Genomic DNA, 119167 nt, shown 5'->3' on the forward strand with positions numbered 1-119167 from the left:
CTGCCCCTTCCTCCTCTCTCAAAAATAAATAATAAATAAAATTCTGCCCACCAAACAAAAGAGGATTTATAGTCAAATGTAGAATGCCAAAGTTTAATTTTTAACACAAGTTCTGCTTTACATCATCCAAATAAAATAATTTCTTTTTCAAACTTTTGAAGATACATATATTTTTAAAACCACTTGTTTGGGGGGCGCCTGGGTGGCTTAGTCGGTTAAGCGTCCGACTTTCGCTTAGGTCATGATCTCGCGGTTCGTGGGTTCGGGCCCCGCGTCGGGCTCTGTGCTGACTGCCAGCTCAGAGCCTGGAGCCTGTTTCAGTCTGTGACTCCCTCTCTCTCTGACCCTCCCCTGCTCACACTGTCTCTCTCTCTCTCTCCTAGAAATAAATAAAACATTAAAAATTTAAAAAAATAATAAAAAAAAATAAAACCACTTGTTTGGGGGAAGTTTGTAGATCTATTCATTGAGTTTCCACAGGTTCTCTCTCCTGTAGAGGATCGTGTGCAGTAGAGGAAGTGGAGATGTCAGTCAATGTGCAAGACCCTAGAAAATACGGCACCTGAAGGGGCCCCGGAGGAAACCAGGTTTTATTTCACATAGAGGAAGTGAGCAAATCTGACCTCAAGCCAAGGATAACAGCGCCATTTCATCAAGATTAAAGATAATTATGATTATCCCTGGAGTTCTTTTCCTAATAACTTTTTTTTCAGTCATGATTGCAGGTGGAGGATGTGAAAAGAATGTGTTTAATCTATGACTCAAATGTCTCTTTTTGAAAATAATATTTTAGCGATTTTGCTTTCTTCTCTTTTTGAAAGACAAATTATGGAGAAAAAGAGTCAACTGTGTTGTATGCTGTATAGAATTAAAGCATTGATATTTGGCCATTTTCATTTCTTTTTTTATACCAAAGACATAGAATAACATGAAAAATCATGTTTATTCCCTGTTGAGTCCTATTCCATACCTTCCTCCTCCTGGGTAACATTGTGTATTTTTTCATTATATATCATTTTGTACATACATTTCTGCAACTGCCTTTTTTCACTCTGGCTTTTTTCCCCCACTTTTAAAATTATTATCCATCCTTGTTGATACATATAGATCTACAGTGCTATTCCTATAGTAATGCTAATTTCTTTTACCCATTTCCTGACTGATTACATATATGTGTTTCTTTGGAGTCTAACTATTCACAATAAAGAGTGATACATTTGAAAACACTCGTGCTTTCTGCTTGCATCTATGGGCAAGTATTTTTCTAGAATGCCTATAGTGACCAGGATTTTGAACTTTCCTCGAGACTGCCAAATTGCTTTCCAAAGTGATTTACCAAATAACACTCAGCATTGTGAGAGTTCCTAATTCCCCACAAAACAATCGGTGTATGAGAATTCCTAGTTCTCCCGAACACTGGATTTATGTCTTTCTTCCTTCCTTTCTTTCAACATTTTTATTTTCAGGGGAGGATTGTGATATTGGTCTTACTTAAGGCAAACTTTCTTTTTTTTTTTTTTCAAAGAACAATCCCACTGATGTTCCTTGCCTATGCTCCCTCTTTGACAGGTTTGGTATTAGGGAATACACATTTCTTTTTTATCGCTCCATGAAATACTGAAGGTTACAGAGCTCCTGACTCATTCCCTTACAGAGTTCCATCTTCAAAGACTAATGTGATGTTGGTAGTTGGCGAAGACAAAAACAGCTAATGAAACAAGACTAGCCTCACCTCCAATGTAGGCAGAGTCAAAGCTGTCAGGATGGATTCTCCCTCCCAGAGGCACTTAGAGCTCCTGAAGAAAGAGCCACATAGGTGCAGTGAGTGATGTCTGAGCATCTAACAGATCACATTTGTTCTATGTATTATTTTCCATGACTGTTTATACCTCTCATGTTTCCTTTCAAATCAGGAATCACTCTTCTCAGGAAAACATCTGAACTGCCACATTGGGCCATTGGGGGTGTTATTTATTTCCCCTCCAAATAATGGCACTGATAACAAATCCATTTCAAAAGAAAAAAAAAAGAAACAAAACACTTTTATGTTTACTTGCATATCTGACACTAAGAACTTTAAGGAGCAGACTGAACTGATTGACCAGATCATTCCTTAAAGAGAAATTATTGTATGCCTCTGATATTATAAACATATATTGCAAGTTACATCAACTAAAAATACAACAAATATCAAAATTAAAGAGAAGCCAAATCACACTGATATATTAATATGTTCTGGTCTCTTCCTGGCAAAGTGCCATTGACCCATTCATTGAAGGCTTTGCTATAGCTGATTGACAGTAAGGTATTTCTGGACGGCTGTCTATGTGGCCAGAATTACTGAAAATACTGTTTTAAGAAACTATCAAATACCTGAAAGATGTGCCCTTTGCTGATCAAGATCTTCTCACCTACAAAGTACTAGTTTCAAATGAGCCCAAACCTTAGCACTTTTATTCTGCCTGGTGAACCTGGGTCCAGTTATGACTCTGTTCAGTCCCATCTGGGGCTTTACCTATACTCCTGACCTAACTGAGATGCTGTATCTTTGTAATTGTTCTTTTTCTAAAAATTCTTTTTTAAGTTTATTTTGGGAGAGAAAGAGAGAGAGAGTGCATGTGAGCAGGGAAGAGAGAGAGAGAGGAGAGAGAGAATCTCAAGCAGGGTCTGCACTGTCAGCACAGAGCCCAACATGGGGCTCAAATTCAAGAACCACAAGATCATGACTTTGGTGGAAACCAAGAGTTGGATGCTTAACTAACTGAGCCAAGTTGGTGCCCTGGTCCCTTCCTAACTGTTGGGCTGAGATAGTTCTCTTGTTTACTTTGACAGTCAACATGCTTCACTCATTCCCTGTTTGTATTTTACAGACTCATGGAACATATACAACTAAGCAAAATATTGAAGAAAACAGAATTCTGCCATTGCAAATACCCCAAATGTCCTTTTTTTTTTTTTTTTTTTGAGAGAAGAGAGAATGCAGGGGAGAGGCAGAAGGAGAGAGATAGAGAGTCCTAAGCAGGCTCTACTTTCAGTGAGGAGCCTGATGCGGGGTTTGATGACCCTGGAATCATGACCTGTGCTGAAATTAAGAGTCAGTAGTTCAACTGACTGAGCCACTTAGGTGCCCCTTGACACTTCTACTTAAAAACTATTTCCGGTGGGGGTACCCAGGTTGCACAGTCAGTTAAGCATCTGACTTCAGCTCAAGTCATGATCTTGCAGCTCTGGAGTTCCAGTCCTGTGCTGGGCTCTATGCTGACAGCCCAGAGCCTGGAGCCTGCTTTGGATTCTGTGTCTCCCTCTCTCTCTGTCTCTCCTGCATTTGGGAACTGTCAGCACAGAGTCCAAAGCAGCGCCTAGATCATGACTTGAGCCAAAGTCAGATGCTAAACGAACTGAGCCACCGAGGCACCCCTTGACACTTTATTTTAGATGGGAGTTATACCCATTAATTAGAAACAAAACTGAGACGCTATGAAGAAAATTCAAACTATTGGTTTAATAAATCTTTACTTTATTATAGATACATGTGTATATTAAATTACAATTAATTGTCCCAAACAATATACTGAGAATCACACCAAGTTAGATTATTTTTATAGCTGCTAAATTATGGCTCTGTTACTATAGTTTGTACTCGAATCAGACAACCTCAACCAGAGTTTCTCAGACAAATGCAGCCCTTATACATACATGAGGTAATCTGTCGTTTCAGAGGAACCACGAGAAGCAACCAGAATACATGCTCAGCAATTCTAATAGTAACATTGTCATGGATGGGGCACCTGGATGGCTCAGTCCATTAAGCGTCTGACGTTGGCTCAGCTCATGATCTCATGGTCTGTGAGTTTGAGCCCCGCGTCAGGCTCTGTGCTGACATCTCAGAGCCTGGAGCCTGTTTCAGATGCTGTTTCCCTCTCTCTCTGTTCCTCCCCTGCTCACACTCTGTCTCTATCTCTCTCAAAAATAAATAAATATTAAAAAAAAAAAACACGTTGTCGTGGAAGTGTTCAAAACCATGACAATGTTTCCAAATCCAAACAAACCTCAGAACCTAATTTGTGTTGCAACAGCACCACTGTGCATATCCCTTGACCCCCTTCTGCCTTTTGTTTTGATCTTTATTTATTTATTTTGCAAAAAGGCATTCTTGAAGTTCAGTACCTATTTATAAGGATAATAATAAAAGCGATGAAGTCCCATACTCATTTATAACAACAATCACCAATATAACAGACGTCTCAGGGAACTAGGAATGGACAGGAACTTCCTGAGGCTGGAAAGGCTGCTTACCCCAAACCCACAGCAGCATCCTGCTGAATGGAGAAACGTGACCTTCATCACGCCACCTTTTTTTTTTTTTAAAGAAGCTGACATGTGCACTCATGGCTGTTTGGCCCCAAATCTCATGCTGGTTCCCATGGGTGGGGCAAAGGCTGAGGTGTGGCCAGCTTTCAGGCCCTTTGGTTGCTTATAACAGAAAATCATTTTCCTCCGTTCTGTAAAAAGTGAGGACTTGATCATGGCTATGTATGACAGGGACACAAGTGTTAAGTTACAAGTCTCCTTAGATGGTGATGTGCCTTACCTGTGTCTAGGCCGTGAGCAGGTCCTATAAGCGACAGTCACCCACTGTGTGTGGGACCATGGAGGAGTCACTGTTTTGCACATGAGTGTTTGGCGGTGACAGGAGAGACAGCTGGTGGCTTTCACAAGGAAGAGAGCATGACGTTTCACAAGATGTCTTCTGGAAGCACTGGTAGAGGGAGAAGGAAGGAGGGGCAGAGAGGCCTGAGCAGCACCCTTGATGTGGGAGACTCAGAAGAGAAATTGTTAAAGATGTTTTTAGAGGGTTGCCTGGGTGGCTCAGTCGGTTAAATGTCTGAATTTGGCTCAAGTCATGATCTCACGGCTTGTGAGTTCAAGCCCCGCGTTGGGCTCTGTGCTGACAGCTCAGAGCCTGGAATCTGCTTCTGATTCTCTGTCCCTTTCCCACTCTGCCCCTCCCCTGCTCACACTCACTCTCTCTCTGTCTCTCTCTTAAGAATAAATTAAAAAAATTTTTTTAAATTATTTTTAGAAATGTTGCTGGTACTGTTAGACACAGCCTCTGTTTCCCCTACTCCTCAAGAAGATCTTCAGTCAGGAGCTATGGTTCATCTGTGGGCCTTTTGGTGTTTACAAATGTGAATTTTGTTTTTGTCAGTGTGTCCTCATAATAAAGTAGGAGCGAAAAAAGGCAAATTTTATTTGGGCCATAAGAGGATGCAGGATCTCATGGAACCCTGGCTCCCGGAATGGAGTTTGGGCCCCATGCCCGTCCCACACCCTCAGGAACTTCATGTCCTCTCATGGGCAAGCTCCCCTCACTCTCTGTCTCTCTCCACTCTCGTCTCTCTTGCTCTTGTTCTGTTCTCCCCCCAAGTTCCCCCAGATCCATGAAGATTTGGGGGTTGTAAAGCAGAGATCCTGTGCAAAGTGCATGGAAATTTCACTCCCTTATTTCAAGTGACCAATAAAGAGTGCCTGGTGCCTGTTTGATCTAAGTTCAGATTCTTTTTAAATTCTTTCCTAATGTTTCATTTATTCTTGAGAGAGAGACAGAGTTTGAGTGGGGAAGGGGTAGAGAGAGGGAGACACAGAAAGTGAAGCAGGCTCTAGGCTCCGAGCTGTCAGCACAGAGCCTGACATGGGGCTGAAACCTACAAACCATGAGATCACGACCTGGGCCGAAGTTGGACGCTTAGCCGACTAAGCCACCCAAGCTCCGCCATAAGTTCAGATTCTTATAGGAGGCAGCGTGATTGCCTCCGTGGGGTCAGTGCTCACCGTGCTTCAATCTGTGTGGCCAGCAGTGGGGCTGTGTGAAGGGGTGGGCAGGGTCGTGGTACATGCATGGCTGGAGAGGTCTGGCTCTGTAGATGGGAAGTTGGGTCTCAGAAAAGGGAAGCGAGGGTTCGCTGGATGTCTTTTGATGTTTAGAAAACATGGTTTGATTTATTAGGGAGCCAAGAAAGGCCTGGGCATCAGGAAGGGACCATGGAGGCTGTCTTGGGTTCTCTATTTCCGGATGAAATGCTGGTCTGGCCAGTCATTTTCCTGTCATCCCCTCCACCTCTCTGTTTTCTAGCCTTTGCTGGACCCTTGTTTTGTGCCACCTCACGTGTCTTTCCCTGCTTCCCTCTCTCTCCCTCCCACATTCCCCTCCTTTCCCCTTGCCTCTCCATTTTCCCACCCATGTGGCCTTCGCTCCCTCTTTCCTCAGCTCCATCCAGCATCTTCCCATTTTCCTTCACCCTTACCAACTTTGATCCTCTTGGCTGGCCTGTCCAAAGCTTCATTTTCTCAACAGAGGTCATTTCCTACCCATAATATAGCACCTGTGAGAACGGGGATGGACAGCACATGACAAACGGGCATCTTAATAAATGTTGACCAGCAGCACATCTGAAATCGTTCCATTCTGCAAGAGTTTAAACTGTAAATGAAACCTTAACAACAATCTTATGTTTTCTTCCGAGCCCTATGTTTTCCCCTTTGCCCAAAGAGGGACAACCGTAATGAATAATGCTCTTGCTCACACTAAAGATACACAAATTCCATCCTCCTGGGTCCCGGGCCCAGGATAAAACAGACACAGTCCACGACTTTGCGGTTTCTAGCTCAGCTGCAGATGATGTGTGTTGGGGGCAAGGGCGGGGGGGGCGGGCAGCGGGTGGGTCCTCAGCGCTCTGAGAGAAGCACGGTTTGCTGTGGGAGAAAATAAAGGGGGCCCAGGAATCAGAATAATGTTATCTGGAAGACATGAGATTTGAAGAGTTGGAATTGGGGAGGACATTCTTCGTAGGTTTCCCAGCAGTGGGGAAGGTGGGGCTGGAGGGAATGGAAAGGGGGTGAGTGTGGTGGTGGGCTCTGATGTGAGTTCAGAGAGATTAGCCAGTGCCTAGCGTGGAAGAGGCTGGAAGCCAGGAGGGAGTGTTTGGCCTTAATTACTAGGCTACAGAGAGATTTTAAGCATGTGAATCCTATTGCATTTGAGGAAAATTGCTCTGTCTGTGGGGAGAACAGATTGCACGGGAGTCAAAGAAGACAACTGGTGTGGTTTTAGCTCAGTGATGCATTTGTGGTCTGTGCCTGCTCACACCCCCAACCCAGAATTTTCTATCACCCCCCGCACCGGCCTTTAGATACACTGTGTTCAAGAGCTGCTGTCACCCCTCAGGACAAAATGTCTACAGTCCAGGCCTCTTGATAGCTCAGCTGGTTAAGATGAACACACCCATAGTTCCAACCTTCCTCTTACAGCTAAGACTGGCTTCATGGGTGTGCAAGCTGTACAATAGCATAGCGCCCATATTGAAAGGGTCCTTACAGTTGGCTTCAAGTTCTGCTGTCACCATCTTGAAATCCTTTTTTAAAAATTTATTTATGTTGGGGGGGGGCACAAGCAGGCGAGGGGCAGAGAGAGAGGGAAAGAGAGAATCCCAAGCAGCCTCTGCACTGTCAGTGCAGAGCTCGATGAGGGGCAGAAACTCATGAATCATAAGATCATGACCTGAGCCAAAGTCAAGAGTCAGAGGCTTAACCATCTGAGCCACCCAGGTGTCCCACCATCTTGAAATCCTTTCATTTTGGATAAATGGTCTGTCATTTTCATTTTTGCACTGAACCCCACAAATTATATAGGACATTCTGCTTCCAGCAATCTGTGGATGGTAACCTTCAGATAATTCTTTAAGTCCTAAGGCAAAATGGCTTGGGGCTTTGTCCCAAGACTCGTCACAGAATGTCACCAGCATTTCCAAAGAGAGAAAGGAGAGAGGCTTTCCCTGTGCTGGCGAACAGACTCTTCCAGGCCTGCTCTGAACTGCCTTCCGCCAGCGGCTCTGTCACACAACATCTGGACTGTGGCCAGAAAATGCTTCAGCCCAGAGGGAGAGGATGAGGGCATTCTTGACTTTTGCAGTTAAACACTTAGAGAAACTTCAGGAAGAAAGCACTTGGTAAAAGGTAAAGCTAGCTGGCCCCTCAGCTCCCTGCCTGCTGCTCTGCTCATTTGCACTTTTCATGGGTCTCAGCATGTTAATTCTCCTCTTCCCAGTGGCCAAAGGAGAAGTTTAAATTTCTTATTTCCTCTAGGGAGCCTGGAGAAAGGCAACAGGCACCAAATACAGGAAATCATGTGGAGAGGATCTCTTATTTATTATGGTTCCCATATTACTTCCCCTCCCCCAGCCTCCGCCCCCACCTCCAGCCACACTGAGTCTTCCAGCTTTTTCCTGCAGCAGGAGGACAGAAGGCAGTTCACCTCTGCTCCCCAAGGTCTGTCGAGCCCTGAGGATCTGAAGTCTGGTCTTGTGAAACCCCACCCTCCTGTGGGTGTGTAACTGAACGGGAGCCCCTTGAGTTACACCTCACCTAAGAGGTTCCCGGGAAGATCTCCAGTACAGGGTCAAATTTCAGGAGACTGCAAGCCACAGAAGAGAAAGGTAGGTCCCTGAATTATTTTGTTCTGTCTTGATGTGAATCAAGCTGCTCTGAAGGAGATGTGAATGTCCATAAAGCTTCTCTAGTTGGCTGTGTGTTTTCCACATGTGTGTCTTGTTGAGATTTCCTGATTACTGGGTCGTGAGAAAAAATTGTGAGGGGGGAGATGACATCTGGGTTTTTTTTTTTTTTTTTTAATTTGAGCATCTTTGGATAAAGAATGCCAACTAACATGGTACAGAAAACATGAAGCTGATTCTTATTCTCTTTGGAGAGCAAATCTCATTAGAAGTTGCATTGTTTTGGCTCCTGCATAAGGGAAAAGCTTACCACCTGCCTTTTCTTTTCAAATCATAGACCTCTACCATGCTTTTTTTTTTTTTACTTCTTTCTGAGTTTTTGTGTTATTGGGGGGGGGTGTAAATCAGAGGTCACAGAGGATTTTCTGACAGCAATAGAAATAGATGTTTCTAATTTAGAGGATCTGTAAGTTATAAGTAAGTGAATAAGCATTTTGTTCAGGACCTGGTGGACTTCCCTGTTATTTTCCAGGTTTTGCTATAAAACAATGACTGTCTCTGTGGTTTCCTGAAATTAGATGAAAGCAGTGACAGTGTCTATCAAGTGATGGCCCAGAGGCTGATTTTACCTACTCCGTTGTGATGATTGTCTGCAGGGATGGTGTTCACCCCTTAGCTGGTTACTTTTGTTGGTCACTTATTGAGAATCAAGATGATGTGTGAACTGAGATCTGGAGAGGGTTAAGTTTTACTCAAATAACACTACCTATTTCTCTGGATTTTTTTTTTTTTTTTGCCTTTTACGTTTTTAGTGTTTCATTTTTATCGTCGCCACCAGCCCTTCCTCTGGGAGAAATATTTTATGGTGACTTCACAGAATATCAGCCAATTTATACCCATTTATTGAACACTGACTCTTCTTCCCAAGCTTCTTTAGTTCAGATGCTCGTAAGTTCTTGCCACTTGTGAATTCTACCTCAGCACAGTCTCTCTCCATTCCGTCCTGCATCTCCTGCTACAGAGCTCTTTGGGAAATGCAGTTCTGAGAATGTCATTCTCCTCAGTGGACTTATTTCCTTTGCACCCCATTGTGTATCTCCTTGCTACCTAAATGGTAGTCCATTCTGGGACCAGCTGAATCACACATCACACTTGGGAGCTTGTGGAGCTCCCAATGGGAGCAAATTCCCCATCCCCTCCCCAAACCGAGTGAATCTATGTTTTAACCAGGTCCCTGGGTGATTCATATACACACTCAAGCTTGAGAAGCCCCGACTTAAGGAAGGCAGACAAGACCTTCAGAGTTTCCTCCTTTTCATCCCGTCCGGTTTATCTCCTACCATTTGTCTTTCTGGCTGTACTGAACACCTTCTGTTTCCCCATTATGTGAGAGCTCTAAAGCTCACCTACGTTTCTGTGTGCTGTGTGCCCAGGAGGCTGCCATTCATCTCCTCTGCCCATCTACCATTGCAGCCTGATTTGCTACCCCTTCCTTCCCCTCATCCAGTCCACCTTGGACCATGTGTCTCTCAAGTCTGCATCTTTATGGCACTTGGTAAAATAGTCGTTAGCACATGAAATCATGGTTGCTATGCTTATTTTCACCCATCAGGGGTTATTGGTCTTTTATTTCTGAAGCTATAGCCCTTGAAACAAATGCCACGTGTATAGCATGTGCTCAATCAATGTTTACTGAATTCACGAACCAATGAATGAACAAATAAAATGGATATATTGTCTGAAGAACCCAAATTAATGACCAGACTGCGGTCTACAGTTGGCAGTTTTCCAAGGAGACAGCCAATCCCCACAACATTTTCCCACGCTATCTTTTACGAGATATTGCTGAAATCATATTTTTGCCAAGCATTTTGAGTACCTACCATGTGCCATACCTTCCAGAATCTATTTCTTTATGTCTCTGTGGGTAGCCTCTCCCATTAGGTGTTTCTCTACCTGTGCCCCTCCTTCTCCACCACTCCAAGTCAGAGACTTACTCTTTCTCAGCAACTATGTACTGAGCACCTTTTACATACCAGACCCTGCACTATATGGTAATGATACGACGGCAAACGACACAGATGCGAATACTGCCACCATGCAGCTTCCCATACAGAGGATGCATTCTTTATTAGTCTCTATCCCACTTCTCCCTGAAATGCATTAAGGAAAACGGAAAGTCTGATCTGTAATGAAAATGGCGTATCCAGGTAAAGGCATTGGGCTCTAAAAGTCAGTGTGATTTAGCAGAAAGAAAGCTTTAGTTAGTCCTGATTGAGTCCTGCACCTGTAACCCACTTACCATATGAACGAGGGTGGGGCCACATCCATTCTCTGAAGCTTGATTTTCTCAAATGGTGAGCAAGACACAGAGCTGTAAGGAGGAGAAGCTCCTGTCTCCATGGAAGACTCCAGGGAGCCTCTGCGTTCACCTTCTCTCCTGCTGCACGGTTATTTGAAGAGCAACACTGGCAAAGAAGAGGTCTTAAGGGGGTCATTGCATTACTATGCCCTGTGCTCAGCCATCAAGCACAGTGTGACAATGCTTCCTAGGGAGCAGTGCCCTGCAGCTTAAAGAAACCCATTTGGCATATGTGCTGGGTATAGAGCTGGCTGAAGTAGGACAGCTGAGGAAGGAGACCGTGTCATCGTCAGGCAATCTCTCTTTTTGGAAAGCAGACAGAAGAAGGGAAGAATATAGCTCTACCAAGAAGTGCAGGAAAAATCTAAAAGCGTAAAGACGTAGAGCCAAACCCGGACCCCCACTCTGGCACAGCTACAAGGATTCCCCTTTCTTTCCACCTAAAGATTTATGTCTTAACCAGGTTTCATCTAGAATCAAATGCTGTGCAGGACACAGTATCCTTTGTCCCCATACTTTGTGTTTCCATGAGCTGCGTGGACAGCTAGGAGGAAGTAAATACCTTCTCTTTGTGTTCCAGACACAACCGCCAGCTCAGTCTGAAGCAAACTGCTGAGGTAATCTCGAGTAATGACTCTTTCCCTCTTCAGCCTTCTTGTCTTGTTCCATCATCATCTGGAACTCCCAAAGGAAATGCCTCCCAGCCTTTCCGAATTCCTTCTTGCTTCCTGTGCCTCATGCATCTCTTTGCCTCCACATTTCCTGTACACACACCTTGTCTATAGTTGCCTTTCAGGAGCCAGTGTTTTCTGCTGGTCATTTCCAAACCTCTCAAGCGATCAGTACTCTCTGTTAGTAAGCACGAGTTCTAGCACCAAAAGGGATATCAACCTACAATACGAGATTTCTAGGGACTTTTCAGCAACCTTACAACATGCCTGAGATCACCATTGGCTGTACCTGGTCAACATTTCTTGTTTAATCAGAGGCATGTGGTGGGCTAGAAAGAGGCAGACTTGGTTTAGAATCCCCCTTCTGCCTCTGTTTTTAAATAAGTAGCTGTATCTTGTCAAGTCTTCGTTTTATTTCTGGAAATGCAGATCATCTATAGCACACAAGGTTCTAGAGATTAGTCAGCTTAAGTACCTAATGTGTTGCCCGGAGAAATCCATCAGATCTTGGAAGAGGAGGCTGGCCAAGACGGTGAAATTGAGAAAATTGTCATTTGCAGATTGGTCGAAGGAACCAGGAGATATTCGAAGTACAAAGTTGCTCTTGCAGCACACGAAGGTTGCCTTCAAATATTTAAAGATTGCTCTATGTGGGAAAAGAAGTCATCAGAAGATTGGTGAGTGGAAGTTGTAGGGTCACAAGTTTTTACTTCAGCGTGTGGAAGGGCTTACCCACCATCAGGACTGTCTGAGACAGGGGTGAGCTGCCTTGTGGCGTGGTGAACGCCCTGTCCTGGGCAATGTGCCCGCACCCTGGAAGCCGATGGCCGGGGTGTTCCCAAAGGGATGCCCGCACTGGGTGGAGTCCGGGTGATGACCTCTCGGTCCTTCCTGCTCAAAGTTACTAGGAGTCTTGTGATGTCAGGGCCCCAGCCCAAACCACCAAAGGAGGGTTGCAAAAAAAAAAAAAAAAAAAAAAAAAAAAAAATCAGCAGGCTGGAGAGTGATCGTAGCTGCATTTTTACCAGCTAGCTCGATGTATCTGCAGCGATCATTTCTAAATAGGGTCTTTTCCACAACAATAGAGCTACAGTGGACGAACAGGAAAAAGCAAAAAAAAAGCAATGAGAACAATGAGGGGGGAAAAGTTCACCCCAAACCGCTCTTCTTGGGTTACTCTGTAACTAGATTGTGGGTGCCTTCTTGTGCTGCAAGCACATTCTTATTTGATGGAAAATTGCCACATTCCAGTACTTTTCCCGCCAAACTAGGGTCAGGCAAGTAACAGCAAGACTCAGAGCTTTGTCTCTGATCTCCGCTTTATCTATAAAATAGAAACACTACTATATGACTATGTATTTTCAGCTATTCAGAAATCTCATTTTTTAAAGTGCAAACTTGGGGCGCCTGGGTGGCTTAGTCGGTTAAGCGTCCGACTTTCGCTTAGGTCATGATCTCGCGGTTCGTGGGTTCGAGCCCCGCGTCGGGCTCTGTGCTGACTGCCAGCTCAGACCCTGGAGACTGTTTCAGAGTCTGTGTCTCCCTCTCTCTCTGACCCTCCCCTGCTCATGCTGTCTCTCTCTCTCCTAGAAATAAATAAAAAAATAAAAAATAAATTAAAAAAATAAAGTGCAAACTAAGTGCTTCTACTGTCCTCTAAATTGCCGGGACCACAAGCAGAATACTTGGCTCTCCGGGAGAGAGGAGAACTGGCTAAGGCTGTCTGCCTGCTCTGAGTTGAGGTCTTTTGCCAGTGTTTCCACCCCCCTTTCCTTTGTTAAATGGGCCACAGCACATAACAGCCTCTCTGCCAGTTAAGGACCTAGACACTTAGGGCAGGAAGAATTTAGCTTCGGTGGGTCCTAAGCATTTGCATCATCTACTGTGGTATCAGCAGATGCTAACATTGTGCCAAATCAAAATGAAACCATGATATATTTTATTCTCCAGGTTTACCTGAAGGCTTGCTTTCTCAAAACCCAGGATGAAACCAAGCTCTTTGAAATATCATCAACTGTGCATGGCAAAATCATAGAAACCCATGCAGACCAGTGTGTTTATTTTTAGATGCACATCAGCCTGGCCAGTGGAGCAAAGCAACTGTCTAATGTCCAAGCTCTGGCCCTGGGAATTTCCTCTAACAAGGCTGTGTTTCCGTGCATTGTTACAGTACAAAGGGCAGGAGGCCCGAGTGGAAGGCTCATGTTACCCCGCCCAGAGAGAGATCTGGGACCTGTCATTCCCTTAGTCTACATGGTCCTGAGTGCTGGGGTCAACATGGAGGTTGCCCGCCAGCTCTGGGCAGATGCAAATGAATAGACATGCATGATTATTTCATCTAAAAATATCCCAGAGACCAGTGATGGCATTTCAGAAATAAAGGCTCAGCTTGCTATTGGCAGCAGAGGATCTGATCCTCACCCATGCCATCAAGTGGACTCTGGTCTAGCCCAGAAATGGGGATGTCGTCCAAAGATCCTGCATTTGACTGCAATTAATAAAGGGGTTGTCAAGCGTATTATAGTAAAAAAAAAAAAAAAAGCATCCATATAGCTACACACACACGTACAGAGAGCAGGCATCAGAAATCTTTCTGAATCAATGGGATCTTTGCGGTTACCCTAGGCCAGTTTCTGTTCCTTGATTTGCTTATCTACAAAATGGAGGCAACAAACCTCACGTCCTATTAGTTTGAGAAGAAATAAGGTGCAATAGTACAAATAGACCGACTTAACATAGACTTTGGCTTAGGGTTTTGCATTTGGGCCAAATAGGCTTTGAGCTCCTTACAACAAATGACTAAAAATATTTACCATCAAGTCTTGAGGGCTTTTCATTGTTGTTGTTTGGGGGGTTGCTTTTGAGTTTTTGTTTGTGTGATCTTTTATTATCTTTTTTGCCGCTACAGAAAAAGAAGCCAGTAGGCTTCTTACTTAAGTGGCACACTTTGCTAGTCGAGTTTTTATGTCTTTGTCAAGCTGTCCCTGCCACTAGGGAAGGTCACTGCGTTAGGACTCAAGGTTGCAACACTCAAAAGTTGTGTCTGCGGGTCAGTAGGGAAGATGAAGGGGTAGGTCTCAGGCCTGCACAGGGCGGTCCGTATCCACTCTGTGTGGGGTCTGCGACCTGCACGCTAGCAGCCCTGTATGGGGACAAGTCTCCTTCACAATCAGGCCCAAGGGGCAAGGAGACCCGCACGTACAAATAGCAGTTCTGGGCTGGGATCCTTGGGCTCGGCTAGTAGGTGGATGTCCAGGCCCCCTCCCAGGCCCCCAGATGCAGGAAAAGGTGTTCTAACCCTTTGGTGAAAATGCAGGAATGTTGTTAAAACTGCCTTTATGGATTGTTTTGTTTGCGAGTGTTTATTATCAGACACCCCTCAGGGGTTCACAGGGCAGGTTGCGAATGTCCGAAGTGGGGCCTGGGAATTTCCTTCTACAGAGGCTGTGCTTCCTTTCTTTGTTAGTCCTCAGAGAACAAGTGGAAGCATTACTAGAGGTCCTTACTTAACCCTTTCAACCGTCTACCCCTCCCGTGTCCCCATATCACAGAAGAGTCACGTTTTCAGCCTTCTAAGAAGAAGAAAGATTTCAGACTTGGGTTATGCGTGTGCACCTGCAGGTTTGCGTGTATGTGTGCGTGTGTGTCAGTGTGCGTATGTGTGGATGAAGAGGAAATGGGTAATAAAGCACAAAACATCTCACTTGAAAAGCCTTCATTCAGTGTCAGAGCATGCACCCAATCGTTGTCCAGACCAGGTGAAATGTCTACTTTCTTTACCATACATGCTATACAAAAAAAATGCTGACTCGATTTCAGTTCCCTGTGCCCAGGGCAGGACCCGCCTAGCATGATAGCTGCTGTTCTCATTTGGAGTCTGCTTATTGGCTAATGTAGGGGCACCATGAGTTGAAGATCATTCAATCAACTAAGTTATTTATTGAGCATCTGTTATGCACCTAAACTCCACGAGGCACCCAGGGAAAGCAGAATTTCTGCCTGCAAGAAACTTCATGAGTATATGACAGTTATACACACACACACACACACACACACACACACACACACTCATATGTTATCAGTGAGAGTGCAAAGAATCCAGATAACTGATAGCCTAAGTCTAGGACAATCAAAAGGGATACATGAACCATCACCCAGCTGGAAACTTGAATTATCACTATTTTCACAGTGACTCCACTGTCCATAAATCTCCAAGCCAAGTGCACGAGTGCACGTAGACATATGGGTGCCTCACATCTCTCCCGGGAGACAGCTCTGCCTTCCCAAAGGAAGTAACTCCCTTGCTCTCTCACCACCAATTCCATGAAAGGATCTTTCTCAACACTCATCTCTTCCTCTTCCTTTCCTCTCTCAAGAGAAGAGATGACCTTTCTCTGCATCCAGAGGTCAGCTCTCCTCTCCCTCCCCCGCACCCTCAGTGGCCTCGCTACTCTCTGTGACTGGCTCTTTGCCACTATCATTGAATCCTACTCAGGTCCTTCTTTTCTTAAAATGTTTATTCATTTTTGAGAGAGACAGAGCGTGAGAGGCAGAGAGAGAGGGAGACCCAGAATCTGAAGCACGCTCCAGGCTCTGAGCCATCAGCACAGAGGCTCCAACCCACAACTGCAAGATTATGACCGGAGCAAAAGTCGGATGCTTAACCGACTGAGCCACCTGGCTGCCCCTACTCAGGTCCTTCTTAATTCAAAACTATAAGAACAGCAGATCTTCCCCACCCCACACTGCTCCTTCTTCTTCCATTTCTCTTCCCAAATAGATTTTTTAAGAAGTTTGGATGGCCTGCCTTCAAGTCATCACCAACCACTCACCTTGAAAACTGCTCTGTTCTGTCTTCCCACGTGCCCTGCTCTGTGCACCTTGGGGAATATGCTTGCCAGGATTCTCTCTGACCTCAGTGTCCCCGAACCAATATCACTTTGTTGCCCACAGCAGTTGTTGTCGACTACTGCCTCCCTCAGCCTGGTCCCTGCCTGCTGGGACACCACAGTCTTACTCCTACTTCTCTTGCTGGGCCTTCCCAGTTTTTTTTTTTTGTAGGCTCCTTTCCGTCTGCTGTCCCCCTCACCTTCCTGATGGCCGTGATCTGGACCACCTTCTCCCGCATCCATATCACCCCCCTGCTGCACATTTGAGAGACAGCATACATGCAAGCAGGGGAAAGGGGTAGAGGGACAGAGGGAGAGAATCTTAAGCAAGCGCCACGCTCAGTGCAGAGCCCGATGTAGGGCTCAATTCCATGATCCTGGAATCCTGACCTGAGCTGAAATCAAGAGTTGGGCACTCAACTGAGTGACGCGGTGCCCCCTTTAGAGCCCATTTTATATATATATGTATTTTTATTTTATTTCTAGGAGAGAGAGAGAGAGAGACAGCGTGAGCAGGGGAGGGTCAGAGAGAGAGGGAGTCACAGACTCTGAAACAGGCTCCAGGCTCTGAGCCGGCAGTCAGCACAGAGCCCGACGCGGGGCTCGAACCCACGAACCGCGAGATCATGACCTAAGCGAAAGTCGGACGCTCAACCGACTAAGCAACCCAGGCGCCCCTAGAGCCCATTTTAAATGTCGCCAGAGGACTTCCTTTTTAGGTCTCCCCATCGGTGTGCAGAATTCATCTCTCTTCCTGTTTTCACAGCACCTCACCAAGCCTCTGGTAGACTGCCTTCTGTATTTGTATCCAGAGTAATTGTTCACATGCGTGTGTTCCCAGGATGCAGGGACGGCATCTTATTCATCTTTTTACTCCTAGCCCCTGGACTGGTTTTCAGTCAATGTTTGATAAAGAACTGGGAAAAGTGTCCTTTCACAAACAGACATTTTGGTAAACTGATCCCTGAGCTTGAACAACATCTTTATGTTTTGCCATGGATGTATTAGCAAGCTCTGGTTTTACTATAATTTTTATAACGTTTATTTATTTTTGAGAGAGAGAGAGAGCGCGCGCGCGCACGAGCGGGCATGAGTGGGGGAGGGGCAGAGAGAGGGAGACACAGAATCCCAAGCAGGCTCCAGGTTCCAAACTGTCAGCACAGAGCCCAATGCGGGGCTCGAATACATAAACTGTGAGATCATGACCTGAGCCAGTCAGACACTCAAATGACTGAGCCACCCAGGCTCCCCAGTTTTAATATAATTGTTAAATTTTTTTAATGTTTATTTATTTTTGAGAGAGAGCATGAGCAGGGGAGGGTCAGAGAGAGAGGGAGACACAGAATCTGAAGTAGGCTCCAGGCTCTGAGCGGTCAGCACAGAGCCCGATGCTGACTCACGTGAACCGTGAGATCATGACCTGAGCTGAAGTCGGATGCTTAACTGACTGAGCCACCCAGATGCCCCTAATATAATTTTTAAAGTTATGCTATACACATGTAGGATACTGATAATATTTCGCCTTTTCTCAAAACATAAATCACAATTCTTAACACTTTAGGTTTAAGTTTGTAATCCCTGTTTAAAAGCAAGAGCTAAATGTCGAGTTGGATTCACACTGAATTTGAATTTCCTCTCAGGGAGAATTTTCGAATGTATCATGAACGACACTGTATTTTCCTGCCCCTGAAGTGAGGTGGCCATGTTGCCACGGAACTCCTATCTTGTCAAGGTCTCCCCTTCACCGTGAAGCTAGTGTTATAACAACTGCACCTACAGATCACTTGAAGCCAGAGATTGATTTGCAAAGTTGGCTGAAGGAGAACTGTGGAGGCCACTGGGGAATGAGTCTGAACCCTGAGTCAGTGCAGAATCCAGCTGGCCTGCTGTCTCCCAGGAGCCTGTGAGGCAGGATGGGACCTTGAGGAGTAAAGCCCGGGGCTCATCCAACTCTGCGTCCCCCTTTGGATTAGGAGGAGGGAGTATGTGAACTGCTATTTATTTTGAAGACTCTCATTCCTTTAAAATCTCTATTTGGGGGGCACCTGGGTGGCTTAGTCGGTTAAGCGTCCGACTTTCGCTTAGGTCATGATCTCGCGGTTCATGGGTTCGGGCCCCGCGTCGGGCTCTGTGCTGACTGCCGGCTCAGAGCCTGGAGCCTATTTCAGAGTCTGTGACTCCCTCTCTCTCTGACCCTCCCCTGCTCACGCTGTCTCTCTGTCTCTCTCCTAGAAATAAATAAAAATATTAAAATAAATAAATAAATAAAATCTCTATTTGGGGTCTTTGTGATAATACGTGTAAAGTGTTAGTACAAGAGAACTGTGAATGACGTGCACAATACTAGAGGTACAGAGGGTGCTTTGTCCAACTATGACCTAGACATCGCCAGCACACAAATGGACGGGAGGACTGGTCAGACGCAAATTGACCTGAAGATTGCCAGGCTCTCCCTGGACCTCTTAATTCGGAATCTCTGCGTACAAGCAGGTGGGAACAGGAGGCAGGGAAGGAAGCAGTGCTGCAAAGTCCATCGTTTTCAAACAGCATGTTCGATGGTGTTTCCGAGCACCCACGTTGCTTCCAGATTGAAATGCGCATAAGGAACAACATTTAGAAAGTATCTGCCAACTTGTGTTTAGAAAAGTGTTTGTGCTAGTGGCCAAAGGGGCCCCTCCCTGCGTTCCTCCGTGTAGGTTAATAGTTTTGCCATCTGGGCTCATCTTTGCGGGGACATTTTTCCTGCTGAAGTTGTACCCCTTCTCAGGGCTACAAATTTGGAGGATTCTCCTACACTATACTTTACGACAGGAGCTGGGATTGGTGCTCAGATTCTGCCTCGGATTCTTCAATTTGTTTGTCCTCCAATCTATATAGGTTTGTAAAAAGATGTTTGTTGATGTATTTTAAGAGAGAGAGCAGGGAAGGGGCAGAAGGAGAGGGATAGAGAGAATCCCAAACAGGCCTCCACGCTGTCAACAGAGTCCCATGTGGGGCTCCATCTCACAAACCCAAACCATGAGATCATGACCTGAGCTGAAATCAAGAGGTGGACACTTTACTGACTGAGCCACACAGGCGCCCCTCCGATCTATATAGTTTTTAAAGGAGGCTTTGCAAATTAATTACCTTTTCTAAGCCTCCGTCTCCCTAATGGGAATAGCTAAGTTCACAAATTGTGGTGAAAATTAAGAGACATTGTGCATGAACAATTTCTTAAAAGGCACTCAGCACATACCCCATGACGGAGTTGCTTCTCTGCCAGAGCGGTGATTAATAATAATAACAGAATGTCATCAATGCCAACAGCTGAGGAGCAGAGGGATTAAACTTACATAGCTAGTAAATGGTGGAGCTGGGACCTGAGTGTAGGTACTCAGGTGCTGGAGTCCATGCTCTGAACCTCTAATAGTACCTCTAGTCATGTGCCGCCTGGAGGGCTCATTCATAACTATTCATCAAGCACCAGCCCACTCTGTGGCCAACACCATGCTAGGTGCCAGGCACACAACAGGACACTGACAAGGTCATGCCCTGGGGGTGAGGGTGGGGAAAAGGAGGACCACAGGGCAGAAGAAGAACCCACGAATAGATCATTACGGTACAAGTTCAGGAAGTGCTTTGACAGAGTAGTGAGGGGCAGAGGTGTACACACAACCAGAGGGAACTTCTTGCAGGGAATGACCTTGACTTGGGCCTTCAAGGACAACGGGGGTTAGACAAGCGAAAATGGAGGAAGGAGGTAGTTCTGGGCGGAAGCTGGAGAACACAATGCTTGCAGGGCACTGACGGAATTCAAGAGGCAAGAGGAAGACAAAAACGAAAATAAAGCAGCAGAAGACAGGTGACGCTGGATATGTAGGCAGAAGCCTTAATGAATAAGGGGTTTTAGTTGAAGGTAATCGCCTCATCATGGAGGAGAGTCTCTCCATCCCCCAGTGTTTCCCCAAACATATGCAGACCTTTTGATTCAACAGGCCCAGACCTGGGAACCAACCATACGTATTTTTCTCAAAGTGAGAACCACTATGATAAAAAAGTCATACTGTAGCTCAGTGGTTATTAAACTTCTGTGTGCCTCAAAATCACCTCTGTAGAGCTTGTTTAAACACCAATCACTGGGCTCATCTTCCAGAATTTTAGAACCTGAGGGTCTGAGTAAGTCTCAAGACTTGGCATTTTTAACAAACTCCCAGGTGGTGTTCGTACTGCTACTGAGCAGAGCCTCTGATCATATAGCCAAGAACTTAGACAAAATTATTTGGGTGATTCTTCAGCTGCATTAAAATTTGAAAACTCCTGCAAGGAAGCATGACTGCGTCTCTTACTTTCTTTGCTATAATGTTCCTTCAACCTCTAAATATTTTTTAAAAAAATTTTTATAGTTTATTTTTGAGACAGAGAGAGACAGAGCATGAGTGGGGGAGGGGCAGAGAGAGAGGGAGACACGGAATGCTCCAGGCTTTGAGCTGCCCCACAGAGCCCTGACACGGGGCTTGAACCCAGGAACCGTGAGATCATGACCTGAGCCGAAGTCAGACCCTTAACCGTGAGTCACCCGGGAGCCCCTAACCTCTAAATATTTCTGTAGTTGAAGAAAATTTAATCCAAATAGTCCTAATATTCGGGTTCATTTTGATCTGTAAGTGGTTCAAACTATGGTGACTGATAGGTTTCTTTGGAATTTCAACAATCAACCCTTTGAAACTTCTGTTTGCAAAGCAGGAAGTCACTTGCTGCCCCGAGCAAACACTTAACTCAAGGGTTTGTCCCTTTGAAGGGCTTTAGAACCTCAGCTTTTGAGCCCATTTCTCTACCTTTGAAAACAGTTTGAATCTGAGTCTTTACAGGAGGGACTGTGAATGTGGAAATAGGCAGTTGGTGTCTTTGAGTATGGCCAGCTGGCTAAAGCCAACGTATATCCCAAAGGTTGTTATTTCTTCCTTGAAATATATGGCAGGAGGAGACTAGGAAACCCAGAGTCACCCCAACCAAGGGAGGGGTAAGAGGGTGGATGGAGAGGAAAGGATCCTGGAAGTTTAATGTTTCTCTTTACTTACAACAACAACAAAAAGGTGCCCTTTTTTATTTATTTATTTTTTAAATGTTTTATGTATTTCTGAGAGAGAGAGAGAGAGAGAGAGAGCAGGCGAGGGTCAGAGAGACATGGAGATACGGAATCTGAAGCAGGCTCCAGGCTCTGAGCCAGCTGTCAGCACAGAGCCTGACGCGAGGCTCGAACCCACGAACCGTGAGATCATGACCTGAGCCGAAGTTGGACGCTCAACCGACTGAGCCACCCCGGCGCCCCAAAAGGTGCCTTTTTTAATGTCATGGTCACAAACTAAATTTTTATACCAAAGATTTAGAAGAAAAGGATTGATGTGAAAAATAGGAAGGTCGAATTAACAATTCTTAACACAAATGAGTGATGAATCAAAGTGAGGCTCCCGGGAGCAGAAATAAATGTGAATCACAGAAAACCAAGTTTCTGTGACAGTTTTATTACCAACTGAGTAGCTTAAATTCTCTATCTATAATATTAAAAATGCAATTACTATTCTGAATATTTGGAAGCATCCTGACATCCTCATTCATCCAAAGGAGTTTCAATTCCATTGACAATCTTGGTTTCAAATGGAAGAAATGGGCTAAATACCCATTTAAAGATTTTTTTTGATACTACCCAATTTTGCCCCTTAGTTTACCAGTGAAATTAGTTATTGGAGCTCTGCATTCTACATCCTCAGAGCAAAATTCAGCATTCCCTGAAAACCACTTTTGAGTTTTGAAACAGTGGGTTCAAAGGGAAGTTAACTAAACACAATTGAAATTAAAAGTAACTGTATAAAAAGGAAATAAGCAGAAAATGGCTTGCATTGAGCCCAAGAAACAATAAACTTGCCCTAGCTTGCTCTTGCCCCTCATTTATTTATTTTCACACAAGGATTTTCGCTGAAGTCCCCCAAGTATATCAACTTCGTTGTCTGCTTAGATACTCAGCCTCCACCAGCTCACGGACAGCCGATGCCCTCCCGTTGCCCGATCTCTTCACCATGCCTTTGAGCTGCCTGAGTTCCAACTCCTGCCTAGACCCCATCCAGATACCTAGAGCTTGACCACTCAACTGCCCTGTTATAGCAAGACTCCCACCCCCACAGGCAGGAAAGATTCACTAATGAAAGGAGGGAACAATGAGACCCCGAGACTTCTGCTTTGAAGTGATCTCAAAAAAGGAGAAAAATAAGGTGAATTTTGGGGAGAGGAGAGGGTTTACTGTGGAGCACTTTGTGATTGGACATAAGTGGTAGTCTCTAGAATGGAAGTTTTCAGAGTTGATCTTATACAAGAGCCACCTAGAGAGCTTGTCAATAATGAAGATTCTGGATTCTACCCTGAGACACAGGAGAAGGTCACATGCAGGGCCTGGAAGTCCTGTTCAGTGGACCCCCAAGGGTTTATCAAGCACTCTACCCATGAGAACCACTGGGATCTAGTCTCAGGTGCTGATCTACATCCACCAAGATGCTCCCTCTTATGGTGAGAAGAGCAAGTAGGCTCCAAGGTTCCATCCATCACTTGGGAACGTAGGGGAGAAAAATGGGTCCCTGGCTGAGTCTGAAAATTACACTGACCAAGACAAGTTAACGGGACAAAGCACATACATTTATTTAACATAAGTTTTAGATGATATGAAAGCCTTTCTAAAGAAATGAGGGCCTGAAGAAACAGGGAGAACTGAGTGCCTTTGAGCCAGGTTTGGTGGTGGATGGAGAGCCATGGAAAGATGTGGTAGGACAGAGTATTTGAGCCAAGTATAGTTAATGGGTTGGACTCAGCAAGGCCTGCTTGCTCAGTCTTCTCAGTGTCCTTCCTTCCATCTTGGGTACTGGGGGGGGGGTACCTCTTCCATGAGGGTCTTCTCATCTACTCCAGAGAAGAAGGGCTGGGGAAGATCAAGGGGATCTTCCTGCTTCTCCTATTTTCTCACATTCCTTCAGCTTATAATATTCAATAGGCCAAGATGCCGTATTTGGAGGGTAGTGTGTTCTGAAGTCCATCAAAGAACAACTCCCGTCCTGTGGCCTCGTCTACTTTGGCAGCAACCCCAAGCATTGCTCACAATCATTAGCCTCCTAGATGTTTGACAGAACAAAACATTACGGAAATACACAAAAATTATTTGCCAGTCAACCGTGTTCATAAAGAGTTCACAGAATGTGGGAGGGAGGGAAGCCATCAGGCTCAGCTCTGCTTTTCTGCTGATGGGATGGCATGTGGGGGTTGGGCAGAGGCCACCAGAAAGGCAGGGAAAGAGAACATGATGCTCTAGAAGGCACCCAGGGCCTTGTCATTTTTCCAGCAAGAATGCTGAGAAACCATTAGCATTTGTCCTGCAGGCTTTCCATGGCCAAAGAGCATACCTGCTTCCCAAACACACAAAGTTATAAGTCGTGTTAAGTCATGTGAACTGTAAATCATGTTTAGTCAGAAGCGACATGTTCTAGAAAGCATTTACAGTTGTTGATAACTCCTACCATCACTTTGGAAGTAGGATGGTAACCGATGGAGGGCACTTTGCTGGGGAAGACTGGGATACACACTCAGAAGTAGAAGCTGTGACTGGCCTGGACTGCTCTATTTAAGACACATAAGAGAAACTGAGGACACGGCAGGAAACCCAAAAGCAAGCGATCTGAGCCTGTGAGGCTAGGCAAGGGTGGAGCAAGGGTCATACATAGAAGAAAGAGGGGCACAATGTCACCCCCACCAACACACAAGCTCATGTACACACGCGCGCGCACACACACACACACACACACATTTTATTGCCCGTGCTCTGCTCTCTGTTTCTACATAGCATTTTTGCTCATCTGATGTATAACTTATTGGTTTATTGTCTATATTAAAAAAGAAATGACACTGTCAAAGGCTAACTGAAGGAAGTATAGGCAGGTAAGCCATCAGGGCAGTAGCAGCATCAAGATGACCTTGGTTGCCTCCCCTGGGGTACAAAGAGCCAAGAAGGTTGACGTTGGGGGTGTAAGAGGAGCCTGGTGAGATCTGTGGCTGGGGCAGAGGGAGCTCCCCAGTATTGGGCTGAGGGGGGAGGAGCACAACCTATCGCCCAAACTGTAGCCCAACAAGGAAAGGAGGGAGCAAGTAGCTAGCTCCCCTTTCTTTCCATCCAGCAGTCTCCAGCTGGGATTTCCCACCCTCCCATTCCTGCCACCCCCTCTAAGATGACAAGGCACCGCAGGATGTGGGGTCAGCCTCCTGGGCACAGAGCAGGGCAGAGAAGGGCAGAGGGAGACCTAGAGGCTTGCCTGCACTCTTCCCCAACTAGGATGTGAGCTGCTCAGGGATGGCTGTTTTAGTTACCGCCTATCTCCAAGGTCTAGGTTGGTGTCTGGGGCATTGGTTTTCAAACACATTTGCTGCATGAATCAATGAATGAATGACTGAGTGGATGGATAGATGAATGGATGAGTGAATGATGCATGACTTAGAAGAAGAGACATAAAAAAGAGGGGATTTCAGCCATTACACAGGGCGTGTGATGCGAATCCACACACCATCCCTATTACCATATTTAAATCCATCCATCTGCATAATGCTTTTGTGGGAAGGGATATTTTGAGGGGCAGATACAATAGGCAGACCTAGAAGAAAAGAATGAGAAGGATACCTGGCATCTGATCCCACACGTATTACAGTAGTAAGTTATTCAGAACTTCACTTTTTATACATTTCTATATCTTGCTCTCTGAGCAACTAGGTTTGACTAACAATAGACAGATCCCAGTGCTGTCCATCCAGCAGCAAAACCATGATGGTCTGAGGGTAGTGCTCCAGGACCCACAGATGCTAGAGACCTGGGAGGGTTCAGCCCCCAGCCAACCCCACCCGAGGCAGGACACGGGGCCTCAGACATGAAGCTGTTCTGGTTCCATCCTCTCCAAGTCAATTCGGAGACTGAGTCTCTCGTCTGTAAGATGGGACGGTAATGGCTCCTCCCTCATGGAGTTGTGAGGCTCACTTGGGGCCGACCCACTGCCTGACATGGTGTAAACACCTAGTAGTAACCAGAAGGATCATTTCTTGTGCAAGACGTGGTCTCTAATCTTGAGAGAGGTGTGGAAAGTGCTGCAGACACTCTGCTTTCTGTGCGTGTTCTTGATTAGAGAGAGAGGGGGGTCAGGAGGGGAGAGGACAGCCAGTCCCAGAGGACGGCTTCACCCCTGTCCCCAAGCAGGGCTTCCTGCTTCCTTCCTTCAAGTCAAGTGAAGCCAAAGCTGGTTTCCCTCTGACCCCTGGTCAGAGTCACACACCACAGTTTTTTTTTTCCTGGTGGCCTGAGGGGTTTAGAACTGTACTCAGAAAGAGAAGTGTCCAGCTCTTCCTTCCTCTGGTCAGAGAGAGGTTTCCAGATGGAGCTGAAGTGAGGAGCAGGTGGAGGCCTCGGGAGGGAGAAGGGGGGGAAAGCAAGGTCAGCTTCCTTTGGAGAAGACGGGAAATGCCTTAGTGAGTCCTGGGATTCGCAGGGCTTTCCTTCTTCAGCTCTTCTCCACTTCTCTTTGCTCATGGCTTCCTCTGCCCCCTTTGGGTCTGTACCTCCGAAAGGACTGCTTCAGGTTCAAACGCATGAGGCTAATGAATGAAGAAAGAACGGGCGACCCTCTGACACCATGGTCTCCGGGGCTTGCATGACGCACTTACAAGAAACTCTCTGGAATTTGTGGCCCTGAGCGTTGGATGTGGTGAGGGACCCCTCTGGTTGCAGGCAGCAAGGTGGCACACTATCTGTAGAGAATTTAAAATCATTAATAAAACCAACAAAAAGTCTTTAAAAAGGTTGTCACCACATACCAGCAATTTCAAACAATGTCAGTGACAAAATACTCTTCCTAAAAAGTCTTTTGTGGTCTAAGTTCTAAACAATGGCCGCCGTCACTGGTGAATTTCAGTAATATAAGCTCCTAATTATATTTTTATTCCTTATTTTTTTTACCAAAGATTGTGTTCTACTTGGAAGTTACTCTAAAAAACTCTAAGTTATAGACTGACTCCTGACACAAAGGGACTCAGCTACCTGTGCTTCTTTCAAAATAAGTTCCTTGTAACTGTCTGAGCTTGTTTGAAGTTCTCTAGCCCCTGGGCATGACATGTCCCTGTATTTGAGCAGGGATTAAAAATGAACAAGGTTGGGGCGCCTGGGTGGCTCAGTTGGTTGAGTATTCAATTCAACTCAGGTCATGATCTCACAGCTCTTGGGTCCGAGCCCTGTGTCAAGCTTGTGCTGACAGTTCATACCCTGGAGCCTGTTTCAGACTCTGTGTCTCCTTCTCTGCCTCTCCCCTGTGCATGCTCTGTCTCTCTCTCTCTCTCTCTTTCAAAAATAAATAAACAATTAAAAAAAAAACATGAACAAGGTTATGGGGCACCTGGGTGGCTCAGTTGATTGAGCATCCAACTTTAGTTCAGGTCATGATCTCAACGTTCTTGAGTTTGAGTCCCGCGTCAGGCTCTCTGCGGTCAGCATAGAGCCTGCTTTGGATCCTCTGTCCCCTTCTCTTTCTGCCCCTTCCCTGCTTGCACTCTCTGTCTCAAAAATAAACAAACATTTAGGAAAATGAACGAGGTTAAGAAACTGAATTAGAGATACTTCAATTCTGTTAATTCTATGGGACCACACTGAGCTTTCATTGGTGTTTAAAATTTAAAACAGTGAAGGAGGGTGCAAGCTGCAAATCAAACTCTTCATCTGGCAGACACAAATTTTAGTTCCTCCTGAAATGTTGTACTGAATTTTAATATTTTCAAGTGAAATGTTTTTTGTTGTTGTTTTAAATCTGACTAGTTTAATCAAGAAACTAAGGATTATTACTGAAAATAATGTTCTCCTCTAAAAGAGGGAGGAGTTAGTAAAAGATCTGGTCCAGATATCAAATATGCTAGATGCCCCCATGGTCCAGAGTTCCCTGCACTGACTGCTATGTCAGTAGCAATGCAGAGAAGGAAGAGAGTAGTGTGTGTGTGTGTGTGTGTGTGTGTGTGTGTGTGTGTGCGTGTGCGCGCGCACGCATGTGCACATGTGTGTTTGTGTGTTAGTGGGTTTAGGGAACCAATTCTCTCTTTAAGTCATTTCTTGGCTCCTGGAAAAATTTGCTTTAAGCATAGTACACTCAAATATTGTTCCTGTTAGCATATATAAGTAATCCCTGGGCAGACACTTGATGTAGAAGATGATTCTAGCACTTAAGAAAGGATAATATGGGAGCATTTCTAACTTACTAGTAAGTGATCCAAAGGCCAGAGGTCACTCATAAGAGTGCCTATATTTGCTGAGAGCCCAACAGGTTCAAATAAAGAGTCCCAGACAGAAGTGCCCCCAAAGTGTGTACACATACTGTCACATGAAGCACAAAGGCCAGATCTTACTGGCCCTAAAAATGGAAAATTGAACATTAGAGGATTTCAGGAAAAGACTAAAAATAACATGTGGTTTTCCCTCTCTTAACATTCCAGGTCAAATGAGGCAAATGAAAGGGGTGTGGGCCTGGAATAATCATGTAATTGTTGATATGTAGTTGTGTTTTGTGTGCTATGTATCAGGTCTAAAAATAGTTTAGTGGTGCCTAGAGGCAGACTCTGATTTCCAGAAGGCAGTGTAGTTAGGAGATGTCTTGAACTTGGAAACTTAGATAACTTAGATCCCTCGTTGTCCTGGGATGGACCATCGGAGCTGTGGAGAGATGGGCAACCTCCATGAAATAGGGTGACAGTGTGCCCGATGGTAGGCCACTTCAAAAGGCAGTAGCAGCCACCATGAACCCTTTCCCCTAATGTCTTACCCATCTATTTCTAAAAAACTCAAAAAGTGTAGCCTAGAATCCAGAGCACCTGGCGCGTGGGTTTACCAACTCAACTACCAGGCTGACTAGAAGGTCCGATAGAGTCTCAGAGTTCATAGTGGTATGAAATGGGAACAGATCAGTGAGTAAACTGGGTGCCAAAGCAATGCCATACCCATGGCTTAGATTTGGGGACATGGAGAATTTAATAAGCTACTCTTAAGCCATTCAAAGGGAACAACTAATGCTTTCCCCAACATTAAAACAAACAAGTTGTTTTGAGCAGGAGGCATTTTACTGAGGAATAGGAGGAATATCTGGAAATTATGTGCCCTTATCGTTTTTCTTAAAAGTAATTCACTACAGGTAACATAAAACGTGATGTTCTTGGTCTAACAAGATCTTGCTAACTGTTGAATACTTGGGTTTCCCAGAGCTCAGTCATGAGCTCTGTCGCTTTTCAGTGTTCTGCATCTCTATGCTTTTAAAAAGGCACATTCTTCCTTTCCCCAGGGAGATTAACTTAAGAAGCTCTCATTAATTTTCATTTGTGCTTCATTTTCCATTCCCGCCACTGCTGCCCCCAGTTTTATGCTTCTCCTCCGCAGGGCTGAATTTCAGAGTACTTGTTGCTCTTCACAGACATAGGCGTCAGCCAGTCTTTTTCTGATTTCTTTCTCAAACAAAGACTGTCAGTGTGCCTGACATATTACATATTCTTGAAAGGGCATTTAAAAAGCATGCATTACTGTTTTTGAAGAATTGACAGAAATGTTAGTTCAGAGCCATAACTCTTAGATGTGAAGCAGGAACCACTGGAGGAAGTGAGATGTGTACTTGGGTGGGGAGGGAGGGGGAGGCAAGTATTGCCACAGAATGGCCTTCTCTGTTTGACCAGAGCTGCCATTGGCATTGCCTTCATACCGCAGGTCTTGGACATTTTATTGAGCATCTGTTATGTGCCAGGGATTTCTAGCTCTACTTCAGAAATTACTTCCACTCTTTGGCTAAGATGATGGAGTAAATTCCCATTCATGTAGATGGGCTCCTGTAACCCTGTTAACAAGCAGGGAGTCATGCAAGGGGGCATTAGTGTGCACAGTGTATTAGCAAAACCATTCTGTGACCTTGGTTTTAGAAGGCCTGGATTCCCCTGATGGTGTGTATCTTAGCCAGCTGAAAAAGACAGGGTAATAAAGCCAATCTCCTCTTGGTGGTCCATTTGTTCATTACTCAGGTATTAACTGAACGCCTATCAGGTTCCTTTTCGCAGTTACCTAGTATTTTGGTTCATGTTTTCTTTTATAATCCCATCTGTAAGTTGGTCATTTTTAACTAATAGTTTTTAAAACTAATAGTTTAAAGATAGTTCTTAAACTTTCAGTTCTTGAGTGTTCAATTTCCCTCTTTCTTAAATACATCCTTAATCTAGGAACATGGATACCATATGAATAAAATTGAGGGCATCTGTGAACTCGAATGAGAAAGTATCTTTATTTTCACTAGCCCCTGATGGAAATTTAGGACTTCCATTAATTAGAAACATAGACAACAAACCACTATAGTATTCACTGTACATATGACTTTGTCACCGATAAAAATTCCAGATATTTTTATGTCATATTACTAGGTTGCAGATCCTCAAACTCCAGTTTATTTTCATTTCCACTTAAAATTGTGTAGTTATTAAGCCTGCATCACTAAATCTTTTAATTGAACACATTAGCAAAGAAGTCAATATATTACTAAGTTACATTATGTTTTAATATCTTGATAACTATATTGCAAGGTAATTACTTCCTTTGCAACCCTATATGTTTTGTTTTATGCATTTATTTTTATTTTTGTAGCTGTTGTTTTAACGCATTTGAAACCATAATCCCAAGAAGGATCAATAGTCTTCACCAGATGACCAAAGGAGTCCATGGTACAAAAAATATTTTTACCCCCTATTTTTGTAGTACTTTCAGCCAGAGTCAGTGAGATGCAAACTTTTTCAGTCTTTATATGTTAAAAATATCTTTATTTTGCTCTTGTCCATGACTGTTCTTCCCAGTATGTTGCCAGCTGGGGTTGCCCTGGAAGAAAGCATAGGAGAGAAGGGACAGTGTGGGACCTTGGACGAAACCTGGGGCTCGCCAACTTTTAAAGATCACATAGAGGAAGAAAGGCCATGAAGGAGATTGAGAGGGGGGACCAGTGGGGTAGGAAGAACACCAGAAAAGTGGATGCATGGGTGCCACAGGAGCCAGAAGAAAATGGGGTTTCAAGGAGGGAGTGGCCAACTCTGTCAAATGGTGTTACATGGTCAAGGAAGATGAGAACAGACAATGGACCATTGACTATGGTGATGTGGAAGCCAGGGTGAGCACCGTGAAAGCCACATTGTGCATACAGTTGACCCTTGAACAGCAAGGATTTGAACTGCATGAGTCTATTTATACATGGATGTTTTTTGAGAAATACAGTACATTCCTATAAATATATATTCTTCTCCACATGACTTTTTCAATAACATTTACTTTTCTTTAGGTTACTTTATTGTAAGAATACAATAAAACACTACATATATCATACAGAGTATGTGTTTACCAACTATTTATGTTACAGGAAGGCTTCTAGCCAAGAGTAGGCTAGTAGTAGTTAAATTTTGGGGGAGTCAGAAGTTTTTGCAGATTTTCAACTGAGCAGGGGGTCAGTGCTCCTAACCTCTACATTGTAAAAGGTCGACAGAACCAGCGGAGGAAGATTGATTTGATTGACTTTGGGGCCAGAGAAGAGGAATGACAATGTGGAGACAAAAATCTGTGTATTCAGCTCTTTGCTCAAGATTTGCTATAATGGTGAGCAGGAAAACTCTGCAGTCCACGGGGCAGAGAGAGACACACACACATATGAAGAGAGATTCTGGAGTATGTTTGTGTGCTGTTGGGACTGATCCAGTGCTGAGAAAGTAAGAGGAAATGGGACCCAGAGCCAAGTGGAGGAAGAGGCAGGCCATCAGGAGGAGCAGGGACACATCCTCTCAAAGCGGAGGGAGGGTCAAAGAGGCCAGTGCAGGTGCAAGTGGGTTGAAAGTTTGTGTGTGGGAGGGTGAACAGTCCCATTTGATTGATTCTGTTTTCTCAATGAAGTATGAGGCAAGGCTCCTGCGAAGTAAGGAGAGAAGAGAAGGTATGACATGGCCATTTGGGGGAGTGAGAAAAGTCACATAAATAATGGGATTGTCAGGCTATGTGATTGTAACATTCCACCAATAATTAGCAGGAAGTTGTCCAGACGTTACAGGCCTGCCCTCAGGCACAGATAGGAACCTCTTTCTGAAATACAACCCCCGTGTTCCCCACTTCTCTCTAACTTCATTCCCGTCTGGTATCTTGAGTCTCTTCCATATGAAAGCTTCTTTGATGACTTAAACTACTTTAAGCTTCTATACAACTCATTGGAAATGGACAATATGTCAACCTTTCAAAGGTACTTGAATCAGAGTAAGGCTATTTCTTCACTGAAAATACTTTGTCTCTAAAAGTATAATTTTAGGAATTGGGGGCAAGTGGATGTAGATTTTTCTGTGCTTCTCAAACCTTGCCACAGAGATGACAGCCTATACTACTGATGTCGCCTAGCCCCATATATTCTATGCCCCATATATTCTTCCACCACAGTGCCATTTACTACATTTTCGGCACAGCTACATTCCAACTAGTTAGAAAGAACATTCAACATTTAACTTTTACCATCTAACAATCTTCCAAGAAAGAATATAGGCGCTGGAAAAATTGGGCTGATTTATTTAGAGCACCATCTCAGGCACTCCTTATGTTGTGAACCAAGCATCATAAAGAAAAGTCTGCAAATTTAACACAAGTTTAATATTGTCTCCTTCTCTACTCAGAAATCATTACTCCATCCTTCCCTGTGCAATTGCCCCAATTTAGAGGTAAGAGGACCCAGTACCCAGTACCTAGGTATTGGGTACAGTACCCAGTGGAGTCAAGGTAGAGGCAGGCACCAGGGCACAATGTGAAGAGTTCTGCATGGGAAGACAGAAGGCCTAAATTCCAGTTCTGGCTCTGACACTAATGGGTGTTATGACCTTGGTTGCCCATCAATGTCCCTCTGACATTAGATAGCTGGAATGAATGATCCCTGGGTTCCTTTTACTCGAACATCCTTCGATTCTTACTTTTAGCCTCACATGGATACCTCTTCCACGCTTATTTATCTAGTGGTTTTGGCATCATAGCCATCTGCCAATCGACTTGATAAAATCTGAGGAAATGATCTCTATAATCAGAGGCAAAAATGGGGGAAATTTTCTTTAGGGGGTCAGAAGGAGTGCTGAGGCCCTGAAAACTGTAGACAGCAATGGAATCTAGATGGGAGTTGCCCTGATAGGGGCAGGGTTCTGCAGGTCCAAATTCAGGTTTGCCACATGTTCACAGATGACCCTCTCTGTTACCTGGGGTCTACAATAGCTGCTGACACAGAGCATATGCACCCCGGATACACAGTTAAGAAGAAGAGGTTAGAACAGGAGTGAGCACCCAGTGTGCATGGACAGAAGAACATGTGCACTTCCCAGTAAATGCAGCTTCCTTCCAAATAGATTCCTTCTAAGACCAATGTAAGAAAGAATCCCCATGTCCTCAAATAGCCTGCTTTTTGCCGTGATGCTGACAGGAGCATTGAGGGAAGGACTGAAGAGGGAAGAGTCAATGGCAAATTTGGTCAATCAATAGCTGACGTCACAGGTATCACAGCTGCAGCATGTGGATGACATATGTCGTGCTGTGGGTATCAGCAAACACTTTCTGCTCTATGAGTGGCTTGTCACCTATGGGAACCAAAGATGGAATCTGAAGGCTGGGAATGGCTCACCCTTTCCAATGATGGTCAACCCTCCCCAAGGAAAAGTCAATAAAGGTCAAAGGACGGCTGTTGGTGACATCTCTATGGAGCCATGTCCTAAACCTGCCTCCATGTCCCCCATATGCTATCCTTCCCTCTTCTGGGAAAATATAGGGGAAGTAACGACGGGTGCAGAATCCAAAACAGGGTTCCATTCGGAGTGTGCTTTTGTGCTTTGCATTTCTGACAGAAGCCAGAGCCATCACGGACAGTATAAGCAGGTGGGTGCAATGAAGCTGTCAACTGTATCTTTTTTTTTTTTTTTTTTTTATGAGATCCACAGTTTCCAGCATTAGGACCTGGATATTTTAATTTTTTTAATGTTTTATTTATTTTTGAGAGAGAGAGAGAGAGAGACAGGGTGAGCAGGGGAGGGTCAGAGAAGGAGAGAGATACAGAACCCGAAGACAGGCTCCAGGTTCTGAACTAGTTGTCAGCACAGAGCTTGATGCGGGGCTCAAACCCACAAACCGTGAGATCATGACCTGAGCCGGAGTCGGACGCTTAACCAACTGAGCCACCCAGGCGCTCCAGCTGTCAACTGTATCTAATTGGTTCAAAAGATGGAAGCTTTGGGACCTTCCATAGCAAACTAATATAAGTATCTGAAAGATATATACACAAAGAAAGTGTAATAACTCTGTCTATTGGTGGAATGGGCCCAGTAACAGCAAGTGCAGATTAAACCTGAGAGTCCACAGCTGAGTGTAAATCTGACTAATTCCAATTAGCAGAGACTCTGCCAAGATACACACACAAAAGATAAGAATAAGACCATTTGTATACTATAAAACTGCCCAATTATTTGTTGGTTCCTTCCTTGCATAATGACAGGTCAGTGCCAGAGGGGAATTCTCCTGGCCTTGATATAGAAACACCAAAAGAGAGCTGACCCCGGGCCACACGGGGTCAAAAGGGTTACCAACATCTGGTTGTAGATGAAAACCAGGGCTTACCCTGCCAAGACACGGAGGTGGGAGTGTTTTGCAAGTTGAACCATTATGTACTTTTGTACGTACTTCTGCTGTGTATACACCAATGCTGTGGCATTCATGACTTCGTGTGTGACACGTTCAAATACTCTTCTTTAATGAACAAAATAGGCATCCCTGCCCTCAAGGAGCTTACATAGAAAGGGGGATGAAAGGTGGAAACAGACAGTAAACACAACAAATAGCTACATTAGAATGCACGAGAGGTGACGTGTGATATGGGAAAAAAATGGATCAGGGCGGGAGGATCGGAAAGGCTGAATTATGAACCATGGCATTGGCAAAGGCCTCGCTAAGAAAGCGCTGTTTGGACAAAGGTGGGAATAAGGTAGGGGAGGAAGACATGAGGCTATCAAGGCAAAGGCATTCCAGGCAAAGAGCACAGCAAGTGCCAAGACTCTGAGATGGACTTGTGCCTGGCTCGCCAGGAGGCCAGCACGGCTGGAGCGAGGGGAGAGAAGTAGGAGAGGAATTAAGGGAAGAAACAGTGGGAGGGACCCCAGATGCAGGGGGTGGGGGGGTGGGGGGGGCGTGTAGGCACTGCAGGCCACTGAAGCGCCTTTCACTTTGACCGTGTGAGATGGAAGCACAGGAGAGCTGAGTGTAGGTGGGCATCATATAACGTACTTCTTTGTGAGGACCATTCTAACTGCAGTCTTGCACAGATACCAGTTTAAGGCAGTGATAATAACGTAATCAAGAGACAATGATGGCTTGATGAGAACGACAGTAGTGGAAGAGGTAAGAAATATCCAATCATGCAGATGTTTGGAAGGTAGAGATGATAGGATTTGATGACAAATTATACATAGTGTGTGAGGGGGAGCTTAAGGATGCCTCTTAGAGTTATGATCTGGACAACCTGGAAGGATGGCCATGTCCTTTACTAAGCTGGGAGATGCTGTTGGAAAGGCTAGTTTGGGAGGGCAGATCAGGACTTGACCTTGGTCATGTTCAGTTTGAGATCCTATTGAATATCCAGATATCAAGTAGGCAGTTGGATGTACAGGAGAGAGGTCCGTGATAGAGATATGTATTTGGAAGTCATTAGCACAAAGATTTAACCTGTAAAACTGCTGGAGGTCACCTGGGGAATAAGTATCAACAAAGAAGAGTTGCAAAGGTGGCCATGGGACACTCCAATGTGAAGAGGGACAGCCAGCAATGGAAACCTTTCAGTTTCCTTTTGCTTTTATTGATCATCTACTATATGCCAGCACTATACTGGTTGCTAGGCATACAATAAATAAGACTGGCCCCTGTCCTTCAGCTGCTTACAGTCGATGCATTAAAACAATCAGTTGGATGCAGCGTGGGAACTGCAAAAAGATACATACCTGGTATGGTGGGTCCAGAGAGAAGGAAACTGTGTCCCAGGCTGGGAGGGTTAGGAGGATCCTTGGAAGAAATAACACCTATAACTTAAAAGGGGACTCACAGTTACCCAGGTGAGCAAGAGGGAAGGGCAGAGCAGTGAAACAGCCTGCAGCCTGCGGAAATATGCATTAATTTGGTGCTGACATGTCTGCCTGGGAATATAACTGCATGGAATGAGGTTATGCCCTCAAGTCCTAAGATATATGTCACACCAACAAACAGATAATCATATGACCGGTGCATTAGTTACTCTGGCCGCACTGCTGCAGAACGGTCGAAAAAGCTGGGGTTCATCTTGCCACCAACTCCAACATCTTCGAATTCAGAAGGGCCTCTCTCACAACCACTTGAATCCTTAACTGTGACAGGGCAAAGTCTCCCATCAGCAGCTGATTCTGGGTTGCAGCCGAGACCATATGGTGGTTCCATTTTTTATTTGTCTTTGTTTTCATTGTAAAGTGAGTGGGGACAAGCACAGAGTGTTCCTAGCAACAAACGGGACTGTGGGTGAGAGAGGAATTGCTCCTAAGGGAAGCGAAGGGACAGCCACCTTGACAACACCCAATTCCGTGTCAGAGAGCCAACTGTGCCCACAGCTTGCTCCCAACCCTTCCAAAGCAGGAAGGCTCGGAACATTTTCAAAGAATTTACTGGGAGCTCACTCTGACAGCAGGGTGTTTCTTAAACTTGTGCGTGTGTGTGTGTGTGTTTTTAGTTTATTTCTTTATTTTGTGAGAGAGAGAGAGAGGGTGCACAAGCAATGGGGGGAGGGGCATATAGAGAAGGAAAAAAATAATCCCAAACAGGGTCCACACTGCCAGCATGAGGCCCAATGCAGGGCTCGAACTCAAGAGCCATGAACTCATGACCTGAGCCGAAATCAAGAGTAGGATGTTTAACTGACTGAACCACCCAGGCGCCCCAACAGCAGAGTGTTTCTTAAGGTAAGATGGATCCAAGTCAAGCTCCCTGGTATCATTACTTCTTTTGTAAGTCTGAGGTCTGCAAATTTCCCTTTCCCCTGGAATGGGCTAACTGGCCACCCGACATTTAGTTCTATCCTGCAATCTCTTTCCAAAGCAGTCAGCCAGTAAAATTCTTTCAGCGTCCTTTCTAACTACCACATCCATGTCTAGTTTCCTCCTACTGTCTTTTCATTCTTCCCCAACACACCTGCATTTATTCTAATCCACACTCAAGTTACTCCCAAAGGAACCAAATATCATGATGAAAACAGGATATATATCAAAGTCCTCTTCAAAGTGCCAATCTCTGGGTGCCTTGGGTGGTTCAGTCAGTTGAGTGTCCGACTCTTAATTTGTGTTCAGGTCATGATTCCAGGGTTGTGGGATTGAACCTCATGCCTGCTTAAGATTCTCAATCTCTCTCTCTCTCTCTCTCTCTCTCTCTCTCCTCTGCTTGTGCTCTCCATCTCTCCAAGAAAGAAAGAAAGAAAGAAAGAAAGAAAGAAAGAAAGAAAGAAAGAAAGAAAGAAATCTCTGCTGACTAGAGACAACCCTAGCAGAAACCAGAGGAGAATACTAAGTCCATATGTACAGCTATTATTACAACAAAAATTTATTTTCAGTAGCAATAACAATAGCCAACACTTACACCATCTCTCTATGTGCCAGGCACTCTTACAAGCATTTTAATCTTTGCAGCAATCCTGAGATACAGTATCATTATTACTCTGATTTTATAAATGAGGAAACTGAGATGCAGAAGGACTAAATCACCTCTTGAGGTTGCACAGAGCTACCAGTGGGCAGATCTAGAGTCCGCATTCTCCCTCCCAGCCTACTCTGGTGCTGGGTGCCTTTTCCACTACATATATTTAATATTATAGCTTTTTTTTTAGTGTAAGAAAGAATCTGGAGTATCTTTGTCTATTTCCCATAGAAAAAGTTAATACTTCAAATATTTAGCATAAGAAATTACTTTGGAATATTTTAGAATATGATTGAAGCCATTGGCTCTATGTGTATACGTTTTAATACTCTTCCTAATATTGTTTTAGGCCAAGGGTAGTGTTTTATATAGACTCAAAAGATCTATTCTTCATCGTGAGTCACCACGATACTATTTTTAGCTTTTAGCTACAAATAATGGAAAACTCAACTGGAACTGGATTACATAATAAAGACTTTTATTGCACCACTAATGGTAAATCCAGAGGTAATGTGCGTCTTCAATTGGCCTCGTGTCCAAGCATGCCCCAATGACCAGCAAAGAGAATGATGTCAGCGTGCTTTAGACCAATCACTTTCCACCCCTGGCCTGAGACAGCAGGTTGCCAGACGGGGCTGGCAGCAAGGAGGAAGTGGAGGGTCGACTGGGACTGGCAAACACCAAGTCCGCCAAGGACGGCATGAAGCTGATTAGAATATACAACTGAGAGGGGCGCATGGGTGGCTTAGTCGGTTAAGCGTCCGACTTTCGCTTAGGTCATGATCTCACGGTTCGTGGGTTCAAGCCCCGCGTCTGGCAGTCAGCACAGAGCCTGGAGCCTGTTTCAGTCTGTGACTCCCTCTCTCCCTGACCCTCCCCTGCTCACGCTGTCTCTCTCTCTCCTAGAAATAAATAAAACGTTTAGAAAAAAAAAAAGAATATACAACTGAGAATCAGTATCGAGAAATAGGGTAATATTGTGAAGGTTCATCTTTTTTTTTTTTTTTTTTTGCAAATGAGAGTCACAACTTTATTGGGATGTCCTATATTCCCTTATCTTTCTAAAGTTTTTATTTAAATTTCAGTTAGTTAGCATACAGTGCGATATTAGTTCAGGCATATGACTTAGTGATTCGACACTTCCATGCAACACCCGCTGCTCATCACAGCAAGTCCCTTCCTTCAGGTTCATCCTCTTTTTTGTCAAAATTGTCAACTTTTGTCTCAAGCTTCAGTACTCCTGGTAGTTGTCAACATGCCTATGGGTGATATCTTCTTTTCAAGTTTATTTATTTATTTTTTGAGAGAGACAGAGAGAGCAAGCAGCGGAGGGGCAGAGAGAGAGAGAGAGAGAGGAAGAAAGAGAATCCCAAGCAGCCTCCACACTGTCAGCACAGACCCTGATGTGGGCTTCGAACTCACAAACCATGAGATCATGACCTGAGGCGAAATCAAGAGTCAGATGCTTAACCGACTGAGCCACGCAGGCGCCCTGGTGATAGCTTTGACCAGAAGAGAGGGTGGGCAAGGGGGAGAGAGAAAGAGTGTGGGAAAAGGACAAAAGTATGAGCTGCTAGGATTAGAGCCCAGGTCCCCAGAGAGTAACAGTTCTCCAGATCTTCCTTTATGCCAGGCTCTCATGGGAGCCCGCATGCTCAGTGGTAGTCCTCTAAGTCTCAGTGAAATGCTGTGATGTGTAAAAGGCCACATAAATAGAAACCCATGGGACTATAGTTTGAACCCCTACAGCCTGACACTGGTGTCCTTGTTATGACACATTACAAGGCTTTCCCTAAATACAGTCTGGGGAATGCCTACCTCAGACTCACCTGGAGCATTTACTTACAATGCAGATTCCTGGGCTCCAGCCCAGGCCTCATTCCTCAGCCTTTCCATGGGAAAGAGTCCAGAGTAGGACTCACGGAACAACATTCCCCACACTAAAGTATGAGAACAAGAGTGATAATCTATCACTTCTCATCTGTGTTCTGACCTTGGGCACATCCCAGTTTCTCCTTGGGTCATAGTTTTCTGACTTGTAAAATGAGGATGGGTAGGTCACTTCCAGCTCAAAGACTCTGATTATAATTCATCTTTAAATACAACAACCTGAGTACAGCCTGCTCTTTTTCCATGTATCTTCTTATCTTTAAATATTAGTGTTGTCAAGATGATATTTTAAGCATCGCAGCATTGGATGCATAAACATCCAGGGTTTTCCTGGAAATCTGAGAGAACTAGGAAATCTTTTTTTAATCTTTTTTTTAAGTTTACTTATTTATTTTGAGAGAGCGCCCGCGTGCACAAGCAGGGGAGGGTGCAGCGAGAAGGAGAGACAAAAATCCAATATGATTTAGTGAACATCTTTCAAAGGCTTAAACAATGCATCCTACACCACTCCTTAGCTCTAACCCATTTGGGGTTTGCTTTGGTTTCATTTTTCTGATTTTTTTTTTCCTTGGTGAAAGAAAAGCAAGAACTAGGGGCATTGGCCAAACAAGCCTGGCCACTCAGTGGAGAGGCTTCTAGATAAGAAGGATCTGAAGGACTTCCCATGGGCGTAAGGGAAATCGCACACGCCATCCACGGAAGAGGACCAGGAAATCACTTCTTGTTTTTCAAACAGAAGCGAGCCTCTCACGGATGGCTCTGTGAGGCTCTGAGGACCACTGCCGGGGAGGCACGGGAGGGGGTGAGCCCTCACAATGAATCCTGCTTGGCTTTCTCTTCATCGGGTGTAGATTTTCTGGGAGAGCATGGGGCAAACGGCCTCATAGTGGAAACCTGGATGATTTTAGGCATCTGATCAGAGCAGAAGTCAGCCTGGGGACTGCGGTGCTGGACAGGTAACAGGCATTCTCCTACTGTGGCTCATCTCTCTTTGTAGCAAGAGCTCGGGGGCGCCTCAGACCAGTTATGATCCTCTTTGCCTGACTTTGTCTTGTATAGCGGTGACACGTGTGTTGCCAGCATAAAGCATATCTGCTCCAGAGCGTTGTTCAGGCTGTGGGGCAAGTTGATGAGACTGTGTTTAGGAAGGCTGAGTGTCAGGCAACTAGATGGCATCTTGTAAGCGGTTTCTCTATAATAAAGAGAGCTTTCTTTCTTTCTTTTTTCTTTCTTTTTTCTTCTTTCTTTTTAAAATGAATTTTCCCAACCCAGAGTCAGAAAATATGATGAAGACCAGAGAGAGCATTCACGAAGGCCTCCATGAGTGTTTCCGAGGCCAGGCAGCCATGTTGCTGTTGTGCTAATGAGAGGCGGCACCGTGTGTAGGAGGGAGAGCAGTGGCTACTCTCAGCTCCTAGGCAGCTCTTGGGGCCACGGGTGATCTCCAAAGTGTTAAACTGTAACCTCCCACCCATGATGGAGGGGAAAGGGTTTACAGTCAGTGCTGGGAAGGAAGTCAAGAAAAGTGCTGAGTTTGAGAGCTGGGCAGACTTGGCCTTGAGTATTTTACAAGGAGGAAAAGCTCTTTGATGTGTGTGTTGCTTAAAGCATGTTTTCATATGCTTTGTAGAAAGCCAGGCCCTGTCATTTCACTGCCACTCAGTTTTTCCTCCCATAAAAGGCTAATGTTTTGGTCTTTCGTTTCTGAATTATATAAATAGCACCTGAATATATTCTTCTTGTAATAGAATATCTCCAACACCTTCTAGTACCCACTGTTTCTTTCTCCTTCCCCCAGTTATCTCATCAATAATTTGCTGTGTATCTTACCAGTTATTTCCTGTCTTCTCAGCTCTCAGGACAAGCCAGGGCACAGAGTACCATAAATTCTCATTGTCAGACTCATTTATCGATTTTTAACAATACCTTTTCTCACGGAAAGAGAAAATAATACATGGGAGGTGTCAACAGCTCTTTTAACACTTAGAGAAGTCCAAAAGAGTCTTATACATTTGTATCATTATTACTTTTGCGTTGAGTTTTGACTTTGGCAATTACTATTAAAAATAGCTTCCCGTAGGCACCTGGGTGACTTAGTTAATTAAGTGTCCAACCCTGGATTTCAGTTCAGATCATGATCTCACAGTCTTGGGATCAAACCCCACAGTGGGCTTCCCACTGATTGTGGAGCCTGCTTAAGATTCTCTCTCCCACTCTCTCTGTCCCTCTCCTCTGCTCATGCACACGTGCTGTCTCTCAAAATAAATAAATAAACATTAAAAAAAATAATAGCGACCCACAGATTAAACTCTAGGTTTACTAACTGGAGGTTTGGCCTTCTTTCTTGAAGGCCATCAAAGGCAGCCTTGTGAAATGAAGTGAAATGAAATGAAATGAAATGAAATAAGGAAGAAAAGGAAAGAAAAGAAGAGAGAAGGGAAGGGAAGGGAAGAGAAGGGAAGGAGAGGGGAGGGGAGGGGAGGGAAATGAAATTCGATAGGTAGATGAATGACTAGCTACCTAGCTAATTAGCTAGAAGCAAGTTAGATTCAGTGGTTGGTCCAGGGAAGGTAGGATAAGGGTAGGAGAGGTTCCCTTTTTATTTAATGGATAATAGATTTTTTTTTAATGTTTTATTTATTTCTAGGAGAGAGAGAGAGACAGCGCGAGCAGGGGAGGGTCAGAGAGAGAGGGAGTCACAGACCGAAACAGGCTCCAGGCTCTGAGCTGGCAGTCAGCACAGAGCCCGACGCGGGGCTTGAACCCACGAACCGCGAGATCATGACCCAAGCGAAAGTCGGACGCTTAACCGACTAAGCCACCCAGGCGCCCCAATAGATTTTTTTTTTAACAGATAAGTTCATTTTCTACCCTTTTCAGCCCTCTGTGAAAAGGTAACCATTTATTTTCCCTGCACAATGTCACAAGACAAGTGGATAAAAAAAAAATTCACTATGAACCAGTCGATACGGGTCATGGAGAGAGGGATTAGAAAGGAGTTACAAATAGGCAATGTCAAACCCGAGAATGATTACAAAATACTTTCAGTTGCTATTTGATATTTTCTTGGCCTTTCAAACGTTTCTCTATCCAAAACCAGAAGGCTCTTTGACCCTGCTGACTTTGGACACCCTGTAGTGCTTCTTGAGCATCCGGTTAAATTTGCTCAACTGGATCCCTTCTCCCGGTCATGGCTAATCTGAGTAATCCCTTCATCGTATTGTGTGGTGCTAGCTCCATGCAGAGACTGCCCCTTCTTTCACCCCCTCACGGGGGAAGCACGTGCCCTATCTCATTTTATGGAATACAAAAACGAAAGGTTCAGAGATTAAGTGGTTTGCCCAGCATCACACAATGGATCTTTCTGGGGCACTAAGATAAGTAAAAGCCCAGGTCTCTCTGGCTTTCCAGCCCCATTTGGGCTCAGTGAGGTGAGGATAAAAGTCATGTAGAGTAGAGAATTAACGTGCGTGGCTGGATTCTATCAGCTTCATAGCAACATGGGTTCCCAGTTTTGCTGGGAGTCAAAAGACAGATCATGCTATTGCCTGGGCCAGATTTGAGCAGATTCTAACACTTGCTGTCCATTAGTATCACCCTAGAAACCTTAGAAAAAAAAACAATGCCTAGACACTGGAGCAACTAGATCGGAATCTCTGGGAAAGAGCTATGGGCATGGTCTTTTTTGGTTTTTTTAAATCTCTGAGATTAGCTAGGGTTGGGAACCGTGGAGTCCTAACTGTAAGAGATAAAGTTGCCAAATGGAGAAGCAGGCACAACAACGCCCTTCCACGTGGCTGAGCACTGGGGGCTGGAGGTTCCAGGTGCTGTGAGCACGTGGGCAATGCGCATTAGGATTCTGGCTGCCGTTGTCTGTCCGTGAGAGGAACAGACCCACTCACACCCACATATGAGAATGCAGAGATTTCCAGTTCCCCAAACAAGGGCACTGCCACACCCCTGACTTCACTGCAGATAGGCTGGCTCCCTTGTTCCTTGCGAATTTTACGAAACCAGATTAAATGTTCGAGGTAAACAGGATGTGCTCTTCCAGTGCCAAATGATTATGGGGGTCATACGTCTTATTCAATGGCACGTTGACACGTGTGTCCCAATCTCAAGAAAAAAGGAAAGAGAGAAATACTAATTATCCTTTGCACGATCCACAGCTTTCTGGACTGAGCTATGTATGGATGGGCAATAAATCAGGGTTGTTTTTTAATCATACAGTGTGCCCCTAGAACTATCCCGCCAACATCTCTCAATGTAGTTCAAGCTAGAATCGCCCATGGCTGTCATGTATGCATGTGAATAGAGAGCATTAGGAGGGGCTCTCTCAGTTTGCCTCAGTGTCTAGGGTGTCCATGAGTTTCGGCACTTAGTAAGTACTGCTGGGCGGCTTGCTGACTGAAATATCTGCACTGGCTATGGGTACACTATGAAGTCACAAGTAACTTACCAACACAGCATTTCAGCCCACATGGTGTCATTCTAGTCATAAAGGTTAAATAACTGAAATCTTGCCTAGTTCCTAAAAATAATCCCGAAAGTGAAACCTTGGAAGTCACAGTTTGGTGACAGCATCTGTGCTGGATAGACTTGCTAAGTGCTATGCAGTTACCCAGGCAGAGAATCCTTTCCCTTAATTCCCTTAGATTCTTAATAGAGGGCAAAACACAGGCATTGGAGCTTTTAATAATACCTGGCAATATTATTATGTGCCACCGTGCTCAGGGCTTTCCAAAGATTGTTAACTCGTTTAGTTATTCCAATAATCTTATCTGTCCAGTGCTATTATAGTAGCTGTTTTATGGATGAAGAAACACACAGGTTTTAAGTAAGTTGCCTGAGGCACACAGCCAGCAACTAGAAAAGTCGGGACCCCAGCTCAGGCAGGCTGACTTAAAGTCATGCCTAATTACTAGGCGATGCTACACAACTCACAGGGCACTCCAGAAAGGTCCATAAGGCAGGGACATGCAGTGTATTCAGGAAGAAGATGCATCTCTGGAGGAGATACAAAAAGAGGCAGGACACTGTGAAGATTAAGAGTTCCAACCCTGGTAACGGACTTAACTACTTTACCGTGTGACCGGGATGTGTTATTTAATTTACTTATGCCTCAGCTCCTTCATCTATAAAATGGGGACAATGATAGTTCTAACAGTATTGGATCTAAGGGTTAAATGAACCTAGTTCATGCAGGGTGCTTAGGCTAATGTCTGGCATGTATCAAAGGCTTGATAAATAAATGATAGCAACTATTGCTGTTACTAAGCGAATAGCAAAACCCGAAAAGACAGCCCAGAAAGGAAGAATGGGAAATTTCAGGGGCCAAGAATGGTTTGAGAAGAGGCTGAGAGGCAGCAATCCATTTGACCAATATTTGTTGTTGATATTTATGACACATTTTGCAAAAGAAAGTACGGTGAAAGCCTGTGAGTGATCAGCCTGTTCTTTTTTTTTCTTTTAATGTTTTATTTATTTCTGAGAGAGAGACAGCGTGAGCAGGGTAGGGGCAGAGAGAGGCAGATACAGAATCTGAAACAGGCTCCAGGCTCTGAGCTGTCGGCACAGAGCCTGACGCAGGGCTTGAACCCACAAACCGTGAGATCATGACCTGAGCCAAAGTCAGAAGCTTAACCGACTGAGCCACCCAGATGCCCCATGATCAGCTTGTTCTGTGTGCATGTGTTACGGAAGAAAAACGTGCCAGAGGTGGGTTTCTATTTAGGTTGTGGTGCTCATGCGTGCCAGGTGAAGTTGCCCAAATATTGCCTGGTCACTTGAGAATGTCTGAAGAATTTGAATGTGGTAGACAGCAATCTATGGAAACCAGCGTTCTAGGCAAATGAACCTGCTGATGGTGTGTTAGGGTTATTGAGCGGGGCAGTGGAGGGGAGGGGAGAGGAAGTCCATCCAGGAGATTGCTGCAATCATCCAGGTGTGAGGTGATCATGTCCAAACCAGGGTGGCAGCTGAGGGAAAGCAAACAGCAGCGGAGGCAGTGACAGGACTTGGTGGCCGGTCGAACTGCCGCTCCCTCTCCTGCCCTGGATTCTTGTGTGAGGAATACCTGTGCAGTGGTGAGCCCGGGGAACTGGACAATGAAGCTGGGCAGTCTTGGAGGGGATGGGTTAGGAGGTAGTAGTGGGAGAGAAGACTGACATTCAGTCTTTGGAGAGGTGAGTTTTCCACCCAGATGGAAACCGTGTGGTTGGGGAGATGTTCCTGATATGTAGCAAGGAGATCAGGGTGGAAATAAAGTTTGGAATTCTCTTGTAACTTCATTAATGAAACGATGGAAGTGGACAAGCTGTCTAAGAGAAAGGGTGTCAGGGGGAATGAGCCAAGGACCCAGGGGAGTTTTGGGCAGGCCCACAGTAGGGCAGTTGAGGAGGAGGAGGAGGAATCATGGGAGAAGGAGGGAAAGGAGCAAAAGCTGGAGTGATTGATGAGAGACCCAGGAGGAGGAAAGGGGGCCCCATGAATGAGGAGGCACTAAGGGCATCAGAAACCAAGAAACCAGGGAGGCTGAGGACTAGTAAAGAATGGTGTTGGCTAATATCCGACTCTCCAGATTAAAGAAATCTTGGAATATTTGTGACTTTTCAGGGAACTATATTTGGAAGGGAAATAATACCTTTTTTTTCATTTTGAGTAGCACATACACCTTATTCTTAAAGTTTGACAAAATCCCTAGAAGGAAAAATGAAAATTTCAGAGAAACGAAGTCACGGGCCAAGGACAGCCATGCTTGGTCTCAGAGGACAGAGAAGATGAGGTCTCTGAAAGCAGGAGACACAGAGGGCTAAAGTGGTCCTGCCAATTAATAAAATGTTGGAATAGTTTTTAAATGTTTATTTATTTATTTTGAGAGAGATCGAGAGTGTGGGAAGAGCAGAGGGAGAGAGGGAGAGCAAGAATCCCAAGCAGGCTTCACATAGCGCCAAGCCAAACGCAGGACTGGAACTCACGAACCATGAGATCATGAGCTGAGCCAAAACTAAGAGCAGCTGCTCAACCGACTGAGCCATCCAGGCGCCCCTCAAATGTTGGAATAGTTTAAACCATGTTGTAAATAACTGCTGCCCCTCAAGCCCCTGGAGTGTCCAGAGTGACCTCCGACCCCCTTTGCCTCAGCCACCCAGCACTCGCACCATCCCGAAGACCTACCCACCTTCCAGAATGAGGGCCCCCTGCTCCTGCATAGTGACCAGAAACAGCTCTGATTGGTCCATTACTTTCTTTTTAATGTTTATTTTTCAGAGAGAGACAGAGACAGAGTGCGAGCAAAGTAGGGGCAGAGAGAGAGGGAGACACAGAATCTGAAGCAGGCTCTGCACAGAGCCCAATGCAGTGTTGCAACCCACGTACCACAAGATCATGACCTGAGCCGAAATCAGAAGCTCAACCGACTGAGCCACCCAGGCGCCTCTGGTCCATTACTTTTATGATTAACACTCTAGTATTCTTTTGAATCTCACCCAGTGGAAGGTAGAACCACAGATCTGCCAGGCTTGGCTCCAGAGCCAAGCCCTCTGCTGCTCAATACATCCCTGCAGCCAACCACAGGGCTACCCTCCATCATAGCCAGAGCACACCCCTGGCATTGTTTTGCCGGGACTTAGGGGAACCCCTTCCACACAGTAAATGAAAGTAGGAAAATCAATGCGATAAGAGCAGAGTTAGGAACTTAATGTTTTCATAAAGATGGCAATCTCTTGCTTAAAGGTTAAAATCCTCCAGGGATTTACAACAGGGAAAGAAGTGTAAAAGGTTATCAACACCGCGCACATGGGCAGTGTGTTTTGGAAAACTTGACCCCATTGTGTACAAACAAATGTTCTTCTGTAATCTGATAGTACCGAGCCACCCTGACACAATGCTGTTGCAGGACCTTATTTCAAGGAAAGGGAAAATTAAATAGAAAAAAAAATGTTCAAGGCAGTCCTTTAATTGGTATTGTGTTTCGTGTTTGTGTTAAATAAATATTTAGCTTATCCTTCTGCATGTGTGAGGGATGAATCATCTAATTAAATAATGTCAGCAAAGATAAGTCTTGTCACCTCTGCAGTGGAAAATACAGATCTGTGAAGCCAGGCTCTTAAAGTTATACTTGAGGATTTTTAATCCTCAAGCTCAGGAGGGAGATTATGGCTATACCCTGCGCCTCATGGAGATGAACAAAGAGTAATACTCACAGCAGAATTTGCCATCGAAGCCCTCCTGAAATTTGGTATTACAATGTAGCATCTGCCATCAAAAGGAATCTGCTTTGACTTATTCTCCAGTAAAATGATGAATGTGCCTATCAGTCTCTCACCTACTATTTTGATCAGAAGTACATGTTTAAAAAATAGCCACCTGAATGTATAGGCAACATGTTCCCCAGAACATGCAAAGCAGTACACAGGGAGATATGCAGGTGGCCTCTTTCAAAGGGGACAGTAACTTGTCTCATTGGCCAGCCATAGGCCAAGTTTTCGTAAGAGGCATGGCTTCCCTTGATATAGTCCTTACGTGCAATACATTGAGTTCCTTTCTTAAAAAGAAAGTCACACATATAATATCACTACTCTTTGCGGCATGAAGGCCAAGTGGGTTACGTATGGGAGGACCCTCCACTCTCTCTTTCACCTTGCAAATCTCCTAAGTTGTATACACTTACCATCACTCAACTCCCACATAGTCTACAACTGCCCCCAGTATGACTTCCTCCCTACTCACTCCAAGGAGAGCCCCCTTGCTGAGAACATCTCATGTCTCCAAATCCAATGGGCAAAATCAGGCCCCTTTCAGCACCACTGGACGTAATTGTGACACTCTGCTTCTTGAAGCCTGGTGTTCCCTGGTTCTGGACTTTCTTCTAACCTTGTTTCCTTCCTGTCTCTCTGGCCTCTCATTCCCAAATGTCTTGGTTCAATCGTCTTCCTTGACAGGACCTCTGGTTGCTGGAAATCTCTGGGCCTCAGTTCTTGGCTATCATCTCTACTCTCTCTACTGTCTTCCTAATCAATCTTACCTCTCCTGTGGTTGCAATTACCCTGCCTGTCCTGGCTCCTGCTCACCTCACCAGCCCTCCCATATCCACCCCCTGCTTCCTTTTGGTGTTCCAGCCACTCTGACCCATTTTCAGTTCCTTGAATGTGCCGTGCATTTCTCTACCTCAGGGCCTTTGCATATGATCTTTGTTCTGCATGGAACCCTCAACCTCCTCTCCCCCTGTCCTCCCTTTTGTTTTTAGCTAATTCAACTCACACTTCAGATTTCAGTTCAACTAAATACTTCCTTCAGGATACCTTCCACAGATCCCCAGGATCAGGTCATGTCCCTCTGTTAATAGATTTTATTAGACAGTTCAGCACAGTGGTTAAAAGGATGGGCTCTGGAGTTAGACTTTCTCAGTTCACATTCTGGCTCTGCCACTTACTCTGTATGTAATTTGGGGGAAATTATTTAACCATTCTGTGGCTCAGTTCATTTGATATCATAGTGTTAATTAGATATTATATTAAAATCCCTGCACTGGAATTGCTATGAAGATTAAAAGATTTAATACAGTCAATGCTCAGCTCAGTGCATGGCACATAGTAAGTGCTCAACAACATATTAGTGTTATGATTGCTTTCCTTGGTCACGCTTTCATGGTCGTGGTTAAACAGTGAATGGAGGGACAAATCCTTTAATGATGCTCATCTACTCCATTAGACTCTAAGCTCCATGGAGACAGGGATCATTTGCTTGTTTTCTGCTGCTTTCCCTAACAGAACGCTTGGCACTTAGCAGGACTTAATAAATGTTTTTCCAGTGAATGAATCCAGAAATGGATACATGAGTAAGGGAATGAATAGATTTGCTTCAAGCTATGCTTACGACAATAAGTCTAATACAAGGAGGAAGGTTAAGGACCTAGATTAAGCGTGGGTGTCAGAGGAAATAGAGACTATTTATAGCTAAGCAGATCAAGGAATGTCCAGTCAGGAGGCAGTTTTTTCCTTGACATCGAAGGATGGATCGAACTGGAATATGCAGTGATTATCCTGAGGCCAAGGGGCAGGGAAAGATGGAGATTAACAAACCAAGTAAATGGTAGGATTACTTTGGTTTTGCCAAACACTGAAAGATAGTTTGACAATAATAACTGTTCCTCCCCACCACCAGAATTGATTCTCAAAGATTAGTTTTTGCATTTTTACTTTGGCACAGACAGCAGAAAACCTCTTACACTATTTTCAATTATGAAAAAATCAACCACCTTCAGTAGTGAAAATCTGATAGATGCTTATTATATATACTTGCTCTGGAATATAAAATCTAGGTCATGGAAGGCCTTGAGTATCAATGAAAGCAACTGCCTTTACTTGGAAAACAATGAGGAGCTGAACAGGGAATAGCATGTGAGAAGAGCACTTCTGGAAGGTTGATCATGCGTCCATGTAGACAAGGGGGCAGAGAGGGAAAGAACACAAGCTATCGCAATGGTGTACGAGAAGGACAGTGAAGGCCTGAAGTGAATAGTAAGTCAGACGTGGGTTGGATAAATGCAAGAGATCATTATGGTTAGGCTCAGAAGCCTAAGTGAGGTTTACCTTGGATTTGAAATAAATGTGAGAAATTGTAGAATCGTTAAACAGTAATGGGACTTCAGAGGACAACTTGAGTGAGCACCTAATAAATTACAGAGATCTATATTTCTCATCATCATCTTTATGGCAATCACTATCCACAGGTCTATCATAAATGGCTCGCCTGACTGTAGGACAATATTATTATTTAGAATTTACGAATGCTTGCTTGGGTCTCCTGAGTCATGACTTTGAAGCACACAGCCCTTACTAGCCCTTAGTTTTCTCATCTGAAAAACTAAGGGGAGCCCACACTTCCATGGGGGCAGTGCTGGAACTAGAGATAAATTCTAATTTGTCTTCCAGTTTGGATTGTATGTCTTTTTGTGCTCTGTTCGGACACACCAATAATCCATTTTTCAACAGTCATCAAAAACATACTCAGAATAAGCACTCAATAAATATTAAGCCACAGACCAGAGGGCCACACTCACCCTTTTTAAATTAAAAAAAAAAAAAAAAAAGAATGGTATCATTGTTATTGAATTCTAATTCGTTTTCCAGGGCTGCCGTAACAAAGTCCCACAAACTGGGTGGTTTAAACAGCAGAAATCTACTTTCTCACAGTTCTGGAGCTTAGAATTGGAGATCAACATGTCAGCAGGGTTGATTTCTTCAGAGGTCTCTCTCCTGGGCTGGTAGATGGTCATCATCTTTTGGGGACTTCACCTGGTCCCTCCTCTGTGTCTGTTTGTGTGCTAATCTCCTCTTGTTATAAAGCCACTGGCTTTACTGAATGAGGACCCAGTCTAATGACCTCCCTCTAACTTAGTTACCTTTTTAAAGACCCCATCTTCAATTAAGGTCACATTCTGAGGGACTGGAGGTTAGACTTGAACATACTCATTTTGGAGAGATACAACTCAGCCCATAACAAATTGCAGTGATGGCTGGGTCCTTTTGTCCTTCATGGGCATGACCTCTAATCTCCATGGCAATTCCATAAGTCGGGTGCTGGGATCCTTGTCATTCATACCAGCAAACTGAGGCTCGGTGGGGGTCAGTATCTCACCATGGTTACGGCGTGGTGGAGCTCGAGTCAGAACACAACCCTGTCTTGCTTCCAAGCTGGTGCCCTTTCCACTCTAGTCTACTACAGGAAAAAGGGAATTGCCCAAACCGTAATGCCACCAGATTCTCTTTCCAAGTCAGAGCAAAAATAGATCTGCCATCTTTGGTGCCAGTAATTGTTCAGGAGAACAATGCCCTCTGAGGGTCATGGTCAAGCAACTGCACAGTGGCAAGCTGCTCAAGGGAAGCTCTAGGAGGAGCTCAAGGGACTACTAAATCTTAGCCTTGGGCTCTTGTTTCCTCGGCTTATGCTGTTCTCCTTCGTCTGAGGCTCTTTTCTTGCTGCACATGAAAGCATCACCCATCCTTCGAAGTCTGGCTACTGATCCTAATCACTCCCAAACTCGCCCAGCTTTCTGCCATCTTCAGCTCCAGGCATGTTTCTCACTTGCACGGTGCTGCTCACTTGGGAGATAGACCAACTTGGGGGTGGATCTGGCTCTGTTCATTACTAGGTGGGTGGCCTGGATGAATTCTGCAACCTCCCTGGGTCTTCATTTTCTCATCTGTGAATTAGGATAAAAATACCTACCTCACAGGGTCATTGTGAGAGGCAAACTAAGTGAGCTAACATATTTACTGCACTTAGCATGGTGCCTGGTACATTGTAGATATTTAGTACATAATGGTTTTTACATTGATGTTTTTTCAGTCTATGTTTCATGACTTTCCAATGGGACTGAGAGTTTCCTGGGGGCAAGGACCATGACTCATTTCAATTTGTGAAGGCAGAGCACAATTTGGGGGCTGCAGAAAACACTCTATTTGCCAGTGCATAAGTGTGCAACATATTTGATACTGTATGAGATGTTGAACACAATCTTAAGTAACAGCCTTAGTTATTGGATTATATCAAAAAGTGTTGGGTAGATCACTTCGGAACCCACACTTCCATTAATCCATTCATTCACTCATCACTGGCCCCTTCCTAAATGCAACCCCTCAATATTCTCTTTCTATGTAGGTTTTTTAGTAGAGAGTGCTATAGGCTGGTGATAGAAGGTACCAACGTGCAAGGAAATGTAGAAAGAGCAATAGATGGCTGAAAATATGGATCTGTAGACCTCAAACCTCCCTATGCATCAGAAACAGCTCTGGTAGATACAGAATTTCAGCTTCCACCCCCTAGAAATTCCAATTCAAGTGGTCTAGGGTGATTTTAAAACAACAAAACAACAAATGGAAAAAAAAACCTAAGAAACTCCCCAGGTGATGATTCTGATGCACAGCCTGGGGTAAGAATGACTGAAGCAGATGATGTACAAATACTCCAGGAAACTTTCATCGCTAGGCAATGCTAAGGGAGGCCATGTGTGCTGGACTAGAGTGGGGAGCAGAGCCCTGGTCACAGAGGCTGAGCAAGTATAGGCTCAGATTGTCATCCCGCCTTCCTCCTCCCCACGAGGAGCCAGGAGAGTATGTGGGCTAGGGCCCCAGAGGACAAGGGCTGAGGCTACCAGAGAGCATGAAAAGGCAGAGATGTGTAGAGCTTAGGAAATAAATCATTTCCAGAACAAATCCCACTCTTGCCCCATTTAGGTGGAGTGTGGACACACAACTTGGTGACTTTGGGGGGTAGGACCTCACAGATGTGGCTACTTCGTGAACATGCTTCTAACCTTGCAAAGGTGTGCAAGGCCATTTACTTCTCCTCCCCCTCCCCCAATAAAGTATGGGCCAGTCAGGGCTGATGAAGTGTTTCCAGGAAAGTGGGTGATTTTAAGCACTGGTGGTTCCTAAGATTTGGGAGAATAATTCACTAATGTGTTCCAGGCCAGTTTCACAGCAGCAGTTCTTGAGGCATAATCACTCTGCCAGAGAATGTCATGATAGACTGTTTCAAGGAAGCCAGACTCTCATCCTGCAAGTGCAGTGCTTCTGGGAATCCTGAGGGCTTATTCCTGGCATATGATGTCAGGGTGCTTGATTTCCCTCTCTCTGTTCTTTAACTCCACAGACAGGAAAATAGGGCCAGAGAAGGTCTGGAAGTTGCTCATCACCCCAGGGTTTGTACTGAGTATGAGATCATAATTCCCAGTTGGTTCTGAGATACAGCCAACTCATTCAGGTTGGTGAGTTTTAGTGGAGTATCCCAGACTTAGAATTGAAAAAGAGAAAGTAATTGAGAACATTGGATAATTTTCTTTCTTCTCTGCCCCTGCTTGTCTCTGTGTTTCTCGGTGGTTGTCTGCCGTTTGGTCCAAGAATATAGAATGAATATGGACCTCTCATAAATTTACAATTAAAGGGATGCTAGTGAAGATATATTGCCTTGAATGTGGGGTTCAACTTCGTGTTTTTGATTGGGTGAATTTGGACTTTTCCCCCATTAGCCAGGTTAAACAGCCTCCATAGCCTCCAATGGCTTCCTCACAGATGAACACCAGCTATGAGCTGGAGAGTTACTGAAAAATTATTGATATGGGTAAGGGAAGTTTGTCTTCAGTTATCTCCCAAAATGTAGGAATCCCAAAAGCTGAAATGATCTTCACCTGGTATCACGGTTCTGATTGGCCAGCCCCATACAATACTGGCTGTCAAACATTTTTAACATTACCTTCCCCTCAAAATGGTGGCATTCTTCTCTCAAGTGGAGAACCCACCCCTCACCCTTACTGTGTAAGCAATGGCTATGTACCTGTTCTCCTGCACTTGCACCCAGAGAACATTCCCTTCCCCACAGCGGGGTCCTTTCTACATCTCTATTGACTTGTGATTTTGTTGTCACCAAACAGGTCAACAGAGTGTTGATTTAATCAATAACTGTCTCTAGGGAGGCTGGGAGAAGATGGGGACGGTGGACGGTATTGGCCAGTGTCCTATACAAAAGGACCAGATATGACCACTTGAGGACATTATAATTCTTGCTGATTCTGACAGAAAAGCCACCACTGGGGGATGGTAAAAAGAATATGGAGTCAGCTTTCGTCCCTCTAATACCTGGGTCCCTCCCTGGCTGTCACGAGTCAAGGGAGGCTCATTAACCATTCAGTCACTGAGTCTCATCCCCTTGATTAACTGCTTCAATCCAGAACTATCTAGTGCAGAGTGCACTAAGGTGAGGCACAAGAAGGTTACCTTGCCTCCTAAATACCCAGTTCATCCCAGGAGCAGCTGTTATCACCGGGCTCAGTCCGCTCAATACCCACAAAAGCCTGTTCCCTCTGAACAAAGAATCCGTTGCTACAATTGCCCTACAGCAGATGCATCTGGTTTAGATATCTATTCTCGCAACCTAAATTGTGAAGCACTTTCCAAAAGCCATTGAGTTGCAGAATTTTAAAAATGTATTTGATTGCCAGATCTGCAAACTGGGTCACTTTTCCAGGGCCTTATGCTTCCCTCTTTTCCACTGGGGAAAAGGAAAAGGAGGCAGCCGGCAGCTGGTGATTGAAACACAATTCTCCCTGGCATGTAAGTCTTGGCCACCATCTGTGTGTTATCCTGGCCACGATCCCCTGGCACTCCCTACAATGCCTGGGCCAAGGCCTGCCCTTCCTGATGGCTGCCCTCTGGGCTCCACTAACAATCAGGGTGAAACCATGGCAGTCTGCACCCCTGCAGCGTTTCATGGCTTTTAACAAATTAAATTTTTTTTAAGTTTATTTATTTTTGAGAGACAGAGAAAGTGCAAGTGGGGGAGAAGCAGAGACAGAGGGAAGGAGAAAATTCCAGGCAGGCTCCGTGCTGTCAGCAGAGAGCCCGACATGGGTCTCAAACTCATGAACCATGAGACCATGACGTGAGCCAAAGTCAGATGCTTAACTGACTGAGCCACCCAGGTGCCACAAAACCTTTTTCATCTTATTTATTTTTAGAGAGAGAGGGAATAGAGGAGGGACAGAAAGAGGGAGAGAGAGAATCCCAAGCAGGCTGGACACTGTTATCATACAAGCCTGGCACTGGGCTTGATCCCATGAACTGTGAGTTCATGACCTGACCTGAAACCAAGAGTCAGACACTTAACTGAGCCACCAAGGTGCCCCACGGCTTTTAATCATCTGAGGCTCATGAAAGTCTGTGAGAAAATTAGAGGAGGTATAATTATCCCCATTTCATAGATGGGGAATATTGGGCTCAGTGAAAGTAAGCGACTTTACTCAAGGATATACCGTTTATGGTAATCCTGGATCTTAACACATATCTTTTGTCTCTTGGTCTAGTGCTCTTTTCATGAAAATACTTGGCTGTAAAAAAAAGTCGGTGTGGAAAGGAATCTGTACAAAGTAGTCTGTCTGGGTCCCAACACCAGAGAGGGTTGGGATTATGCAATCTGATATTCTACCTTTTAAATGCAGAGATGATGGATCTGGCCACCAAAAACTTCATCTCAATCACCAGCATTATAAAGAGGTTGCTGTCAAAAATCAATGCGTAAGATGGGACATATTATATTAACATTCTGTGCTATTCACTATAATACTATTAAAGACTATCAAATACAGATAATATTGTTATGGCTAACTCCAGGATTTTTCATACTAAGCGGTCCTCGCCTACTATTATGCATCATGAGGTCAATTTAATGGGTTGCTACCAGAATTAAAAGGAAAAATAGGGTAAGATAAGATACTATAGAATTGGAAATATCAGAGTGTGTTGTATGCAGCAAAGGTAAGTAGTGTTCTCTGAATCCTTTTGTTCATATGTTCTGGGTACTGGATCACGATGTTTAAAGAATTTCTTGCTGAGTAGTTTTTCCCTTTTTCTTGCTTTGGTCCCTCTCTTCCCCCTTTCGCCTTTCTCCTTCCTTCTCTCTCTTTCTCTCTCTGTATAGAAAAGGTACCCAATCATCTACTACCTTTGTCCTGTGTACATATCTGTGTGCAATCTTCCCCAACCCTCAACCTTCTGGACATGATCATATCCTCAGCCCCAGGTCTGGAGCATAGACTGTCCTCTGTAGTTGATACTTTCATGCTCCTTCCATCCTCCTCTCTGTTTGCAAAGATCCTTGTGTAGCGTGACGCTCGAAACAGGGTTTGCTAGTCCTTTCTATGTTTAATAAACAAATTCTTCTATCTCTAAACCGTCATATTTACATTTCAGGCAAAGCAACTCAAACGTAAAGAAATGAAATCCCCAAGGAGAATCACGCTGTGCTGCATGATTATTGTGATTTATTTTTCCCAAGCTACACCGAACTTGAATTTAGAGTCTTTTGTTCATCCCTTGGTAAGTACATCCATGTGTGCTATATTTTTCCCCATCAAATGTTTCTGATTTCCTGGGACCGTCGCAGACGGAATTTGCTTTAAAAAATGTTTTTTAGGGCCTTTGAGAAAATGTTGCAAATGCAAGGAAGGGGTGGCAAACGTAAACAGATTCAGGGTGTCTGCTGGGCTACAATTTACCATACGACATTTGTTCAAGTCAAGGGACCATCCCTCAGCCTTCCCCCTTAACTAAATGGCCACTTCTAGGCCAGAAACTCTACTTGGAAACTGACAACAATGACCAGAAGGCAGATTCTGAGGACTGGGTAGGACCCATGTTCTCAAAGCATTTATTTTACTTTATTTAATGTGAGCAATTTATTTTAATTTAATTTATCAGAGGAGAACACCTTTCAGAAGGGGTGTGTGTGTGTGTGTGTGTGTGTGTGTCACAATCACAGACTGATATAGCTGAAGGGGTCATCGATGTCATTTAAACTTTTTGCTGGCAAATCATCCAGGTTGTTTTGTTTTGTCTTTGGGATGTTAATGGGAGATTAGCTTAACTACAGAGGGTAATAAATACTCCCGTATTCCTTGTGGAGACTATTAGTTATTCTTCCTGAGGCCACTTGGTGCCCAGAGACAGGTCATGTTAGTGGTTTTGAAATCTAGGGAAACCTATGTAATGGCTTTCCCTAGCCATTTCTCTCTGTGGCTCAATTTCTTCACCTGTAGAATAATGTGAATAGTGCTGATTTCCGGATTGCTATGAGAATTAGATCAGTTAATATGCGTGAGATGCCTTAGGACAGTGCCTGACATGTCATAAAAGCTATAGTGTTGTCTACTATTACCCTTTCTCCTACTGTAATGCCATTTTTTGCTACCGATTTTTTTTATAAACATTCTAGCACTGTTTTATTCAGTCTGCCACTAGTGTTAAGAGCTTCACTGGTAACTTGCGACATTATAGAATGTCTCTTTTTGCTCTTCTTGAAATTTTTAAAATTATTTATTTATTTTTGAGAGAGACAGAGACAGTGTAAGCAGGTAAGGGGCAGAGAGAGAGAGGGAGAGAATCCCAAGCAGCCTCCGTGTTGGTCAGCACGGGGCTTGATCCCAAGAACCATGAGATCATGAGCTGAGCCAGAAATCAAGAGTCACGCACTCCACCAATTGAGCCACCCGGGCATCCCTCTCCTTGGTTCTTTTTAATTTTAATTCTTTGTCCCCTGTTTCAGCTATCAAATTTGTTTTTGTATTTGTGTTTTCCCGGTCTTTGTTCTTTGTTTCTTGTTTTGCCTTTAACGGATCACTTTGTGTTAATAGTTCTCCTATAAACAACATGTGTTTGAGGTTTTGATTGTTTATCTTTTCAGCAAAATCTGAGCAAATCTGACTTTGATGGGAGGAGTATAATTTATTCACATATAATGTCATATATAAGATGCTTGATCTCACTTTCGGGATTCTGTTTTAGGACTTGATACCCTTCCTTCCTCTTTTCTGTTTTTGTGTCTTTCATTTGACCTAGGTTTGCTGTGTCTTTTCCATTACTTCTCTCATGACTTGGGAAGTGTACCTTCTGTGCCTCTTCTCCCAAAATCCAGTGCGAGGTTCCCCTTGTGTGATCATATGCAGCAGCTTGCCCGGGTAAGCCAGAGAGAAACATTTACACTTCCTGTGAATTCACAGGGTCAGCGCCCAGCTCTAGTTACTCAGGCATGTGGACAGAAAGCCCGAGCCTGAGGTAATCTCCTCAATACAGTCACCTTGACCTCTATTCCAGAGTCTCCTGGCACTCATGGCTGCAGCTGTGCCCTCCCACTCTTCCTGGATGGTCCCCTTTGCGGTGGCCCTGACAACACCCCTCCATCTGTCTGGGGGCATTGACTGGTTAGAGGAGAAACCGGTGACTTCCCAAGGTTGCTGGTGGAGTTCAAATTCCATCTTTCTAGAGACACCCACCACCATCCCAGAGGGCCCCAGTTTTCCTCTCTAGATCTGCCTTTGAGATATAATATCTTCACACAAGCCAATGGCCGAAGACCCCCTCATTGGAGACATCCACCTGAACCTGCCTCATTAGTCTGTACTGCCCTAAGCTGCCTCCCTCTCCCATTCCCAAGGCTGGTCTTCGACCATTTTAAATGCAACATGTGCCAATGAGCTTTTTAAAAATATTGTGGCAACATACATCCCATTTACCATCTTAACCATTAAAAAAAATTTTTTTTAATGCTTATTTTTGAGAGAGAGACAGAGCACGTGTGAGGGGGGGGCGGCAGAGAGAGAAGGAGACACAGAATCTGAAACAGGCTCCAGGCTCTGAGCTGTCAGCACAGAGCCTGATGTGGGGCTCGAACTCACAAACTGCAAGACCATGACCTGAGCCAAGTCAGATACTCAACCCACTGAGCCACCCAGGGGCCCCACCTTAACCATTTTTAAGTTCGGGAGTGTTAAATAGATCCACATTGCTGTGCAACAAACCTGCAGAACTTTTACATCTTGCAAAACTGAAGATCTATCCCTGTTAAACAAGAACTTCCCATTCCCCCCTTTCCTCCTGCTCCTGAAACTGCTATTATGACTTTCTTTTTATGAGCCCCATTACTTTATGTACCTCACGTAAGTGGAGTCATCCACTGTTTGCCTTTTCGTGACTAAGTTATTTCACTTAGCATAATGTCCTAAAAATTTACCTATGTTGTAATATGCGTCAGAATTTCCTTCCTTTCTTAAGTCTGAATAATGCTCCGTTGTGCGTATACCCCACATTTTGTTTATCCGTTTGCCCATTCATGGATACTTGGGTTGCTTTTATGTCTAGGCTATTCTGAGTAATGCTGCAGTGAGCCTGTGCATGTGCAAAGGTGGGGTGACGGGCTTTCAAAGTGTGATAACGGAGCTTCTCAAACTTCAATGTGTGTAGGAACCTACCTGCACAACCGAATACAACGCAGATCTCAACTCAGGAAGTCTGGGGTGGAGCCCGGATGTTGCATTTCTGACAGGGTGACGTCATTCCTGCTCCGGGGGCGGCCTTTTGAGCCTCAAGGCAGTAGACACTCAACCTTGACATCATCGCTGAGGGTGAAGCCCAGCTCTGGCTAGCTTGGGAAATTTCATCGTTTCTTCGTCTCCTTGAACCTGTTTCCTCTACATAATAAGAGAATAAATAGTATCTCCTTCATCGGTTTGTTATGAGGGTCAGACGTTCTCAGACCAACACAGAGCTAACACTTAAGATTTGGTGATTTGTTTACTTTTACTTTGCCAGCACATATGAACCTGTGTTAGGATGCCTTTGTGAGGAGATCATTATCTAACTGGAGGCAAAGATGTTAAATTGGGGATTGCAGGTCAAGGAAAAGAGGAGTGAGTGGCAGAGCCTCGGTGAGCAGAAGAGAAATCCGGTGACCCTGGAGCCTTTGGTGACTACCTTGTTTGACATCCTGTTCCCTGGAGTTGTTTTGTTTGTTTTGTTTTGTTTTTCTGCACACAAAATGCCACCTCTTATCCTTGACTCTTATCTCCAGGCTCACTCCAGGCCACCCCTTCCCCCGCCCAAACCCACACACAATTATTTTAAAGTCATGATGTCCAAAGGTGGGTACTTCCTGGATTTGGTGACCTTGTGCCTTCTGGCTGAGACTTGGCCATCAGGAAATCTCCTTTGGATGACCATTGTCCTCTGATGCTCATCTGGGTACCTCTACCTGGACAAGCAGAAGGAGGCCCTCTGGAGGTTCTGTTTTCTTCACTGAAGTAAATACTCATCTGGGAAGATCTATGTTCCCCTAAGAGTTCTCCTCAGCACCCAGTGTTTAAGAGAAAAGGTAAGTGCTGGAGTCACAAAGGTCCCTGAACAGGAGGGACATGAGGACTCAGGAGGGCAAGGGTAGCCTCTGGTGAGACCCAAGCCAGCCTGACACATGGACACAGGCCACTGCCAGAAACTGTACAAGCAGCTGGTGTGCCTGAGAACATCACTTTCCACAATGTGAGAAACTGAGCCTCAGAATCAGTGAATGACTTTTCCAACCAGGAAGAGAAGGAGATGGTGGGAATCGCTGCTTGGCGTGACTCTAACATTTGCCTTGTCGAAATGCAGGCACCCTGACCTTGCAGCCCTTCTCTTTGTACCTTCTCAAATCTGGAAGAGCCAAGGTTATTCACCATCACCACCGCCGGGACTCCTCAAGGATTTTATTGCTTTCAGTATTTTTCCTCCATTTTCCCCAGTGACTACAGGCCTTAAAATAAAAAGTGGGTCATTCTCACAAGAGGCTGTGCATCCTCACTGGCTGGACAACAGAGGCAGTCAGTGACAGAGGTACAGAGGCAGCACTTTGCAGAGATGTCCCCATGCAGTTCCAGATAATCGCCATCAGGATGCAGGAAATGGTTAAAAAGTAGCGTTTCTCAAAAGATGGCCTCATGTCCAGAGATGTGCCCATTAAAAAGACAGTTTTTGTCACCATACCCCACACCTGCTAAACTGGGCTGAGGGAGACAAGGGAAGTGATCCTTATGGTCACAGACTGAAATGCTAGGTTCGAGGGAATCGACTGCACCTTGATTTTTTAACCTCAATTCTTTAGTCCCTCCGGGGAATGTAGAAAATGAAATCTAGACCTTGGAGAGCTTCCCAAAGGTGACTGCCAGTGATCACCTTCTCCTGGGCCAAGTCCCCCAACCACAGCCCATGAGAAGTGGACAGAGAAGGCTTCCTGGTGGCTTCCCTCTCCCTGCCCCCAGGCCCCAGAGAGGATGCAGGCAGGAATGCAGCGGAAGAAGCTTTCCTTCTGCTTGGGCACAGAGCCCAAGCAGTCCCCCTGCAAAGCTGGACAGGAACCAGCCCTATGCATTGACTTTGCTCCTTTGTGGTTCCTGCGCATTTAAGTACAGCTAAAATAAGCCCACTGCAAACAAAATAGCAATTGGGCTTCTGAAATTCCAATCGTCATGCATCATTCCTCTATTCATTTCTTCAAGAACATTTATGAACTGCCAGGCACACCGCCCCTCTGCAGATCCTCATGGATGTTAATACTGTCATCGAAAAGAAGGAAGGGATAGGAAGAGGTAACAGAGAAAGAAGGGGTGCTAGGTAAGAGAGACTAGGTCACTGAGACAGACCCACAGTTTCCCAGGGTATCTCCTGACAACATCATTCAATGCCTTCGTGGACAAGTGCAAACACTAGAGCCAGGCTAGCTGAGTTTGGGTCCTGGTTCTGCCATTTAAAGGCTGTGTGGCCTTAGGCAACTCATTTGACCTCTCTGCAACTGTGCTTTCTCATCAGGGAAATGTGAGTAATAATAGTACCTATACCTTAGATTGTCATAAGGATTAAACACCTAAGCACACATCAAGTACTTAACAGTGCCTGACGCAGGGGTGTTGGATATATTTTAGGAATTAATATTTTATAACTGCTATGAGGAGAGATAACTAGAAAAGAATGATAGATAACACAGATGGTAGAACGAGCTTTGCCTTGGGTGGTGATCCTGGATGTGTTGAGCTCATGGGAAAGGACGAACCGCAGAGGGTAGGGGTGATCTGGCTCTTCTATTGAGCCTTGAAGGGAGTTTGGATTGGCGCACATCCCAGCAAGGATGAACTAGGAAGCCCAGGTCAGGTCAAGGTGTGATTACTGGCTGCAGAATTGGCAGTGATCCCAAAAGCAAAGCCAATCAAAGGCAACTTTTAAACAACGAAGCTGCATGATGACAGGAGAGCTTTCTAGAGTGGAAGTGTCAATGTGCAGATGAAAGCGTACATGTGAATGGTGCTTCTAGGAGAGGGTGACGCTTTGGCCCAGAAGAGCACTTACCATGTCATCAAACTATTCTCAGTGCTTTACCTTTGTTAATCATTTGATCCTTATGACAACCTCACGAGATAGACTAGTTTTATTCCTATATTATAGATGAGTACCAAGGCACAGAGAGGTTAAATAACTTGCCCAAGTTCACACAGCCATTTAATAGCAGAGCTAGGATTTGAACTCAATGTCTGTAGGGCCCTTGCTCTTAACTATTATGCTATATGATATAATTCAAATTTATTAAAGGCTTACTTTGTGTCCCATGGCAGTTGATTTAATTCTTATAATGGTTCTATGAGGTCAATAGTATTATTAATCCATTTTACAGAAAAGAAGACTGAGGCTCAGAGAGGATAAGTAAGTTCCCCAGGTCACATACCTAGTAAGTGGCACAGCCATGTACCCAGGCAGTCTGTCTCCAGAACTAGCTCTCACAGCCCCTGCCGCAGAAAGCAACAATGGAAGCTTCCAGGAGAAAAGGGAACAAAGGAGGAGAAAATGACTTCTAAGCATGCACTATCTAAACAGTCCTAATGCAGCAGAACCATTAGGGTGGGGACAGGCTGAGGGCTAAGGAGAGATCGTGAGACTTGTCTAAGACTTATCACTGGTATGACTCAGGGTTCAAGTCTGAGGCAGACAGCACAAGTTAAAAACACCGTAATTTATATTTCTTGACCCGACTCAAACTACAGGAACTCGGAGAAACTTAGATATGGTGATTGGTTTCACTCCTGGGCCCAGAGACAGGTCTATCAAAAGTGCATGCCAGGCCACATTCATGCAGTTCCTGCCAACCACAGGGCACAAGGTGCTCACCGGGAATCCACAGCCCGAAGCTCAGCTCCTACACTTCAGGGCACGTGAGCAGAAAGCCAAGGAAAAGAGACGTCTCGAATCCTAACTGACAGTCTCCTACAATGTTCTTTCAGATTCTCCGTGAACATGAACTAGAGGGGAAGGAGCCACTAAGGCAAAAACGAGCAGGTATGTAAAATCTTTGCTTGGCAGTCTCTTCTAGTAAGTCCGATCAAATGGCATTTGCTATAACTTTTCAAACCCCGTGATCCATACAGTTCTGTCTCCGAGTGCATCAGGGGTCAGTTTCTAGAGACAATTACAAAAGACTGCCGCTCCCTACTCTACCTAATGACATTAAATGGATCTTAGCAACACATCACAAGCCCCTCACCTCCCCCCTCACTGCTCCTGAAATCCTGAAGAGGCTGTCCTCAGTGGCTCTCACCTCTCCTCCCACTTCCTAACCTTTCAAAAACACCCATCTGATCCTGCCATTTTCCTATGTAAAATCTTTCCTGGGCTCCCAAATGCCTTGGAGAGAAACTCCAATCACCTCCTGGAGTCTTACCGGACCCCACATGATTTTCCCACTTATTCTCCCTCTGTTTCCTTTCACATGGTCGCTGCCCACCCACCACCCTCCTTTGTTTGCCTGAGACACTCTGACCTAAGTCTCCATTCACGTGGGATCCTGCCACGTAAGGCTTTCCATGGATTCCCCAGACAGGGAGGGGCTGCTTTCCTGGGTTCCCACTGCGCTTGCCACACTCCCATAGTGCAAGATTTGTCCCGATGCTTTGTAATAATTTTACTTCCTGTCTGTCATCCCCAGTAGGCATATGAGTTCCCTTGAGCCCTCCTCATCTCTGTAGCCTGGCACTGAGCCCAGTCTCTCGGTAGATGAGTGAACAAATAAAGAGAGCGTATGTGCCTGTCGTGGCTGTGCCCTTTTGTGAGTTGAGGGTACGTTCCTATCGCCAAAAGTCTGCGGGCCTAGTATCTGTACTGACTCTGGAAAAGGTAGACCTTCTTAACCTTTAGGATTATGACTGAATCATGTCCAGGCAGGCTGTGGTTTGGTCTGTTCGGCCTTGTCATCTATAAGGGTCATAAAGCTGCCAAAGAGGGTGGGCTTTCACTGGCGCCAGGATAGGGGTGTCCGGTGGAGCCTCTCAGAGCATCAATCAGATCGAGTTCTGCCCTGTGCTTGAAATGACAATTCGGTCATATTTTACTAAGGTCTCCACATGTTCACTGGAAGGTCATACCTTCATTTTTTCTTCCTTTGCCTTTCTTTTCTTCCTTTTCTGTTTCAGCTTTGTTTTATATCCTTATAGACCCTCACTCTCCCACTCCCCTCCTTCCCTGAAGCAGTCCGAAGCACAAAGGTGACACTTTCTGTGCCTTTAAATAAGCATCAGTGCGTGTACTCCATCCCCTGAGCCCTCTTGCACCCCGGGACAAGAACAGAGCTAGAGATGGCCCCAGTCGCTATTTTGAAAGATTTTCTTTTTCAAAACCAAACTATTTGTGGGTGAGTTCCACCTCCAGGTTTCTCCCAGACTCTTGTAGGGCCCCGGCTGCCAGCTTCCTCAGGGACAGTTGGTGACCACACAGCTGTACAAGTAGCGTCTTCCTGCTCTTCCGGGCCTGGATGTTTACGACCTGTGGTGACATCGTGAGAGGTTAGCCTTTTGGAAGGTAGCCACTTCTACATCTAAGGATTTGACATTCCAAAATTTTCCAGAGGTGTTTTCATTAAAAACAATCATGATGATGATAAATTACCATAGAAAATGTTTTCCCTTTGTTATACATGATCCTCTGTGCTCTTAGACTTTTAGAGTCATTTTGGAAGGTGTTAATGACTCAACCCATCATCTGCAGAAGATGGATTGACATTGGTACTTTTACAAAATTACCAAAGTAAAAAGTGGCCATGGAAAGACTCAGGGGCTAGACCACAGAGAGCTGGAATATAAATTGCAATGGAGAACATAGTTCTCGAGGAAAAAGAAGAAAGAAACCAACAGGAGGGTGACATTCAGCAGATGCTACACCAAGGTGTCTGTGTTCTACCTGGTGTATTAGTCAAGCCATAGGATTGAGCTTTAATTTTCTGGGTGGTATCTCCTTTCATATATACATTCATCCCCCCTTCTGGGGACTTCATGCCAGAAAGGGACAAACAAAGTTTCCAGGAAAAGAGAATTCTCAAAGGGAACTTCCTTTTGGGACACTGGATCAAAGCTTTAGGGCTTGGGATAGATAGAATCATCTTTAAAAGTAGGATCTGCACTCATATTTATGCTCAGAACACTCCAAACTTCTTCCTAAGTTACTCTGATCAGTTATATATTGTCACTGGGCCTTTGATATACACACATGTACATATATATGTATGTGTATGTATATTACATATATATCACAAGCATATATCATGCAAACACAGACATATAATTGCATATAAATACATATATGAGGTTGTTGAGAAGATTAAATAATATTATGTACATATTATTTAAATGTAATTAGGGTTATCTCGGGGTCTATTTGATTTTTTAATTAAAAACAAAGATTTATTTTTAGAAATAATATTGCATTTGAAAGAGCCTGAAAATCCCTTGTACGAAGAAGTTCCCATATAACCGCTGAAGGCAGGAGAAGGGAGGCCATGACATACTAGCAGGGTTTAGGAAAATGAATTCAGAACTCTATTTGGGAAGGGGAGTCTGCACAAAAATCCAGAAGCCAGGGGCTGGAATAAGGGTGGATCTTCCATTAGAGCAGAGAGGCTGCTGGGGAGTAGAGGGAAAATAAGAATGGGACAGAACATCCAGAGTTACATCCCGATTATACCAAGAAGTGGGTTCTAGGTCAGCTGAGAGGCTGGCACAGACAAAGGGCTGATGGAAGCCATCTGAAGTGAAAATGAGCCAGATGCTATGGCTGAATGAATTAGATGAAGAAGTCAGGGCTCAGGAGACCAGCGAGGAGGCTCAGCCGTATGGACCATCACTGGCCCTGGCTCCTCGAGTGAAACAGGAAAGGAGAAAGGGGAGCACTTGTGAAAGACATTACAAGAAGCAGATCAAGAGGACTTGGAGACCAATTTGACATGAAGTGAAGGGTGATGGGGATCCATGTGACACTCCAGGAGTTCAAAGACCTAGGTGTCTAAGGGTTTCACAGGGAGAACCTGGAGTTGGAATAGATATCTTGTCTTGGAGGTTTGCCAAGAAGCTCCAAAGTTACTCTTAAGGGCAATCTTCTGAGGGGAGTGAGAGTGGAAGTTTCTTGTTGGTTAGAAGTAACACACGTGTGCTGTCTGTATCAGTGTGGAAGTTCTCTGTGCCAGGTTTCTGAGCTTCATTGGGGAATGTGCTTGGGTCCTGGTCTGAAAAGTCCTCATGGGTTCTTCTTTGGCTTCCAAAGGAATGACTGAGATATTTTTGAGAAAGGGAGACCCAGGGTGTCCCAACCCTGTGCAGGAGGTGCTTACATTTTCATACCTACCTGGTGAGGGAATTGGGTCGTCGGCTGCTGGTGTGGGAATCTCAGTCTTTCTGCAGCCCTAGCAGCCCCAGTGTGTGCTGGCCCTTTACCTGGGTCCAGGAAATGCTGGGCGTTGTCTAGACTGAGGAACAGATGTTTTGTGGTTTTATCCCTCTTAGGATAACACACGGCATTTAGTGCACTAAGCAAGGGGAGGTGGTGGCAGAGTGAGACAGCAAGGCTGAGGTGCTCTTGGCCTGGTGTCTGGGATTGGTTTTAGGGTTGACATTCCATGTGTTGAGAATGCTTTTTCTTTGAATTATTTTTTTAATTAAAATAATTTTTTTGAGAGAGAAAGAGCATGAGCATTGGAGATGAGCAAAGGGAGAGGGAGAGAGAATCTTAAACAGGCTCCCCACCACACTCAGCATAGAGCCCGACACAGGGCTCAATCTCATCATGACCTGAGCCAACATCAAGAGTCAGGTGCTTAACTGACTGAGCCACCCAGACCCTCCTCTTTTAATTTCTAATTAGTGTTGTTTGTTTGTTTAACAATCTCAAAGGTAAAACCTGATCGGAATAGCATTAGCTTTTCTTGATCTACCAGGGGGCATCCGCCTGTAATATAATCATCACATTTATTATCATTAATATTATTATTTTTACCTGCTGTTTCAGGATGGCTACTATAGGCCAGATGATTTGCTAGGGGTCTTCAGACCAACTCCTTAGCAGCAATTCTGCAGGGAAAATATTACTCCTATTTTCTAGATGGCAAAGTGTGGCTCACAGAGGTTAAATGGCCTGCCGAGGTAAGAAGGTATTCCGCCTCATCTCTCACTGGCTCCAAAGTCCATGCTCATAGTGCAGAGTTAATCTTTTTCAACCTGTGCTTCTGACTGTTGCCCATGAGATTCCATTCCATGATTATTGGAGCAGCTTCATAGGGTAAGGAGTAGACAGAACTGTCTTCATCTTAGTAGGAAAAGAGCTTTATATGACAGACTTGGGTATGTGATGAACTGGTAGAAATGATTCTTTTCTCCAGACTTTACAGCCCAGCATTCAATTACCTGCTCTGATGCCCACCCTCTCTTCCATCCACACCTGCCAGTGAGCCACAGCCCGGGGTTCTGGTGGTGTTCCCTGGTGTGAACAAACCTTTCTAAAATCTAAAGGGAAAACGGGATCCTTTGACTATCTGCTGACAATGGTACAATCAGATACAGATGATGTAGCCAAATTGCTACCCACTAGAACATAGTAAGAAACAAGCAGAAAGAGAGGCGTCTGTTAATATTTACCTGCTCCAGGGTGAGAAACAACGGAGCTAAGTCTTCAGTGATAACAAAGTGTTGTCCCTTTTGGTCAAGAGAAAGATCCCATCAACCTCATTTCTCTTGGGAGATTAATTTAGACAGACTCAGTCTCCAACTTCTGAGAAGCCATAATTCCCATTAGGGTTGCCAGGCAAAAATAATATTGTTTGCTTAAACAGCTGTGATTAAGACCCAGAACTACTTCTCGCACTTTGTGGCCAACTTTCCAGAAATGTCTCTTTAAGATAAGTGCTGTGTGGCGGGCAGCGGTTGATGGGAAAGGAGAAGGGAAATCCTGGCTGGGTTGTGCCTCAGGCCTCCATCTGTGACACAAATAACACCTAGAATGTTCTACCTTCCACTTGGGGCAACGGTGAGTCAGAAGAGTTCAGCCAAATAACAGGAGGCCACAGGAGCCCAAGAAAAAGCAAACACATTAAACTCTGGAATCAGATGGCCCAGAGACAGCAGAGGAGAACACAGGGCCTCTAAAGGACTCACTCACACAGAGGCGGGGAAACCATCCTCTGTTCTTCCTGAGCCCCTTTATAGCGTGGGGCAGATCAAGAACATCACTCTCGCCAGCTCCAAAGTCCTCAGATTTGAGAGAGGCGGAGGCAAGCAGGAGTTGGCATTTCCGTACCAAACTGTGGGTCTGCCTGAGGGCTGTGAGCACAGTGAGCCTCTGGTTCCAGCCACTGGTGGGTCATGCTGAGACCTGCACATCTGAGCTACTTTCGTTAAAGTCAGACACTCACCCAGGGCCATACAGGGTCAGGAGGCCCAACAGCAGCTCTGGTTTCTTGCCTCTGGGGCCGTGACACGGCTGGAGGACCCAGACCCGGAGGGCATCTCCTTGCTGTTCCTCAGGCAGGCCATGGAAATCACTCTCAAGACATTGGCCTTGATCTTCTCTTCCTGGGGTAATAGGCCCCGAATATGCACACGGCAGTCTCCTCATTTCACTTGCATCTTTGCTCCACGTTTACTGCTTTAGAAAGGTCTTTTCTAACCAGTCTGCAAAAAAATACCACTGCACCCTCGCCCTGCCTGCCACTCTGTTTTTTCACCCTGCTTTAGTTTCTCCATGCCCTTCGCAACCACCTGACACTGACATTTCAGCCTACTTTTACCTCCCGTGTGAGTGTAAAAGATCCGGGGAAGTAGGTAGAGCTTTGCCTCTTTTATTTACGCCATGTAACCAGCACCTGGCCTAACAGCTGGGAAGTAGGCACTCAGTCAATAGTAAAGTTGTTTATGGGGCGCCTGGGTGGCTTAGTCGCTTAAGCGTCCGACTTTCGCTTAGGTCATGATCTCGCGGTTCGTGGGTTCGAGCCCCGCGTCGGGCTCTGTGCTGACTGCCAGCTCAGAGCCTGGAGCCTGTTTCAGAGTCTGTGTCTCCCTCTCTCTCTGACCCTCCCCGTTCATGCTGTCTCTCTTTTTCTCTCTCTCTCCTAGAAATAAATAAAACATTAAAAAAAATAGTAAAGTTGTTTATGAATCAATAGGTCAATAAACTAGGGCACAAATGACTAAACCTAGCTAGGCTTAAGATCAAAATCCATGAGTGCCAATGAGGGGTCACGATGGATTTTTCCTCAGTGTAGATTTCTAAGATATTTATAATGCTGAAACAAATAGAACAAAGTTTTAGATAATTCTTCCATTTATTATTAATAATTTTGCCCTTGAAAACACTTCTATTTTGAAATTGACTTTGAGAATTGCACACTAGTTCTAAAGACACAATAATAGTGTCATATTTGTCTTTTGTAGTACATTAGGCTTTACAAAGTGGTCACTTTGATTATCTTCTTCCATTGGTGTTGTGGCAGTGAATGGTTAAAAGGAAAGGGACTTGGGGTCCCTGGCTGGCTCAGTCAGTTAACCATCAGACTTCAGTTCGGGTCATGATCTCGAGGTCCATGGGTTTGAGCCCCGCGTCGGGCTCTGTGCTGACAGCTCAGAGCCTGGGGCCTGCTTCAGATTCTGTGTCTCCCTCTCCCTCTGCCCCTCCCCAGCTTGCACTCGGTCTCTCTCCCTCTCAAAAATAAATAAACATACAAAAAAATTCTTAAGATAAAACTGAGGCTTGATGGGTTAAAGCCACATAAATAGCAAATGTTAAAGCTAGGATTTGAGGGGCACCTGGGTGGCTTAGTCTGTTGAATGTCTGACTTTGGCTCAGGTCATGATCTCACAGTTTGTGAGTTTGAGCCCCACATCAGGCTCTCTGCTGTTAGCGTGCAGCCTGCTTCAGATCCTCTGTCTCTCTCCCCCTCCCACTCAAGCTCACTCTCTCTCTCAAAAATTAATAAAACATTTAAGAAAGAAAGAAAATGGACTTTGGAGTCAAGAAAATGTGGTTTCAAATCCCAGCTTTTTAAAATTTTTTGTTTTTTAATGTTTTTATTCATATTTTGAGAGATGGAGACAGAGCACAAGTGGGGGAGGCAGAAAGGGAAGAAGATACAGAATCTGAAGCAGACTCCAGGCTCTGAGCTGTTAGCACAGAGCCCGATGCAGGGCTTGAACTGACAAACCTCAAGATCATGACCTGAGCTGAAGTTGGCTGCTTAACCAACTGAGCCACCCAGGCGCTCCTCAAATCCCAGCTTTAACATTTGCTATTTATCTGGCTTTAACCCAGCAAGCCTCAGTTTTATCTTCTGCAAAATGGGTATATACATACTCTCCCTCATGACCCCAGAACCTACTGGGCAATGAATAAATGGCAGCTGCTATTATTTTGTTACTTTTATTATGATCACTTTTGATCCATCTGGTGTGACTGAGGAAAGACATGAACAAATAAGCTTGGTCACCACCTGCCTGTCTCCACAGGACCAGAAGCAGGAGGTGTCTGAAAACTACAGCAACAAACAAAGCAAAAGCAAAAACAAAACAAAGACAGACAAACAATAAAACACACATACATGCAAAAAAAACCAAGTTTAGGCACTAATATTGGCTCTCCAGGGTTACCATCTTGGTTTCCTCATTTGGATTAGAGCATTAAATCCCAAACCTGCCTGACCCAGAATCACCAGTGGGAATTGGGGAAGGGGAGGGGAGGGGAGGGGAGGGGAGGGAAGGGAAGGGGAGGGAAGGGAAGGGGAGGGGAGGGAAGGGAAGGGGAGGGGAGGGAAGGGAAGGGAAGGGAAGGGAAGGGGAGGGAGGAAGGGAGGAGCACACGGCTGGACTGCGGGCGCGGGACACGGACAGGCCANAGGGAAGGGAAGGGAAGGGAAGGGAAGGGAAGGGAAGGGAAGGGAAGGGAAGGGAAGGGAAGATACACACATAAATTTCTGGACTCATCCATGAAGATTTTACTTTGGCTCACCTAGGTTAAGACTCCAAAGTATCCCTGTGTATTGAATTCCCTAGGTATACATAATCATCAGTCAAGTGCTGACCGCTGGAATAGACGACTTCCAAGGGCAAGCCCCTAGCCTTTTTGAGTTACTATTGGGTTGTCGAGCCTGTTTTGAAGAACAACTTATTTCCATGCTGACGGCATTTCCTTCTCTAGTAGAGGTTCCCCCCCTCCCATTTTTATCAGTCTCTAGGGAGAAGTAGCACTCAGGTAGAAGGCTATTCTGAAACTCCTTTAGAAGTTGTTGAAAAACATAAAATGTAGATGAGGGGAGAGCATCTTAGAGGCTGGTACTTTAATAACAGTTGCACAAATCCCATGGAAGAATAAAGCCATAGGAACTTTCCTCTTCGTATTTTAAGCTTTTGGCTCAGTTCCTTGTAAGATCTCACTCGAAGGACCGCCTTGGTTTCAGTGGGGAATGATGACATCGATGAATCACCATGTGCTTTCCAGGCATTCGCTGGGTCTGCAACTGTGTCTGGAAAGGGCACGGAGAGGTGGGCTCAGGGATGAGCAGGAGGAACGGCACTCAGACAGGCACTGGTGTTATGCTGGGGTCAGACTCCAGGATGCAACAACCCAGATGAGGAAGTGGGGGATGTGGGATTGTTATCGACTTTACTCTGCTAAAAAGTCCTACCGTCTAGGACATCCTGTTTACATTCATGGGAGGAGATAGACTGCCTACAGGCAAAGAATCCTGGAGCTAGGAATCCGCTGGAGGCTATAAACATTTCTGCAGCACCTTTCAGGAAAAAGAATATGCATTAAGGCAGACCTTAAACATATTATGCGGCCGCCCCCCTCGCCAATACTCCCTGCGGGCAGCATACCACGTCTAGAGTTAGGCTCACACAAATTAAGATCAGTAATTCTTCCAGGAAGCCTGTTTTCATCACAGAAGCATCAGAGAATCAGAAAGACAACAGGAAATTTTAGGCATCGCTGTGGTATCACAAGGGCCTGGGATTCTGCATCGGGTTTTAAAAGTCCTTTTGCTCTACTTGTATATACATTTTTATAAGGAGGAAATATACCTTAAGATGATTCCTTAATTTTGAGAAAATTGACAAATATGTTTGTCACAGTTTGAGTCAATTACAGCAAGTTGCAGGCCCGATGTCAAAATGAAATAAATCTCAACAAGGCTGATGAGTAAAACCAAACTTCTTATTTATTTGTTTGTTTTTCTTCCAAGGATTTGTTTAAATTCATAGATTCTTTTTCTAAAATTTTTTTAATGTTTTATTTATTTCTGAGAGAGAGAGAGACACAGTGTGACCATGGGAGGGTCAGAGAGAGAGGGAGACACAGAATCTGAAGCAGGCTCCAGGCTCTGAGCTGGCTGTCAGCAGAGAGCCCGATGCGGGGCTCAAACCCATGAACCGTGAGATCGTGGCCTGAGCCGAAGTCAGACACTTAACCGACTGAGCCACCCAGACGCCCCAGTTTTATTTAAATTCAAATTAAATAAAATTAATAAAATTAAGTACACTACATGTAGTGTAGTGTTAGTTTTAGTAGTAGAATTTAGTGAGGGATTTTAAAATCAACCTTCTAAGGCATGGTTTGTAACTATCAGTTTACAAATATTACAGCTTTCAGCAATAAAAACTTGTTTATTGGAGTTTCCCATAAGGAACTTAACTCTCTTTTAGTGCTTTACGTCAATATTCCTTGGGAAATTTTAAACAAACCTGGCAATATTATGGGAAAATCTTTTGCCTTTTTAGAAAACAGACGTAGAATTTATTTTTTTTTTTTTTTGGCAAAATATACATCATGCTTCCAGATTTTACTTAAACTCTAAAGTAATAGTTTTGCAGGTACTCTCTAACATTTTCCTTATTTGACTGACAAGATAAAATAAGCCACAACTTATCTTCTCAATGCATCTGTGTAAAAAATTCTCTTAATCTTTGAGGGTTCATCATTAGCTATGAAACTAGTCCTTGGCTTCTGCTCCTCTTCTATATTTCAGCCAAGAATGAGCCAGATTCTGGCAGTGATGGGGAGGTGAATGTGTGGCTCTCTTAGAGGGCCAAAATTTTAATAAGAGCTGATTGGGCACATATTTATTTTGTGGTGAGCTCCATGCCAGATGGAGTAAAGCCATGAGAAGTGAAAGAAACAGTTCCTGCCCTTGAGAAGCTTACACCTAGTGAACCAGACATGATGTAATACAGGAAATTATGAAAGAACATTCCAGTATGTATATTGTCTGGCTTGCCTGTGGTGGTATGTGTTGGATAGCAAATGCATCCCGGATGCCAGACAGTCGATCAGCCCAGAGACAATTTGGGAAGGCGATGAAGAGCTGGAGATATCTTTTATTTTACATTCTAATATGCAAATGTTACTTTCATTGAGTACCTATCATGTTCTGGGCACCACAGACACACAGTAAGCACTAAGAGCCCATGCTGCATGCATAGGCTAAGAGCAAAGAGAATTAACAGGATGACTTTTTCTGGAGGTCTTCAAGCCATGCTTAGTTCAGATCTCAAAATACACGCATGTCAATTGAATGGTGTTAGAAACATGTGGACTCATTCCTCTGAGTCAGGACCCAAGGGCCCCCTGCTAGATCTCCCTGCTTCTATTCTTATTCCCTCCAGTCCAGGGTCAACACAGCAATTTTTGACCTTGGACACCAAGGAAGGTGGGGGAATGGAGAGGAAGGACAAGTCCTGAGCTTAGCCTGTGAATCTCTCAAATGGCTAGATACCACTACATTTAGACCAGAAAGATCAGCTACCTTCCTTCTTTAAATGGTAAAGTCATGGACAAGGAGCACCATGATGGGGGTGTTTGGTGGTGGTGAGTTGATAAACTTCTTTTTCTCTGAAAAGGTTCACTAGAAATTCCTGGGGCTCCTCGGTGGCTCAGTCGGTTAAGCGTCTGACTTCAGCTCAGGTCACAATCTCATGGTTTGTGGGTTCGAGCCCTGTGTCAGGCTCTGTGCTGACAGCCAGCTCAGAGCCTGGAGCCTGTTTCAGATTCTGTATCTCCCTCTCTCTCTGACCCTCCCTTGCTCACACTGTCTCTCTGTCTCTCTCTCTCTCTCTAAGAAATAAATAAAACATTAAAAATTTTAAAAAGAAAAAAAAGAAACTCCTGCAGGCTGATGTGCCAGCATCCACATCCTGTTTTTGCCTTGAAATCTGGAACCGTCTGCCATGCTCCCCCTCTGCCACCTATAGTGAAGTCTCACAGCTTGCTGTGCTTTCCTTTCAGTAGCCTCAAGCACTGCTGCAGCTGGAGAGTACACCGTTGATGTTGAGATCAGTTTTGAAAATGCCTCCTTCTTGGAGCCTATCAAAGCTTACTTGAACAGCCTCAGTTTCCCAATTCAAGGGAACAGCACTGACCAAGCCACCACCATTTTAAGCATTGAGGTGACAACAGGTGAGTCAAAGACCCATTGCTTTAGAATGGAGGGTTGGGGATATCAGGAGAAAGGCTGTCCGAGCTCCTTTCTATTACAGCAAATTGTACGTAGTAGGCAAGTGACATGACTCAAAAAGGCCTAATGTGTGATTTTATGACTTCACGGCCTTCCAGAATGAAGCCCCTATTGGCAAAGTCTATGGCCAATTTCCTTATCTGAAATGATAGCCAAATGTTTGCTTGGTGGTTTGTGTATTGGTTGACACAAAATGGTCCTGAGATACTGCCAGGTCCTTCACAACAAACTACTTGGTCCCATCCCTCTGGGTAGTCAGTGGGTACAGCAAGGACTGGTTCAGGCATCAATAAGGAGCAAGTTCCCTTCATTTTAGCATCATAGGTCAGGAAATAGGAATGAGGTACACACCCAGATTTGGAAGCAAGACATAATATAGAAACCACAGGCTGTGCGATTGGATTTTCTGGTCACTGCCTCCCTTCTGAGGTTGGGCTAGCTGTCCTGTTTCTCAGGCACCATCACCTGCTATGATATGGGACTCCCCCTTGTCCTAAATAATGTGGATGGATTTTATGATTCTAAAATGGAAGCAAGAATAAAATTCTTGTCTTTCAAACATTTTTGAATTCTTGTATTTCAAATAGTTCATCAGTATCAGTCTATGCATTCCAGCTTTTATTCCTTTCTTTTTAAAGAGAGAGACAGAGAGAGAGCATGTGAATGTGGGAGAGAGGCAGAGAGAAAGAGAGAGAGTCTTAGTGTGCTCCTGAGTGTGGAGCCACCCATGTCACCCACTGAGCCACCAAGCACCCCAATCCAATTTTTTAGTCTTGACATAAGCAAACTGAACCAGAAATGGCTGCTTCTTAGCTCTCTCCGGATGCCCTTCCCACCTATGCCGAAGCAAAGGACTGTATCAGTGTCCACGGATTCACTAGAGCTTGGGCACCTCTCCTATTTCAGGAACAGTGATTTGATGGCTTTCTTTTGGGTAGTCACTCTTAGAATAGACAGCTCCCTGTGATATGACTTTGATCGAGTTTTAGAAATAAATTCAAAGCACTCTGTTTTCAGAGCATTTTCCAACGTCCTCGATGGGATTAGAAAATATTTGGTTTGTTTACATTCGACTAGAAATGTAAAAGGCACAGTTTTATTTGTCTTCTATGTTTGTTACCTGTTGCTACTTAACAATTAGCCCACAACTTAGCATCTTAAAACAACAAACATTTGTTGTATCATACAGCTTCTGAGGGCCAAGAATTCAGGAGGAGCTTAGCTGGGTAGCTCTGGCTCAAGGCCTCTTAGGAGCTTGTAGTCAAGCTTTCAGCCAGAGTAGGAGTCCTTTGAAGGCTCAACTGCAGCTGGAAAATCCTCTTTGAAGCCCACGCGTGTGGCTGTTGGCAGGACTCAGCTCCTCACTAGCTGTTGACTGGAGACTTGTTCCTGACCATGTTGGCCTCTCCATGACATGTCCTCATGCATGGCAGCTGGCTTCCCCCCAGAGCAAGTGATAAGAAAGAGAGAGACAGACAGACAGACAGACATCACAGAAGGAAGCCACAGTGTCTTGTATCCTAATCTCAGAAGTGATGTATCATCATTTCGGCCATATTCTGTTAGTCACACAGACCAAGTCTAGTATGATACGAGAAGGAGTGACAAAAGGGTGTTAATGCTCAGAAACAGGGGTGGTCAAGGGCTGTCCTGGAAGCTGGCTGCCACATGCTTTATGTCCAGGAAGCTGTCTATCACATCATTGTAGGCATCTGCTGAGATAGTCAGAGTGATCATCTTTTAGACGGCCATACCTAATAGCATGGTGATGCATATGAGAATCACATGAACTCGTGTAGTACTGTTGAACTTCCCCAAGGCAATATGGAGTCAAGTTAGGATTTTCTACAAGTATAAATACTTACAGTCTATATAAATGTAAGGATGGTGACCACCTTCTCTTGCCTCACTGTTCTGGTTAATGACAGTCTGCAGACCTACTGGAAATGAAATCTGGTGCTCCTGTGAGACAGGCTATAGGTGGCCTCAGGAAAGGTGCCTCCACAATCTCATTTGTCAAGAGCATGATGGCTCCCCTGCAGGGCATTGTTGCAATTGCCTTAAAGGACTCCCTCCCAAGGGACCTTTTTGCCAGCTCCAAGGAGGTAAGTAACTCTTCATTAAGTGTTGTTTGTTGAGTGACTATTTGATATCAACTCAAGCAAATGTTCTCTTCCCTGTGTGTATTCAAATGCTAACATGAGATTTTGCAATATTGCCCTGTGTTTTTTTTTTTTTTTCTTCTCAGCAGATGTTACCCTAAGAATGTCAGTCAGACTCAATGTGGGCTTTCAAGAAGACCTCAAGAACTCTTCCTCTGCTCTCTATAGGTCGTACAAGACTGACTTGGAAACAGCGGTAGGCTTTGGCCCCAAGAACCAACAAGCTCCTTGGGCTGAACTGAACCTGTTGTATTTACAAAGGATAATTTGCTTGGATCTGTCAGAATTTATGAATGTGGACATCAAAATTATTCCCATACATCTGGGATGATGAATTAAGGAGTGCTCAAATGAAATAGTGTTCAGGGCATGATTTGACATCACCTTGACCTATAGGTAGACCATCTTCACAGGGTAGAATTTGGAGGCATCAGTTCACTGACTCCAATTCAGAGGCCCACGAACCTGGTCTAGAAGCTCCTGCTGGTCCATTTCTGTTTGTCTTCACACACTGCATGGATGAACCCCTAACGGGTTTTGAGTATACCAGCCCAAGGCTGGCACCGAGGGTTTCAAACCATTCCACATCAGCAGTCACGAGGCATTCTCACTTAAAACAGATTTAACTTTACTCATATAAAAACAGAGAATATTCCCTGAGTATTAACTGAGTGCCCGACGCTATTCTAAGTGCTTTACATTGTATTAATTCATCTGAACCTAAATGCTTTGCTTGAATGAACTCATTTGGAATAGAGCTTCCCAGTTGGTATGGTATAAATTATCACACGTGAGCTGAGATAATGACTCCCCTTAACTCTCTGGGCAGCCATGCCCCTGCTTCAGGCCAGGAGCAGCCTCTACTTTACTTGTAAACCACATAAATGATTTTCATTTTCTGTGGGTGTCATGATGAAGGGCTGAAGAGCTCTTGGACATCGGATTTTCATTATCTGGCATGTAATAGTTCTGCCACAGCACGAGAATCTTCCTCACATGCTGCACACTCAATTCTATACGTTTGAGGAAAGACACAGTTGCATATTAATCTTTGAATCCTACCAATCCAGGTACTCGGCACAGCGCTTTGCACCCAGAGTGCTTTGCATATTTTGCATTTACTTGTAAATGTGACTTGAATCAAAATGAATCTCCTAGGGTTTGGAATTCAGAGAAACCTCCTCATTTTCTTTGTGAGGCATTTCCCCAACTAAAATTCTTTGCACATTCAACCTGGTGTTTGCTTCTTGGAGAACCCAACCTGACATAGGCTGATAGGAATTACTTCTTCAAAGATCTGCCAATGTTAGCACTAACAAAATACACAGGTCAAAGTTTTACCTGGGGTGATAAAGAATGCGTGCTTTTTCTTCTGCTTTCAACCTTTTGACTTATCTCTCATTGGACCTTGATACATGACACTTGTCTTACTTTGTTTTCCAGTTCTGGAAGGGTTACAGTATTTTACCAGGCTTCAAATTGGTGACTGTGACAGGGTTCAGGTAAGAAGCTGTAATCGGGTGATTTCTACCCAATGACAGAGACCACTACGTTAGTGAAGGAGAAAAAGCCCATTAGAGGGGCATCACTTAGAGCAGTTTGGTAGAGGTGAAGACAATGCTAGATTGCTAGGGCTCGGAGAGGCGGGCAATTCTGAAAACAGAAACTCGCTCCTCCTGGATATACCTGCTTAAATGGAAAGTGAGCAGACCTGTGTTTATTCAGTGCCTGCAGGAGCTTTGCAAACAGATAAGTCCACAGACTAGGGAGTTCCAAAATACAAAAATGAAATAATGTCATCCGTGACGCCTTTATTCAAGAAAAGTTATCCAGCCAGCCACAAGCGCAGAGCTGCATGCTGCTGTGTAAATGGCGCCCCCTGGAGTTGAGCACCACACAGCTCTGTACAGGTTTGTACAGTGTTTCAAACAGAGGCCCATTTCAAGAAGGAAGAAGGTTCACAGAAACACTCAGGTTCTGGCCTCATTTGACATTCAGCATATCTGGTAACCTTGGGCCAGCATGGCTCTGTGACAGCAGTCTCTGCATGGTGGCTGAGAACCCATGACCAACTGTGGAAGGGGGGCTATGATCCCCTTGGCTCATTCCTGGCCAGCTGTTCCAAATGTCCACAGACATTTGTGTGTCTCAGGCTTTCAACTGGAACTTGAAAGAAGGTTGACTTGAGTGAACCTTTAAGGATAAAAAGTACCCAAGGTGTTCTTGCCATTTGGTTTTCCCATGTAAATAAACCATAAGGATCTAGACTCTTCCAGGTCAGTTCCTGCCTTACTGAACTGAGTCGTCTCCATCCAGGCCCGGAAGCGTGGTTGTGACATATGAGGTCAAGACTACAAGACCGTCACCTACGTTAATGCACAAAGCAAATGATCAAGTAATGCAGAACCTTAATCAGACTTACAAAATGGATTACAATTCCTTTCAAGTAGTTACTAGCAGTAAGTAGGACATCTCCTTGTTTTTCCTATACATGGATTCTATTTAGAGGTAGTAATGATGTTTATCATTATGCTTAACACTAGGAAGTTACATTGCAGTGTCCTCCATGGAGAGAGACTCTCTGGTTCCTGGCACAGAGGCTTCCTGTCTGAGGCACCGTGCAGAGCATCCCAGCCAGGCTGATGTCACTGCAGTTGGGGGAGGGTTGTTGGGGGGGGGGGAGATTTTACAAGAGTGTCCCAGAGCCATCTGGGTTGATAGAGTTATTTATTTATTTATTTTTTTAATCAGAAGTCCCAAATCACCTGGGTCGCCTGTGTGGCTCAGTCGATTAAACAGCTGACTCTTGATTTAGGCTCAGGTCATGATCTCCTGGTTCATGCGATCGAGCCCCGGGTTGGGCTCTGCACTGACAGCATGGAGCCTGCTTGGGATTCTCTTACTCTCACTCTCTTTGCTCCTCCCCCAGTCTCTCGTTCTCAAAAAAAAAAAAAAAAAAAAGTCCCAAAACATTCAAAAACTAACATTAGAGTGGTGTTGGGATGTTCATGCAATGCACTGATATTAAACAATTGATACTGTTATTTTAGAGAAGTTCTGGAAATGTGGCCCCCAGAGCAGCAGCAGCAGCAGCCCCTGGGAACTTGTTAGAAATACACATTCCTAGGGCCACCCCAACCAACCAGGGCCATCCATGTTTCAACAAGCCCTTCAAGTGATTCAGATGTTTGGGCAAGTTTGAGAACCCCTGCTTTGGATCTCATAGAGCAGTGGTAAAAGATCCTGGGATTTTTAGATGCTCTCCTGCATTTTACAAAGGCGTAAAGAGTTGTGTTCTGGTGTGTTATTAGGTGGGTGGACCTATTGTCACTTGGGAAACAGTAAGGAGAGCCAGCTGGGCAGAGATTCGGCAGGCAAGAATTTGCAGGCAGATGTTCTAGATAATTCCGGTGAGTAGTTTCGGAGTAAATGCCATGCCTCTTCGGAACAACGCTGTGTCCGTTCGGGGAGGACTCTGAACGGCTGTTGAGGGAACATCTGGGAGACAGGGCACACCTCCGCAGGGGTTAGGCTGTCCTCACAACAGATTTATACTGCTCATCTTTATATTCACTGGTGTTTTAGATGCCAGATCATTTTTAAAATCAAAATATTAAAAGAGCTATACACTGTGGTAAGAAAGTGCTACAACTTAAGCAAGGAGAAAAAAATAATAATTCAGAAGCAATAAGGTGGCAACACCACAGGTGAAAACTGGAAAAGTAAAGGCCACAATGTCACCCCTTCCTGACCCCCAGCACCCCCCCAACCCACACGTTTTGCCCTGAAAAAGTCCCTATATTTATATTTCTGACGGCATAGGAGAGTATCAGTCTCTAGCATAGGTAAGCTTTGGTTATGATTACTCTTTCCTCCAAATTTCAGTTGTGTTGAGGTTAGTCAGCCATTTAAACGAGGTTTCCTGATTAGTGGCTGACTGTCGGTCTAGAAACATGGTGCTGACAGTACAGTTTACAAAAGCATTTGGAGTTTGTGGCTGATTCTTCCAAAGAGCAATGAAGCCATTGTGAATGGCACTTGACCCCGTTTCTACAGGGGGTCTATACCCATGTCCGTCCACCTTCGAAGACCAGAATGATTCTGGGATATGTACAGACTCAGACCCAGAAACAAACTGATGTCACGTGCAATTCCATGGGAGAGCTCAGACATCAGCCTGCTTTCCATAGTGTTGGTGGTATTTACCTAGAATATAAATATCCAAAAGGTCAAGTGAATGGATTTTTTTTTTAACTTATAGTTATATTTGGGGGCAGAGGAGAGGAAGAGAACCAGAAAGAAAAAGAGCTGAATGAATGAGTTAGTGTCAGGAGCTTATTTTACATCTTTATGAACTACAAAGGGCAGAGGGCAATGTTCATAACATTTCCATTTATTTGGTGGTATATTAATCCTCAATAGAATTAAAGTTTGGTTAATTAGCAGGATCACTTAACCAGAATGCTCCTTTCTTTAATCGCTGCCAATAAATTTATGGTCCATTCCACATAACCACATTCTACTGGCGGTCTGACGAATCATTATTATTGGTAACAATGATAATGAAGAGAGACATTGTTAATGTATCTTTCCTGTGTTAAGCTCAGTGTGTTACACATATTTTGTCTTCATATATCTTGTGAGATAGGTACATTGTCTCCATGTTATAGATGAGGCAATGGAAGCTGATAAAAGGTAAATAATATGCTCAAGAGCACATAGTAAGTAACATAAGTTTCTATGACTTCAGATTCAATTCACTACATTAAATATTCACAGAAGGCCTTGCTTCTTAAGAGTTAAATGTGACATTTTAAAATCTTACTTTATTCAGGAGCCTAAAAGAGAAATAAGAATTATTTACATACCTTGATATTTTGACCTGAACATCATAGCTCCCCAAATTAATTTTATGGTGTTTTGGTCTCATGTTTACAATATGGAGAGGGTCTGGCCTGAGCACGAAGCCCATGGAAAAGAGGTCTCAGACAGCTTCTTTATCTAGCTGTTCTGATTCCCTCAACACGTGGAATTGGAATAAACTACATGTTGTGTGAGCAAAAGACAACCGTAAAACACACCCACAAAAATAGCAAACGTTGTGTTTTATTTCTATCTCTGAAATAACTTAATGCTGTGGTTCTCCGGAATTTTACTATGAAAACAATAATAGGTATCATTCCCCCAAATCACCTCCTGTTTCCCAGACAAGGGAGCTGCAGCTCAGAGAGGCGAAGTGAATTCCCTAGGGCTCCACAGGGAGTTGCACAGAACCAGAATTCAAATCTGGACCTGTATGTCTAAAAAGCTCTCCTTCTTAAGGGCCTGTGGGTATTAAGTCTTCAAAAATTCTTAATTACAGACTATTATAAGAAATTATTTTTTCCTGTTGTAATTCATCACAGACATAGGACAGAACTTTCAGTGGTGTGGGGTATTTGTTGTCAGCAGGAAACTGTCGATATTATTGAGTCAGTAGCAAAGAAATGTGAAGCTTAAATTAGCTGCCGTGGCTTTTTTAGAAGCAAACGAGCAATGTTCCACCAGACTATTTGAAATATTGAAAATAGCTTTGAAATTCCCATTACTACCATTGCGGGCTCTTACTACCCTTCCCATTACTACCATTGTGCAGACTCCAAAATGGAAGCCATGTCCCTCGTATCTGGCGGGTGGTAAGACTTTGGGCCTCGGACACCAGCAATATGGGCATGGAATGAGGAGGGTGTGTTGCCTCATTCTAGACAGCACCATGGACCCATGTGGTGGTGGCCCCTGGTGGATAGCATCTATTACATTCATTTGCTTCAGGATCTTAATACCATTTCTTTGGGTTTCCAGATGAAACTAAGTTCACCATTGTACCAGAAATCACTTTTGAAGGGGATACGGTAATGCTGATGTGTGAAACTGAAGTTTTGTCATCTAACGTGTCCTGGCACCATGTTGAAAGGCACTCCGACATCCAGAACGGCAGCAGATTCTCAATTTACACCTTTGTGCTCAACAACATGACCTCGATATCACACCTCACCATTTACAACGTCACTCAGGGGGACTCAGGTGGGCTTCCATCCAATAACCGGTGCGGGGATGGGAACAAAGAGTTCACAAAGAAACAAGCCATGGAATGTGTATATGGTGTTTCCCTCTTTGAAAAGAAGTCACCAAGTTCAACTTTTCAAAATTAAAAACGAATCCCCTAAGGGGTGCCTGGGTGGCTCAGCTGACTTCGGCTCAGGTCATGATCTCACAGTTCGTGGGTTCAAGCCCCGCATCGGGCTCTGTGCTGACAGCTCAGAGCCTGGAGCCTGCTTCAGGTTCTGACCCTCCACTGCTCGCTCTCTCTCTCTCTCTCTCAGAAATAAATAAAAAAAAAATTAAAAAAATTTTTTTAAATGAATCCCCTGGCATATGAGTAAGCAAATAGAGCCTTAGAGACAAAAACAGATTTCTACATTTACCAAGGGCTTAGGAGTTGGAAATGGAGATAAAAAGCTGACTTTTGTTTTTAATTTTTAAAAAGTTTTAAAGAGCTTTCTTGAGACAGAATTGACATATAATAAGCTGTACATACTCCAAGTGTACAGTTTAACAAGTCTTGGCATATGTATAGACCTGTGAAACTACACCCTCGTCAGGACCATCACACTCCATCATCCCAGGCCCAGTTTTCCTGCATTCCATTGTAATCTCTCCTTTCCCAAAAACAACAGAAGCACAAGTTTTAAACCTGACATTCTAGAATTTAATAACCCTGTCGAAACCCAGATGTGAACAGGGGGGCTTCTCTTTTTCTCTGACTGAGAAGTTGGGTTGCAGACACATGGGTCCTGTTCCATCTTTATTGATTCTGATTTTGCCACTGAGTGAAATAGAATGGCCAAATCATCCAGTCTTCTGACTCTCCTTTCTACCTCTTCCATCCCCACACACTTTTTTCTTACTAGCAAAGACTGAGATTTCTGCTGCTTCCTTAGAACATCTCTCTAGGCATTAACTTTTGGCGTGAGAAATAACCTGCACTGACCTTCTACACTTCCTGAATGGGTCTTTAGGGTTGTTTAGAGCAAGTCTCGGATGCTTTTGAAAATGATGTTTCATGAAATACTGTCATGACACACGAGACGAGGCTATCATCCTTCTAAGGAAATACATACACGTGGCAATAAAAAATGCATTTGTATGTTCTATGCAGGTGAATATATTTGCAAGCTGACATTAGATATTTTTGAATATGAGTCCAGAAAAAAAATGGATGTTATACCCATCCGAATTTTGGCAACTGAAGAAATGAAGGTGAAGTGCGATAACAATCCTGTATCTTTGAACTGCTGCAGTGAGATTAATGTTAATTGGAGCATGATAGAATGGAAGCAGGAGGGGAAAATAAACATTCCAGGTAAGAATGTTAGATGTCCTTTTGCATATACAGTTTTGCCTTTTGGCCAAGTAAAAATGGGAGATGCACGGGGTAGAAGAGGAAATGTCAGATGGCTGTTTTTTCCCAAACTTCAGACTATGAAAAAGTACTAGGCTTAATGCCAGCTCCAGCTTAGCTACTCTAGAACAACATTCCAAAAATACATGCATGTAAATGCCATGCTTGGGTTGTAGACAAGATCCTGGCAAAGAAGACCTGATAACTTCCAACCATAGGATCTCCCGCCTATAGAAAAGCTTGCCCCACCTTCCTCTCTTCTTCATCTTCAACAAAGAGCTAAGGATGAGGTCATTGGCTTTGCTTTGGAGGCTGACTTGAAATTTCTCTATTCTGTGTCTCTTTTCCTGGTGTCTGTCCTACTCATGTCCCCACCTCTGTATTCCTATTCTTCCGTATTACCTAATTCTGTGTCTCTGTTTTTTTAATCTCTCTGTGTAGACCTGTTTGTCTCTCCATTGTTCATGTCCATTTCTGATCCCGCTTGGCTTCCTCTTATATCTGAAGTATTACTGGAAGTTCTCCACCCTCCAGTTTACACTGATGAATGATAACAATAATAACAAATTAAAAAAGCAATACTGACCCTGTTTTGTATAACAGTATATGATTAACCAATTTGAGGAATATATTATCACTTTTAATCGTATTTAACCTTGATCACACACTTGAAGCTGGCATTTTTTTGCCTCCACTTTGCAAATAAGGAAATTGAGGTCTACATTAACTAATTCAAGGTTGTCACAATAGGAAAAAAGAAAAGAAAGAAAGAAAAAGACTCACCTCAGGTCTTATTTCACAAGACCAGTGTTTGCCTTGGCAAAACTATTTTTCCCATGCTTGATGATGAGCCAATGCTGCAGTAGGCTGATCTGACAGAGTTTGTTCTGAAGCAGAAGATTGTTTTTTTATCTAGAAACTTCACATAACAAGATCCAATCCTTCCCTTAAGAAATGACAATTTTACGTGTTCCTTTCTAAACTAAAAAAACCCATTAAAGTAAAATGTGGTTTCAGAGGGGTAAGGCTCTATTTTACAAAACCTTTGCTACCAGACTGTGTTAAGTCATAAAAAAAAAAATAAAATGATGATGAATTTCCATGCGCCTTTTCCTGAGCACATCTATTTGCGAAGCACATTTCACCTGTCCCATTTGTATTTTACTTTAGATACTCCCAAGAATGGGAAAGGCATCTGGTAACTGCTGAAAATGTTGACACATGATACATTTAGTCACTTCCTTGATTGTTCAGGAAGGGGAGGTGTAGGCAACCTGGAGGAACTGCCAGATGGGAAAAAGACCTTGCAAAGTTCCCTTGGTACTGACTTAATAAGCATTCAGCTCTGAGAGGTGAAGAACGTTACCCTCTGGCAGAGGAAGCAGGAAGTCTGCAGTGCAGATGCTCAGGGACCTCTCTGTGGCCACCACCTCTTCAGACATTCCTAATACCCAGTGCTGGTGAGCCGGCCCAGAACAATGGCTTTCCTGCCACGGGGCTGGCCACCTGGAGACCTGTACTGTCACTGCTCTGATGAACTTGGCCTCTGCCCTCAGCATCTTGCCTTCTCCCTCCACCCCACCATCCCTGAAGTTCCCTCTCTTTCTCCAAATTCCACGAAGTCTTTAGCACCCATTTTTCAGGGTCAGTAGGAAACAATCAAGCAAAATAATTCACTCCGAAGCATATGGAACTGAATGCATTTCCAGAAACAGATGCATTTCATTTTCAAAGCACGAGGGATAAGATAGAAAGGAAGTCATCAGCATGGTAGAATTTCTAGCATTAAGAAGGCAGTCTTTTTAGAATGCAGTGGGCTTTTTGGAGTTTTTCAACTCATCAGGCAGCAGCTAATGATATAAATGGTAATGGCACAGAAGTGATAGTATCAATACTGCTACTACCGCTAGTAATAGTAGAGGTACTCACAGTTATCATTATTAGTGCAGCATCTAAGTCTGCCTGTGTATAGTACTAGCTTGGCCTGCATGGAAATGGACTGACAAGCTGGGGGAAGTAATGAACAACAGACTTTGTAGTCTCATGGTAGCTCTTATTTGGTGTGATGATAAAAAATAATGGAGCCGTGGGGGGCCTCGATGGCACAGTCATGATCTCGTAGTTTGTGAGATCGAGCCCCGTGTCGGGCTCTGTGCTGACAGCTCAGAGCCTGGAGCCTGTTCTGATTCTGTGTCTCCCTCTCTCTGCCCCTCCCCCACTCACTCTCTGTCTCTCTCTGTCTCTCTCTCTTTCTCTCAAAAATAAACATTAAAAAAAAAATGGAGCCTTAATTCCCTCCTTGCCCACAAGAGAGAGCCATTCCCAAATGAGTTCATAAACTTCTTTGTGGCCCTACCTACCATATCCAGTGGCCCACATTCATGTGGAGTATTCAGAAAACAATTGAATTTTTGTAAGAGGGCGCCAGCTCTCTCTTGGCTGGCAGACATTAGGTGACATTAGAAAGAACGACTTCAAACTCCACAGTCCCCTTTCGTGTGTCTTTTCTTCCTGATTGCCCCGCTGAAACATTTAAGCATGTATTATTTTGTGTGCTTGCATGCCATCCCGCATGGATTTTATCTTTGGTCATGTTTTGTTTTTGTTTTTGTTTTTGTTTTTGTTTGTTTTTGCACCCAAACAGGGCAAAAACAAGAGAGAAAGAAGGGAGGCTGGAGTCACTTCATGAAGTGCCACTAGAGGCAGGCTGGCTTCCAGGTCTGAGGCGAGACCTCCGTAGAGTGGCAATGCTCTCCATTCCTCAGCACATGGGATCACCCTGGGTGTTTATTAAAAAGACCAGCTGTCAGGGCTCAACCCTAGAACAATCATGTCAGTATCTCCGGGTTTGGGCTCCAGGCAGAGGCATATTTTCTTGAATTTTGCAGGAATTTTTGTTGGGCAGAGGGGAGTGAGGACCAGGTCTTTAGTCCAGTTCCTCATTTTACACACGAGAAACTGAGGCTGTCTGTGTGCTGCTCCATGTCTCCCCAACAATAACAAGGGATGCCTCGTCTCACCAACTGCTCTTTCTCCTCCTCGGTCTTTCTCTGTGTGATCCTAATGATGCCATGGACAAATCCGATTTTTTTTAAAAAAAATTTTTAATGTTTATTTATTTTTGAGAGAAAGAGACAGAGTATGACCAGGGAAGGGGCAGAGAGAGAGGGAGACATAGAATCTGAAACAGGCTCCAGTCTCTGAGCTAGCTGTCCACACAGAGCCCGATGCCGGGCTCAAACCCACAAACCATGAGAGTATGACCTGAGCCGAAGTCGGACACTTAACCAACTGAGCCACCCAGGCGCCCCAACAAATATGGTTTTAAATAGTGATTCCTCTACTTGTGGGAATGCCCAGAGAATTGAATACAAAGAAAAGAAAGAACTTGAGTCAAGTCTTCTGTTCTGGATAAATCCTTATGACCCATGCTCTCCAGGAAGACAATACCTAGTCCTGAAAAGCTGCAGTCCCCTCTCTGTCATGTGCCTTCTTAAGTCGGGTCACCTCACTGATCCCACTTTCATCTATTAAACAGTGATAATGCTACCCATTTTCACAAAACTTTTGTGAGGAGAAAAACCAAGATGATAAATGTAAATATTTAAAATGGAGTTGAATACACTGCGTCTGCCCCAAGACCTGTTGTCTGATCATGATGATACCTCTAAAATCCAGGCCTCACTCTTCCGCAGTGTGGTGGGAAAACTTTGGTGGATAGCAGCTAGCCTTGAGAAGCTAAGTAATAGCATGCCGTCTCTTCTCCAGAAAACCCAGCACCAACTTATTATCTGCATTCTGTGCCTTCCGAGCAGGACCCTGAAGGGCAGAGCCCGGGATAGTGGATGAAACACAATGTAAATGCTGCCAGTCAGAGGCCCTACTTGTGTTTTCTGGGTTTGCCATTTCTTTGGAGCCTTATCTCCGCTCTTTCTGTACCTACGTGTGTCAGCCTCACAGAACACGGTATCCCCCCTGCCCTCCCCATCCCCTGAATAGCAAGCAGCTGCCTCCGGGCTTTTTGTTTATGGCAGTGGTTTTCTGATTTAACTGTAGAATCTTTCTTTAAGGAAAATCTTGTAGGGTTGTGTGATGCAGGAAGTCTCAACCTCAGCACTAGTGACATTCGAGGCAGGATAATTCTTTGCTGAAGGGCGCTCTTCTGTGCATTGTAGGGTGTTTATCAGCATCCGTGGCCTCTACTTACTAGATACCAGTAGCTCCCCCAATTGTAACAATAAAAACTGTCTCTGAACGATGCCAGATGTCCCCTGAAAGCTGAAAATCACCTCTGGTTGAGAACCATATGCAGAGAAGGTCATAGTGGAGCCACTTGAGTTATGAATGGGATTAGGGGCTCAGAGTCCACATAGCTTATGGCCCTTCCACTCCCCACCAAGCTAGCTCCTGAAGCAGGCTACTGGAACACCACAATCTCCATTCTCAAAGGAGTACTGATTCACACCTACAGCTGCCCCCAAGAACACTCGAGCCACCATTTCTGTCCTTCAAGGCCTAGAGCAAACCTCCCTACTTCCCTGAAATCCTCCTTAGTCTCCCAAAGAAACTCCCCTCCTTCAGCCTCTGAAATTTAGTTACTTCCCTTTTATGAAAGCTCTCTACTGTGTATATTAATTATTTGTGTACATGTCCTTATATATCCATCCTGAAATTTCCTTGACCAGCACATCAGTTTAATGGTAGAGCTGGGCCTCGAAAGATAATTAAGCTTCAACGGGAGGAAGAAGGAAGGAGAATGTTCCCAGTGTGAACACAGCCATCTAGGCATGAAGCCATAGGGCATGTTATAAGCTTAGGACATTGTGTATTTTTTAAGAGAAAGGTATAAAATGAGATAAAAAGTATAGAGGCAGATTGATATCATACCCTGAATAAATACGCATACCATCCAAAGGAGAATCTTTCTTATTTTGTACACAATGGTAAGATTTAAAGGTTAAGAGGAGAGAAGTCAGCTGATCAGAGCTGAACTTTAGAGAAAAATAATTTTGGGGGCTGCTGGGTGGTTCAGTTGGTTAGGCATCTGACTTTCGCTCAGGTCATGATCTCACAGTTGGTGAGTTCGAGCCCTGTGTCAAGTTCTGTGCTGACAGCTCAGAGCCTGGAATCTACTTCAGATTCTGTGTCTCCCTCTCTCTCTACCCCTCCCCTACTTGTGATCTATCTCTCTCTCAAAGATAAATAAACATTAAAATAATTTTAAAAAAGAAAAACAATTTTAAGGTAGCATAGCCAATAGATTAAAGGGGCAAATAACTTAAACTAGAGATCCAGTTATAATTGGATGTAATTGGCAGATAACAGAAAATGGGGCCTGGGCAAGTGACCATGGTTTGGAGTATGTAAGACAGTTCTGAGATGTTTCAGAGGAATAAGCCAGAAGATTTTTACAACTGAGTGGGAGCGGAATGTGACGAAATGCAAGTAATTAAATATGGCTTTAAGACTTTTAATTCTGGGAGCCACCAATGGCAAGAGAAGAAACAGAAAATGTGAAGGTTTTGAACAGGGAGAAGAAAGGTTGATTCTTAACTGAATGTGTTGAGCTGGAGGTTACCTAAGATGTGAAATCAATGCTTGGGAATCTGTTTCTAGAGTTTCCAACAAGAATGTTTCTCTTACAGATAGAGTCAGGAACCATCCACATATAGAATCTAAAATAGGAGCCGTGGGTGTGAATGAGCTTGCCCAGTGAGACAGTGGAGAAAAGATAAGGAAAGTGTGACTATCAGAATGCCTGGGGAGAGGGAACATAGTTATTTGAAAAGAGGACAGAAGGAAAGCAGCCTGGGAAGGAGACTGAGAAGAAGAGGTGAGGAGAAAAGAAGCAGGAGAGACCTATGGAATCGAGTAAGCCAAGTCACGGAGAAGGTGGCCTGCAGAATGGGATGCTGCTTCTGGGTAGCTATTGGATATGGGAGAGAGGACATCACATTTGGTCTTAAAGGAACATCTAAGGCAGAGTTTAGGGGGAAGAAGGCAAATTGCATTGGTCTGATGGAAGTTGTCAGTGAAAGACTACAGATGGTACATGTGGACCCACCATGGTAGGAAGAGGGGAAGGAAATGCAGTGGTGGCTACAGAAGCTTTCAGATTGGGGAAGGATTGTTTTCGGAAGGAAAGGCTTGCATAGATCTGATGGTTGATGTAAAAGAACAGGAGGGAAAATTCAAGTCACAAGGGAGGGGACAAAGGACGGAATGAGGTCCTGAAAGAGTTGGAAGAAGTGGGTTTTCAAAGCACAAGTGGAGAAGTGAGCCTTAGGGCTGATGCCTGTGCCTCCGAGCTTGGAGCTAATCCAATCAAGTGGGTGAAGATGGAGATCGATTTGGAGTTCCAAACCTTTTGGGGACTGGGGGAGAAAGCTGGTTACGTATTAATCAGAGTATTTCAAACATCAGTGATCATCCCACCAAGGCCGGAAAAGATGCATTTATGTCAGAGCTGATCAGAAGGCTTATCCTTTCTTTGATTGTTGGAAGATTTGGAAGTATTTGAGGAAGCCTGATGAGGATGTGGAGGTAGGCAGGGCTGTAGGAGATGGATGGGAAGAGGGAGGGAGCCATTAACAAGAAGTAAAGATAGTGGGGTTGGGGTGGGGGGTGGCAACTTGGGAACAGAAAGGAAAATTTGGAAGAGGAGGTATTTTTTTAAATGTTTATTTATAATTGAGAGAGAGAAAGAGAGAAAACAAGCCTGCAAGCCGGGGAGGGGCAGAAAGAGGAGACACAGAATCCGAAGCAGGCTCTGACCCATCAGCACAGAGCCCGACACAGGGCTAGAACCCACAAACCGTGAGATCATGACCTGAGCTAAAGTCGGACGCTTAACCATCTGAGCCACCCAGGTGCTTCAGGAAGAGGAGGTATTTTGAAGGGGAAACAGCTGGTAACCTGAGAAAGCATGAAGTTGCAGTTTCCACAGAAACATACAGGCTAATAAGAGGGAACACATTAAGATAAAATATTTCTCCGATGAGACAAATGTCACATGCTCCAGGTGTGTTTCTTTCTCCTTTCAATAATAATAGTCTAAATAATCTGACATCTTTTTTCCTTGCAGTTGAAATCATATCCAAACACCTTGCTCTTGCTCGCTCTCTCTCTCTCTCTCCCTCTCCCTCTCTCTCTCTCTCTCTCACTCCAGGGACCATCGATGGTGTTTGCTAGGGACAGGCCCCAACCAGGGGCTGTTCTGAGTGATTTTGTATATTAACTCATTTGACCCGACTGCAGTCCTGGAGCATAGGTATTGCTATTTGTCCCCATTTTTTATCTGGAGTAACTGAAGCACAGAGTAGTCTGGTGACTTTCTCACCACGACCCTGCTTGTAAGTGGTAACCACCGTAAGAATCCTCCTTCTCCAAAGAGAAGAAATCTGACTTAAATAATAACTCCTTGTCACTGATTTGGCCTCTTTGCTCCTAACTCGAAGAGTCACCCAGCTGTGATGGCTTATGTCACTGCAGGAAACCCTGAAACAGACATAGATTCCAGCTGCAGCAGATACACCCTCAAGGCCCACGGGATGCAGTGTCCAAGCAGGCTGGGTGGAATGAAGGTCATCTTCGTGTGTGAGTTCATCAGCGAGCATGGAGCCAGAGGCAGTAAGAACATAGAAGTGACGTTCACCTCCATGGGTAAGGACTCCTTCACTAGGATCTTTGGGTTTGCACGTCTAGCCAAAGGCTGCCAGTCCCCTGGGAATATCTGTGAGCAATAAGGCAGGGCCTTCCCTGGTAGCAGGGGTGTGTTTAGGGTAAATCACAAATGGAAGACAGGGAGGATTTCCCTGTCTACCATTTAAATTCAGGTGAAGTCTTGTTTTCTCGCATATGTGGAATTTGAGAAACTTAGTGGGAGATCATGGGGGAGGGGAAGGGGTAAAAAATAGTTTCAAACACAGAGGGAGGGAGGCAAAGCATAAGAGACTCTTAAATACAGAGAATAAATGGAGGATTGATGGGGAGGGACAGGGGAGAGGGGGAGATGGGGGTTGGGCATTGAGGAGGGCACTTGTTGGGATAAGCACTGGGTGTTGTACGTAAGCCATGAGTCATGGGAATCTATCCCCCAAACCAAGAGCACACTGTATACACTGCATGTTAGCTAACTTGACAACAAATTATATATTTTTAAAAAAAACAAAGAAATTCAGATGAAGTCTTTAAAAGGAAGGAGGCTGGGGCTGCAGGGAAGGCCAAGTCCTGCATTGTGCTGATAAGGCAGAAGGTGGACTTGGAAATACAACTTCAGGCTCAGATTAGTTCTGCTTAATCACTTAATCAATTTCTAATGAGGGTAGTGCCCCTAATTTCCCTCTTTCCCCTCATAATCCCATCCTCCCTCATTGAATGCCAGTAGCCTGGCTCACTGCCTGCTACTCTTCACCTGCTCTGGCATCCTTCTCTCCCACTCCACCTGTTCTAGAGAGGGGCTGCAGAAAGCTTTAAAATTCTGATACTTCGTGGTTATTTTATACTTGTCGTGAGTGGTTTTTAGCCTTTTGACTGAGTTAGGCTTCTTAAAAGTGTCATTTCTCCTCCCCATCTAATAAAACATGACAACTTCACCCCTATCTGCAAAAACGGGGCGGTCAGACTTGTTTTTCCACCATCTTACCAAACAAAACCCAAACTACTTGGATAAATCATCAGACCCCCTTAAACAATTCGGGGAAAGGGCTCCTATGAACAATACTTATTAGTCTTATTCACAATTCCTGCTTTTATGACTTAGTATAAGATCTTGTTACAAAGATCAAGGCTATGTTTATCTGAAAACATTACTCCACGGATGAGTTCGGGGATCTTTTGAGCAATAATCTTCATTTGCCTAGAGTGGGAGCCGTTATACGCTTCTAGTTTTGACTCCGAGTTGTATTGATTATGCGGGGTTCGGGCTGTCTTAGAAACATGGTTAGACTTCATGGAGAACCACTGGACTGGTAGTTTGGACCTCACCTGAGGATCAAGAGGAACACATTCATGGTTCCATGAGCCTCTACCTTTCCACTCTCAGAAGCCGCCAAACAGTAGAAAGGCATCTCTACCCGAGATCTCTACAGCCAGTGAGGGCAGTGGGAGGGACACAGCAGTCCATGCTTTTGGAACTTGAGGCCTGTATCTGAACGTCAGGATCCCAGCTTCTAAAGGGAACAATGGGAAGTCCAGATTTCCTTTGATTGCGGCCAAGAGTAAGATTTTACACTGATTGGAAAGGCAGTCTGGCATCAGTGGGCTCAAGGCATGAAGCTGTTCACCTAGAGAAGATCAAAGTGAATGGCATTTTGAAATGTCAGTGACACGCTCGAAGAGGCGTGGAAAGAGGGAAGCAGGGACAAACACAGCCGGATGTTCATGTAAGCTCTTACATTTGTAAGGGTCTGGTTAACATTTTTGTTGAGTAATTCCTCATGAACACATGGGTTAAGTCAACACTCTTAAGTTTGCAACCTTTTGCCCTGCTGATCATCAGGAGATAATTCCAGCCACAATGGGGAAGTGCACGAGCTCCTAAGTCATGTGATGGAAATGAGTACAGTTCAGAGCACCACCCGGAACAGCATAGAAACCAGTAGAGCCCAGGAGCAGCAAGGTACCAGTCCCACATTGATACGAGCAGAGTGAGGGCGGCCTGCGCTTTCGGTCTCTGTCTGTAATTTCACTCCTATGTCAATGTCACCAGAAAGACTAAACATTGTGCCTGTTGTTGGTTTTTCTTTTGTCTGTTTTGTTTGCATTCTTTCAGCCAACCTAACAATAACCCCGGACCCAATTTCTGTTTCTGAGGGACAAAACTTTTCCATAAAGTGCATCAGCGATGTGAGTAACTATGATGAGGTATACTGGAACACTTCTGCTGGGATTAAAATATACCCAAAGTTTTATACCACGAGGAGGCGAGCTGATGGAGCAGAGTCAGTGCTCACAGTGAAGACCGTGACCCGGGAGTGGAATGGTGAGTGAAAACTACAGACCCTACTCTGCTGCCAGAAACACCCAATGAGAGGGACCATTCCTGGAGGGCCTGTCCTGTCCTGGGACGTGCCTGATGTCATCACATTTCATGCACGAGCCTTTTAGGGCAAGATGTCACTATCTGCATGTTACAGATGTGGAAACTGAGGCTCAAAGAGATTAACAAATACACCTAGGCTTCTACATGTTAAGTTGCAGAGCCAAAATTGGAATTCATGTCCGATTCAAGAGCCTGTGCTCTTGCTATGAAGTTAGGAGGATTGCTTTTAAAAGTAGTTTCACCAGACTTTTAGGAGTTTTTCACCCGATCATGATGTATTAAAAAAAAAAAAAAAAAAAACTAGGTAAAGGATTTATATGCCTAGCTCCAAAGAAAAGAACATTTTTATTTCTTATTTATTGCTGCACCTTATATATGTTGGAAAGAAACGCAAATATTTGGAGGAGAAAAAGAATTTGATAGAATGACTGTAATAATAGCTGATTAATGAGTCCTTAGTATGTGACAGGCACGGTGCTATGTATGTAAGTGGATTCGTTCAATTAAAACAATAAACCTAGATGCTAGTGATATTAGTGTCCCCATTTTACAGATGAAGGCACTGAGGCCCAGTGAGGGTAAGTAAAATACCCGAGGTTATACATCTGGTAAATGGCAGAGCCAGGGTGAAACTGAGACTGTCTGGCTCCAGTGGCCACCTCTTGGCCACTCTACTCTGAAGCCTTTCATTAACTATAAAGCTAATCAGTCCAGGTCCTCCAAGTCCCAGGCCGTCTTTATTTGTCCATAGAAGGCCTGGGCAACATTGTAGAAATAGCTAGTCATTGTTTGGCTGGCCTTGGTCATATATGGTCAGGAAATGGGAGTATTTTTCTCCCATGCTGGACTTATACCCACTCTGTCCAATTGCTCTTTCCTACTGAGGAGCCATAACTGGGAAGAAGCTATAACTATAGCCTATTTAACAGTCCTATACTCAGGTACTAAAAAAAAATCTATTGTTGTCTACACTGAGCACACTTTTATTTTATACTGAATTTAAGTTTCCCTTCCTCCCAACAGAGATTAAAAGGGATTTGTTCTCTGCCTTTCTTCTGTTTTCGCTTTGGCTAGTTGCTGCTCTGGCTGCCCCAGAGTTGGGGGCAAAGAGGGGGAGTGTAAGGAAAATCAAAGGGTCTGACTGAACTGTAGGTGCTGTTATAATCTTACTACACTGGCGCCATGGCACCTGTTCAGGTGGTGGTTCATCCTCTGATGGGCCCTATCATGAAGTCCACTGGGAGAAGATCCTCTTCAGGAGCTCGACCCAAGTACTGCACCCAGTCCACTCTGTCTCACCAAGCACTGGCCACAGGCTACTCCCTCCGTAGCCTCCCCTCTGTAGTCTGACAAAGCCAGCCAGTCTCGCATCATTAGACTTTTCTAGATAGGAGTCAGACATTGTACATCTAACTCCAGAGTCCGCAGATGCAGATCTCTCAAGAACACCCCACCTTCCCCCTTCCACACTCTTTGGTGGTGTCACAGCGCCCTGAAACCTGAGGAAGCTACTCACTCAGAGATGGGGGGAGGGGACATCCCAACACTTCAGCGCTCCTTCGGGCTGACAACTCCCCTCAAAGAACACGCCACCTCAGCACACACCAAAATTCCCATATTTCCCCCCTGGGTTAAGACAAGAACCTTGGGAATAGGTATTGGGAATGAACCTGCTTTGAAATGTAATTCCACAACCATAACTGTGTAACTTTGGATAAGCCACTTAACTTAAAATTTTATGTAGGTAATTGGTTGGTCTTTCAAATACATAGAGAACCCAGGAGGAGAAGTGATCAATAATTTCCTTGTCCAATGTCCAGGAGGGTATGATGTTCCCTTGCCTACGCCTGACAGGGAAATTTAATCCGTTCTTAACCTTCCCAGCAAAAGCTATTTTGGAGCAGTGATCACACTCTGTCTCATTTTTGTTTCCTTCTACTCAGGAACTTATCATTGCATATTTAGATATAAGAATTCATACAGTGTTGCAACGAAAGATGTGATTGTTTACCCGCTGCCTCTAGAGCCAAACATCATGGTTGATCCCTTGGAAGCTACAATCCCATGCAAAGGTTCCCATCTCTTCAAGTGTTGCATTGAGGAGGATGAAGACTACAAAGTAACTTTCCAAATGGATTCCCTATCCGTTCTTGCAGGTAAGACAGTAATTGCTGCGTTGTGAGGCATATCTCATTCATGTGGAGTCCCGAACACCTCATCTTAAAATAGAGGTGAAAAGATATGAAGATTGCATTAGGGACAGAATGTAACAGAGTGGACCCCATGAAACTTTGTTACCTTCCGTTTTGCTATGTGACCCATGGCTTGTTGGTTTGTGGCAAAGTCTTGAGGGTCTATGAGAGTGAGTGAAGCCCTTTGGTTTTAGTGGGAGCTGTTGAAGACAGGGTTAGGATACTTTCACAGGCTTTCTACTTACTCAATATATCAGACTAGGTATTCTGGTAGTTCATCCCCCCATGCTATGAATCAGCATGTTATAAAAGTACCACAAAAATCCTTTTAAAAATGCACAGTTGAGCATTCAAGAAAGCAAAAGGCCAAGAGCATAAAGAAAAATAAATAGAAATGTTTTAGTACTGCTAGGCCTTCTCTGAAAGCATCTGCCAGTCAGAAACCCAGCACCTTGGGTTTTAAGGCTCTGAAGGGTTTGAAGGAAAAGGTCTTGCTCTCTTTGCAGTAACTTAAGGCACCCTACATCACCAGCACAATGTCAGAACCCTCAAAGGGTGAGATGCTCACTCAGTAAGAGGATAAACAGAAAAACAGAACTTGTCTGCCAATGTTAAGAGTTTGGCCTCATCTCTGGGTGGGCAAAAAATATCCCCTGAGAATTATAACTGTCCTGCCCCCACTCAGATTTGGGGGTTTGAATTTATACTAATTATAGGGTCCAGGAACTCCACACCGAAGAGTAACTTACTTAAAATAGTCCACTAGTAGCACCCAATGGTACCTGGCAAAAAAATTCAAATCCCCTAAGGTAGAATGTACCCTTAATTCATGGACCTCAGGATTCCTACAGATTAAGGTCAACCAAATATGAGCCCACGACCCGAAATATCAAAACACAAACACCTTCTTGAAGGATTTACAAGCTCATTCATTCTTTGAACAATTATTCATGGGGACAAGCCTAATGCAAAACACTATAGTAGTCGATGAAAAGAAGATAAAAGAAGGTGGGGCACATATACCAATATCTAGCTGGAAATGTTCATGTCGTAAAAGACAATGGATATAACATTAAGTTTCCAAAATGAGCAATTCAGATCAAAAGAACACTGGAAGTTCAAAAAACAAGACCCAATAAAGATGAGAATTTAGAGAAGGCTGTATGGTATAGAATCAATCTGGATACTGAAGTATGTAAACATTTCAACATTCTATGTTTAACATGCCATGCGTGCATTCAAGGCTCTCTATGTGCCAAATACTGAGTTAGGCATTGGGAGCTGCAATGATAAATAAGACCGGATACCTTCTCTCCAAGACTTTATGGTCTAATGGAGGAGACAGGTCCATAAAGAAGTGAGTCTAAACCAATGTGGTGAAGGTAGGACAGAATGAATGCACAGGCGTGCTGGGATTTGGACCGGCGGAAGGAGGAGAGAGGAGCTGAAAGACCTTCTGATTGTCCAAACTGTATGGGCACAGATTCAGAATCATGAATGGTGGAGGTAAAGGTTAGGTGAGCACAGTGTAAATGTGGGCTGACTTACTTCTAGGCTAGAGGCATTTTTAAAACCATATCAAAAATGAATATGGCACATTCCTTGGAAAAATTTGGACACATTTATCTGTATTGGATTATCTGAAAAATAATGTGTGCTTTGAATACTCACCTTTGACTTAATTCTTTCAATGATTCTATCTCAGAAAAAGAAGTCAATGGAAAGCAAGTGTGCTACAAATATAATTTCATGGCGAGCTCAGTTTCCTGGTGTCCAAAAAAGCATGACCTATTTTGTCACTTTACCAATGCTGCGAATAAGTCAGTCCAGAGCCCTTCTATGAAGCTTAACCTGGTTCGTGGTAAGAGCATTTAAATTATTTTAAAATATTATAGTCACGAACAAGGTATTCATTTAGTCATTGATTCCTTCATTTATCCATTCAATAAATATGTATTAAACACCTTCATGTGGTGGGCCTTGGGCTGAGGGTGGGAGATTTGAAGAGAACTAAGCCATGTTGACTGGCCGCAGGCATGGAGGAAAGATGAATGTGATAAAAAAAAAAATGTTGTTACATCTAATGCAGTAAGAGCTGAACTAGAGATGCTGTGGGAAGTCAGAAGAGGCTTTCAGGTTTAACTCTGCTAATGATGGTGGGGAGGAAACAATCAAGAAAACCTTGTGGATGAAGCGCTATTTCAGTGGAGGCTGGGAAGCTAAGCACTGTACAGTGCACAGTATCTTTGTGCGGCTGAGCCCTCTTTTAACTTTCAGCAAAGGAAGGGTGTCCCTATTAAGCAAGGCTACATGAAAAGAATCAGTCTACAAAATAGGCAACTGTCTTTCCCATCCTTTGTTATCATTGGGTCAACGTCATCCCCCATGAATTTTCAAAGTAGGAGGTCATGGTTTGTGCCCATTTCTGTAACAGCCTATGACCAAGAGCTCTCCTCAGGAGCAGCAGAGAGGCAAGGGAATAAAGGACGGTCCTGGGCTTCCACAAGAAGCAATCTCCTCCCCCAGAACCTTCTCTATAATAGCACCTCTGATATCCAAAGGATTCGTGGCTCTATCGCCAATCATGTTTGAGTTTATTTAGTGATTTGTGGTGATTTTCACATGTATTGGTAATGGAGACCTGGACATCATAGTAGGAGTTTAGAGTTCCGCATCTGTCTGAGTCACTGTCCCCCAACTCTACTAAGCACACCTCTTCTTGGTGGTGGGGGGAGCAGCCAAGACCATGTCTTCATTTTCCACCATGCCACCATCTTCACCCAGGCATTGATACATTTTATTCACTTATCTTTGTTCTTCTCTTCTTTCCTCATACCAGGTTTGAGTCCACTTCCTTGTCCTAGTAGAAACCACTTAGTATTTCAAGATTTTATACAATGACAGAGAACTTAATGCTAAATTTGTAAGTTGGTGGCAAAGGGGTCTGCTCATGAGAGAATCAAGGTCCCCTAGAGATGGAGATTCTTCAACAAATGTCATTTCCCCATTCAAGTCTGGTCTTGAGTAGATGTGAAATGGAGTCACCTCTAAGGGAAGCCAGAAGGAACAAACGTTTACAAATATTGCTTAGAATATTCACGTCATGGGTACCTGGAATTCCCACCATTAATTACCTACTTGAATGAAGGCAGCGCCTCTCAACCCTGACTGCACACTGAAATTACCAGGGAAAGTTAAAAAACTGCGAATGTCTAAATCTCAGCCCAAGGGGTTCCTATACTTGAGTAGGAGTGAGACTGGACACTGGTATTGTCCAAGCTCCCCAGGTGATTCTAACATGCCAGAGTTGAGAATCCTTTGGATTAAGGCACTATATTCCCAGAGATTCCTAGTAACTTATCTCTTATCTGGATGAGCACACATTAAGCTCTCATTACTTTTCCATGGCTTAGATTTTACAGGCAGCAGAAAGAAGATTCCTGGGGATTGGAGGTGGGGGTGAGGCATAGAGAAAATAAATTCTGTTAGGAAAACGAGTGCAGATGAAAGTCAGATTTGTGTTGAAAGCACTGAGAGAGATTTTGAAAAGTCAGGTGCGAAATAAAGAAGCGGGTATCTCTGAAAAGGTTATTGAAAGCAAAGAGAAAAATGAATTCAAACATCAATAGTCTACCTAGGCCTGACCCTATTTTGACTATCTTTCCTCCTCCTTTCAAATAGTCCCTTTTATTTCTGTGTTTCTAATGCAGGAGAGAACATCATGTGCCAAGATCCCATAATAGGTGTTGGGGAGCCTGGGAAAGTCATCCAGAAACTGTGCCAGTTCTCAAATGTTCCCAGCAGCCCTGGAGGGCCCACTGGCGGGATCGTGACGTACAAATGTGTAGGCTCCCAGTGGAAAGTGAAGAAGAATGGCTGCATCTCTGCCCCAATAAATAATTTGCTCCAGCTGGCCAAGGTGATCCTTAAATCTTTGACTCTGAGAGCTCTTGTTGGGGAGATCTTTCTAGCTTATCATATTTCTTAGCAAATGGGCCTTGGGCTGGTTTGTGTTGCTCCCAAAGCTACTTCTATTTGTTTATTTCCAAAGAAGATGCAAACCTAAAAATGCTTTACATTTTTCTTACATACAAATATGGAGATAACAAAACACGTATTCTGCTCTAGGACCAGCTGTATACCTTGACTTCTAGGTACCTTGTTTCTGTTACCTCCAAGGTGCAGGTAGAATTATCCTCTCTTAACATTCTCCTTTGAATAATCTTGTTATCAAGCAAGTAACTCTAATCTTTTCAGAAAGAGGAGAAACATAAAAAATAAGGTTCATTGGTGCAAAAAATATATATACTTGGGCTTTATGCTTTTACAGGTCTGAGATTTCCTCAATCTTTAGAGATAACCCTATAGTAATGGAAGATGGAACTAGCCTGCCTCTCTTACCTAGAAGAGGTTATTGCCATGGAAAAATTCCTTTCTTTTCATCAAAATAAATGTTACTTCATACTGAAGTTGCTGAGAGTAGAGACTCCTAAAATGCTGTGAATTACAATAAATAAATATTGATGAGACAACTAGTGGAGTTATACTTAGTGGTTATAATTAATGACACCATTAGCCAACTGATTCCAAACGCTCTCCACCCTTGGAAGAAGAATTAAAGAAAAGGGGTAATATTGGTTTGTGTCTCACTCATCTGATTATCTTACTGTCTCTTCTCTTGTCTTACACTAAATTCATTAAAATACCTACTAGGTGCAAAGCATTATTGTAGGTGCTATCAGGGTAAAGAAACCAAATCAGAATTTGGTCTCTGATTTGCTAGAGATCATAATCCAGTTGGGTCATTATATATACATTAATTTTGCTTAGGATAATCAGGAAAGGTCTGCTGGAAAAACTTGGCATCTGAGTTGGGCCCTGATGAAGGATACATCAGTGATATCAATTTTCCGACTCAAGAAAGATGGAAATATTATAATTTGAACTCCTTGTTGGGCCCTGGTCCCAATTCTAGATACCTAGATACATTTTCAGTGGAAAAGGGGCATGTTGGTCTATCATGCTCCATTCGCTTTACACATTCAATATATATTTATTGAATACCTACTCTGTGCCAATTTACATGGCTTATACTATGGGAGGCATTATAGGATATCAGAAGGAATAGAACACACTTGATATTATTAAGAAGCTTATAATTTAATTGGAGAGATATTGAAATTAAAACACACGATGACATCAGTAGAAATGTCACATGTGTAAAGTATGTTAAATAACAAACACTTATGCATTCAGAGGAAGAAACTCCCCTAGGTTGGAATACTCATCAAAGTTCTTTATGGAGGAGATCAAATTTGAATTCTTCAATCATAAGTAGTTTAATTAACTACATAATTATAATACACGTAGTTAGATAATTAGAAAACAAAAGTGTGATCATTATAGATAGGGTGACCATATAATTTATCATCCAAACCAGGACACATTTTGAAAATAAAAGAGGGCACAGGTAACCATTACACTGAGACAGCAGATATAAAGCAGAACTGTCCCTGGAAAATTGGGATGGACAGTCACCCCTGAAATTGGTCAGCAAGGTAAGTGATGAAAAAAAGCAGAGTGGCAAAGTGGCTTCCACCCAGACCACTAAGTGACGAGTTACTCAACTTTAAACTAGTTCTCTAGCAATCACACATAGTCTCCTTTTTTAAAGAAACTAGTCATCAGATTAACATGCATTTTACTGCTTCCCTTCTATGTGTGAGGTCTTATGTAATATTCTAGTCTGAATAGCACACAGATTAAATTAAGAGATAAATAAGTTATCTTATAGGATATACTTCTAGGAATGGAGAAAAAAGGGAACCACGGATGTAAGAGATTTTCATCATGGATAGATCAGCAGGATTTGATGACCGGACCAACTGGCAAGTTTTTTGTTTGTTTGTGTTGGCTTTTGTTTTACTAGGCTTTGATCAAGAGCCCTTATCAGGACAAGAAGCTCCCAACATACCTAAAGGATCTTTCTATTAGCACAGGCAAGGTGAAACACGAAGTCAGCTCATTTCCTGGGAGCCTGGGAGCCATCATTAATATCCTTGATTTGCTGTCAACGGTTCCAACCCAAGTGAATTCAGAAATGATGACGGTGAGTTTGTTTAGGGCCTTACAGGAGCTTTGGGTCTCATCTTTTCACCCCTTGGGACTTGTAGTCAAGAAACACACTCCCCCCTCCCCCATTGCAGCCCCTTTTTTGTCTTCTCCAGAGCAATACTCTGTGCTTTAGGGTCAGGTAGCATGCTTTGTCAGCTATGGCTGTTAGGGTCACAGGGAGTGTTTCTAGTATTCATTTTGGCTCTTAAAAGATTTCTTTAGTGAATCTCCATCTTAGTTTCTTCATTAAAATAGAATGAATTCTTATCTGCTTCCTAATTAAAGGTTTTCAGGCTAGGTACGAGGTGGGATTTTCAATGGTCTAGCACTAAACATGAACTTTGAAGCAATCAAGGTTCTGAGAGGAAAGGAAATTCACCCAGGACTCAAGTGAAGAGTTCAAATGAAGAGACTTTAATGAAAAAAATACTTACAGAGGTAAAGCCGGGGAAACAAAAAGAAAAGAATAGAAGCCAGTACTATCCTGAGGGCCAAAGGAGAAAGGAGAGGAAAGAGCGTAGCTACAGCAGAGGGAGAACTAAGCCTTGAAGGAGGGATCAGTAGCTGTAGCAACAGAACTAGCACCACAGATGTGTTGAGGACAGTATGTGTGTGTAGGGGCGAGGCTGTGAATGTGGTGGGTAGTAAGAAAATATATTTCAGCTTCTTTCTTCTCCCTCCTTCCCATCTGCCAATGCTTCCCACTGTGCAACTCAGCCAGGCGCATCTGGAAAGCAGCTTGGGTAACAAAGGTCCAAGGAGGTTACGTGGTCCTGGGGCTACTGTTGGGAATTGCCACAAACTGGATGGCTTACCATGACAGGAGCTTATTCTCTCATAGATCTCAAAACTAGAAGTCTGAAATCAAGGTGTCTGTCAGACCATATTCTTTCCGAAGTCTCCAGGAGAGAGTCTATCCCTGCCTCTTACAGCTCCATCTAGTTCCAGCATTCTTTGGCTTGCAGCTGCTCCATTTCACCCTCCGACTTTGTCTTCAGATGGCCTTCTCCTCTTCTCTATGTATTTTCTTCTCTTCTGTCTCTCAAAAGGATACTTGACACTGGAGTTGGGGCCCACCTAGCTAATCTGGGATGTATTCCTTTCAAGGTCCTTAACTCAATTACATCTATGAAGACCCTTTCCCCAAAGAAGGTCACATTCACAGAGTCTGGGTCTCAGGACATATTATTTGGGGGTGCCACCATTCAATGAACTACGGGGCTCATAGTTTTGGATTGAACAGAACAAGGCAAAGAAGGGCAAAGAAATTATATTGAGAGAAAGCACAAATGGAAAGTGACAAGCCCAAGTTTATGGAAGAGAAAATCAAAATGTTTAGCAAGAAAAAAATGATGCCTTTGCCAACAACTTGGTGCTTGGCAACTACTTTGCCCTTGTGGTCAACGATCACCTTTTACAGGCTTGAGATTTAAAGTAAAATAAAACCATTAATAAATCTCTACCAGCCTGCTGAATTGGCCTTAGTGGGTGTGTGGGGGAGGGTGGGGTGATTCTTGGTAAATATTTAACAAAGTATCATAGCCTTGGGGATACATCCTCTGTTAACTCCCTGCTGTAGAAGGTGGGCCACAGATCCCCACAGCTTGTGGTGCCTCATTTTTCCCTTTTCCTTCCCTCTTACCTGTACCCATGCAACCAGTTTCCAGGGAGATGTTCTTTTTTCTCTCTTGTATGATTGAAAGAATTGGATTGGTTTGACTTCATGCCATGTCAATTACAGCACGTTCTCTCTACGGTTAACACCATCCTCAGCAAGCCCATCTTGAGTACCTGGAAGGCATTACAACAGCAACAGACCAACCAGAGCTCACAGCTCCTGGACTCAGTAGAACGATTTTCCCGAGCATTACGGCCGGAAGATAACACTTTTCTGTCCATCAACCAAACTAATGTGCAGATGAGGAGCATGGTAATAAAACCTGGCCATCCAAAAGCCTACAAACAGAGCTTTGTTTTCGCAGACTCAGACCTGTGGGGCAATGTGGCCATTGAAAACTGCCAATTGGGAAGTTTGCAGGAAGATTCATCTATTGTCACCGTGGCTTTTCCAACTCTCAAAACCATCCTCGCCCAGGATGTCCAAGGAAAGAATTTTGCAAACAGCTTAGTGATGACCACCACTGTCAGCCACAACATAACCATGCCATTCAGTGTTTCAATGACTTTTAAGAACACCAACCCTTCAGGTGTGATACCACGATGTGTCTTCTGGAATTTCAACCTCGCCAACCACACAGGGGGGTGGGATAGTAGTGGGTGCTATGTGAACAAATTTGATGAGGACAGTGTCTCCTGCATCTGTGACCACCTAACATCATTCTCCATCCTCATGTCCCCCGACTCTCCATATCCTGGTTCTCTCCTGGAAATACTCCTGAATATCATTTCCTATATTGGGTTGTGCTTTTCCATCTTGAGCCTAGCCGCCTGTCTGATCGTGGAAGCCGTGGTGTGGAAATCAGTGACCAAGAATCGGACTTCCTATATGCGTCACATCTGCATAGTGAACATTGCTGCCTCCCTTCTGGTTGCCGACATCTGGTTCATCGTGGCCACTACCATTCATGATCTTTATCACCCATTCAATGAGACAGCCTGTGTGGCCGCCACCTTCTTCATCCACTTCTTCTACCTCAGCGTCTTTTTCTGGATGCTGACTCTGGGCCTCATGCTCTTCTACCGCCTGGTTTTCATCCTGCATGACACAAGCAAGTCCATTCAGAAGGCTGTTGCATTTTCTCTTGGCTATGGCTGCCCTCTTGTCATCTCAGTCATCACAGTTGGGGCCACCCAGCCCCAAGAAGTCTACACAAGGAAGAATGCCTGCTGGCTCAACTGGGAGGATACCAAGGCCCTGCTGGCCTTCGTCATCCCAGCACTGATCATCGTGGTGGTGAACATGACCATCACGGTTGTGGTCATCTCCAAGATCCTGAGACCTTCCATTGGAGACAAGCCAAGCAAGCAAGAGAGGAGTAGTCTGTTTCAGATCAGCAAGAGCATTGTGGTCCTCACACCACTCTTGGGGCTCACCTGGGGTTTTGGTCTTGCCACTGTGTTCCAAGGAAGCAATGCTGTGTTCCATATTATATTTACCCTCCTCAATGCCTTTCAGGTAAGCTCCACAGTACAGGGCTCTCAGGAAGTTCCTATATTGGTGGGACAAATTAATGATAGAAACACAAACAGGGGTAGGAATGGGGAAGGATTTCAGTTCAGAGAAAGCCCTAGCCCTAAAGAGCAGTAATTACAAGCACTCAGTAACATAGAAGGGACACATTACTCAGCTCCCATAGAGCCTCATACCTCTTATCACTGGTATTATAATTTAGTTGCATGCATGGCTCTCTTTGAAAAGCCCTGATAATACACGTAAGAGGGAAGTCCCTTCCCTACACAGGATTTTGCTATTTATCCAGCATTATCATGATGCCATCCATTATCTCCTAATTGAAAATACCGCTATTAAGCCAAGTAGTCTCTCCAGTTAAATTTCTACAAGAATTAAATGAGCTCTATCTTTGTGGGGCCAGGGATAGCATCTGGCTTATTTATCACTAAATCCCTAGTACTACCTAAAAAAGACCTTGACCCAGAGTAGGGGCTTGATAACCATCTGCTAAATAAAATGAATGCTATGTACCACATAGTCTGTTCTCTAGAAACATTTGCTGAAGAAGGATGAATGAAGGCCCTATGTAAGGTAGACATTCTGCTCTACTATACTAAAATGAAAAAGAAACACTCTTGGGGTGCCTGGGTGGCTCAGTCCGTTAAGCGTCCAACTCTTGGTTTTGGCTCAGGTCGTAACCTCACGGTTTTGTGAGTTTGAGGCCCATGTCGGGCTCTACACTGACAGTACAGAGCCTGCTTGGGATTCTCTGCCTCCCTGTCTCTCTGCCCTTGCCCCACTCATGCTGTCTCTGCCTCTCTCAAAATAAATAAACTTTAAACTAAGACACACTTTTTGCTCTCCTGTAGCACATAAATAACTATAATATAAGTCCAATTGTTAGAAGAACTTTAGCAGAGGTACAGACAGCAAGTCTTTGGAGCACAAGGAAGGGAATTCTTAATTCTGATTCAACCAGTGGGTGGATGGTGAGGAAGCAGTGGTCTGGAGGTGAAATTGAGACATTGCCCCCGACGCTCATGCCAAATTCCAACTTCTGCTAGGCCCATGGCCTGAAACTATATGGCTCATGTCTAATGAAGTTTATAGTATGGCTTGACTACAAGGGACTGATTATTTCAGCCCATGCCCCAGCTCTTCATCACAACTATGTGAGCACTATTGGAGACATAAGAGATGTACTTAATAGCATAACCAATAGGACCTCCAGTTCAAAAACAGGGATAAGGAAATAGAAGGATATCCTTATAACATTAGAACATTTAAGGTCTCTTGGTGTGGCCCTACTTCATCCTTTTTAACATTATTATCTACTAGACCCATTCCATAAATACAGATGTGGAAAGGCATAGTACAAATTCAATGCCAAGTTAACAATACTTCCTATTTTGCTGGACAATAGAATATGATTAAAATCATATTAAATCATAATCATAATTTTAAATCATAAAATTAAAATGTACTTCCGCCCAATTTTTTTCAGGGGCTATTCATTTTACTCTTTGGGTGCCTGTGGGATCAGAAGGTAAGAACAATCACAGTTTCATGCTCCCAGAAAAGTCCGAAGTGTTTGTGGCATGTTGAACTTATGAGGGCTTCCTTTAAACAATTGCAGGTGCAGGAAGTCTTGCTGAAGAAGTTTTCACTGTCAAGATGGTCCTCTCAGCACTCAAAGGTAAGCATTTCCTTTGTAGAGACCGTGGCAAAGCCTTCCCTCTCCACACCCTGGTTCACCATAGATTATTCCACTGTTTTGCTTCTCACCTGATTCTGCCTATTAAAGTTAGCCACCAAACTATCAATCACTAAGATGCTGTCCTACATCTTTAAGTAGGGGTCAAGTAGCACAGATAATATCAACTGGAGGTCAAAAATCAACATTCAGTGAGAAACAAGAAACCTTCTGGGGAAATTTAAGACAATAAAGAACACAGTGTGAGGAATAATGCATAGATTTTTGGTAGTTCATTCTGGAAAATAACAATCGCACTCAAATATAGTTGACTGTTTTCACATGTCAGAAAATACTAAACCTTACCGAACAGAAGAACATGTATTTGAAAGTTACTTTCCTAATTCTGATGAGAGCCTGGTGTTTTAAGGTGGCTCTCCTACCTGATTTGTTTGAAGTAGAAATTTATGCTCTTCTAGGCTCTCACTTCTCAAGTGGAATGAGAGATGCAGGTAGTGACCACTAGAGAACAGCAAACAAATCATCCTAGAGATCAAAACAGGGCTTTGGTTTAACATTTGCTTGGTAATTGTCTTCTTTCTCTTTTTCAGTCAACATCCCTCAGTTCATCTACACCAGTATTTTCTATGAGTTCTCCAATATCAAGAAGATTTAACAATCTGTTTGGTAAAACAGGTACGTAGTGACCTCTAGGTCACTCCTTGGAGTGTAGTTTGGGCTGACCCAAACAAATTTGCCCCAATGTGGAGTCTCACACCCCCTACTTTCCCAGTTTATGGCATTTACAATAGCCTCATTTGGGACACAGGTTAAATGCAGGAACTTGCTTATATTTTCCCAAACCACCAGCAGGTTGTAGAGAGAGCAACTGCCTTCAGTGGGCAACTCATAATAACTTAAAAAGGATAAGAATCTGGACAAGCTGTGGAGAACTGTCTGTCAAAACTGTATCAACCACAAAAGTGGGAACTGTAAATTGCTGGCCTTGTCAAATTCAGAGTCTACTGCTATTCATGTTAAATAAGAATAGGCAGTCATCTTTATGGGTTAAGGTACGGCAAAAGAATATATTTAGAAAATCTATGATACAATCACATGCCATGGGTTTCTTTCCCTTTTCTTTTTCTTTTTTTGGGGGGAGTGTGCTTGTTTTACGTATGGGCATTTATAAAACAGTGCATGCATATAGGAGTCACCGAAGTTAGCTAATGTATTAGGAACATGCACAGTTAAATTGCTACCTTGGAGGTATAAAAATAATGTTAATGACTTTGGGCAATGGGTCTCAGCTAGTCTGGCAAGTTGAAACCTCTGCCCACTATGCCCCCAACCCCAAGAAAATAAGCACCAGAACTCCTGCCAGCTTCTGGAAACTGAACAGATCAAACAAGTGCAGAATCTAGAAATATGTCATCATTCCAGACTAAGGCTTTGCCTATAAAGTCAATAAAATCAATTTTGAGAATGCCTACCATTTGTTAAAATTCCAGAGGACTTGGTGCTTTTGGCTTTGATTTGATGCATTACTCATGAGATTGGAGGGCCTTCGCTTTTGATTCTGAAAGTCCTTGAGGGCAACTGCTGTGAAATTATCAAATCTTCAGGGTCTAGTACAACCACTGCACTTGGCCAGCCCCGCACTGGAACATGTTGACCATTCACATTCAGGTTACAACTGCGAAATGATTCTACAGAGTCAGAATTACACAATATGTAAGGCCAATAAAATGTGTTCTTTGCTATTGAATCAGTCAGATCAACGGTGGAGTTAGGGCTCTGTTCCTGAGGTCCCACAGCCTGAGATTTCCAGCCACTGCCATTCGATGACCTCTCAAAGGTCATTAATGTTGGCCTATGTGAGGGTCCCCTAATCACTGTAACTTTGGTTTATGTTGTCAGCAGCCCCACAGGGCCCCCCAAGCAGTGATGGCAACCTTGTTAGCAGCGGCAGCTCACCAATCTGATGGTAGGGTGGGCACCGTGTCCCTTCCTTGCCCAACACCACCCCCACTCGCCCTGTGCTCAGTCCCCTCCTCCTGCTGGCGCCAGCCCTTGTGGTTGCTCCGTGGCTGCCCCCTCAGCTGCACTTTGGTTGGCATCCCCTGACGTCTGCTTCTTTTCCAGTCCTGTCTTTTCTTCCCTTGGAATTTCTCCTTTCTTTCCTGTTTCCCCTTCCCCCACCCCCCTCACCTTCCAGCTCATCCTCCGGGTCTCTCCTAAGAGCTTCCCAAATCACTCCAATCCCAGGGGACCAGGGAGGTCCCCTCACACAGATGTCCCCAGGCCTGTGCATGTGGTGGCATGTGGAGGGCTGCCCGTGTTCATACCTCCCTGTCCTTTGTAGAAATCTGGCTGCTGGTTTGATGTGAAGTAGTTAGTGCTTGTCTTGTGGGCTGCCGCGCATGCTTGAGAACAACAGCTTTGTTCTCCGGCACTTCCGGGTCCGTCCGGGGAGGAGGGCAGGCATGGGTGTGTTTCCAGGCATGGCCGAGCTTACCTGGCTCTTGGGTTAGAGATCCCGTTGGGCCATCAGGAGAGGATTCAGTGGTCTTGAAGTCTTATCCTTAAGGCTGAACTGCTGCTCTGTTTTTCAGGAACATACAATGTTTCCACCCCAGAAACAACCAGCTCATCCCTGGAAAATACATCCAGTGCTTACTCGTTGCTCAACTAACAACAGGAAAATCACTGCAAATGACTTCTTAAAGGACAGCGGATGCGCTCTGAAGAAAAACAAAACAAAACAAAACACACCTCCTTCCAAAGCCATGGGTAAACTGTTTTCTCCACAGGCTTCTTCCTGGAGCAGATGCTGAAGAGACTTTTTCATTGGGGAAGAAGCTTTCTTTCGTAAAGACAGACTAAAAGTCATTGTTAAGTTTATTTGCTGCCCCACCCCCACCTCTTGTGTGATACTAAATGTGTATAGTATTTAAGTGAAATCCAAGTCCCTCAAGGGCCAATTTCCCTGTCTGTATTGTAAAATAGAATTTCAAAGAGACATTTTTCCTTTTCACATGCTGGGCACAAAAATAAGCTTTGATTAAAATAATAACTACAAGGCTAGTACCTAGGAAATACTTCAGTGTATTCTAAGAAGGAAGGAAGGAAGGAAGGAAGGAAGGAAGGAAGGAAGGAAGGAAGGAAGGAAGGAAGGAAGGAAGCAGGAAAAAAGAAAAATATAGAGAAAAACACTAAAAACTGCATTAATTCCATGTTAATGTAATTATTCAGACACTGCCACATGGAGATTACAAAAAATGGCTCAAAATGGAAACTGAAATAAGCCATGGGGAAAGTTTGGTATCTTTCTGGTATTTTCTTAGCTATGAGGGAGGGAGAGAGAGAGAGAGAGAGAGAGAGGAAGAGGGAGAGAGAGAGAGGGACAGTGGGAAAAGATAGGGAGAAAATTGTAATATCAAGATGCTTTCAAGTGGATAATAATATTTGTAAGAAATGCATGGAAGGAGACTTAATTCTCCTGATGCTAAATACACGCACACAGATGCTATTAGTGCATGGTAAGGTTTGAGCTCAGTGGACTGAGGAGGCAGAGGAAGTGTGATTGAGACTCTTTATCAGATCCCAGGAGATCCAACTGCTAATTACATCTGCAGTTTATCAGAAAAGCCTTACACTTTTTGAAGGCAGAAAATATATATTTTTATATCCATCACTTGCCAAATGTGATGTATTGTGATATAAGTGTGATATATTGCACTGAAAACAGATCCCAACTGTCATATACTATATTTAACAGCTTTAACCAGGTACTTCTCTGGGCATCATAGGATAGATTTTAATAATCTTATGGCATGGTTTATTCTTCTTGTTGTTGCTACCGTGGATTTCGTGGCTCTTGGTGTGTTGTATAGCTCCCTATATATTAGCCCTTACAGTGCTTCAGTTCCAAGACCAATATATGTTAAGAGTTTTGTATTGTCTAACTTGTGTTTATTCCGACCACTTGGAAATCTTCTGGAAAGAAATTTTACAGCTGGCTTAGTCGATGTTTCTAAGGACACTTTACCTCGATGAGCAGATGGTGGAGCTTTTCCCAAGGAAGTGATTGTCTATGAATTATGTGCATGTGTGTGTTGCTTGTGGGGTGTGCATTTCTTAAAAGTACATATATTTATTAAAATCACATCCATATTAAAGTTGACCGTGTGCCGTAGCCACAGCAACCATACAATTCCAAAGTGAAGTCTGATCCCAGAGAGGCAGTGAAACAGAATAAAAATGTGAGGCCACTCGGGAAATGTGGGCTGTGTGGTCTTCATGAGGACTTAGAACCAAAACAGGCCTAACCATTAGGAAGGTAGGAACCAAGAGGCTGTGACGCAGAAACCATTTATTTATTGAGTTCCAGAAGAGTTTTCTTTTAATGAACTCTTTGACATCCCTTCTTTTTATTTGTAATTTTAAATTCCCCTTCTGCCCCTCTTTTCTCCAGGGGGAGAAGGAGGTGGGACAGATGGGAGTCCCAATCATGTTTCAAGTAAATGAGCTCTTCGTTTCTACATGTCCACCAGTGGTGTGGACCTCTACCCCTATGCTTGCCTGGAAATGGTCACAAAGGAAGTGATTCCGCTATAAAATTCTCCAGGAATGGTCAACTTTGCGCAGAGCTCAGTACTGAGGAGACAGAGCTGGAGGCTGGGTTGGAGGATCAATGGAATGAGAATCCAAGATTGTAATGGCTTTACCAGGCTAGTTCCTGTAGTGATGACAGAGTTAATGGAGGCTTGATTATATAGTACACTATGTGAGCACGGCCATCGGGACAAGATCAGCCAAAGAAAGCATAGCACTCAGGAGGCATTCAAAAACACAATGGGACAAGAAACACTGAACTTCCACCCACTTCAGCAGGGAGTCCCTTGGGAATCATTGTGTTTGTGAGGGTAGCCTCCATAACGGCAGGAACCTTTGCAGATTCCATAGGATGTGGCTTTGGCCCTTTGCCCACATGCATTAACTGAGGCACGTTCCCTTACCCCCAACACGCACATGTGTGCGTGCGTGCACTTTCCACCTTTCAAGCCACAATTCCAGATCCAAATTCCAGAAAAGCTATGAAAAAAAAAAAATAGAGATATACTTGCTGGTTTTCCACTCAACTGCAAGATACGTAATTCAACCACAGCTGTTGGCCAAGATTATCCTAAAACAAACAATAGAATTCAAAATTGTAAAAGAGAGCAGTCCGTGAAGCCGGAAGTTCTGGGAAAGCTGGAGCCCCACCTGGCCCTGCGTTCACTAGTTTTCAAAGAGCACGGATTGCAAGACTTTTAGCAGCAGATTTCTGAGGACGAGGAAGATGGAATGTCAGCTCTGATGGTGTGAAGTGAGATGTGTGGTCCACATCGCCTCCCCATGTTCCTGACCTCCCTCAGTGGGCAAGGTCTGTTCCATAGGCCAGAACTTTCTTGCACTAAAGGGCCTTCTATCAAGTCAGTTTCTTGCAAAGGGATCTGTGCTAATACTTCAGAGGTTGTGACGTTAGAGCAGTCACAAATAGCAATCAGGGGCACCTGGGTGGCTTAGCTGGTGAAGCGTCTAACTCAGGTCACCGTCTCACAATTTGTGAGATGGAGCCCAGATCACAGTGTGAGGCTCCCTTGGGATTCCCTCCCTCCCTCTCCCCTGTGCACTCATGCTTTCCCTCTCTAAACAAACAAACAAACAAACCCTTAAAAAAAGGAAAGAAACACTGGGAAGTAATAGCTTTTTGTGGTTTGTGTAGAGAATGTCAGCGAGATTAGTGTTGGAAGGCTAAAGGAAGATCACAGTGCCCAGTAAGTGCAGACGCAAAGGAAGGAGTTACTCTGAGGTGAGAGGAACAGAAAGCCACAACCATTTGAGGGGACAAAAGGAAACAAGTATAGTCACAGAAATCCCATATAGGTGGAATGCCTTTTATTTGTAGCATGTGAAGTCGATGTCAAAGCACACTCTGCATCCCAAAGAGAGTCGGTGACCCAGGCCAGGGGAAGGTTGATTCCCTGAGTGTCTAAAATGAAGGAGGGGCTTACAATGGAGATTCATCTTTCTTGTGTATTTTTTTAAAAGCCCATGAAAATCATGTCTCATCATTTGAAAACTGTTAGCTCTGAAATGAGATGCTATAGGTTTCTAATATTATGACTTGGGCTATTAAATCGCATCATAATAGTGTGTCGGCATATGCTGTGTGTCCTTCCCATGCTTATAACAGGAAAATCTCCAGCGAGGTCTCATGAAACTCTCTTTATATAAATCATCTGCTCTTTCGCAATAGGCCAGCGCTGCTGTTTCAGGCTTCCCCACCAGAAATCCAAGCAGAGTTTAACTCTATTCTCCAGACACTGAATGATTATTTCCATTCTCCAGGCTTGGGGGTAGGGGGTTCCCAGAAGCTGCCAACTGAGCTCAGTTGGCTCACAGCGCTGGCGTCTTCCCTCACACCAGCCACACCCTCACAAAGTGTGTGAAGGCCAGAGGCTGACAGAGGGCTCAAGCAAGGGACCTTGAAGTAAAGCTTTCAGAACCTACCTGTCTGGGAGACAAATAAACAAATATATCTACTCTAACAGTTGTGTGTGGCTTGGTTGGAATTTTCACGAACAGTTGAAAACAGTTGAATACAGCATATGTCCTGTATTAATATTTCCTTATGCTGTAATGTGTGGCCACAAACTTGGAGGCTTAAAACAGCACTCGCCTTACTATCACACGGTTTCTGTGGGTCAGAAGTCCGGGCATGGCTTATCTAGGTCCTCTGTCTAGGCTGACCTCAAATTGTCACCCAGGGCAGTTGGTGGATTCTTCTGAAAGTTGGGTCCCTCCACCAAGCTCATTGGTTATTTGGTGAAATTCATTCTTCATAGTTCTAGGATTGAGGCCCTCAGCGTCTAGAGGTGCCCGCCATTCCCTGCCATGTGGCCTTCTCCACAACATGGTCGTTTGCTTCTTTAACGTCAACAGGAGAACTGCTTTGAATCTTTCTGACTTCTTCAGTTCTGATCCTAAACCCGCTTTTAAAGGACTCACCTGATTAGGTCAGGCCCATCCAAGATAATCACCCTGGTGATTAACTCAGAGTTAGGTGATTAGAGGCCTTGATCACAGCTGCAAGATTCCTTCGCCTTTGCCATATCATGGAATCTACTCGTGGGAGGGATATCATATTTACGGGTCCTGCTCACAGTTAATGGGGGAGATATTTCATCAGACTGTTTAAACAAACAAACAGCATTAAGGACCCAACACTACTGTATACATTCTTTGTGAGGCATTAGCTGTGGATATGTGACCTGAAAAATGTTTCTTTATCGATAGCAGTAATCACACTTAAAGGGTCTCTCTGGCAGTGTCAAAAGTAAAGTTCTTGTGATTCAAATATTTCAATGCCAGGGTGCCTGGGTCGCTCAGTCAGTTGAGCATCTGACCTCGGCTCAGGTCATGATCTCAGAGTTCGTGAGTTCGAGCCCTGTGTCTGGCTCTGTGTTGACCGAGCGGAGCCTGGAGCCTGCTTCAGGTTCTGTCTCTCCCTGTCTCTGCCCCTCCCCTACTCATGCTCACTCTCTCTCTCTCTTAAAAATAAACATAATTTTTTTAAACAAAATCAAAATAAAGACGAAGTGCTCCTCCTGTGCTGGGCACTTTCTCATCCTTCAAGGCTCCCCATGAAGTGCTGACACTGGCAGCCTGTGGTTCACGCCAGGACTGGGAACCTCTTGCCTTCCAGAAACCCACAGATCTCTCATATGCTCGTATGGGTCACAGCACCTTGTCTGGAGTGTTCTGCTTCTTTGCACTGAGTTTTTTCCTTTGTAAGATAACATGTACATCATTCAGAAGGAAGATGTTTATTGTGTGTTTTGAAGACTCCCCCACCCCCCAGCTCTACGAAGTTTATGCTTTCTTCATGTAAACAGGAAGAAGAGGAAGCTTCCAATGACTACTTCATGTGAACTAGAGCGCAGCTTCCTTTGAAATCTTCAGTAGCACCTCATAAGCTGCATCGTCTAGAGCAGCCATAACATGACTATTTTACATTTTTAGTAGCCCCATTACAAAAAAGGAAACAGGTAAAATTTATTGCAGTAATACTGTAACGTAACTGACTGTATCCGAGATGTTATCATTTCCAGATGTCATTAATGTGAATGTGTTAATGAGACATTTTACATTCCTTTCTCTCTTTTTTGTACTGCGTGCTGGAATTCCGGTGTGTACTCCACACTGACCTAACAGCTCGGCTGCACAGCCACACTTCGAGTGGCCGATAGCCACACATCTCTAGAGGCTACTGCATTAGACAACACAGCTTTAGAGTATAAAGCGGAGACAAAGGCTTCCTGCCATTCTGCCTTGTGCATGCTGACAGCGGGGTAGGAGAATGAATTTAACGAAGGCTTGTACCACATCATCCGTGCTGGTCTATGCAGAGACCCTGCACATATTGGGTCAGGGGGGAGGGGGGAGAAATCCGTAAGGCCCTAAACACCTCGCTTCCATATAACCCCTACCCCTCCAAGCTGGCCTGAATGCCACACCGTTCACAACTCTCCTCCGAGATTTGCAACAAGCATGGGGCATTTGTCTCAGAAAATCATAGTTCAGGGGTGCCTGGGTGGCTCAGACCATTAAGTGCCTGACTCTAGATTTGGGCTCAGGTCATGATCTCATGGATCCTGAGTTCAAGCCCCGGGTCAGGCTCCACACTGACAGCATGGAGCCTGCTTGGGATTCACTCACTCTCTCCCTCTCTCTCTACACTTCCCCACCCCTTCTCTCAAAATAAACAAATAAACTTTTAAAAAAATCACAGTTGCATGTCTTCCTCAGGAAGGAGGAAGGGTCTGGAATCTCCATCAGCCTTCTTTCTCAAAGAATGAGCTTGCCGTCTCATCAGTATGGTGTAGCAGAAAGAACATGGCTTCTTGAACAGAATCACATGATTCCTCACTCACCTGAGCACCCCCCAAAACTCTCTGGTCTTTGGTTCGCTCACCTAAAAAATGGAGATCATTCTAATTATGTCCCAAGGCTGTGGACTGGCTTAAAAAGCATGGTTTACATAAAAACAGATTTTGTAAGCCTGTCGAGTATTATGCAAACAAAAGATTTCTTCCAATATCTCTTTGAAAGACAGACAGAGGCTGACCACAGAGAGCTGTAAAGAGGGGCATTAAGCTCTGTGACTCTAATGGGGTTCCAGGGCCATTCTAAGCACTGGGCACCAAGGGGGTCATCAGGAGGACCCTGGATCAGGAAGGGTAGGACACAGTTCATGAAGTGCTGATGAGGAAATGAGGAGTCCTGAACAGATTACTGGCTCTGAAGATTCCCTTCAGGCCAATCCTGTCCATGACAAGAATACTTTTCTTACAAGGCCCCATAGCACATATGTGGATGTGCCTCCACACAGACCCTCCGCACTTCCCAGAAGATTCTAGACCTCTCCCTTGCCTCAGAATCTGGGTCACAGGTCAGGACTCCAGGCCCTAGCACACACAGCCCGGAAGGCGGGTATGGGACGTCCACTGTCCCACGGTATAGGGAAGACCGCTGGAGGCCCAGGCCTGTCCCACAACAAACACCCAGGGGCTTTCAAAACTCCTCTGAGACTGGGCAGCCCTGTGGATCAACTTCCCACTACACCTCCTTCTGGGCCCTTGAGCCAGGGTCTGGAGACCAGATGGTCCAAGGGGATGAAAGTCTGGAGAAGCGGGAAAGCTTTCTAAGTGTGATTAATGCGTTCTCAGGGGAGGCGTGCTCTGAGTAATGCTTTCCCAGCATCAGAAATGGTCCCCGTGTCAGACTTCTGGGTTCCCTTTCCTCCAGGCCAGCCAGCAGCAGCAGCAAAATCCAAACACAGCCTGCTCTTCCCCCACACCCCCGCCCCCCCCACTGGTAGGCTCCTATCATATTAACCCTCAGAGCTGCAGGTGCCAAGCTGTGGACTTTGGAATGGAATTTGCCCCCTGGGCCAGGCCAGTGACATATCCACTCCTTGTTTCTAGTCCCCATCAGAGGTTCTGAAGGAGTGGGGCAGTGAGAAAGCACCTGATTACTTCCCATTCACCAGCCTCAAGGGTTAGGGTTCTACCCCCTCGCCCCTCCCCACTCCCATCTTTCCTTATGTCCTGTACAGATGGATACCGAAGTTGATCCTCTAGCACCTTCGAGAAGGGAAACCATTTTCATAAGTTGTCCATGCTCAGTGACTATGGAGTGCACAGAATGGGAAGGGAGGCACCACCGGCACAATCCCTGAGGCCTACCCGGTGACAGGCCCCTGTCATTTATCTCCAGATACCATTTTCCTGTGGGGGGTGGGTGCGGGTGTGGGTGTGGACCTCCACAACTTCGCTACAGTCATCTCTGCTAGTTTCTAAGTGATTGACTAGATATCCATTCTGAACCTTTTACTTTAAACTGGGAGATGAAGAGATGCAAGGGTGGGGCACTTGGCTGCCTCAGTCAGCGAAGGGTCCACCTCTGAAATTCCCCTCAGGCCATGATCTCACGGTTTGTGAGTTTGAGACCCACATGTGGAGCCCCGCCAGTGTGGAGCCTGCTTGGGATTCTCTCTCTCTCTCTCTCTCTCTCTCTCTTTCTCTCTCTCTCTGATCCTTCGCCGTTCACTCTCTTTCTCTCTCTCAAATATAAATAAATAAACTTCATGGGGCACGTGGGTGGCTCAGCGGGTTCAGCATCTGGCTTCAGCTCAGGTCATGATCTTACAGTTGGTGAGTTCCAGCCCCACAGCAAGGCTCTGTGCTGACAGCTCAAGGCTGGAGACTTCTTCAGATTCTGTGTCTCCCTCTCTGCCCCTCCTGCACGCTCTTGCATGTGCTCTCTCTCTCTCTCTGTGTCTCTCAATAAACATTTAAAACTTTTTTAAATAACTAAATAAGCAAACTTTACGGGGCACCTGGATGTCTCAGCAGGTTAACTTACTTTGGCTCAGGTCATGATCTCAGGGTTCCTGGTTGGGGCCGACAGCTCAGAGGTTGGATGGAGCCTGCTAGGGATTCTGTGTCTCCCTCTCTCTCTGCCCCGCCCTTTCCCTCTCTCAAGACAAATAAACATTAAATAAATAAATAAATAAACAAACAAACTTCATGTTAAAAAAAAAAAAAAAGTTGCAAGGTCACCAGGGCCCCCTCTGGACAAATGGGTGGTGGGGTAGGGGAGAGGTGAGAAGGGCCACGCCCTAGGGTCTCAGTCTTTAATGCAGAGCCAAGTCCAAGGGAGGTAGGCAGGCGACTGTTAGAAAGCACACATCACAAACCCGGAGCCCAGAAAAAACGGCTTTTTCTCAGCGCGAAAAGCAGCAGCAACTGACGAGGCCAGTCCCTCGCAGCTCGCTTCCCCTGCTCCGCAGCACCATCCAAGAGCGACGCGGGCCCCGCCCTCCGGAGAGCGATTCCCATCTCGCACCATCCTGTGTCATCCTCCACCCTGCCCAACAGCTTCCACCCGGATTGCAGCGGAAGGAGGTGTCTGATTTTGCTTAACCGAGGAAGGACGTTTTTCTGGAACGGCGCGGTCCCCAGGCCCGGAGGCGCTCCCCCGCAGCTGTCTGTTCCAGTCAAAGCGGAACCGACAGGAATCTCCAGCTGGGCCCGGGGTGACCGACAGCTGGCTTCCTGCTGGGGGTTTCCTCGCGCGGCCCGCTTCTCCTGAGGCTCGATCTCCACCTTGTGGTCATCAGAGGGCGCGCCGCCTTACTGACCGAATCTTCCATATAAAACCAAAGGCAAAGGCAAAAGTCAAAGGCGGCCCCAGAAATCGCCTGTTTTCCCCCACTGCAGACAGGAGTCTTGTCTGGAAGGTAGTTTGAGGAAGCCACACGGATGCCTTCCATTTTTTACAGGGCCTCCACTCTTTTCCCATTAAGACCCCTCCATGGGGCGCCTGGGTGGCTCAGTCGGTTAAGCGTCCGACTTTGGCTCAGGTCATGATCACATGGTTTGTGGGTTCGAGCCCCGCGTCGGGCTCTGTGCTGACTGCCAGCTCAGAGCCTAGAGCCTGATTCAGATTCTGTGTCTCCCTCTCTCTCTGACCCTCCCCTGCTCAGGCTGT

At 44.4% G+C, this 119167-nt stretch overlaps 1 protein-coding gene across 7 annotated transcripts; it reads left to right on the forward strand.

Annotated features, from left to right (window-relative positions):
- The first annotated feature begins 8142 nt into the window (after positions 1-8142).
- Positions 8143-111030, forward strand: ADGRF5 (adhesion G protein-coupled receptor F5). 7 transcript variants are annotated; one of them, XM_039231147.1, is made up of 23 exons: positions 8143-8492; positions 55877-56002; positions 62758-62812; positions 74060-74230; positions 76217-76393; positions 76537-76646; positions 77894-77952; positions 78767-78909; positions 82292-82513; positions 83649-83852; positions 91383-91553; positions 93391-93510; positions 93664-93873; positions 95877-96089; positions 97831-97986; positions 99836-100044; positions 102055-102234; positions 103981-105375; positions 106877-106918; positions 107009-107068; positions 107677-107761; positions 108986-109052; positions 109681-109769. In XM_039231147.1, exons 2-22 carry the CDS (start codon positions 55901-55903, stop codon positions 109048-109050), a joined length of 4149 nt encoding a protein of 1382 aa, XP_039087078.1. In that variant the 5' UTR covers positions 8143-8492; positions 55877-55900; the 3' UTR covers positions 109051-109052; positions 109681-109769. The 7 variants fall into 7 exon arrangements, with proteins under 7 accessions (XP_039087078.1, XP_039087073.1, XP_039087077.1 ...); XM_039231142.1 differs by lacking the exon at positions 108986-109052 and having other exon boundaries at positions 8146-8492; positions 109681-111030; XM_039231146.1 differs by lacking the exon at positions 108986-109052 and having other exon boundaries at positions 8146-8492; positions 74063-74230; positions 109681-111030.
- The last annotated feature ends 8137 nt before the right edge of the window (positions 111031-119167 follow it).

This window comes from Hyaena hyaena, unplaced genomic scaffold (genome assembly GCF_003009895.1).
Source record: "Hyaena hyaena isolate Hyena2069 unplaced genomic scaffold, ASM300989v1 scaffold_55, whole genome shotgun sequence".
NCBI lineage: Eukaryota > Metazoa > Chordata > Mammalia > Carnivora > Hyaenidae > Hyaena > Hyaena hyaena.

What these genes read in the sequence shown, in the direction of transcription:
- ADGRF5 (XM_039231142.1), top strand. Translation starts at nt 55,901, where the DNA reads ATGAAATCCCCAAGGAGAATCACGCTGTGCTGCATGATTATTGTGATT. An exon ending in ACTAAGGCAAAAACGAGCAG is followed by an intron (nt 62,813 to 74,059) that starts GTATGTAAAATC and finishes CTTTCCTTTCAG; the next exon opens with TAGCCTCAAGCACTGCTGCA. An exon ending in GGTGCCTGTGGGATCAGAAG is followed by an intron (nt 106,919 to 107,008) that starts GTAAGAACAATC and finishes AAACAATTGCAG; the next exon opens with GTGCAGGAAGTCTTGCTGAA.